This window comes from Cygnus olor, chromosome 16, assembly GCF_009769625.2.
Source record: "Cygnus olor isolate bCygOlo1 chromosome 16, bCygOlo1.pri.v2, whole genome shotgun sequence".
Lineage (NCBI taxonomy): Eukaryota > Metazoa > Chordata > Aves > Anseriformes > Anatidae > Cygnus > Cygnus olor.
Window position 1 is genome coordinate 6,052,352 of NC_049184.1, and position 112,309 is coordinate 6,164,660.

The 112,309-nt window shown below is 52.6% G+C and overlaps 7 protein-coding genes and 3 long non-coding RNA genes across 13 annotated transcripts in view; 6 read left to right on the forward strand and 4 right to left on the reverse strand.

Moving 5' to 3' along the window:
* The window catches only part of R3HDML (R3H domain containing like), a 3,275-nt gene extending 485 nt beyond the window's left edge, over window positions 1-2,790 (reverse strand). Inside the window, exons 1-5 of the mRNA XM_040576011.1 lie at window positions 2,530-2,790; window positions 1,496-1,614; window positions 1,213-1,345; window positions 185-300; window positions 1-104 (exon numbers count right to left, since the gene is read on the reverse strand). The exon at window positions 1-104 is cut by the window's left edge and continues 485 nt beyond it. Of these exons, the coding sequence (XP_040431945.1) occupies window positions 1-104; window positions 185-300; window positions 1,213-1,345; window positions 1,496-1,614; window positions 2,530-2,790 (733 nt within the window). The remainder of the gene's footprint in view (window positions 105-184; window positions 301-1,212; window positions 1,346-1,495; window positions 1,615-2,529) is intronic.
* LOC121079134 overlaps window positions 1-3,312 on the forward strand; it is a 5,353-nt gene extending 2,041 nt beyond the window's left edge. The window contains exon 2 of the long non-coding RNA XR_005824893.1: window positions 1-3,312. This exon is cut by the window's left edge and continues 62 nt beyond it. This is a non-coding gene — a long non-coding RNA (uncharacterized LOC121079134).
* A 5,797-nt stretch (window positions 3,313-9,109) lies between these two features.
* On the forward strand, window positions 9,110-16,342 carry LOC121079160. Of its 2 annotated transcripts, none has more exons than XR_005824911.1 (5): window positions 9,110-9,159; window positions 9,799-10,592; window positions 11,460-11,595; window positions 12,443-12,547; window positions 13,460-16,342. It is a non-coding gene; the product is annotated as an uncharacterized LOC121079160 (long non-coding RNA). The 2 variants fall into 2 exon arrangements; XR_005824910.1 differs by having other exon boundaries at window positions 9,119-9,245.
* Window positions 16,343-16,452: 110 nt separating this feature from the next.
* Window positions 16,453-21,372, forward strand: FITM2 (fat storage inducing transmembrane protein 2). The gene is made up of 2 exons (XM_040575565.1): window positions 16,453-16,718; window positions 18,659-21,372. Exons 1-2 carry the CDS (start codon window positions 16,546-16,548, stop codon window positions 19,299-19,301), a joined length of 816 nt encoding a protein of 271 aa, XP_040431499.1. The 5' UTR covers window positions 16,453-16,545; the 3' UTR covers window positions 19,302-21,372.
* A 130-nt stretch (window positions 21,373-21,502) lies between these two features.
* GDAP1L1 (ganglioside induced differentiation associated protein 1 like 1) lies at window positions 21,503-41,734 on the reverse strand. The gene is given in 6 exon segments (XM_040575566.1): window positions 21,503-30,376; window positions 30,379-30,486; window positions 33,012-33,126; window positions 33,213-33,310; window positions 38,977-39,169; window positions 41,555-41,734. Coding segments are annotated over 6 exon segments (927 nt in total). The 3' UTR covers window positions 21,503-30,143.
* Window positions 41,735-44,799: 3,065 nt separating this feature from the next.
* On the reverse strand, window positions 44,800-49,418 carry LOC121078899 (oxidative stress-responsive serine-rich protein 1-like). Of its 2 annotated transcripts, none has more exons than XM_040575561.1 (4): window positions 49,304-49,418; window positions 48,872-48,992; window positions 47,028-47,138; window positions 44,800-46,377 (listed from the first exon to the last, which is right to left on the reverse strand). In XM_040575561.1, the coding sequence occupies exons 1-4, from the start codon at window positions 49,398-49,400 to the stop codon at window positions 45,684-45,686; spliced, it is 1,023 nt and encodes a 340-aa protein (XP_040431495.1). In that variant the 5' UTR covers window positions 49,401-49,418; the 3' UTR covers window positions 44,800-45,683. The 2 variants fall into 2 exon arrangements, with proteins under 2 accessions (XP_040431495.1, XP_040431496.1); XM_040575562.1 differs by having other exon boundaries at window positions 49,198-49,306.
* A 25-nt stretch (window positions 49,419-49,443) lies between these two features.
* Window positions 49,444-56,088, forward strand: LOC121078900 (oxidative stress-responsive serine-rich protein 1-like). Of its 2 annotated transcripts, XM_040575563.1 has the most exons (4): window positions 49,444-49,555; window positions 52,536-52,652; window positions 54,444-54,557; window positions 55,279-56,088. In XM_040575563.1, the coding sequence occupies exons 2-4, from the start codon at window positions 52,576-52,578 to the stop codon at window positions 55,970-55,972; spliced, it is 885 nt and encodes a 294-aa protein (XP_040431497.1). In that variant the 5' UTR covers window positions 49,444-49,555; window positions 52,536-52,575; the 3' UTR covers window positions 55,973-56,088. The 2 variants fall into 2 exon arrangements, with proteins under 2 accessions (XP_040431497.1, XP_040431498.1); XM_040575564.1 differs by lacking the exon at window positions 54,444-54,557.
* A 3,334-nt stretch (window positions 56,089-59,422) lies between these two features.
* Window positions 59,423-89,293, forward strand: JPH2 (junctophilin 2). The gene is made up of 6 exons (XM_040575906.1): window positions 59,423-59,934; window positions 67,054-67,837; window positions 79,897-80,015; window positions 83,572-84,359; window positions 85,640-85,737; window positions 86,731-89,293. The coding sequence occupies exons 1-5, from the start codon at window positions 59,556-59,558 to the stop codon at window positions 85,718-85,720; spliced, it is 2,151 nt and encodes a 716-aa protein (XP_040431840.1). The 5' UTR covers window positions 59,423-59,555; the 3' UTR covers window positions 85,721-85,737; window positions 86,731-89,293.
* Window positions 89,294-92,671: 3,378 nt separating this feature from the next.
* On the forward strand, window positions 92,672-103,242 carry LOC121079148. Its single transcript, XR_005824900.1, has 4 exons — window positions 92,672-93,224; window positions 93,353-93,472; window positions 93,873-98,117; window positions 101,863-103,242. It is a non-coding gene; the product is annotated as an uncharacterized LOC121079148 (long non-coding RNA).
* Window positions 97,584-105,679, reverse strand: LOC121079147 (thyrotropin-releasing hormone receptor-like). Its single transcript, XM_040576029.1, has 2 exons — window positions 104,894-105,679; window positions 97,584-98,030 (listed from the first exon to the last, which is right to left on the reverse strand). The coding sequence occupies exons 1-2, from the start codon at window positions 105,677-105,679 to the stop codon at window positions 97,653-97,655; spliced, it is 1,164 nt and encodes a 387-aa protein (XP_040431963.1). The 3' UTR covers window positions 97,584-97,652.
* Window positions 105,680-112,309: the final 6,630 nt, after the last annotated feature.

Sequence of the window (112,309 nt, forward strand, 5' to 3'; positions counted from 1 at the left end):
GTCCCGTGAAGCACATGTTGTTGGAGCAGACCCCGCCGTAGGTGGGCGGGCAGGCTGAGCACGGCCTCCCCACCTTGTAGGGTGCCTCCCCGATCCAGTTGCCCCTGGGAAGAGAGGAGAGCAGCATCACCCCTGCGTGGCACCCAGCTCAGCTCGGCGCGGCCGGCTCGCCATGCGCACTTACTTGATGGCGTAGTTGCAGACGAGGAGGACGGCGCGGCGCCACGTGCTGCCCCAAACCCGCACGTTGCTGCAGGCGTGGATGGCGCAGCCCAGCCTGTTGGAGGACGCCCACACCATCTGTGCCAGGACAGAAAGCGGGTGGTCAGCCCCCATCAGCTCCAGCTGCCGGGCAGGGACCGAGCCCCGACGGCCCGAATTTCCTGGGGGAGATGCCGTGCCCACCCTGGCACCGCTCGGCCACCCGAGGGTGGCTTCTGAATGTCCCTTTTCTGTGCCCACCTGGTGCCAGGATGCGCTGCCTTGGTGAGCTGAGTTAAACAAGCAGCGGGGTCTGGGTCGTGTCTGATTTACCCAAATGAACCACCAAAGCTCACCCTGAAGCACTGCCGGCGGAGGCTGCAGGGAGGTGAAACTCCTCCCATGGGGACCAGAACCAGAAGGCTCCTCCTAAAGCCGCCGAGGGCTGAATTTCTCCCTTAAAAAATGTGTTTTGCCCATTTGCAGCCCAGACAGCCCCCGAGACACCCCTGGGGAACCACACCGGGACTGAGGCAGCGCCGCGCTCCCAGACAGCCGCGCAAACATCGGAGGGGCTCAGCCCCGAGGCGGGGAGGCAGAGGGAGGTTTGGAGGTTTTCCACCTCGTGCTGGCAAAGCCACAGCCGGAGGTGCCGCGGGATGAAGGGGCTGCATTCACGGGGCCGGGCAGCGCCAAGGAGCCGCTCTGCCACGGAGATGATTCATGATCGGCTGGTGCGGGAAGGGGCTGGTTGGTTCTTTTCTGCTCTTCACAGCCTTAGAGGTGTTAGGGGGGTAATCAGGAGAAAGTGAGGGCAAAGCAGGGAAAAAAGCTCCTGGAGCAAGCTTTGTGATTCGAACCGGACAGAAGCCGGGATCTGGTCCCAGAGGAGGAGGATGCAGAAACGCGCATGCAGGGACCGCTGTGAGCACCTGCAGGGGTTCCATCGCCCCCAGCAGAAATCCAGACCCCCCCATTCTGTGTGAGCTGGGGGCTCGGGGGGGGTCTCACCTGGGTGTAGTGGCTGCAGACGGAGCCGCTGCACTTGGAGGGGCAGCGGGGGTTGCACTCGCGGGGGTGCGGGAAGGAGTAGTGCTGCTGCTCGCGGTGCCACGACCGCACCATGTCCACCACGGAGCGGTACCTGCAAAGGGGAGCCTGCGGTGTGGACGGGACGCCCCGCTGCAGGAACCATTGCTCCCCAGGCCAGAAGCAGTGGCTCGGAAGATCCGGCCCGCACCAGAGCTCCGAGCGGTGGGAGCCAGCTCCCGGGGGCTCCCTGCGGGGCCCTTACCTGCCCGAGTGGATGGAGAGGTTCTGCCCCACGTACTTCATCAGCTGGGGGGGGCCATGGTCCCACACGCACTGCACGGCCCACGCCTCCGCCGCCCTGGCCAGCCGCTCGTCCCACACCTGGAGAGGGGGAAAAGAAAGGGCAGGTGGGGATTTGGGCTGCTGGGGGCAGGCAGGTGGGGAAACCTTGTGTTCGCAGAGGGGGATCTGAAACCCCCAGCAGCTCCTAAAACTTGGCCTGCACGTTGGTCTGGAAAAGAGCTGCGGGAAGGGGAGCACACCGCTCTGGGGACGAGCCTCAGCCATGCCCAGGAGAGGGATTTTGGAAGGCAGGGATTTAGGCCAAGCACGAAGCAGCACAGGATGCCCCGGGCACATCTGACCTGCTGTGTGCTGAGCCTGCTGCTCCCCCAGCAGCATCCAGGGACCTCCTGGCTGCTCCCACCTCCATCCCAGCTCTGCTCTCCCATCCTAGAGCCTTTAGGAACCAGCTCAGGAGCAGCGCACAGCACCACCTGCTCCCAGGTGGGATGGAGACACCCGAGGCGCATCCCCCTCTGCATGTGTAGGAGCTTTCTGCTCCAGAAGGTACCAGAAAGGCCCTCCCTGGTCAGTGCTAGAGGAAGGATGGGCACGTCAGGGTGCTCCATGCTGTGAGGAGCTGGTCCAGCCCTGACCAGGTGGCTGAGGGCACTGAAGTGGGGCCAGCAGCTTTATTCCCTCCCGCAGCATCCCTGTGGGGCACCTGCAGACACGAGCGGGGTTGGGCAGCCTCCCTGCATTGCTGGGGCTGCAGGAAAACCCAGCCTGCAGCAGGAGGAATGGCCCCAGGGGCAGGGAAATCAGGGACCCACATCTGCTCTGTCATGGGATGCGCTGGGTCGCATCCTGCACCCGCTCTGCCTCTCCTGGGGGAAAGCTCTGGGTGTGTGGGGGTCCGTCCTGCACCAGGGGTGCAAAACATCCCCGGGACGAGCACTGAGCCGCAAATCCCCAGCAGCCCCCTGCCCCGTGGCACGAGCGATGCGCACTCACCATGTACTCCATGTTGGCGGCCGGGGGGGACACCTGCGCCCGCACCTGGTTGTGGTAGTCCAGGATGGCGCTCATGTCGCGGGGCGCCAGGTACCGGCGGCGGCGGCCGCGGGGCACCCCGGTGCCAGGAGCCGGCCCCGGCCCCGCGCTGCTGGGAGGGGACAGGAGCTCGGTGGCGTTGGGCAGCGCGAAGGAGCCGGACTCGTGCGCCAGCCAGCAGAGCACGCCGGTGAAGCAGAGGTGCAAGCGCAGCCGCGGCATCGCAGCCCTGCCAGCTGGAACGCGGAGCAGAGCCCGAGTCAGGCTGCAAGAGAAAACACCGCCCGCACCGCTGCGCGCTGCCGTGCAAGCCCCCTGTCCCCAGATAAGGTGGAAATGGGTTTTCTTTTGTCCTTCCCGAAATCAGTTTTGGATTACCCCGCTGATCACCCGCTGTTCCCGCGCGCTCGTCCCAGTAACTTCACCAGGAGCAGCAGGGAGATGTCTTGCTTTTCTTGGTGTTTCTTTTAAGAAAAAAGCAGTACAGACTCTGCCCCAGTTTTTTCGGTTATCCCACCTACCTGCCAGACAGGGCTAATTAGGAGCATGCAGAGCTACTCGCCCCGTCACTTCACAGGCGCTTGGCACGTAGAGAAAGTCCCGCGAACAAACAGAAATCTCACACAGGTAAAGAAACACCCGGCAACTTTTAAAAGGATCGGAGAGGAATCCTAACGAGTCCTTATCTTGGGGAGGGAGGGGGAGAAAAATAAACCACCGCAAAACCAGAATTAAAAAAAAAAAGGACAAGGCTGGAACCTCCTCGTCCCTCAGCCGCTGCACCTCCTGCATCCCCCCACGTACCTTGAGGACGGAGCCACGAGCAGCCGAGCGCGGGGCTGACCGCTGCGAGCAACCTGCTCGGGGCACGTGTGCGAGGGATTTAACGCAGCCAAGGCGGGCAGCCCGCGGCAGCGTGACGCAAAAGCTGCATCTTAGCTCTTCCCCCCGGGGAACGTGCTGAGGTTTGGGAAGAGCTCTGCCCGGAGGTTTATAGCCGGCTGCCCGTGCACGCCTCTTGCACACGCAGCCGCTGCCAGCAGGCAGGGAAGCTGCTCTTCGGCTGCTGGGTGTTCGTTTGTTGTTTTTTTCGTGAGATACCCGCAGGGAGAGAGCCCCAGGGATGTGTGCCCCTGCTTGTGTCTGACTGGGGGGCTGTGACCAGGAAAGCAGGCTGGGTGCAGGGGGCTTTGTCCCAGCAAGGCAACGGGGGGGAAGCAGGGGGACCCCAGGGTGCTGTGAGCTGGTGGCAGAGATGTCCCTTCCTTGGGGGACACAGTCACTGGAGCGCACGTGTCCCCGGGCCAGCAGCGGTCCTGCACGGATCATCCAGCAGCAGCAGGTGTGTTTTCGTGCAGCATCCCGAGCGGTCAGGGTTCCCAGGGGGTGGCTGAGTGGTCGCAGGGCACCAAAACGCAAGTCGTGCAGGCTGGGGGGGCTGCTTCAATGCCTGTCCCCGCTCCTCGCCCTGCGTGGCAGCCGCCCTGCGCCTTGCTGCAGCCGCTGCCCCGGCACAGAGCTGGGACCAGAGCATAAAGGGGGAGCTGGTGCTCAGGCGGGGAGAAAAGGATGAGGGAAGGATGCTGCGGAGGCCACAGTCTGGTGGCTGCGGTGCTTGTCCACACAGCACCAAACCCCTGCCATGGGGGATGCTCCGAGCCTCTCTAAATGGATGCACACTGCCTGTCCTGCGCACAGAGCCCAAAGTTTTGTGGCAGAGACAACAAGCGGAGAAGCCTGGCGCTGGCTGAGCACCCCCAGCAAACCCACGCTGCAACACAAGGGAAACGGGAACGTGGGGAGCACCAGGCGTGTGCATGGAGTGGGAATAGCGTGCAGGTATGGAGGTAGCGTGCGGTACCAACGCAGCCTCCCCCTGCTCTGGGGCTCTGCTGAAACATGCCCCAGGTATATTTTTGCCAGTGCTTGAGTTTTCCTGGAATCTGCTCTCCTGTAAAGTAATTCGAGGTGCTGTGGGCCCCGGGGGCGGTGGGAGGTGTGTGCTGGAGGGATGTTCCCGTCTGCGCCCCGTGGAGCTGATCTCCACATCCATCCTTCTCAGGGCACCGGGGCTGGTTTGCGGGGGGGGGGGGGCGGGCAGGGGTGGTGTTCAGTGATTTATTGTTTCACAAAAGACAGAGCCCTGTGTAGCAAATGCTCACCCAGTGCCATGAACTGCAGAGCTGTGCATTTGAGGAAATAGCTTTTTCTTCCCCAATTTATCGTGCCTTGCTCTGTTGGAGAGGTGAACCTGCCGCGGTCCTGCTGCCACGCAGGAGCTGAGCCGCGAGCAGCCCCGCGCGGGGACGGGCAGGGGGCTTGCCTTGGGTGCGGAGGGAAAGCGCTGCTTGATCAGCACTCTGCGAGACAATCCGAATTCCAGGAACTGGAGGGGTTTGTGTCCCTGCCAGGGGTAATATCCTGCAGCCCAGACTGGCCTGGCTGCCAAAGCACACGGCATCTGCAGAGAGCAGCTCGCGGGGCGCCAAGAAGCACACACATTCGGCTGGAGGCAGCAGCGCCGGCGAGCTCATTTTAGATAGCATCGGGGAAAGAAAGGAGAGAAACCACCGGGTTCGCAGCCCTGTCTCAGCAGAGATGTGCACGGATGCTTTTCGGACTGAAACACATTGTGGGGTTTCTTTGGCACGTCCGCGGTTCCTGGTCTGGGGCTTTGGGCATCCTCCACCGCCCGGGCATGGAGGTGGCAGGGGTGACACATCCCCACGAGGGGTGGCACAGGGCGGTGCTGGGGGACGGGACCTGCAGAGCTCCCCGGACCCCGGCGCAGAGGAGGGTGGTGTGGTGGAGGCAGCCGGATCCTCAGCGGGTGCAACAGAGCCAGGCCACCCCGGTGCCACCCCGGCAGGGATGGAAAGGGATTTGGGGGGCTTCTGACATTGCCAGAGCCCTGCAGCAGTCAAACGCTGCTCAGCCGAGAGCTTGGTTGCTCCTCAAGGATCACAGGAGGAAGTTCTCCTGACTTCCAGGTCAGAAGAACTCGATCTCCGTATTTTACAACATTACAAAGCCCAGACTGACCTCCCATGTGTTTGTTTGTGAACTTTGGAGGTAAACACGCAGTGAAGGTGTCACCGAGGCCCTTTCTTCAGGACCCACATTTTTAAAATGACTCCTCCGAAGCGTCCGCACTGCTGGTTTCATGTGGCAGGGATGTCTGGCACCCTGCTACCACCCCGTCCATGTGCCTCAGCTCCTCCAGGCTGAGGTAAAGCCAGGATTTCACACCGAAAGCCCAGGGGGGGCGTCCCACTGCTCTGGGTGAGGATGAGGAGGGTGGCTGAGCCCTGCCATCGGGGAGCGAAGTGAAACCCACGCGTCTGGGGGCATTCAGGCAGCGGTGGCCAAATGCTGCCCACCAAAGGGCAAGGCTGCCGGGCTGCCAGGATCCCAAGTGATCTCTTTGGGAAATAGCAGGGTCACACAGACCGCCTCTCCCGGCGCGCCCGCAGCTCCCCACCACAGCTGTGACGAGGACGCGGGGAGCTCCTGCCAGCACTGGGGTACAATCGGGGCCTTTCAAAGGCGAGAAATTTTTCCACCGTCTCTAGAAATGAAGGTCTCTGAAGTTGAAGCTGCGGACAGTAGGTTCTTGCGAAGGTATTTTTTACAGTAACTGGGCTAAGTTTAGAAATCCACTTAACAAACAGCACGGAAGCTACTCGAAGCCCAACTCAAAGGTAATTTGCTGTTACTGTTTGCCAGCAGCCCTGCAAACGTGACGGGGAGGTGTATATCTGCAGTTCTTCACCACGCTTGGTGCTTGGTGTCTGCATGTTCAGCTGCCGGGCTCAGTGGCAGGAAACCCATCCATCCATCCATTTTTTTAGCCAGTGTTCAGCCTCTGTCCCGTACTGCTGGTGCAAAGGGGTCCCGGTGGGAGCTCCCCACCCCTACCACTAGCCGATGATGCTCCAGACCATGACCAATTTCCGCTGGTGGCCACCCCATGCTGCTGCTGTGCACATTCAGAGCCTGCAGCATCCCCTCTGTCCCTGTGGCTGCTGCACCCGTGCTGGGGATGTGAGCACGGGGTGAGCAGGAGCGGCAGCACCCACCAGGGCCGCACATCGCTGGGTGCCAAAGCACGGGGACAAAACCCACCCCACAGCCGACAGCATCCGAGGTCACTTCTTTCCTCGGTGTCTGGCACAGCCAGCGCTACCTGCACAGCAGTGCCGGGGATGTGCTGCAGCTCGGCTGGAGGCCTGGATCCCGGCTGGCCAGGGGCTGTGGGATCACAGCCCCAAAAGCCCAGACCCAGCAAAGTGAAGTCAGGACACCCTGGCAGCCTCCCCGTGTAATTTTCTTGCTTGGACGGGTGTATGCCGCAGCTTGACTGGAGCCCCTGTGTATTCAGCTTGCTCGCTTTTTTTTTTTTTTTTTTTTTTCCAAGACCAAAATTAAGATAGAAACTGAGCACCTGGCGCCAGTTCACAGGCGGGTTTCTCATGGCTGCACAGGGAGGTCTTGTTCCTGTCGCTACCCTTCCTGGTCACCTCCGTGCCCGGGTGGCCCTGGCGCCCTCTGTCCCTGCTCACACCCCCCGCAGCACCAGCAGCGCCCTCCAGCATCTGCAGCTTGTCCAGGAGAAGAAAAGGGCTCAAAAGACCTGCCAGGAGAGGCAGGCTTGGAGCAGAGCATGGAGGGACACAGCACAGCAGCTGCCGGGTGCCCAGGGGCACGGGGGCTGAGCTCATGGCTGCAGGATGGGGCCTTCGGGCAGGCAGGATTGCTGGGTTAAAACCCTCCATGAAGCTGGGAAACTGCAGGGTCCAGCACCTCCGGTGCTCCCCGCAGAGGTGCAGAGGCACAGCGGGGGGCTGCCCCCGATGCTTTCGGTCTCCTGAGTGGCACTGGGCACATCGCTCCCCACGCACATTTCTCCACCAGCAGCATCACGTCTTTGGGGTGTGCTGGTGCCCAGCACCATGCAGGAGCTGGTCCCACACTCCCAGGGCAGCACAGGGTGGGATTGCTGTGACATCTGCCTGCTTCTGGCATCAAAGCTGAAAAAGAAACTCGGCTATTTTTTGCTCAGCTTTAAAATCTCTTGCTGTACCTGCACACCTTAAGGACTCCTGGCTTGTGCCAGCAGAGCGGGCGCAGCCTGACGGACACCTTGTGTTTCCAGCCCTCTGCTCTCCCATAAAGATTGCCTGAGCCTTTGCCAAGAAATCTCCCTTTTCTCATGGGGCTCCCGAGCTTTCCCACGTCCAGATGGCTGGACCCAAGCCATCGGATTTCTGCCTGCCTGGGCGAGAGATTTCTCAGGTTCAGCTGCGGAGGCTCAGATGTTCGCAAGGACCATTTTGCTCAAAGCAGGACAATGGCTGGAAAAGCAGCAAATAAGGCCTCGGGGTGCTCCTTTCTGCCTTATTTCCTTAGTCCTCACCTGCCCCACTGACTGGCACTGATGCAAAGAAAGGAGCTGTAGGGATGTGAAATTTAACTGAGCGCATCCAAAATGGGAGCGATGCGCTCCGTGCCTCTCCCAGCACAGAGATGCTCTCCCTGGGCTCTTTTTTCCCTCAGCCAGGGGACACCCTGACACGTGAGGCTCTGAAAAGCCCAGAACTGGAGCAGCTCGGCTGAGGACAAATGCCTTATCTCCTGATGCCCTGGGCGCTGGCAGCTGCGCTCAGCCCGTGCTTCCCAGCCTCCGGCCTTTGAAGTACAAAGGGAGGCGAACGGGCGGATTCCTGCAGCTCATCGGCAGCTCCGGGTGTCGCTGGGGCTGCGGAACAAAGCTCTGCCTGTGCCTCGTGCCAACGCATCTGTGCTGGCGTGGCCCTGCCCCAGCGCCAAGAGCAGCGAGGAGGGGACGGCCGTGGGGCTGGGCGCCCGCGGGGCTGGAGCCAAGGGAAAAGGCACCCTCGGGGCCGGCACGCGGCTCCCAGCTTGACTCAGATACAGCCCTGGTGCTTCCTTTTCCGCTTGCCTACAGCCTCTGCTTGTCTACAGCTCGTCTACATCTGGCTAAAAGTCAGGGAGGGTGGCATTGCCCCCGGGCCATGGTGGAGCAGGGGGGATCAGACACCAGCAGCTGGGGTTTGGGACAGAGGGAAGGAGCCTTGCCGCCTCCTTCTGCGTCTGTCTCATCTGGTGCTTGGCTGGTTTTAGCTTTTCCCTTGCCTTTTTTCTTATTTAAGATGGCATTTTTGTGCTGTGCTAAGTGAGGGAAAGGTTGGGAGCACTGGTAGGGTTTGGTGTCTCAGCCGACGGCGGGGTGTCTGCAGCACAGCTCTGCTTCCACACCCTACACCTCTGGACCCCTGCGTGGGTCAGTGGACATCAGAAAATGGAACTTCATAAATTCCTGGAAGTGTTATCTGAAGTTACACCTTCTGGCACCAACAGCTCACAATGTCCTTTGCTAAAACCTGCAAGAGCAGGTAGGACACTGAGGAGGTGTGTGCTCAGCCCCCGCGAGCAGCTGACGCCAATCTGGAGTAACTGGGGTGCGAGGAGGGGTTATAAACCACACCAGCTCTGCTCCTCTCTCCTCTTTGATGAACGAGGACAGGACCTTCCTCTGCCTACCAGCCAACAACTGAAGGAGACGTCTGTGTGAGTTCATGGTTTGTGGTGAGGGGAAAACCTCCTGGCCTCTTCGCTGCAGTGCTGGGTGTCTGTCTGCCTCCTGGGGAGGTTCGGTAAGCCCCTGGGGCTCTATGCCTGCCAGCCCACGCAGATGACTGTTGAGGGGATGAGGAGGCTTAATTGACCCTGACAAATATTTACCTGTTTCCCCAAGTTTGCAGAAGCCTTGCTCTGGGTACGGCTTTGAAGTGGCGTTCAAAGCCCCAGCAATGCTGACGTCCCTGGGGGAGCGGGGATGCTGCTGCAGGATGGGCCCTGTGCTGCTCAGTGCTGGCATCCCCCATCCTCTGCCCACGTCCTGCTGCACACTGGGGGAAGAATGGTTTTCTGATTGTTCGGAGCCTATGTTAAAGAAACAGCCCTAAAAGGGGCTTTTCTCAGCCCAGTGGCAGGATGTGCTTCTCGTGTATTTTTTCCTAGCCTCTGAATCATGTCAACAGGGATTGGGTTGAGTCACACATCTGTGGCAGGCTCGTATTTAAGTAAAGTAGCTTGTTTGAACTGGACAAACAAACACTTCTGGAAAGAACCCGACTGCTTTAACTAAAGCTGCTAAATGCTCAGATTTAAAGCACTAGGATTTGGCTCTAATTTTATTTCTTACAGAAATTAGAAGAGAAATACACTGGAGAGGTCTTTATTGTAAGAACAGGCATCAGGAGCATACTCGTCATCCCTCTGCAGCTCTAGGCTGTCGGTAGGATCTCCACGTGGCTGCAGTTTGATGTCCATCCCCGGACCCAGAGCTGCCTCCCTGCTGCTCGTGGACACCGTCAGTGGGGTTTGAGTTGGGCTGACACCCATGCCTTCACCCCACCTTGGTGAGGAGCAGACAGGACCCCAGTATTTTGAGGATGCTCTGCTCCTGGTGGACTGGGATGCAATTCCTCAGTGAGAGCAGCTGGCTTGTTCCTCTTGATGTCAGGAAGCTGGGCCAGGCATTAGTGGGTCAGCGAGTGCCCTGCCACCAGCTGGTGCCTGGCAGTAAGAGCTCACTGGATGCCACGGGGAAGGTGCAAGGATCTCACTCACCTCCATGCAGCAAGGCAAGCTGAGTTGCATGTCACAGCCAAACAAGCGCTTCCAAACTCCTACAGATGCTGAAGGAAAGAGCCTGGCTTGGAAAAATTGTGATGAAGCAGAGCTCAGAGCCCAGGCACCTGTATAGTTTCTGGCTTCAGCATCATCCTGGTCCTGAGGATGGCTCAGTGCCTCACGCTGCTTGCTGTCACCCCGCTGTCCTTCTGATAGCACCTGTGGCTGGTTATCACGCTGGAACTCCCCAGCCTTGGGTATCCTCCTTTCCTCTTCTGATGCAGGCTGAGATGTGGGACAGGTTGTGGTGGAAGAGATGAGGGCAGCAGGAGGTGTTCAGCTCGCTGAGCCCAGGGAATAGATTGGTAAGAAACCAAACAAATCATTAGCAAAAATACATGTGTAAACTTCTTAACTACAGCTAAATTAAGACTAGGACAATCCTGAGTCCACTGGCCAGTCAACATATGCTTTGATGTTTTCTGTAATTATTATTTTTATCTACAGAGCACTTCAATAGGGATTATTTTCAGGGCAAATTGCATCACATTTCTAGCTGACACTTATATAATTAACTAAGCCAGTAAAGCATAGATTAAATATTATGTATGCATATTTATTTTTTTAGCTTTGCATTTAATATTTGTAATTATATATTTGACTAAAGCAGCTGCAGCTCATGTTATGTGGTTTGTTGTGCCAGTTATCCAGCCAGGAAGCTGGAACTGCTAACTGTGGTCCCTGCAGCTGATCAACAGAAAGGCAGCTCCAGGTTCTACACCTGAATGTAAACACATGAGCTAAAAATGCACTGGTAAAGTCTGAGAAGTTCATATTTCTGAATTTGAATTAATAAGTGTAGATCATTTTCTTCCCGTATTTGAGCAGTTATAACAAGCTGTGTTTTGTTAGGGGGGGGAAAAAAAAAGGCTGTATTTTTATACAGTAGCTCAAGGGCCACCCAGAGAAGACTTCATGGACGTTGTTGTTGTGAATTTTGCATGAAGTTTAACCTGTGACTGATAACCACTACAGAAAGCAAATAAATGAAAGAAATAAACAACACTTCTAGCACAGGACTACCAGAAAAAATAATCTAACTGGATGGGAGTTGCTTACCAGTAGCCGTGCTTCTTTGAGAATCCCATCCATTAAATATTCAGGGGAAAAAAAAATTACACATCAGCTACCAAGAAAAGACAACACAGAACCAACTTAATTCATGTATGCAGGTGTTTGGGAGTGACGATTTTCTTTGGCAAACACAAAAGGCACGTATCATCTGCTGCGCAAAAAGGCGAATGCAAACCGGGCCAGCTATTTCAGCGAGGAGTTGTACACACAGCCACCGCAGCTGCACTAGGTCAGGTAGTTACAGAAACATGACTAATTACGACCATTTTATGTACAAGTGCACGTATACTTACATGAATCACACATTTTTAGGTGTAATCTCATCCCCATCTCATCTGCTAATGAGCTGTTTTATTCTCTCTGTAGCAAGAATAATATTTCACAGCTTTGTGAGCTCTGGTTATTTTTAAGCTCTTCAGATCGTTATTGTACCTCTCTGCAACCTCGCATTATCTCTGAGGAAGCAGGAAAACAACTGCTCCCATTTCCCCCCCAGAATATGGGAATACTGAGGTTAAGGAACCTGCCTATGGCTGTAGAGGGAGTTTGTCAGAGTCACAAATTAAAACCAGACCCTCCGAATCCTTGCTCGGGGCCCTAATCACCAGACCATCCTCTTCCATAAATTCAGACCTGTCATTAGTCTGCTCTGCTGAAATCTGGCTGTGCAGAGCAAGGAACATAAATATTTTGTAGCAGTAGGTCTTAATTTGTAGCATTAGTAAAGTTTACTCCACAGAAACTGAATTGGTTCTTTATTAGGCTTTGCCCTGTATCCCAAAATATTTTGATCTTTGGATATAACCACCAGCTATGCTGAAAATTCCCTTCAGCTAAGATCATACCCTTTCTATTCATCTGAAAAGAGTTTGAGGGGAAACGTGTGACCTGCAGAGGTTTTAATGCTGGGTCCAGTCTATACAAATTACCTGGGGCTAATTTCCATAACTTTTTCCAACACTTTGTGGGTTCGAGGATGGGGAAAGGTCTTTCCCATTTGTTTGAGCAGCCGCACAGGTTGTGAATTACCATTTTCTCTATTCTGTCTCTTGATTTGGCTTTTCTGCTGCAAATAATACAGCACCCACTGACAGAGGTGAAAAGCCCTTGGTTCTGCAGAGCAGTGATGAGGCGGGCTGGTACGAAGAGCATCCCTCATCACCAGAGACAGGCAGTGAGGATCCAGGTCAGTGTGATGGGAAGGCTGCGGTAACCCTGCCCTGGCTGCATTTCAAAGGCATCACTGACACAGAAGGGAACAAAGCATACTTTTTTAAGCTGACAGTGAATAGAGAAGGCTGCAGAGCTGAGAGCACCGAGGTTGAAGGATGGTGTCTCAGCAAAGGGCCAAAACTATCTTCAACTTCAAGCTTAAGCTCCTATTAGGCAAAGAAAATACAGCACAGATAATGCTTATGTAGCACCTCTCGTGCAAACATCCCAGCACACCTAACAATCAAACTCAAACACAATCAGTCATGGAGATGTGAGCAGCATTCACCAAGAAAAACAGAGCAAGCAAGGCTTGGAAAGGAGGGGTGGCACAGCCACTGAGAGCCCACGGTTTCTAAATGGTTTCCATCTGGAAAGTGCATTGTGGATGGAGAGAGCTGGGGTAGATGATCCCTATGGTGAAAAGCAGGCAGATAATGGTGGACAAGCAGATGCCAACAGGTTGTAGGTATTGCTCTGAGACAGGAGGGCAAGCTGGGAAGACAGGGGTTCTCCCAGGTCCAGACAGGTGCCTTACTGAGGTAACTCAGACCCATGAAGTGTGCAACCACAGGCAGCGTGCTTTGAGGGGCACCTGTTGCCCTTGTCTCCTCCTAACTCCGAATGAGGATGAGGTGCAAGCTGTGCCTGTGTGCTACCGCATCCGTGGCAAAGAGACCAGGCTGAGGGGGCAGGCGAGTGGCTGTGCTGAGCTCCAGCATGACCCCTGGCCCAGATGCCTGGGGAGCACTCCCTGGAGCACATCTTCCCTAAGGGTAGATCAGCTGGTGAGAGCTCACCTTAGCTCAAACTCAGGTCAGAGAAGAATCAACCTTTCTTGTGTTTTGTTTAATATATATATATGCATTTTTTTATTATTCTCTAGGCATCTTTCTGTGGTTGCAACAGAGAAGTGGACCCAGAAACCATACTATCACTGAGCAAAATGTCACTCTTGTCTGGCAAGAGCTGCAAAGGGTCAGGGTCTCTCTCCACTAACTGCATGCTGAGGTTAGGTGACTTTCCAGGCAATGATTCTCAATTCTGCAGAAGGTATCCATGCCATAGCCTTGCATGAGAAAGGCAAGTTTCCTTGCAATCAAAGTGAAATGGATGATTAATACAATTGCTAGAACTAAATGAGTTAATTTTCTAAGTAATGTCATCATTTTAAATAATTAAGAACAACTCAGTGTCATTGTTCTTGCTCAAATGAATAATGGAACACCTGGTAAAACATGGAACTTTATGACCATGAAAGATTCCTTCAAATCTGCCACGGCTCCAGAGTAAGGACACTCTCAAGGCATGTTGGATCTCATTTCAGACCTCTGCTCAGGATGCTGTGATTTCCACGTTGCATGTCCAAATAAGTGCCCGAGGCTTTGGGCAACTGGGCATGCAGGGGCAATGCTCACCAATCACTCTTCAGCTCTGTATGCAGTTCTACATCTGCAAATGAATCAATTCTTGCTTATTTTAGAGGCTAAATTTAATTTGTCAGTGAAAGAATTTGTTTGGGGCCTTGGTTCAAATTAAACATTTTCTTCAAACAGAGGAAATAAAAAAAAAACACATTGTCTTCATCAAATAGTCTGGAAGTATTCAGCTTGAATCAGACAGTGACTTGGTGAGCTTAAGAAAAAAAGTAAGAAAAAAAGCGAAGGACAGACAGATCTGTTATACCTGACCAATTAATTCAGTTTGCTATTGTTTATAGCTGTCAAATACCAATTTGCTCTCTGTGAGAATATTTTGGGAACCTTCTACAATTGCCCTAGAATAAACCCCATTTCCTGGTTATGAGTAAAAGCATTTTCTGTAGTTTTAAAATATCTAAATCCTGCTTTTTTTTTTTTTAATATTTTTTATTTTTAATGAGGGAACTACAATTGGTTCCTCAAAAGGACTGTTGGCCTTGGCTGGTGCATGTGGCAGCATACACGTGGTATGAAAGTACAGATTCAGTCTAAATCTGCAGGACACCTGGAACCCAGTTGAGCTTTGCTCAGTGCACTTGCTAGAATTCATGATTTATAGAGATAATCCTCAGACATTTCAAGCTGGGCTGAAGACAGACAAATTTCCAGCCCATGCCATCAATTCCATTCATCTGGAACAGGTGCCAAGCTTACGAAATCCTCCTGCAATGTGGTAGACACCACAGTATGCTTCATTAACAACCAACCAAGCAACTTGCCATCTCCAGCTCACAGGCATTGAAAACAATCTGGAGATCAGAGACCCAAACCTGTGAAGCAAAGAAGGAAAAGTTTCAAAGGCAGCTGGACTCCCACAGGAGGGGATTTAGGCAGACAATGCTGGACTCTGTGAAACCTGCTCCCAGACCCTGTTATCCTCACTCATTTGAGTGAACACAGCTGTCTGTCTTTTCTAATTCAGGGGTACAATGCTGTGGCTAGAAGTGTTAGACGTGGCCATGTCAGTCTTGTTAAAAACAACATACAATAAATTGCCAAATGCCATTTACCCTGGATAACCTTCTTAGCTGAAACTGTCCATATCTACTGGAGTTGCTTGTGCGTCAGTCGACTTTGATGTATCCTTTTGCTCTTTCAGCCCAGATGTTGTCATAGATTTTCTGACGATGACTGCAAAAAGGCTTTGAAATGCACTCTGGCAAGAAACACTTTCCCATCCTGTCTCAGATAGGGTCTGCTTTCTTTTCACCTCACATTTTTTATTACTAAGGCCGTTCAGATGAATAAAGGCTCTTTGTTCATTTAGCAATTTCTCTGCTTGCTGATGGTGTTTTATTTTTCAAAGCATAAGTTGAAATGACAGCAGCAGCAGCTCAATAGATGAAGCAGGTCTCAAACATCATAGTGACAGACTACTAGTGTCTGGACACTGTTGCTGTCAGCAGTATGAACAGTGCAGGAGTCTTACAAGAAAGACTCTTCAGGCACAGAAAAAAAGTTCAAAAGTTATATGTTAGGACGTATGAGAAAGTTCCCAATTTCTCTCTTGCATACTATGGAAAGACACTCGCTAAGGAAAGCTGGGCACATTACTGTACAAGGAACAGATGTTCATTTATGGTGCATAGTATAACCCCTTGATGCCCTGTTCTGATGTTCTGGTCTGGAAGCAACCTACCCATTTGGTAATGGACGCAAAAAGTAGTTTTTGTTCTTTTTTAATGTTTTGATACATTAGGGTGGGATAACAATGCTTCTGAATATATATTGACATACATTGAGGAACTTGCTGTTTAAACAGCATTTCTCCCATTATACATGATAGATTTGGAGCTTGTACTCCACTTTACATTTCAAAGTGCCATTGAACTGAACCGGGCATGCTATGCCCTCAAGTCCCAGGTTTTCTGTGCTTGTTTGCAGTGAGAGGTGGGGCTGCTCATGTCACTCAGCTGCACGCCCAGCACGGGAGCTTCTTTAAAGCCAGATGTGACTTTTGGTTAGAAATCAGTGCTTTTTGTCCACCCAATTTATCATGTTGTGTTGGCAGCCCTGCAGAGAGCTTTCTCCCACTGCTAGGATCACTCAGCTCCTTCACCAGACACATCAGCTAGTGCTGCCAAACAGCCCTCACAGCTTTATGAGGGAACCTCGAGAGGATTAAGCCCGGTCCCACCACGGGCTGGCCGCAGCCCTGTCCACCCCTGAGCCGTCTGTCAGGGGCAGGGGCACCCCTAAAGCCCAGGAACCCTCCCACGGGACGAAGCAGGACGGCAGGACCCCGCTCCCCCAGCATAACGAGGCGCCCTGAGCGTACAGCCACAACATGGCGGCGGGGCGGGGGGCGCGCATGCCCACAGCGGCCGTGCTCCTTCCTCCCCTCACCGCCACCGCAGGGCCCGGGGCCCGGCGGGCGCCGCCCGGGGGCGCCCGAGAAGGTCGGCGGTGGCCGTGTGGTGGCGGCGGGCGGAGCCGGGCTCGACTCGTTCCGGAGGCCGTGAGGGAGGCGCCCGGGGGCGGTCGCGGAGCGATGGAGCGGCTGGAGCGGTGCTGCCGCTCGCTGCGCGCCGGGCTGGCGGCCGGGGCCGTCCGCCGCCGGCTGCCCTGGGTGCTGCTCGGCATCGTCCTCCTCGGGTCCGCCCTGAAGGACGGCGACCTGGTGCCGGAGACGCCCATGCAGAACAAGCGCAACCTGCTCAACGTGTGAGGAGGGCTGGGGGGGGCCCTCGGGGGGCGAGGAGGTGAGGGGGGCTGCGGGGTCCCCTGGGCTTGGGCTGGTGGGGCTGCCGAGGGGCTGCCCGGCTTCCTCGGCCGGCTGCTGCTCGTGGTGGGAGGAGGAGGAGGAGGAGGAGGAATCTTCCCCCTTCTTCAGCTCCCAGATAATTTTTCAGGTTTTCAGAACTGGCAGCGAATTGATCCAAAAGCAAGCTGAAGTCTTGCAAGCATAAGTCTTTTAGCATCTTTATAAAAGCAGCGTTATTGATCTTGTTTTCTGCTCCTGAGTGTAAGTCTTTAGCGTGTTTGTAAAAGCAGAGTTATTACTTCTGTTTTCTGCTCCTTAGGCGATGGCTCGGCAGGCTCAGCGTTTCTTTAAAGCTTTGCTCGAACGCTTTGAAGGGATTGAGCTGTGCGAGTGCCCCTGTGCCCTACCTGCTATGGACCAGAAGATAAAGCTAAATTTTCTATTTTCCCTGGTGACTTGGGGGTTTTTTACTTTATTGATTTGAATTGTTCACTTGGCGACACGTGGTAGAGGAAGTGCTTTCAGCGTGACTGAAGAGAGCAATTGGCAGAACGCTCAGAGAGGGGAATTGATCTTACAGTGAAACCGTACTGCGGTGTCGTGCCCTTCTGAAATAGGGGAGCTTTGTCAGTACTGAAGCGATTTTTTTTCCCCGCAGGTTACTTGTGTGCTGGTTTGCTGACAGTAGTCATGTTAGCAGCGTTTTTGCTTTTAAGTGTCTCAGCCAAATGAGAATTTTGTTTTCAGCTGTAGTTGCTGCACAGGTGCCCCTTCTGCTGTACAGTGGAGAGCAACGGAGGCACTCCTTAAAGTCCTGGGCAGTCCCTGACAGTTTTTGTTAGGACCTTAATGAAAATGCAGAACTTTGTTCCTGCTTGTTCTTGTCTTAGGTGCTGATTTAGGTGATGATTAAATTATGACTGTGTCTGGCTGTTGCTTGGTCACAGACCAGGATTCTGTCTATGCTTTTCAAAGTTGTGGGTAAAGAGAGCCGACAGGAAGCAAGCTGCATCGGAAGGTGCTGGTGGGACAAAGGTCAGAGGCCATGGTCTCCTTAATGTGGTAGTAAATTCACTTGAACCTGCCCCATCGTAAGATTTGAAAAGGGGACTAGTTATGCAATACTGTCAGGACTAGTTAGGCAATATCTTGTTAAACAGGATAGCAGCACATTGTCAGCTCGTTTTCAAGATTTACAGACATCACAGTAAAAGTTGGCAAGGTAGGGAGTGAGTTTTGAGACGGAAGGGTTTGTGTATGCTGTAGGACGGCCCTCATCAACTGGAGGGACAGCAAAGGACCAGATGCTACTGTGAGGTTTTGTTACTTCATTTATTTTACAAGATAAAATGGAGGAAGAGTGTTGTGGGCTGATGAGGGGGAAGAGTCAGTCCTTCTCCTGGGTATCTTAGTATGAAGAGGGTGAGGATGTGAAGGGATTTGAAAGCAAAGATAATCTGAGATGGAGGAAGAAAGAGAAAGTCAGAGAAAGGGTTACTGTGGTCAGGGTGGCAGGCTGAGAATATCTTTGCAGCTGTTCTTTGAGTAAGGCAAAGTTGAATGGGTTTGTAGGGTAAAGGCAATTGCAATAGCTGAACTGCAAGTCAGCTGGGAGTCTGAATGAGGATCTAGGTCCAAGGGAATGCTGCCTGGGAAACATTTGAAGTACCTGTTCGAGAAAGTACTCGGGTTTTGGACCCAAGAGAAATAATGGGGAGAGGGTTAAGATTTTATCTGTGCTTTACTTGGAGGGCAGGAATCATGTGTCTAAATTAGACAGCTCTGAACAGTGACCTCTAAAGCTGCTAGTTCAAGTACCACAACATACCCCCAGCTCCCTCATCCTGGCTCTTATGAAATTTCACACGTGCATGTTTCTCTTCTGTCTTCTCTCTGGCAGATACTTTGTCAAGGTGGCTTGGGCATGGACATTCTGGCTTCTGCTGCCCTTCATTGGAGTTACCACCTACCTTTTTGCCAAGAGCAAGTTCCTCTATGGCCACACGAAGAGCATTTTGACAGCTCTGCGGCGTCTTAGTGCACTGCTGGTGGGCACTGCCATCTGGTACGTCTGCACCGGACTCTTCGTGTATATCGAGAATCTCACCGGCATGTGCTCTACCTCGGGTAAACACAACGAGCCTCGCCAGCTGTACGCCACCAAGCAGGAGTGCCACCAGGACAATGGAATCTGGAATGGTTTTGATATCTCAGGGCACTGTTTTCTGCTCTCGTACTGTGCTCTGATGATTGTGGAAGAAATGGCAGTGCTGGAAGGCTTGTCCATAGACCAGAACTCAAAGCTGCGTGTTGTGGTCAACAGCCTTTTTGTTTCCTTGTGTTTTCTCACCATGATCTGGGTATTCATGTTTGTGTGCACTGCCGTATATTTCCATGATTTCAGTCAAAAGCTTCTTGGTGCGCTGATAGGTTTGTCAGCTTGGTATGTAACGTACAGAGTTTGGTACTTGAAACCATTTTCTCCTGGACTACCTCTCCCAAATATACCTTTGAGTTCAAAGAAATACAGCTATAGCAGATAAAAGAAGTTTTTAAACACTTTGAATTTTGCTTTCAGTACTGGGGTAGTTGAATATAGGAACGGTTACAGTATTTCCACTGTAAGGAACAAGATGATGGGCTGGGGCAGAGAACAATCTTTACTAGCTGATGGCTGGCAGGTGGTAATGAGATTTGTCCTCATGAGAAAAAAAAATGGTATTGGAAAAGGTCAGCTGTTGTTTAGGAGTTTCTGGTAGGCATTCTCAGCAAAGGAATAAGAAGTTGGATTTGTTTCTCTTATTGATAAATTGAGGAACAGATCCTCTAAGACTGACAGAGGCCTTTGCTCTTTAGGAGCTTAACTGATCTTAAGTCAATTCTTTTTCTTCCCTCTTGGTTTGTTTTTGTCAAAAATACCAGGGATGATCCAAACCTCATATTCTTTTTAATGCTCTACTTGTATTGCCTTAGGGGAAATCTCTCATAATGATAGTGCTGCTAACTGCTGCAATAGGCTTGGCCAAAAATATTCACTTGTTAAAGCAGCATATAGCTCTGTTTTGAAACTAGAACATCTCATGTTATCAAACGTTAAATACACCAACTTGCCACAAATCCTTGTTAGGTGTATGCACAATCTGCAACAAAGAGAGTGAACCTGACATGTAATGTCTTAAGCAGGTTGTGACTTCAAATTTATGCCTGCCTTTGGAAAGGAAACTCTTGAGTAACAAGTCTTAACTTTCTCCTTACATGAAGTATCTGTAGTCAAGTTTTGTCATTTTATTCTAGACACAAAAAGCAAGTCAAATACGAGACTTGGAGGGGTTATTTTTATTTTTTTAATTTTGCAAATTGAGCACCTTACAATAAAGGGTATTGTCTGCTACGTTTCTTCCAGAAGAACAATGAAATTCTGGTGTTACGAACATGTTGGCTTAAGCTGCCATTTTCTGAATATTATGCTTGGAAATGAATGAAACATATCATTTATCCTAAGCTGCAAAGCAGTGTGCTTGAAGCAATACTTATTCTTGCTTATCCGGGTGTATCAATAAGCTGCTTAATTTTGATTGCACCTGAAGTTGCGGCCACTTCTGTTGTGGTTGGAAAGCCACTACTGAATAAAACACTACTGTTATATAATGAATAGGTATGATATGGGATGGGTTTACTCATCATATCAATCAAACATTTAGCGTAGTTTTTATCTGGAAAAGCTTTTTATTATTTCATAAAGGCTTATTCAAGTCGCAGTTGCACAAAACTGGTTTGACAGTTGTAAAGATGAACGAGACAGTCCAGAAGGTCTGTAGGCAAGGCTGTAGATGTGTCTGTTGATCTGATAGTGGACGTGGTCTGTCTGCAGTGTTTGACTCCAAGTTGATTATTTTACTGAATATAGATGATGATGCACCATAGCCGCATCTCGGCACATTTTTTTTTGCCATCTCAACAGCTCCTTTCCAAGTGAGTGGAAGTATTTGCAGTAAATACAACGATGTTAATTCCGCTATTGTGGCCTGCCTCTGAGGAAAGCTGAATTCCCTTGAATTCAGTGGCAAGTGGGAGTTGTGCATCCTCAGTAAGTACAAATCACCTTTCAGAAAGAAGCTCTTTCAGGAGGTTATGTATTTTCTGTCATTTGCCCTTTTTTTGGCATTAAACTGCATTTAAGCTGACTCTTTGGGAAACTTGCACTGATTAACTCATATTGGGTTTAACTAACAATGTGTTTGAACAATGCAGATCCATTTGCTGACATTCTTTTGATGTAATATAAGCCTGCTCCCAATTGAGTTAAGCTAGTCTGCAAGCAACTTTCATCATGAAAAAAGATTATATACCCAGAAGGTCTTCTGATTAATTTCACTAGATTTAAGTTTCTATTTTAGGTTATCTTTATGTAACTTTGCTACATAGACAAGGCCTAATAACAGGAAATGCTATTTATTTAAACTAACAGGGCTTGCTGAAATTATCTTCAGTGCCACCAATGTTTTGTGCAATCACTATGCGGGTGTTTCTGTGCACTTCAGACCAGTGTCATGCAGACTGTTTGTTATGAAAATAATGTGGGATATGGCTGCTCTCAAAATTTTATTTAAACAATGAAAGAAAAACACTTAAACTTTATCAGTGTTTGTGTCTTTGAGGATGTTTCTGGAGTCTGTGAAGATACTGCTGCTGCTCTTCGTTTCCCTGAACAATCCAGCCTTCCAGGTTTTTTGTTGTTGTTTTGTTTGTTTGTTTGTTTGTTTTCTGGCTGTTGAGATGTAGATTTATCAGTCACAGTCTGAGCACACGGTATTTGAATGGGGTTAATATGGCACAAATTCTCAAATGTATGGGGTTTAAAAAAAAAAAAGCCTGACAAATGCAAGATTTCTAATGTGTGCATGTTATGCCATGCAGCTGATTATTTAGACACCAACAGTTGCTCGTCATAGCAAAGTGAAAGCCTAATCCACTGAAATATATGGAAAAGTTCCCATGCACTGTAATACTCCTTAGGAGTTTGAAAGCCTTGGCCTACGTGTCTTTCTTAGTGCCCAGAGACCACGTGCCAAGTGTTAGTTAAGGTTTCCTTGTGCGCCAGGCCTCCTTTTTGTGCCTTTTAACTTTCTTTCAGTTAACTGGAAATCAAAGGTGCAGATTTTCTGTTTGCATATTTGCTGTTACCTTTACCTGACTTCCTCCACCCCACCCTTTTATCATTAAAATAACAGTGTGGAATCTCTTACAAATTTTCAGCCAAAGAAGAAACAGTGCTGTGAATAACTGGATTTGATTGCTTCTACCAGACTGTCAGATCCTTTCTTTCAACTATCAACAGTTACTGTTAATTTGTTTTAAAATTTTGGAGGAAAGTAACATAGTCTAAAGGTAAATGTTCACATTTGATAGTCGATTCCAGAAGAAAAACTATAATGTTTAGAAAGAGTTGGGTTTTGCTTTGTTTGGTTTGGTTGTTTTTTATTTGGTTGGTTTTTTACTTGCATTGAAGTTAGTTCAGAACAGTATTTCTCTGCTTCCACAGAGTTATATTTCCATGTTTGTAGAGTTACATAGGGAATTTTTCTCTGCAACATCTTACTGGCTTCTTACTTGTTTTAATATAAGTTTGATGTTTTTTTCATTGCATGTGATTAAGTCTAGCTTGTTTTCCGGGCTCTGTATCGCTGCTTTCACAAAAGTAGCATTTAGCCTGACTGATGCAGATGATGCTCGTGGTCTTGGTGCCTTAGAGGTCCTCCTCTGATGGGGCCACTAAAGAAGGGAGTCTCAACTAGAACACAGTGGGAGGTTTAAGTGGATTAGGATTCATTTCACTCTTCACTTGCCTGGGACTCATTCAACTGTTTGCATCATGGGAGGCGAGATCAGGCGAACAGGTAGGCTTGGGTCTTTTGTAAAATCCATCTGAACAGTTCAGACCACAAACGTATTTGAAACTGGGGGTTTGACTCTTCCTCAGTGTCTTTGTTGAAAGCAGACTTGTTCTGTAAATCACAGAATGGCTGAGGTTAGAAGGGACCTCTGAAGATCATCTAGTCCAAAATGCTTCACTGGTGCTAAATGGTATTCCTGGTTTGCCTTTTATTTTTGTGTGCACGCTGAAACTTAGGTCATGGAGCAGCCACAAGAATCGAATCCGGTTTTCTGTTTTGATGCACGGCAATTTGTGACAACGTGAGCAAGGCCCAGTTATGTGCTGTGGTGCACTTTAACTGAAAAACTCTAGGGGCTGCTGTGATATATTAAATGCCTTGGAAAATCAGCCTTTAGTTCTGAACACAAATATGCAGCCACTTTTCTTAGTAAAATAATACCCATTTTTCCACTGTAGCTTAAAGCCCATCCCTGCAGCTTCTCTGCAATCAGCCTTTTCCAGCTCTTTGCCTTTGATCAGCCCATATTTATCTCTGCTCACTCAAACCTGTTTCCTAGGATTATGTCTTTTCATAGCTTCATCTCACCTCCTGGGGTGCAGATTAGTAAAAAGCACCCCTTACCTCTGCTAAATGCATGCTTTCTCCCTTTATGTTGTCTTCCCCTCTTGTAAGTATTTTGTCAAAGCTTAAGACAAAGGTAATTGGTACTAGCAATAAAGGCTGTTGTGGCTCTGAACTCATAATTAACCATTGTTAAAAGGAGTTGGTCAGTCACTGTAATAGTGTTCACCTGGAAAAAAGCACACGCCTAACTTACTGAAGCAGGTGTACGTCTGATGTGCCTGAACTCCTGGAAGGAAAGGTCACTTGAAAGCACCACTCGATGTGTTAGTAGTTAGCTTTTTCTTTTTTCTTGGGGAGCAAGTACTGTGTTTTCTGCAGGGTAGTTTTACCCGGGTATTTAGCAGAAAATTACTAATTCACTTGAATGTGAGATGGGGACCTCAGTGCCTTAAGTATACAATGAGAATATAGAGGTGGCTAGTGGGAAAATGAGAAACGCAAACGACCACCAGGATGGAGCGCAATCCCTGAAATTTCAGGCAACTATGTAGTAACATTTAATCTGAAAGATTTTTTTTAATCCGCCTTCTGGCTGTCACAAAACAGGCAATGCCATGTGCTTTGTAACAATCTGAGCAAAGTTTTCTGTAAAGCTTTGGAACTGTAACATGGCACAAAAAATAAGCAGTATGAAGAGCTTTACTAGCTTTTCGGGAGAGTTGAATATTGAGGGAAAGGAGTACTCATAAAAATGTCCTTTCTTGGTCAGGCATCTCCTGAAGGTGTACCCAGTGGTTGGAGACCTGCAGTTGGGCGGCATGCCTCCCTAGTGGTGTAAGGCTGAATAAAGAAAAGCTTGGAATAAAAGTAAATATAAATGATTATTTTTTTTCTGTCTCATCTCTGAAGCCTTTTTCCATGTCCAGTCTAGATTCGTTTTGCAGTTTCAGATCATGCGTTCCCTCCATCATGCAATTTAATACATTTAATCTGTGGAAAACGATGTCCAAGCAACAGATAGGCATATCCTTGATGTAAACGTCAGCTCTATTCTGAAACCTCTTCCTGACTCCTGTGATGTTCCGCAGAGCGATGGGACTGGGGAGAGCTGCAGCGCCGAGAGGTCGCACGCAACGTGACTGCATCAGTGACAGGCGTAACGGATCGTGACTCAGTGCTGGAGAAAATGCAGCTAAATAGGTTGTGGCTCAAAATAGTTGACTGTGACAGAGAAATCCGTGCAGAACTAATTGAGAATATGATGCTATGCCCACAAAGCCTGTTAGGCTTATATCCAAGTGTGTGAACTGTACCCAAAGCCAGCAGGATTGTGCTGGTTCTGAATGGCATTGAGTCTGCACTGAGGATTTTCAGATGATGGAAACAAGCAACGATTTGAAATCTACTTGGTAGACTCAGTGAGTGTCATTCTAGGTCACAGCTTGGCTCAGCACCGTGCACCATTGCTCCAGCTTTGCTGTAGCCTGGCATTACCATTTCAGTCTTTAGGAGAATGGAAGTAGTAAAGGATTGAACATAAGAATGTATTTATTTCCCATTCATTGTCATGATTTGAAAGTTGAGAGACAAGTGAAATGATGCCAGGTAATTTTTGTTTGTTCAGTGGGAGAGTTTCTTCTTAGTTCAATTTTGCTGTTGTGTTTGTTTGTGGCCAGGAATCCTTTCTGTTGCTCTTCTCTAATGCTTGGCTCAGAGAACATGGCATGGAAAGAAATTGCATTTGGTCAACAAAAATAGAAGTGTTCTCGGAGGCTTGCAGTGGAGTGACATTACCTTGTGATGTAAACAGTACGTGTGAAACAGCTCTCAACTGTATAAAGTGGTTCTGTGCCAAGAAGTGCCTGCAACATTCAAACACACCCTCAAACCCAGTTACACGCAGTTCTGATTGCAAAGTAGCTTTATTTGGATAACTCCACTGCAGCTAAAAAGGATTTAGGTCACAGGAGAGATGAGGTGCTGTTAGGAAAGGGCTGAGACAGCAGGTAGCGAAAGCAGGGGGATGGACAGCGTTATTTTTCAAGAAAAGCTTTCTAGGTTGTCAGTTGGTCTGTGCTGTTAGGTGAGAGCTCTTTAGCAAGACTTCATCATCTTTTTTTTTTTTCTGCTCTTTCTCAGAAGGTGGAAATGGGAGGTGCTTTGTCTGCTGGTGCAGTTCCACAGCCCATGGGCTCCTGACAACGGAGATGTCCCTGTGAAAATACTCGTGTATCCCTATGCTGCAGACAGAGGAGTGAAATCAGGAAAATGCAGAAGAGAGAAAAGGGGTAGGATGGTGGAGAGGGGCGAAGAAAAGCGGAGCTGAAAGCAGATCGTTGTACAGAGAAGGACAAGGCAGAAAAACGCATTGTGAGCTCCCAAGGAGTGGGTGGAGGTTGACGCTTTGCTTATCGATACGATTTGATGTTGAAGTCATGTGGAAATAGAAATAATCTGCTTTGGCAGTGGCAGCTGCCCTCTGCGCGTACGGCCGTGGCCTGCAGCACGCGGCTCTCTGCAGTCTGCAGCCTCCGCTCCTGCTGCCTGCCTGCACCGCAGTGATAGACATCTGTGTGCTGACACAGCGATTGTTCGCCTGCATTATTTAGGGCTTGCGTGGAACTCTTTGTTTCCCTGAGGCATTTAAAGCAAGCTGTTTTCTCTCCGTTTAATCTTGCAGAGGAAAGCGTGTAAAATGGAAAATAAAAGGTAATGATAGTAAGTGTCACCTGGGCACATTAGGAAGTCAGCGTGACAGGGAGAAAAGGAAACTTATTTGTCATGAATGTGCTTTATCTGAGAATAAAAGTTCCTGTGGGTTTTGCTCCTGCTTAAAACCTTAAATTCAGTATTAGGGGTCTCAGACAAAAGCTTTTCTGTGAACAGTGAGGCCATGCTTTAGGAAATCCTTCAGGGGTATGGATAGGAATATTGCAGAACCAGCTTGGGTGGATTTGGCTTTGATCTTGATGTGAATGTCTCAAAACCCAGTATTGTCACGAGCTCTAATGTTTTCTGTTTGTCATTCTCAGGTGGGAAAGTCCCTTATTTGTTTCACAGCAGAAATGAAGTTTTCCCCTTGCTTGAAAGAGCACCTCTTACACCATCCCCTTCTCCTCATTAGCGAGAACACTGAAACTGCGGTTGTGTGGTAAGGATATTTTTCCATCCAGAAACACAGCAAGACTCAGCAATTAATTTCTTAGAGGGCCACAAGACTGTCATTAGGTAGTCTTAGCCCTTGATCTTGATTTCTTTGGCAACCTGTGACAGACAGGCTTAGGTTGTGTGCTCTGTCCTATGTCCTCTGCCAAGCTTTGTTTCCAAGTCCTTTATTCTGCATGGAGAAATCTTCCCCATCCCTTGACAAGAAGAGAAGGCTGCAAACTGTGGTCACAAGACTGACACATACATTTTGGTTTTCATAGTTGAGCATTTTGAGCAAAACCCATAGGAGTATAAAGACTTCAGAAACTGTAGGGTTATAAATCTGATCCCTGGGAGCCTCTTGAACAGGAGGCTTGGGAGGGAGGAGGAGGTTGTGTGGTACCCACAGCTCACTCAGTGTCATGAGGCTCCATCTCAGAGGTGTTCAGAAGGGCTCAGACTTGCCAAGTAGATGCTGATCTCAATAACAAGTCCAGCATTTCAGCATGCGTAAAGGTTTTTAAGGTCCTTAGGTGCCTAAAGGCATGGCTGCTCCTAAAAAACAGAAATTTCAATGGCTAAAAATTTGCTTGGGTAAGTAAGTGCGTGTAAGGTGAAGCTGTCCCTCAGTGCTGGACTGGGACTTGGCAAGTGGGAGGGAAGAAGGACCCTAAACGGGATTGGGTTAGATACTCAGGAGTGTGTGGTGCAGGATGATACAGCACAAGCCATTCCCTCTGTTGTCTTGTGCGGCTGAGCCAGCGCTTCAGGGCTAGCAGTTTGCTACAGAATTGGTCAGTAGTAAACTGTGAGGTATCCCAGGGCAGGCGTTTGTTCCAAACAGCATCTCTGAGTGCCTCACCTTCCAGCCTTACCCCTTGGGAGCTGCTGTTACCCCACACCTTGCTGAGAGCAAAGCATGAAGTCCTGGAGCGAGAAAACAGATGGTTGCTCTCGTTTCCACATTTCTGTGTACAGAAAGTACCTTGGGCAGGGAACATCGGGCCAGAGCCTGGCTTACGGTGCTGTAGGATGCGGCTCTCTGTTTTTAAATGGAACTAGAGGAGAAAAATTGATGAGGCTTAGATCAACTGGAGCGAAAGCAACTTTTTATTATGATAGCCTGTAATCACAACAGGGCTGCTTCATAGTAAGTATCTAATCTGGATCGATTGGGGTGGTGACATTCATCTCGTGGTTCACTTCAACATCAATCCAGCCCCTGCCTGTCACAGTAATTGTCTCTTATCGCTCTTGGAGATTGCTGTTCCCTGGAGCAAACTCCTGTTATTTTTCATTACCAAGGTCGGGAAACAAGGCTCAGCAACAGGGAGTGGCACCGTCTTCACCGATTTTTATTTTTCTTTTATTTGGTTCAAAACAAAGGCTCGTCAGTAAGTAGTACTAGCCAGCCTGCTACCCTATACAACACTCGTCACTACAGCATCTGTGGCTTTCCATCAAAGCATGAGACAACATAACAGACAGCTGTCACAGTTTGGTTTGAGCTGACCTGTGCCTTGTTCTGGCTGTTGGCTCTGCCTGACATTTCTTATAATAGCTGCATTATAACAGCGTGCTCCAAAACAAAACAAGCACCTACTTTCGCCAGTGGTTAGAGTTCTGATTTGTGATTCTAAATTTATTCTTTATTTCCTTTAAAAGGGAGGGGAGGGGCAGCAAAATAACAAACAGCAGTCTTGCTAAGAAGCTTTCTTCTGCCTCATTCTCAGGCTGAAAGCCTGGGAACTGTGGTAGTATTTGCTCTTGTTCTCTCTGGATTTCATGGCCTTGTTCCTCCATTACTATTCCTTTCCATATCTGGTGAGTATATTTCATTGGCTCTTAGCACCAGGGAATGCCTTTGTAGAACAACCGACAAAGGTAGAAGGATGAAATCATGGTAAAGAAGTAACAACTTTGGGGGAATTTAGTGTCACGGACGTGATGAACTAGGGGTCATCGTGTATGTTCTTACACCTTTCAGATTCAACAGAAGGGGTGACCTCAGGGGACCCCCTTGCTTCCCTCTTCAAAGAGAAGCAGAACAGCTATTTCTCCAGAAGTCATTAATGCCATGAAGCAAATAGGTAACTGTATTTGGGAGGACATCTGAACAGCCTTAGCTGCAGGTGCCTGCTGTGCGTGCACAGGTGGTGGATTTGGGTTATCACACACCGAGAGTTTGTCCGTAATCACTGGGAGGTAACAGGGGTAACTGCTATTGCAGCTGCACAGGTTGTATTCCAGAGGTATGCCACCAGCCCATACTCATTGCAAACACCGCATACATTAGAGCATTTTACATTTGTGTAATCCCTATGTGCTCAACCCTTGTAACTCCTGCTCAGTATTCACACTTCCATGACTGCCAGGTTGTACTGAGAACCAAAGCTCCTGGGAAATCCTGCAGCTTTCCAAGCCATAAAGATCATTTTTGAGTTGGAGGCAATGAAACTCATATTGCTTCAGCCACAGTCGGCATGAGTTCCCAAGCCGAGAGAGGCAGCGTGGCTCGGCAGGGATCACCAGAGCGCACTGCAAACCAGCCAGCGGAGGTCCTAGCAGGCTGGGCGCCTACAGAAATGTGCGCTTTGGAAGAGGAATATGCATTGTTTCCATGCGAGTTTTATACCAGTACAGCTCAAAAGAAAAAGCACAAACCACCTGCAACGTGCCTCTGGACATGGGCACGCTTTGAAATTAGACTAGGAGTTTGTTGAACACATTTAGGAATGGGAAGCAGTTACTCCTCCCATACGGTTTATTGAGGATCTCAGTTTCAAAGCACGAGTAGCAGTGAGGCCCGTTATTCTTTCCAACATGCAAAAGGCACAAGAAAGTCATAAACGTGATTCTGTGCAAAGTGTCTCTAAGAAAACACACAGCGAGGAGATGAAAAGAGCCCCCAATGGAAGAGAAGGCCAAAGTTTCTTCAGAAAAGTCCTGACAGTTCGGGAAAACGGTAGTACTTTTTCAGAGTCCAGGTATGCTTGGGCGGTGAGAGATGCTTTGTAAATCCACAAAAGAAAACTCAAGACTGAGCCAAAAGGCTAAAACAATAATTCCCTCGTGTGTCAAAATTCAGGGTGGAAGTCAAAACGATTTATCTCAGGAGGAAAGTGTGGCAGTTGAAGACAGACATGAAATTCTTTTCTAAAAAAAAGCCCACCAAAACCAGACATAGAAAGTGGATAGATGCTAAGAGTAGCTCAATAAAAAATATTCTTTTTAAGGAAAACAATTTAAAAAATGGGAAATTGAAGAATGCAAATCCATCTTGACCGTGACCAGCTACTGCACCCTGCTCCTAGGAAAGCCTCCGAGCACGACAGAATGGCTTCTAGAAGAAAAAAGTCCCCACTAGTTACACGTGTGAAATGTGGCCGGTGAACACTTCGGAAACAGACATCGAGGACCGAGTATCCGAGTCCCATGGTTCAACCTGGGAAACTTCTCGGGGTTCCTGTCTCTCCCAGTGGAGCTGGCCTGCACTGGCGGCACTTCCCGGTGGGCACGGGGAGCCCGGTGACCCCCTGAGGCTCTCGCTGGCGTTGAATACTTAACCCTAAAAAAGGCATTTACAAGTTGATGCTTTTGTTGTTGTTGTTGTTGTCTTATTTCCTTGCAGTATACTTTTCTACTTCTAGACTATGGAATGTTACATTAAACAATATAATTAGTCATACCTTGCTTCAAATTTCATTACAGTTACTGAGGCTTCATCATAATTTCACACAGCACAGAGACACCAAACTAAACACCAAGCAGCCAGCATTAGATGTATTTTTTCTTTAAGTACCAATAAGCAAAATATCCCATTCCCCCCAGCGATCCCATCAGGAAGGAGGCTCCGAAGAAGGAGGGAGGTTTCCGCTTGACCAGCCGGAAGGCGTTGGGTACCACCGCTGAGAGGAGCGTGGTGTGTATGTCTCCCAAGACTTTCCTGAAGGCAAAGCGTTTCTGTATCCTGTCGAAGAAGGACTGTAGGTTAGGTCTGCTGCCGTCTTCCAGTATTTCTTAGAGAGTCCTAGAAACTTGAGGCGATGCAGGGTAGCTCCTAACAAGACGTCGGCCAAAGTGAAGACACAGCCACAGAGCCAAAGCTCACACTTCTGCCCTGGAGAAAGAAGTGACAGAGGTAGGATGAGAATAGATCCTTGGGTTGGGCACTTAGAGGCTTGGTCAAAGCTCCATGGAAGGAATAGGATTTGGATTAGACTCCCAATGCTTTTCTCAGCTCTCTGATGTCCCCAAAGACCAAACCCTATCTATTGGGCTGATCATTATATATATATTATATGTATATGATCATTTATATATATATTTTATCATTTATAACCCGTATGAAGATACAAATCACTCTCTGTGAAATGGCATTTTGTGGTGCAGCAAGCACTTCTGCTGTTAGTGCTCGGGGAGCGTTTGTCCTTGGCTGCCGCTGGGCTGTTTGAGGGGTGGCATGGTAACACGTCCTATTTTAGGGATGTGAGAAATCCTTGGGAATCAAAACCATTTTGCTGGCCCAGCCTGGCTGCTCTCTCTGCGTGCTGTCACAGAGGTCCTGCCTCTGTCCCCCCCTCCAGCTCTGGGCCCCTGCTCGGGGCCACCAAATTTGTGCCGAGAGCTGGGTTTTGTGGGGAGGGCAGAGTTGGGTGTGAGGGCTGGCCGGGAGGGAAGATACCACAGTGCTGATGGCCCCTGATAATGGTGACCCTGGAAATAACCTCACGTGGGATATGTCCAGGAATAAAACAGGCTGGAAGAAGCAGGCTGGGGTCAGGGTAGTGTTACACACACCCCTAGTGCCCTTTTGGGCACACCCCAAAACTCTGGGGTGTGCTGGGGAGGGGAGGCTGGGAGCTGCCTGTGCTGGCAATGGGGAGAGGCATCTCTGCTCTGCTCCCCCATTAAAACTCCTAGTTTGCATCAAATCCTTAATTTTGAGACTTTCCGCTGCTCTGTGTGAGGCTCTGCCCTACAGGTGGGGTGGAAAGCCGGCGTGATGCCCCTTTGAAATTGGGGGAAGGTGGGAGAGGCCCCCACTGCATCCTGCGTGGGCCCTGCTGAAGCTGGGCTGGCTGCGGGGCCAGGCAAGGGAATTACTGGTAATTAGCAGGCCTCGTTTGTACCCGCTTGGCAGCCTGCCTAATCCTGCCAGAGGCACAGCCCGAGTGGACAGATTGCCTGTGCCTAATTAGTCAGTAAATATTTTGGTGGCTAATAAAGTGTGGGGTGCTGCAGCTGGAGCCTGCTGGGTGCTGCTGGGCCCCAAGAGACGCTGCGAGGTGAGGGGTTGGTGCTGGGGCCTGCCTTGCTCCTCAGCACCCCTGAGGTGTGCTGGGGTTTGGGGGCAAAAGCAGCTCCTGGCACCTCTGAGGGCAGGTAATGAGGTGAATTCAGCTGGCCTCTCCTCTTGGATCTGCTAACGAGGGGCTTCGTTGGACGCAATTAGGCCAACATGCCTCGGAGCTTCCAGCACGTCCCCAGCCTCGGGCTTTGTAGGGCCTCGAGGTCCCCTCAGCCACCCCGTGTGACGCACGGCTCCCCAAGTGGGGGCAGCTGTGGGGTCACCCCTTCATTAGCACGTCTGGGCTGCATCCCTGGCACCTCCATGTGTCCTGGGGATGGGGTCAGGAGCCCTGCTCAAGTAGGACTGGGGGAACATGGAGTGGCAGCAGGACAAGTAACGCCCAGCTGTGCCAGGGCATCGGGGGGGGGGGGGGGGGGGGGGGCTCTCAGCGGCTCTCAGCAGTGCTGTTTGATGTTGGGGCTGGCTGGAGTGGCTCCATCCCACCTGCTGCTCTTACGTGGGCTCTGCGCAGCTCACACCTCTCCAGGACCCCTCAAGGGCCCCCAGGTTTCCCTGCCCTCGTGCAGCAGGTCAGAAGTGGCAGTGCTGGGAGCTGGGCACTCGGTGCCCTGTGTGTGCCATGGGTGCACACCAGCACCCAGGGGCTGAGGACTATGTCCCTGCTCCTGGGCTTTCAGCAACCCGTGCTCCTCATGGCACAACAGCCGGGACCGGCCTGGTCTTTCCAGAGTTGGGCAACCACCGCTGAGTCACGCAGGGCCCGCAGAGCCACGGCCTGCAGAGTCACAGCGCTGGCCCACTCTGACTTGTCACTGCTGGCAGTTCAGGTGGCTGAGCCCTGGTTGTTCAGCCAGCGCATCCTTTCACCACCTGCCGCTGAGCTTTGGGCTGGTTTCTCAGACTCACCGTGATGACAGCACCCCTGGGGATAGAGGGAGCCAGGAGGGCGAGAGGACTTGGTGGTGGCATACGTCTGTTGGTGACACACAGTGGCACAGGTACCAATTCCTCCTGTGCTGATGGAGGTGATGGGAGCAAAGCAAAGGAACGAGGGACCGGCAGGATTAGTGTCTGGTTGGTGGGTCACTGGTGGCCCTTTGCTGGGGATGTGCCACCACGCTGCAGTGACCTTGGAGCTCCTGCAAAGCGGTGTGAGGACAGAGGAGCTGCCTGTCCCCTGCAGCAAGCAAGGCGTGTGGACTCCCGGAGCAGCCCCTGCCCCATCCATACAACCTACATGGAGCTCAGGGTGGGCTTTCACTGGGTGCGAAGCCATCAGCCCTCCCAAAATCACGCCTGGGCTGAAAACCACCCCATGCAGGCAGCCCTACCTTGGTACTCCAGCTTCCTCTTCTCCAGCTCGGCCTCGATCTGGTCCAGCACCATTCCCAGCTCACCGAGGATTTTCTTCAAGTAGTTCACGTTGTCGTGCTCCAGGATCTTGGCCTGGGTGAAGAGCCGTGGTGAGGGTGGGAGACGGATGGCCGGCCAGCCATGCGTCCCTGCAGCCCCACCGCCTCTGAGCGGCTTACCATGAGCTTCTTCTGCTTGGAGAGGTACGGCTCCGTCAGCGGTGGCTCCTCCTCATGGTCCAGCTTCATCAGCTCCGTGCTGGCGTTAGCCAAGTGTCCTGGAGGGAGACACAAAGAGGGGCTGCGGGGGTGTTTCCTCCCCACCGAGAGGTGCTGGCTGTGTTTGGCAGGGGCAGGATGAGCTGGGGCAGACAGGAGCTGAGGCCTTGGAGCTTTCCCTGGTGAGCTGCAGCTCTCAGATTTTTACAGCAAGAAAGTGGCGTGTTGGTGAGCTCAGCAGGCTGAAGGTGCAGTTTTGGAGTTATCCTGTCCTGCAGGTGAGCCTGGAGGCAGCTGAGCTCCCTTTCAAAGAGCTTAATTAAGGGGGATTGCAAGCACATCCAGCTGTTTTGTTTGGAGAAAAAAAAAAAAAAAAAGAGACTTTTGATGCATTAAATGGCTTTGAAGTGCTGTTCCTCTTGCTAAAAATGAAAAAAGAAAAGGACCAGCACGAACGGCTCCCTCTGGGCCGCTTTCCCTGGCTCTGCTGGGAGCAGGGTGGCTCAGCCCTTGCTGGGAGTGTTGCATGGGGCAAAACCAGGCAGAAAACTGGTGCCTGCCCCAAAGGCGTGGCAGAGAGGCATCAAAAACAGGGGAGAGGAGTCAGATTTAAGCAGCGTAGCTGATGTTCGGTTCAGCCTGGCTCAGTTTGCCAGCCCTTTCCAACAGCGAAGCTCTGTGCCAGATGGAGCAAATTCAGACCTCAGTTCCCCCGCAGGTCCCAGGCTGCTGCTGGGGTCTGGGCTGGCAGCAGGGACCAGGTTCTGGTTTGTCGCAAGAGCTGGCAATTGCCTAACGCCAGCAGATGTGTTCACACCAGCCTGAAACCACGCAGACTGTGCCTGTTGCAAGAGCTCCTTGCACAGAGCAGCCTCTTCTCCTCTGTGCAATGCACAGGCAGAGGGATTTGGTAGGAAAAGACACGGAGAGGGGAGGAGGTGATAGAACTCCACTAATGGGGTTTCCCAGTTCGTCTGCTCTGCACCTTCTGCCATTGCCAGCCCAGGTTTGCCCCTGCCCAGAGCGGAGGCTCTGGGGAGCCAAGCTGGCTGTTTTATTTTTTTGTTAGCATGGGTCTGACCTCCAAGGCTGCCGTCACCACAGGTGTCCCTGCCCCAGCAGAGGGGTCCCTGGGCTCAGCTCTGTGCATCCCCCAGCCCAGGTACAGCGCTTGCCGTCCTGAGCTGTGCCTCACCCCACTGCCACAATGGAGCAGGAGAGGGACTGAAAGGAGGGCACGAGGCTGTGCCTGGGCTGGCAGCAGAGCAGCGGCTGTGCTGCCTGATTTACAGCCCCCATGGCTTGCATCAGGTGTGTTTGCTGCCTTTGCAAGTCATCCCGGAGCTGCTGGATGATTTCCCAAGGGAAAACTCGGCATTTCACTGCTGCAGTGAATTTGCATCCCGGCAGCATCACCTGCTCCTGCCCTGCGCCCCCCGCTGCCCACCCAGCGAGGCCGAGCACTGCTCTCCCCAGTGCACCTCTGGCGCTGCTGCCATCGGCAGGGGGTGGCAGCGCCGTCACCACCCTCCCCTCTTCCAGTTCCTGCCACGTCCTTCCCAGCAGATCGAGCCTCTGGGCTGGGATCTCCTGGGCAGCCACCCCGTGTCCGTGTGTGTGCAGAGCAGCAGGGAGAGGTACGGGGCTGAGCGTGTTTTAACTGCTAAAGCTGCCTTTGGAATTGCATAGCCCCATCTCCAGCCAGTGCTGCCAGGAGGGGTACTGCAGGGGATGCCAGCAGCAGGCTCTTTGCTGCCCCGGAATGGGGAAATTCCCCATTTTCCCCAGGAGACTGTAGCAGCCACAGGGAAAGATGCCTTTTGTTCCCCCGGGGTGCTCTCCAAGCCTCTCAGCCGTCTTTCCTTGGCTGGTAACTCGCAGAGAGCCCGAATATCACCCAGCTTTAGTTCCCCTGCCCCTCTTGGGAGAGCCAGGCACTTCCCCAGCCCCGTGGGGCTGCCAAGCCATCCCCTGGGGCCGTCAAGGGCAGCGCCACAGGGAGGAAGGGCACCCCCAGCACCAGGGCACCTGAACTGCCCAGCCATCGCACAGCCCCTCCTTTGTGACGGTTTGGGAAAAACGCCACCAGCCAGGAGCTCTGGAAGGCGAGATATTTTGAAACATCTTGGCAGGCCCTGGGCAGCGCGGTGAGTCAGGCGGGGAGCGTGAAGCAATGCAGCAGCACGCTCTGGGGAGGGGACCGGGCTCTGCACGACGCCTTTATCAGAGGCATGAGTTCAGCCTGGTGTTCAGGTCCCTCTTGTGGGAGGTAAAACGTGACTTCGTTATGGGAGCTGCCTGGGGCTGGAGTGTGCCGGAGGGCAGAGATGCGGGCAGGACGGTGTCATCCAGACAAAGTCACTTTTCTGGAGAGGGACTCTTCAGGAGCGAGCCCTGCTGCTGAGTTATATTAAGCATCGTCAATGTTTCATGAGTGCTTGGAGGCTGCGTGCTGTCTGGTGCCAATTCATCCACCCTCTGCAATTCAACCTCGCTGTGCTCCCCCACCTGTCCCCTTGGAGTTACCGGAGGGAAGAGGGGGAGCAGGAAGGGAGCACCCCAAAAAGAGCTGCACAATTGTGCGCTGAGTGTGGCGATGGCACCGCTGCGGAGGGAGGCAGCTGGGCAGCCGGTGCCCTGGGGGAACCCTCGGGAGAGGGCAGATGGGGGGCACCCCAGGGCCAGGAAGCCACCCCAGGGCACCCGCAGCTCCCCAGCAGCTTTGCTTTGCCATTTTCCCTGCCTTGCCTGAAGGAAGGGCCGCGGTGCCGTCCCGCCGGCTCCCTGCCCCAGAGGCGACTTACTGCGGATCTCAGCGGTCGCGTACTTTGGGATCATGGAGTCGGTGGTGAGCTCGGGGTGCAGGATGCAGCCGTGCGTGTAGGCGTCCATGGGCAGCGAGTCCAGCAGCTCCCGGTACTGCAGCACCCGCGAGTGCAGCGGGTCCCGGGCTCGGGGATCAGCTGGGGACGTTGTCTGAAAGGGGCAAACGGGAAAGGCGTTAGCAGGGCTGGGGCTCGGGCACTCAGCAGGGGCCCGTTAGCCCACACTGGAGCACTGTGTGCAGTCCTCTGGTTTCACAGCTCCAGCAGGGGAACGAAACATTCCCCTTCTGCAGAAAGGAGCTCAGACCTGCGGTCCGAGGCTGGGTCCCCTCGGTTATGCGCTCTACACCAGTGCAATGAGGTACCTCGGTTTTTTGAGTTTGCTTGAAAATCCCATTCAATATGGGTAATGAGGGTGACAGAGCAAGGAGCCAAGCACCTCTCCCCTCAACTCTCATCCAGTGCCGAAACCAAAGGAGCATCCCTCGTCCCGGCAGCTGTGCGCATCCTCGGCTTGTTGTGCTTTGTTCACTCTCACTGCATGGCAGTTTGTATCGTGCTCCTTTATTTCATTCACAGCTCAAAATGCGCAGCAGATGTCACCAGGAGGAGGGAACCATTCCTGTTGTCTCCTCCAAGAATATCAGGCCCGTTTCTTTACGGGATCGTAAAAGTTTATGGCTTTTGCAGATAGCTAACAGGGAGTGAGCAGATTTACTGCTGGGACTCAGCAGGCCGGGCTGTCCGTGTGCTGCCTGCCTGCCTCTGGGGCTGAGCGAAGGGTGCAGCAGCAGACGGACTTCTGCAGATGTGGCCGATGCTGCTCCCTAATTAAGGACCCGAAATAATAATTCTGGCACTGCCGGTGGTGGGAGCAAGGCAGTGGCACAGGTTGGCCCAGCAGGAACGGAGAGCAGAAGTTTTGGCAGCCCGGGTATTGCAAACCTTCCGACACCTCTGACAGGGGGAGCTGGGTGGAGGGTTGGATGCGGACCCCCCGGCGCACAGCAAGGGGAGGTAACGGCAAGAGCAGAGGCACCTGATGCCCCCCCAGCTCTCTTTGAAGCAAGCACACGTTGCTGCCTGCACTCCAGCTCTACAACTTGGGACTTTCCACCTGAGAAATGCACCCGGCTGAATGAAACGGTGACAACCAACCTACAGCCTGCGAGCTCCCTCCTCGTGGTGCATGGCCAGCGCCCGACGGGCTGGTGCCAGGGCTGGAAACCAGCGTGCCCAGCACCACGGCCCCGTCCAGCAGCTGGAGGGAGCGACCACGATGAAATACGAGCTGCTGGCTGCCAGCCCCCGTCCTTCACCATCCTTTCGGGGGGACGGCGTTTGTTCTGCCTCTGCACACTGCAGCCCATCTGGGCGGTGTGGGTGCTGCGGCCTGTGGCCAGCAGCCGACGGTCCATACAAAGGAGGCCCAAAAAAGGAAAAATGTTGCTTATCGCGCTGCCCTTTAATGGTAGCTCAGCATAACTAGCAGAAAACACTTCCAGTCCTGGAAACAAAGCTCTGCGACTGCTCCTTCTACTACGGGCATTCCCAAGCCCTGCGCATTGCTGCGAGGTGGGCGATGCCTCCACAGACCACCGCAGTGCCATCCTGGTGGTGCTTTTCGTGGTTAATGTTGGGTGGGCCATGGCTCCAGAGCAGGTGGTGCGGAAGGAGATGATGGCCCTGGGCCAACCTTCCTCTCCCCAGGTGCTCCCCACATCATGCTTCTCAGCGGAAAGGTAAGAAAATTCACCTGGCTGGAAGAGCTCAAGGGCAGGAGTTTCCCCGGAGCAGCGGGGAGGGAACACCGCGTTCCTCCGTGGCAGCAAAGCACAAGTGACAGTGGAAAGATTTTTGTTGCCATCTCCTGAAGAAAAATACTTGCCGTGTTTTGGAGGGTGAAGGAAGAGGCAGGAGCAGTCTCCCTAGTACCTGTGCTGGCTCTCAGCTGCTGCTGCGGGGGGATATTGCTGCTTGTCCCCCCCAAAAAGAGCACAACATCCCCTGGCAGAGCCACAAATCCCCACTGCGCTCAGAGCTGTTCCCTGCCGCCGGCGTTAGCCGCTGTCCCTCCCCTGCGGGGACAGCGTGCTGCCAGCATATGCCTCGTCACCTGCTCCTCGCAGCGCCCGGGTGACGGCACCGAGCAGTGTGGGGACTGTGGCCCCACGGGGCGATGAACCTCGGGGCCCCCAGGGTGTGGGGCTGCCCCGTCCTGGGAGCTGCTGCTGGCGAGGGCTCCCCCATGGGATTTGGGGTGTCCGTCCGTCTGTCCCCACGGCGGGGAAGCGCCCTGCCTGTGCTGAGCACCACGGCGGCGAGGCCGGGAGAGGACAGCAGCTGAGGCTGGCAAGGCGCGCTTCCTGGGGGAGCTATTTTGAGATGGTTTTGATGTCTCTGTCGCAAGGGTGATGGATGCTGGGGCGAGCGTCGTGATGCCGCAGCCAAAGCTCCCTGCTCGGCTTTGAAGTCCCCCCGGCCGAGCGTCCCAGCTGGGGAAATGAGGGTGAAGGGACTCGAGGCGCTGCTTGCCACGCAGCACCGCTCAGCACCCCGGGGTCAGCCGGGCACTGCCTGCAGCCCTGCCCCAGGGGGACACAAGGGCTCCCCCTTCCCAGTCCCCTCCTCTGGATCCGTGTCACATCACCTCATGGTCCCTAGCACTGCTCCCTTTGTTTGACCTCACTAGGGCCATTTTCCCCGCACCCTGTGAGACCTCAAGGATATTTTTCATAGGAAAACGTGAAAGCGTTGGGAGGGCTGGTTGGTCACTGCTCTTTTTGGGGACAGCTGAAACTTTGCAGGGAGAAACGGCTGCATCCAGCCAACAGCATCTCACTCAGCCCTAAATTTCCTCTGCGATGCAGCTTGGCCACGCGGCTCTGCCCCCCCCTTACCTCCCGTGAAGTTCTTCTCCATGTAGTCGATGATCTGGTTGTAGTCGCTGATGATGTTGTCCCTGTGGATGATGACGGGCACCTCCTCCCCCAGGTTGAGCCGCATGAACCAGGGCTCCTTGTGCTCCAGCAGGGGCATGCTGACGTCCCGCTCCTCGCAGGGCAGCCCCTTCTCCGCGATGACCAGCCGCACCTGCAGCGGGGGACGGGGGGGGAACGGGCCCGAGCTGGCCCCAAAAGTGCTCCGAGGCCACGGGGCACGCATCGCCCCGCGGGTCCCTCGCCCACCGGCACAGCACCGTGCTGTCACGCGTGCACCTCGCTCCCTCTGCAAGGAGCCAAGGTGGCAGGGTGAGGGTTTCCCTTGCTGGTAATGGATGGAAATATCATGAGGGAGACCCGCAGCCACCCAGGATTTTGCAGAATTTGTCACTTCTGTGTGGCTGGCGGCCTGCATGACACACAGATGAAGTTAGGGATGGGAGCCTGGGGGCTGGAAGCCCGGCCCTCGGCCTCAGGTGGAGTCGGGCAGAGGCGGCATTTCCCCAGCTGGGGGGGATCTGCGATGGGGCTGTGGATCCCAGCTGGGCAGAGCACCGGCACGCACCCAGAGAGGAAGAAGAGGAGGAGGAGGTGGCGGTGGCTGCAGCAGTGCTACACCTTGTGCCCAGGGCATGCTTCGGCCCGCCTGGAGGAAACCTGGATGGAAATTCAGGTATGCCCTGCTCTCGGGGTCAGGCTCTGGCTTTGCTGGGCGCGTTTTGGAAAAAGGCTCTGTTTTGTGGAGGGTTTCAGGCAGTTGTTGTACTCCAGGAAGCCCTGGGAGCAAGGAGAGCCCTGCTGTGTGTTTTCTCCTCCTCCCTGCTGGAGCCCTACCCTGCCTCTTAGTCTCTTGGGTGTTCCCCCTGCCGCAGCCCCACGGGGACATTGCCCACCCCCTGCACCCCTTTGTGCCTCCCGTGCCATGGCATTTGGTCTCCCTGCTCTCTGCTCCTCTCCTCCTTTCCTGTAAGGCCGCCTCTGAGGCGGCCCTGGCCCATTGTACAGACGGGAACGCTGAGCCCAGCTGGGGGAGGGAGCCGGGGGCAGGGCTGGGTGTAGGAATCGGGTCCCTGCTGGGCTCTGGGGGTGCTGTGCACAGCTCAGCATCCTCTTCTGAGAGCCTGGCTGCTCTTTTCTGTGCTCGGGGTGTTGTTGAATGTGCACTCAAGATCTCAATTTGAGCTGACCATTGTTGAACCAAGTATGTCAGACAGGCCAAAACACCCCGCAGGGATGTCAGAGAGCCATGTTTCACAGAACTGCTGAATGAAGGCAAATCACTTGTTTTCCTCCAACCAGCAGCGGCAGCTAAAAATACATCTTAACAAATAAAAGCATTTCTATGAGCACTTCAAAGTTCCTGGGGAATTAGCCATTAATTATTTATGGGGCTGACAAATTAATTTTTTTTTTCCTTTAAAGTCAGGCAAGGAAAAGCCTGCTTCCCTCAATAGGAAATTGCTCCCAGCGTTTTCCTCCCACCCGAGGGACAAACCCCGGCTGGGGCCACCCCAGGTGCCCCCTTGGGCTCCTGCTGTTGCCCCATTCCCTTTTGCCATCGGGGCCTGCGAGCAGGGCCGGCAGGGACCAGGCAGGGGCAGCGCAGGTGCCAGGGTTCCTGGGGGTGTCTGTGCCCCAAGGAGGGGTCCCAGCTGCTGGAGGCTGTGTCAGCAACAAGAAAAAAATAAATAAAAGACCCCCACTGCCTGCTGCAGCCCAGAGAGCATCCCCTTGCTGGTGCAGATCTGGATCAGCACGCTGGGGCTGAGCGTGTGTGGCTGCCCTGCTGCATCGGGCGCCTACGGGCCCGTGGTACGCACGAGCAGATGGGGATGTCCCCACTGTGGGGCTCGAGTGGGCCCCATGGGTGCCCCCCAGGCCCCATGGGTGCCCCCCAGGCCCCCCGAATAGCTCACTGCCCTTCTGGTGTCAATGGCACGGGAATGACAGAGGGGCCAGCAGGAGGTCAGGTTTGTTACGCCGCTGCTGCGCTGCAAAAAGAGCGTTTGCCACCACCCAGAAAATGGGATTTCTGGCTGTCTGCCCCCCCGATGCCTTGCATAGAGCCAGGGTGCTTCAGGACAGGGATTTCCAGGGTGCTGCCGCAGTGCCAGGGCAAAGCGTTCCCGGCACAGGGCCGTGTCCCGGGGTCGCTCCCTGCTCCGGGAGGCGCGGGGGTCCCGCAGCCCCTCAGCTGCAGGGTGGTCCTGGGCTCAGCCTTTGTCTGCACGCCTCGCCACATGAGAGAGGGGCCGGGAGCGAGTACAAAGCAGAGGCGTCTCCCGCTGCAAAGCCTGGTGTCAGAGCCAAAGCAGGATTTGGCTGACCCCCCCCCACCAACATCCCCTCCCCAGGGAGATGCTGTTGAAACACAGAAATGCGGGTACAAAAGAGCTGACCGGGCACACGCCGCTCCCCTTGCCAGCCTGGGGAATAGCTGCTGGCTCTCCCCCGAGGCGAGCCCTCCTCCCGAGGCAAGGGTAAGCCCTGGATGCTGGAGGTGATTCTTCCCCGAGAACCCGGCCGAGCGCTTTACCTTTTGGGAGCTGAAGGACTGGGTCCAGTGGTACAAAACCAGCCTGTCCTGGGCTTTGAGAGCGGGATCTGTCGGATCCTGATTTTCCTCCCCCTCCTTGCCTTTCCCCGCGTCGTTCTCCAGAGCCGAGATGGGCCACCAGCTGCAGTTGGTGGGAGTGACATTATTGGGAGTCGCCATGACAGCCTGCGAGCGGAGGGGGACGATGGAGGAGCCGCGCTAGCCCAGCATCACATGGGCTCCCGCGAGCAGCATCACTCCCGGGGCAGCTCCATCTCCCTGCGCCCCGGCGGGCACGGCGTGGGCACGGCGTTGGCGCGGGTGGACGCGCAGCCCCGTGGCTCCTGGCCACGCTCCCCGGGGAGCGGGCACGCTCGCAGCATCGCTGCGAGAGGCGAGGCGGCGCCGGGGGGGTCCCCGCTGCACGCCTGCTGGCTCAGCGATCCGGGGCGGCTCCGAGCCTCGATGTTTTCCAGCAGGGGTTAAAGGGTTTTCGCTGTCGTAGGTACGGCTGATGGGTGATAAATGGCTACAGCTGTGGATGCCGGCTTTAAAATGTCCAGCGGGCGTCTCGCCTGCCTTACAGCCTTGAATGAAAAGCAGCAGCAATGGCTCTTTATGGATTTTCAGTGATTTTTTGGAGAGCACAGGTCAATTCCTGCCTAACGGGTGTCGTTAGGGGCCATTTCACAATTAGCAAGGGGGGGCGAAACCGCACGGCAGCGGGGTTTGTGCACTCGGGAAGCCGCGGGGTCCCTGTGGCTGTTGCCCTCTGTGCGCTGCGAGTGTCCCAGCAGAGATTTGCACACCCTCGTGTGGCCAGCTGGCACGTTTCTCTACGCGCTGAGCTGGCATCCTGGTGGTTTGGTGGCACTTGGCCTCGTCTCCATCCGGCTGGAGGCAATTCCCCGGGGGTGGGACTGGCTGCCAGCGAGAGGAGCAGTTCCGGGGGGCACCAGCTCTCCCCGTGGCGTCAGAACGTCCTGCTCCCAGGTGATGGGTGCCAGGGCTGCAAAACCTTGTCGGTGGCCTTTGCCGCTGCCAACCGAGCAACTTGGTGGCTGGTGAAGGAGCCGGCCCCAGCGCCCAGCTACGCGGTGCCGTCTGTGCTCGGCTCTCCCTGCTGCTGGCACGCTGCAGAGCGGCCCTCGCTGGGCAGGCAGCATCCGCTGGGGCTCTTGTCACGGGGAAGGGGCATCTCTGGCTTTAGAAAGGGGAAGGAATAGCTTGGGAGAACCACAACTGTGTGTTTCCTCCTGTGGATCAGCGCCTGGAAAGCTCCATCTAGTGGCACGTTTGGTGATGAAACTGCCGCGCAGCTGGGAATTAAAAAATGACCGCACTCCGCATCCCTCGGGTCCTGCGGGGCCGCGGCCCCTCTGGGGGCGTTCATTTACTCAGCGCCTTGCTGGGCCGAGCAAAAGCCGAAATCCTTGCTTGCCAAACCGAGCAAAGGGCAGGATCGGTGCGGGCGCCTTTAGCGGGGCCTGACCTTGCCTGACCTTGCCATCGTCCCGTGCCCGCGCCGAGCAGCGGAACTCGGCCACGCTGATTTTTTCCGGGTGTCCTGATTCGGTGTCTGGCGATGCAGGGCTCAGCCAGGGCTCGGTTTGGCTTCTGTAAGGTGAGAAATAAATGTCATCGATCCCAGGTGCTCTTCTGCATCACGCTTTGGTTGAGCTAGCCCTGAAATCAGATAGGCAAGTCGCTTGTAAAATGCTGCGGGTGGCGGGGAGATGCTGAAAAACACGTCCTGGTGCTGCTGACATAGGAAGGACAGCGTTAGGGCGAGAAGGACAATATTTGTGGGCTTCAGCTGGCATCAGGTTCCTCCAGACAAGCTCTCCTGACCCTGGGGCAGCCCTCTGGGAGCAGGCAGACCGCAGTGAAGGATTGCCTCTGGTTTTATCGACGGTACGCTGCTGCGGGTAGTGGAATGGCAAGGGACGGGGTGTCAGAGGGGACTGAAAACCTGCAGGGAAAAAAAGAAGGGGAAGAGAGCCCGCAGGCAGCGTCCCCTGTCCAGTCCCCAGCAGCTGGTGGGTCTGACAGCTTCAGCACTGGTCAATCAGGGCAGCGGTGCTGTGCAGACGTTCCCAGACAAGGTGCTGGCTGCTAAAAAGCCTGAGGTTTCAGGCAGGCAGCAAGCGGGAGCTATTAGAGGAGCTAAGCAGATGAGCTGAACTGGGCCGGGTTTAAAGGAAACACTAACTTTGAGATGGGGGCCTCTCAGAACTCATTTCACCAAAAAGAGGTGGTTTGAGCGATGAAAATGCTAGCAGTTTTGGTACATTTGCTGCAAGCGTGATTGTAGGAATGGAGGACCCGGAGCAGCTGCCCTCCCCCTGCTGCAGGCCGCACTGGATGTGTTTAAACACTCACAAACAGCAATTCGGGCAGGCTATGCCACCACCGAGCTTTTGGCTCTTTCCCCCCCTCTAGCTACTAGTTATTCTGCCTTGCGAGGAACTCTGTGGAAACGTGCCTGGAGAACCTTTCCTCTCTTCCAGTCTTGTGGCAATCTGAATTCACCTCTTGCCTCCCCACACATCTGGATGTACCTCAGACTTGCTTAACTTCCTATTTCCGTACTTCCCCAGGCACACCAGGCCTTTGAAAGAGGGGACAGAAACAAAACATGGAAAAGAAAATTAGCACTTTCAGTCAAAGTAGAAATATCCTTTGAAAAACAGCAGCAACAAATTCAGTACCTGCACACCCTCCTTCCTAACTCGGAGGTAGGTAAGGGAGATATGCAAGACAAAACTTAGAGATCAGTTAACTTGAGAGTACCAGCCAGTATCGCCTGCTAGGTAACTGTATGAAGTGGCAACGCTTAAGAGCAAAGTAAATTTACTTGGATTTTTTAAAAACTTTTAATCTGAACTTAGCAGAAGCGTAGTGTAGAATTTAGGGATGACCAGAATAAAATCAGAAAGCAATCACCTGGAACATCTGTGACTTCTCTAGCACAGAATGCAAGGCCAACAATCTATTACCTATCCGTATACAACTGCAACTCCTTGGCTTGCTGGTAACTAATCTTGAAAAGTATAAGTGAAAATTGGGGTATTTTACTCAAATGCAGTCCTTTAGCCTGTGCTTGCATCTGACACTGAAAGCAGACTTGGTTATTTTTAAAAACAAAGCAAAACCAACCCATTATCCTGGGGGAAAATGAGTGTAAATCAAATTATTCAGGCTTTAATTTGTTGGGTTTTGACAAACATTTATTAACGCAAGTCTCAGCAACAATTTTCTTTTTATTTCAGTATTTCCAACCAGATGGAATGTTATAGCTCTACACCACAAAGCCTGTACGATACACAATCCTTGTTTACCCTAGCTCCAAACTGCTTTGTGTATCAAACATGCAGAAACAGTGTGTATAGATGGCTCCACAACCTCCACGTCTGAGACAGCACGGCCCAAAAAACTGTTAGCCTGCTTTGCTCTCCCTTAAATCATTCCATCTGTAAAGCACAAATAACAAAATATATTTTTGCTTCTAAGAGCTTCACTTATCTGCAGAAAAATAGAACTGCTTAAGAGTGAGCTAGTTAGGTTACAAAAGGGTCCAAGCACACACCCACACACTCCGGACCTCCCCCAGGTCTGAGAGGAGGAAGCATTCCCAATTGATCCAACTAAAAAGCAGCCAGGCAGCGTTCGAGGAAAGGAGATGCATCCTATCCAAAATACTGAATGCCTTCTCATTCTTCTTCCTAGAGCAGGATGAGGAGGACAGAGCTGTAGCCATGAAACATTTCTCTACATATTGGGACGTGTTAAGAATGAACTTTCCAAACACTGCAAAATTTCAGAACAAAACCTAAAAGGTTCTTTTCCAAAGACACAGTGAGAACAGAGTACAGAGTTTGAATATCCACAGCACAAACCAAAAAACAAATGGAGTTTGTTTGATCTACAGTGCTTCTGTTAAGGTATTTAGAGACTTTAGTGCATTCTTTTTAGAACTAAGCTCAGAAACTATATTCCATTTTTCATTTTATTAGAAAACTAAACTGTATGATGCAAAGAAACATTTGATCAAACACACAACAGCAAAAACATGGCACTGACAAGGCATTTAATCCAACCATTACTCCAAACTCTCTATTGCTTTCAGTCAAGTGTACATCATTTCTGCCATGTGGGACATTTTCTTAGGAATATATAAGTAGTATTCCATGTAGCCTGAAAGATCTTCGATAGTCACATCATCCACAAAGGCTCGAGCTTGCTCAGAACACGACCTGGGAGAACCCGACGAGGCCGTTCCACACGGGGACCTATTTTGACGCGAGTGGGCACGGACCCCCAGGACCGCCTTTTCGCATTCAGACAGGACGCTCCGTAAACCAGAGAAGGAGTACACTTCCATGGTGCGCCACTGTCTGCACTGGCATTTCTTGTCCGTACAAGGGCACTGCTTGCCATTGCTAAGCATGGATAAGGACTGGAAATCCGAGGTTTGGCTTGAATGCAAGCTAGTCTCGAAGGACGAGGTGAGACCAAGGCAATTCTCCCTCGACCTCCCCGAAGGCTCTTGAGTGGTGGGAGCTTCCAAAGGTTCAGTTCTGGCTCTTCTGTCATCGCTGGCCTCAAAGTGAGAATCGTGCCTGTCCTTTGTACCGTGTTCTGCCGGAACAAAAACGTCTGAAGTGACGTTACTCTTTGATGTGTCTGACTGGGTTTTGTGTTTCAGCTGGCCGTTGGCTTTCACGTTGCAGTACGTAAACTTGGGGGGATGCAGGACAGGAGACTTGGAACGTCTGCGACGCGGAACTCTCGCCGATCCTCTCGAAGGCTTTCTCACACACCTGTAGGGTTGTAACGGGTCAACAGGTAGGTAACGACAGAATCTAGGCCACAGCTCAAAAAGCTCTAAAATGTGGCTAACTGTATATATCTACATATATGTGTGTGTGTATATAATGGTGGTGGTTTTTTTGCTTCTTAGAAAAATCAGATGACTGGTGGCATACAATCTCCGACAGGAACAGGGGAGGAGTCTGAATGAACTGGAGCTCCCCCAAAGGAGAGATACATAGCAACACCCCTGTTTTAAAGGTACTTCCCCCAAAATCTTTTGTCGAAGGTGCTTGTCATCCCAAACTGAACTGTAACGCAGAACCTGGTATCAGTTAGAGCTGCTGGCAGAATGACACTGAATATCCAGGTACTTCAAAACAGAAATAAAAGAACCCCAAAAGGGGGTGAGAGGAGGGTGCAAAGGTTTAAGACTTGAAGAGAAGGACCTCTGAGGAGAAGAGATCAGTGGAAAAGAAAGTTTTAGGTACCTTCTCTCTGACAAGAGGCAGTATTTTTTTTTTTTTTTAAGTATTTGAGAAAAGCCTCTCAAAAACATCGTATCAAACAGTTATGGTAAATATTTGCAATAGAAAGGAAAACAGTACGCAAGGTTTAAATGTCTCAATACATGTATGGTGCAGCTAACGGGATGTTTTACCCATGCCATGCTTCCTTGGAGCAGACAGACTGTTGTTTGGCTCCATCCATAGCTGTTCTTATCGGTGTCCTGAGAATCGTCCCGTCGCCCACGGACAGAGCTGCAATACATCTAAGTGAAAAGGAAAATGCCACGTTACAATGGTGCCTCAACATATGGCTTCAAAGATCTGGATTCGGCCTCATAGCTTTAGATGCTTAGCGAAGCCAATTCAGTTTGCAGCCTTGGCTTCCTCTACAGTCAGTGGTTAGAAACAGGATCTTACGGAGATCTGTCCAACCACCCTTTTTCTGTTGACCACAGTTAAGTGCCTAAAAATAGGTGGGATGTAAGGAAACAAGGCCAAAATGCCCAGAGGCTGATGTCATGCCCTATTAGCAACAAAATGACACATTAAAGGAATGTAAACTCATGTTCCAATTATTTTTGTCTGACAATAGTAGTTAAAGATAGACTCCTACTCATCTAAAATGCAAAGTCAGGAACCCACAGCAGCAAGCTGAGGAATAGTCAGTAGAGAAGTGGATGAGGTACAGCAACAAACAAGGAGAGATTACTGATTTATTTCTCATTAGAACTTCCAGATAAACATACAATGAAAAAAAATACTTCTGGCCCTGGAAGTCCAGGCAACAAACATACCTTACCTCATGTGCCTTACCACAGTGCTCTGTGCCTAGTTCAGTACGGAAGTGCAAGCAATTACAGAGATGTTTAACAAAATACCAGCATATGGATTTGGATCTGATGGCCATATATGTGATTTAGAACATAGGACTAGAAATCCTAAGTAAGGTGTCTGAAATTCTGTCAGAAGAGACAAGTGCTCTGCCCAAACTTCATCTTAACAGACTAGTCAGTAGGTATTAGCTGTTCAAAACAAGATCTTCTTGTGCCTGAAGAGACATCATCAGGAATCAACCAGAATTCCACACAGCCTGCCACTGGCAACACAATAAAAGTGGAATGCTTACTAACCATTCCTCCTTGCTTCTCTCTGATCTAGAGAACAGATATTTTTTTCCACACTTAACAGAAGACATCCTCAAATATAGAAAACGAGCAGCAAACGAACATGTATTTTATTGAGCAGGGGAGGCCATGAGTTCTGAGTATTGATGGCTATGGAGACGAGCTCATAAGCCAGCATTAGTTATCAGTACAAAAGCTTTCCCTTATGCTGGCGAATTCCCAAAAGGCTTCAAGTGAACTATCTCACAATGTATTAGCCTACATAATTTTATCATCTTCTGCTGCTAAGGAACAAGCTTATACTACATATTATCTATGTATTTGGTGCGTTATCAAATGTTTTGGGTATAAAAATGCCCACAGACATTTTACTCTGTTATCTTCTGAAATAAGAAATTATCAGTGCCCACATTTAGCCTGATAATTTCCAGTGAGGCCAGGCTCTAGAGCAGCACAAAGTTTCGGTACTCTTTTTCAGATGCTCTCCAGGCAAATGTTTATGTGCTGCAGTAAATAGTGATGAGCCTGAAGGCATCAGCATTTCGATAAATGGATGAACAAGTTCCGTATCGCACAAGGTGACTAAAGCTACCACGTCAGTTAGAGTGGGTCCCCTGCTCTGGGCGAGTCATTTCACGGTTTCATGCTGTCACTGTGTAATTTCAGTCGGATATTGAGTCAAAATTAGTACCAAAGTGCTGCTTTGCCTAGTGGATAGTTATAACGATCGTGTTTCGTTTGAAGCGATGAAGTTTTTTACCCCTAGGAGAGCAAGGAGCCTTTTCCCACATCACATTTGAGATTCAAAGTAACAGCAGACACACTCATATCAACAACCTGCCTTGTCAGGGCCCTTCCCCGGGCTCACTCACCCTGCCGCGTCCACCCTCAGCTTTTTGAAGGCCAGCTGCAGGCTCTCCTCCTCCTCCTCCTTGGCTGCCGGCTCCATGGGGGGGCCGTCAGGGCGCGGGGAGCCGTGCCATGCGCCGGGAGCTGCAACACAGAACCGGGGAGGGGCTGGCTGAGGCGGCAGGCCCGGCTCCAAGGGGCTCCCCCCGGGAGCTGCGCCTCAGGAAACCCCCCGGGAGGGAGGGGGGGGTAAAACCTCCCTCAGGGGGGGATACAGCCTCCGTCAGGGGGTAAAGCTCCCCCGGGGCTGCCACCCCCGGCCCCCCGCCGGCCGCCACACGGGGCCTACCCCGTCCCGCGGGGCCCTGCCCCGCTCCGTGAGGCGGTCCCGGTCCCGTCGCTCCGCCCGGGCCCCGCTCCGTGAGGCGGCCCCGCGCCCAGCCCCCCCCGCTCACCGGCCGCCCCCCGCCCGCCTCGCTGCCGGGTCGGCGGCAGGCCCCGAGCACAACAGGAACTGGCGTCAGCGGCGCGGGGCGCACCGCGCATGCGCATTTCAGTGTTTTTTTTTTTTTTTTTTTTTTTTTTAAACTCCCTCCCCCCTCCCCTCCCTTTCCCTTTCGGCCCCGGGTTCGCGTCCCGCCGCCGCCGCCTCCCGGGCCGGGCCCCGCCGCAGCGCTGCAGGGCGGTGCTGGGGCACAGGCGGGCAGGTACGGGGCTGGGGGAGCCTGGGGGGCGGCTGGGGGGCGTAGGGGAACGGCAGGGATCCGGGTGGTGGCCGGGTGCACGCGGCCGTTGGGCACGGTGTTACCCGCAGGAGCTGGGGGGGCGCGGGGATGGAGGAGGGCGAGGGGGGCAGGAGGAGGGTTGGGGGGCAGGAGGAGGGTTGAGGGGCAGGAGGAGGGCGAGGGGAAGGCTGGCTGAAGCGTGGCGGCTGTACGGGGTGAGCGAGGGGTGCTGCTGGGGGAGCAAATCCTGCTCCCCCCGAGGGCTGGCTGTGCCGGGGACGGGGGCAGCCCGTAGGCCGAGCCTGGCGGTGTGTTCGGCGCCATCCCGTCACCTAGAAGCTGCTCGTGGTGGTGTTTTTATTGCTGAGCTAAGGTCTGTGTCCTTCAGGGATCTGGTATCTCTAGGGAGAAGGCTGAAGGTTGGATTCCTAATTTCAAAGAGGCTTCTTGGGGTACGGAAGTACCTTACTGGAGCAGGGACCGTGTGCGTTACCAGAGCTTAACGAACTTAACGAAGGGAGGTCTGAAACAATGCCTTGCTCAGACGAGCACCGCGCCGCCCGTCTGTGCTGGCCGCTTCCTCTCGTGTTTACTCACTGCGTGAGTCACGGGACAGCGTGTGCCTTAAACTTGTTATGACACATTATCCCGCGTGTGTCATAAGAGCTGTCTGCAGTAAAGCCTGCCCAAATGAATCGTAGCTGGACGAGCAGCTGGAACAACAGCGTGGAGAGCTGCCACCTCCAGCTGGAAGGAGATTGTCCGGGAGCAGAAGTCACCGCCCCACATCTCCACAAGTAACTGAGCTGCTGAGGTTCTGATGGCTCCTTTTTCTTTACCTAGACTTCTTCTTTTCCGTGCTGCAAAAAACCTAGAGTGTTTCCAGGTGTTCAGACAGAACTTCTTGTTTTTCAGTCTGTGCCCTTTGTGTCTGGTCCTGCCCCCAGGCACTACCAAAAAGAGCCTGGCTCTGACTTCTTTGTGCCCTTCCCTCAGGTATTTTTAGACATTAAGATCCCCCCAAGCCTTCTCCAGGCTGAACAGCCCCAGCTCCCCACCTTTTATCACAGGAGAGATACCCCCGTCCCTTACTTGTCTTGGTGGCCCTACTCTTCCCAGTAGCTCCATATCTCTCTGGTACTGGGGAGCCCAGAACTGGACCCAGCAGTCCAGGCGCAGCCTCGCTGGTGCTGAGCAGAGGGGAAGAATCAGCTCCCTTGACCTGCTGGCAATGTTTTGCCTAAAGGAGCCCAGCATACCATGAGCCTTTGCTGCAACAAGGGCATGTTCCTGGATATTTTTCCCCATAGTATCCATGAGGATGCCCAGGGCCTTTTCTGCTGGGCTGCTTTCCAGCTGGGTGGCCCACAGCATGTACTGGTGCCTGGGGTTGCTCCCCAGGGCCAGGCTTTGCAATTCCCCTTGCTCAGCCCTTTTCTCCAGGCTGTTGAAGTCCATCTGGGTGGTAGCACGATACCCTTGGTGTATCTACCACCCCTGCCCATATTGTATCATTGGCAAACTTGCTGGGGCTATCTTTTGCCCTGTCATCCAGATCTTTGATGAAGATGTTGAGCAGGAGTGGCCCCGCTATTGACTGCTGGGGTACACTGCTCGTTACTGGCTTACAACTTGACTTCGTGCCACTGTTCACCATCCTCTGTGCCCAGCCGTGCAGCTCATCCAGCCTGTGCTTCATCAGCTTCTCTCAGGATCTTACGGGAGATGGTGTTGGAAGCCTTACTGAAGTCAAAGTAGAAAATACTACCCTGTTAAAAAGCAGTTTTGCAGAGGCCTCAGTAGCAAAATACCTCTGTTTAAGGACTTTCATGTGCGGTAATGGAGACTACACAGATGAAAAGTATGTTCTTTTCAAAATCTATGAAGTGAAGCAGGTTAACCGGCCAGGCAAACTTCAACAGATGCTGAGCTTGTGGTGTAGAACTGAGACTTTTTTTTGAAATTGGGATATCCTTGATTGACAAGACAATCTTGACCAGCTTTTGTTGTGAGTTTACTGCTTCTGGTTTATTTAACACAAATTTGTATGTCTGCATATTGCCTTGCAAACTGAAAACAAAATAATGACAACCCTGAAAATGTTTTTATTGGTACTTAAATTTAAAAAAAAAAAAAAAAAAAAACTTGTAAAATTGAGTACAACACGCAAAATCATCACTTCTGAGTCCTGCTTTACTTTTTTCTTCCAACAGTTCAGTGTATGTGAGCAAAACCAGATGCGGTTTAACTCACTTTGACCATTTTGGTATAATATGAATGTAATTAAAATTAAATGTAGGTTGTCCAAATTTAAGCAGGTTGAATAAAAAAGTTAATGTGTTTTAAAAGCAGTGTATTTGTTGTCCTTTGGTCCTCCACGGTGGCAGTAGCTACAGTCAATCATAGAGCACATCAGAAGGCTGTGAGTCTGATGTGACTCACTGCACTGTTTCATCCAATTGTAATGTAAGAGGAGAATTTCAACCAAACACCTGGGATCTAGAAATAAGAAAAAATGTTTAGCTTAACGCTTTATCTTGGCTTAACAAAAGTCTGTTTTTTAAAAATATATATGTAACATCAACTCCCGTAGTTGCATAAAGTTGGCTGTTTCTAATGTCGTTTTTTCTTCTCACCTTTCACCTTTTCTGGAGTTATCCTGGTAGCAGCTCAAAGACAAATGGAAGAGTCTGTCTAAACTTTAGTATGCAAGATGCTATTGACATTATATTTTACTTTAAATTGCTAACTCACCAATGCAGTTGTATGAGAGACTGTTCCATTCTTGGGTATCATAAAGTTTGTTCTGAATCAACTTTCAGAAATGTTCCGTTAGAATGACCTCAGCTTTGTGCAGTTTGCTGTTTTGAGTTTACTTTCATGTATTATGATGCTGCTGGGCAACTAATGTTTTTAATGAGGCATTGGTTCTTATTTTGATATGTCTCTTTTCTGGTTTTAGCAATATATGGTGACTCTGTCAGCGTCTGACCATCCCAATAATGAAAACAGAAGCTAAGGATGGAGAAGAGGAAAGCCTGCAGACAGCATTCAAAAAGCTAAGAGTTGACGCAGCTGGGTAAGTACCAGCACAGGGAGGTACAGAGTTAACATATTACGAATGGACTGGAAGGGAACACCCTCACTGTTAAATCTGAAGGAACGAGGTGATTCCAAAAGGTTAGGCACTGAAAGCCTTCATTCTAGTTAAATGGAAATAAATTCACTAGCTGTAGACTGCGCTTCTAAAGGGATTGTGATTCGTTCAATCATTATTAGGTCCCAACAGGCTTGAAACAAACCTTATAATATGCAGCAACTGACAGCGTATTTGAAATGAATTTTGGCATGAATCTGGCTGCCAGAGGTCATATCCATAGCAGTGGAACTGTACTCGAAGTTAGCTTACTGCCATGGCTTTAAAGGCCTGTCGTGAGAATAAACTCCCATCTTTTCCCAGGAGAGAAATATTCTTTCCATATCAGTAAAGGAGGGCATTAGCTGCAATGCATGATTCCCACACAAACTATTTTCATTGATGTTACTTACAAATTTTCTGTTTATAACTAAAAACACTAAATGGGAAAGAATGCTTTTTGTGTTGTCTTGTTTCATGGGAGATCTGAGATGTGGCACTTAACCCTCACTGTCCCAGGAAGAAGAACACAAGCAGAATGTGTCTTCTGTTAGTGACAATCATTTTTTATCTAAAACAAACAGATGGCTTCTGTATCATGTTTTTTTTTTCTGCTGACAAATGTGTGTGATTACATATTAGGTGTATAGTACTGAATTTCAGTAAGCTACTGGCAGTGGTGCAGTTATGCTGGTGGCGGAAACAAAAGTGTAAGTAAGGCGGAATATAAGTATCAAGTTGGTAATTGGAATTACTTTAGAAGCTAAATGGCAAGTAGAAGGACTTCTAAAATTATCTTTCATTTAAGTAATTAAGCTCATTAGGAATCTATCACCACCGTGCCTCTCAATACTTTGGTATCTCTAGTCCCACCCCTAAGTCAGGCACACTTTAATTATGGTAGTTTTTACTGTTGACCTTCAATTTACTACTGTGTTGATGTTTTTTAAAATGGAAAATAGCAGGTGCTTGACTGATAGGTTAGTCTCTTAAATGCCAGCTAATGCCATCCTAGAACAGCGTGCAAAGACTTATTTTTACTTTTCAGGGGATCAGTCCTCCTTAAAAAACAATTTAAGAAAAGGATTTGGAAAAAAAATTTCCTTGTCAATTCCAGATTAATATGTAAAACCGCAACTTGGCAAAATTGTTCTGGTATTGTCACAGCTCATTGAAAATGGCAGTTTGGGAGGTTTTTATAGCACCAGGGAAATTAGTAATTTTTTATGATCTCTGGCTTGAATAGAAGTTGAAAATCTGTCACAATTCTGTTGCTGAAGAGATCAAACTTGCAGTAGTATGAAGAGTTTTAGTTTATGTCGTCCTAGACAAAGACACAAGTGTTCTTCAGATAAACAAAGTCTATTTATGTCCAAAGAACATGTATTTTTAGGAAAGAATAGCTTATTTGTCTGTGGAAAAAGAGGCACATTTCTTCAGTAATGTTTTTCCCCCTCTCCTCTGCTATTTAGCTATTTTGTGTGCTTCATCACTGAGGTGTGGAGTTCGGATTTGCGATCTGTTTGCAGTACGACGCCACCTTCAGTGAAAGCTTGTTATACAAGCTTTTGACACAGGAATGTGTCAGACTTGAGTTGTCTTTGTGGGCAGGTCTTTTAAGACGTGTCATAAATGATTTGGAGCAGTGTCGTCTGGAAAAGAAGTTTCATGAGCTTTTTCACATTCATAATGCGAACCAACCTAGGCTGTTACGTTTTCATTCTCTTTTCACAGATCTACTGCTTCTCTTCCTGTTGGTGAGGGGACAAGTCCAAGAGCACTAGTTAGAACAGCAGCAGATGAAAACAAGCCTAAGAACGTGTGTACTTCTAAGGAAACCTGGCATGGGTGAGAGAAGCTAGGGATTGTCAGACTACTTCAAATGTGATTGCATTGAAAGTGAATTTTAAATAGGGGCCCAGTTACTGGAAAATTTGGCTAAAGAAGGGACCCACATTTATTTCATTAAAAACACTATATAAAAACATTCCGCACTACCTTTTTCTTGTCATATGTGACTACTGTTCTCATTTACAGTTATATGAAGTGCAAGGAAATGCTGTTCAGCTTTAGGTACATAAACATTATAAATGTTTCGTAATATAAATGCGAAGTGCTGTTTTTCAGATAATCTCTTGGAATAACCATTCAACATTGCAGATGTCAGTATGCCTTGGGAAGTAGATTAAAGAATTTTTCTTGAATATCTATTCAGAACTTCACACGTCTACTGAAACAAAACTACCCTCTTGCCTCGAGTCATTGGTTTTGTGCTGTCGTCTTGTGTTTTGTCCTTCTCTTGGAGGTTATTTATCTTCTCTCCCATGCTTTACTCATTTTGTAATCCTAAAGACGTGCACTTCAGGTTTCATTTCCGAGGTGTCTCTTTTATATTTTATACAGGTGCTTGACTAGAACAATGTAAAATTCCAAGACAGTGGAATACCCTGAGCAAATACCTGATGTTAAAGCTCTTGCATGCAACACTAGATATCTTGCCTGATGTTATTTATAATCCAGTAAGTCTTTTAGTGAAACTTCACTCACTTTTCCTATCTTTCCATGGTAGGCCTGTGAAGAAGCCTTCAAGAGGAGTTGTGAGAACCCAGCGTCGCAGGCGTTCCAAATCTCCAATTCTTCATCCTCCAAAGTTTGTCCATTGCTGCACAAAATCACATTCCACGTGCAGCCAAATGGTGCACAAGAGCCAGATTGATGCCCCAGATGACAGCACAGGGTTTGGGATGCCAATCCCAAAGGAAGTTTGTGCACATGAACGATGCCGTATTGCTCCAGACATTGACCAGAAGGGAGATGATGTTGATTCTTCAGGAGCTTCTGTTGCGCAGTCTGCATCAGAGAACAAACAGGAAAACTCTCCTGCTGCCATTTCTCTAGAATCCAAAGCAGGCCCAAAGACTACGGAGCTCTCTGACTTTCAATCTGTGTCCAAGCTGAACAAGAATAAGCCGTGTGCCTGTGCAGATAAAGCCTGTCAGTGTAAACGATGGCAAGATATGGAGGTGTACAAATTCTCTGGCTTGCAGAACGCTTTCCCGTTGGCACCTGATAGAATAACAGTTGCTGAGGATCACTCTCAAGCTTTGCCATCAAGAACTCCATCAAGTTCTCCACGCTCTTGCTCTGAGCAAGCCAGGGCCTTTGTGGATGATGTGACTATTGAAGATCTTTCGGGATACATGGAATATTACTTGTATATTCCAAAGAAAATGTCTCACATGGCAGAAATGATGTACACCTGACAGCGAGGAGCACTAAAAACAGACGTGTGGGTCGTTTAAATGTGACCTCAGTCACATTCATGTGAGATGCAATCCAATCATTGCTCACTGTGCTTGCAATAAAAAACTTTCTTTGCCTCCTAGGTAATGTTCATTATTTCAGCTGTACAAACACTTTAGCTTAAGCATTATAGTTTAAACTTGGAATAGCTAATGAAGTAAACAGTGAGGGTCTTTAAAGTATCTGCCTATACTTGAGAGATCTAATGTGGGAAACTCTACCTCGTTTTCAAAATCCTCCTGTTTCAGTTTGTTGGAAGGGAAGAGTCTCTAGGTCTCCTGGTGGTTAGAGCTCTTATGTGAGAAACTTGGTGTACTTCAGCTTCTTTGAAGTCACTTTGGCCTCAGTTTGTAATGCTTAGGCTTGCATTTTTGGACAACTGTGCCTCTGATTTTATTTCATAAAGGATGATCGTCTCCCATCCTCAGCTTGGTACAAATTCTAGTCTAGGCAAATTCAGGAGTGAGAATTTGCTTTTTCTGGGTGTAGACATTGTTATTCCTTTGTGCCTAAAGAGAGGCTTTATTACAGTCACCTAAACAGACACCCTCCTTCACCTGTCTTTGTTCAGTTAGTCAGGTGAAGGTAGATTAACAAAGGAAAGAGTTGCTTGCTAGGCTGCCTGATCAGAAAGGAAATGCGGACTATCAAAGGAAGACCTGATTCAAGAGGTTATCGTGATCTCTGTAGTATTTTCTAGTGGGAAAACGTGAAGCAAGTGTAACTCTTCACTGAATGTCCAGAAGGCCTTAGAGGCTTGTTTGCAGGAGCAGAAATATCCTGCTTTCTTCAGGAGTGTTGCTTCTCAAGTTGACGGAAGTAAAAATAAGATGGACTCTGTTAGGTTTATTTTTAGGAAGGCCAAAACGGCATTTGCCAGCTTCAGAGGTCCTAACTTAGTGTTTCTTCAGCTTTGTTCAGCCTGCTCTAAAACACCAAATGCAGCTATTCCAGTGTTAGGTTGTCAGCTGCACAGTAGGGAAATCTTGAGCACTGTATTTTCTTCCCTCTCCAATCTTTTTACTGAACCATTGTCACTTCAGATGCCTTGTCCAAGTCCAGAGTATTGGTGGAGCCTTGCAGTCTTCCTGAAGTGTACTTCAGAAATAACCAGCTTGCCGTACTTGATATGTGTAAGCGCAATCACTTTATATTTTCATATGTGTATAGCAAAAGAGCATCGTATCATACAACATGATTTGGTGAGGGGAGATGAGCAGTGTAAAGTTTGTCTTTATTGTTTGCTGTACCTGAACTTTTCTTGCCTGTACGGTCTGGAGAGAAAACTGAGACAAACATTTCCCTGCTAAATACCTTGGCATTATTCTTTTTTTCTTTTAATACCATCTCTGTGGCAGTACCTAGTATTTTGTGGAAAGTTAGTTACCAAAGTCAAGTGGCTGTGTAAATTTAGCTATTATTGCCCAAAGTTTTGAAGTGTCAGCTACCCCTTGTGGATTGTGTTTGGGTCTTCCTTCAGTTTCCCTGCTCTTGGGTAGCTGTATTTCTGCTACTGGTACTTTGAATTCAAGGCATTTATTTTTTGACTATTGTCTGCAATAGACTGGGCTGCAAAATGACGTTACTTCTCAAATAATTATTCTTTGCTATTCCCAAACGTTTGCTAGTAGCAGCTGCATCACCATTGCATGTAACATGGTAGGTATCATGGTGATGTGAAGACCTTTTTTCAATATATGTTGTTTTTTAACATTTCTTTGATAATCACCACAGACCTGTACTTGCGGGGTTTAGGATTAAAATGCCAGGTGCTCGATACCACTTTCTATAAAGCGGATTGAAATCCAGGAGGTAGTGTGAAAAACAGAGAAAGGTGAACTGGTGCAGACTGGGACGGGAAACAGGTGAACTGGTGCAGACTGGGATGGGAAGTGAGTGCTGCAGGGCCACTAGAGGTCACCCCATTCCGAGTCGGGGCTGGCTGGGTGCGGCTGACTCCTTGCCTCACCAGCCTTCAAAGCAGAACGTCAATTTTTCTGCCAAAAAGAAGAAATCAGCGGAGCTCTGGGTGGTGCCTGATTACACACAAGATTTTAGTGTTTTCTAAAGTTTGATTGCATGGCTGATTCAGTACTCAGTACAGGCTCTCTAAATGCCACCATGTGCATAAATTACTAATATTTAAACAGCAGTCTATCAGTTCACAACTGTGCTACGTAATTAGGAAGAGTTTCTAAGTAAATAATTACATGGTCCCGGACTTGGCATCCTCCTAGGACAGTTACAACATACTTGGGCTGGTAAATCCTGGAACACTGCAAAACAGCAGGCCGTGGGCAGCTGCAAAGTGCTGCGTTAATGCTTTCAGCCCTGATACTACACGCTGCTTGGGTCTGCCCAGGAGCCACAAACCAAAAACCTCCAGCTTTGCTTGGAGAAAACATCAATTTCCAGCCCTGCGTGGTGCAGAGCAAACCTCGAAAGCATGACTAAGTAGTCTGAAAGTTTTTTGTTTGTTTTGTTTTTTTTCGAATTTCTGACATGAGTCAATTTTAAGATTTGACATTAAAGTAGAAAAGGGGTTGGGGGGTCTGGTTCTGCCAAGGGGCACTTGTGAGTTGTGTCAGTCCCATATCCAAGGAGCCCATTCCCTCGTTTATGTGGCTGAGTAATTTGTGAGGCTTTTTGCAATTCTCTTCACAGCGGTGGTCCTCACCTGTGCCTGCACAGGAAGATGTACGGCTGTTGTGTCGTTTATGTGACATTTAGACACGTTTAGCTCTTCCAGCAGTCACACGCGCTTTCTTCAGCGCCTCTTTGGCAGCTCAGGAGGTTCTCCAAGGTGCACCGCTGTGTTTGAGGCTGGAGCTTTGCCCCGAAAGGAGGCGCAGAGCTCCACATCTCGCCCCAACAGCCTCGTCCAGGGGCCACGGCAGGCCTGGGCCGGGGTAGACTCAGGAGGGAGCCAGCCTCGACGGGCACTCCCTGCCTCCGGGAGGCCGCTGGGGAGCAGGTCGCCCCTTCCCAGGCGCTATTTTCGGCTATTTTACTTTCCCAGCCTCTCCTCTGCTGGCTGCCCGCCCGGAGGTGGGGGGGGGGGGGGGGGGGGGGAGGCCTCTCCCTCCTCCTCCTCCTCCTCCTTCATAAAAGGGCCCCGAGGCGGGGGCCGGCCCGCGGGGTTATTTTTGGGAGCAGCTCCCGGCCTCCGATGGCCTTGTTAGGGCAGCGCTGACCTCCCTCCGGGCGGGGAAAGGGTTGGGGCGGGGGCTTGGGACCCCCCTCCTTTTTTCTTTTTTTTTTTTTTTTTTTTTTACCCCCCCACCTTTTTTTCCTCTTCCTCCCCTCCTCTTCCTCCGCCCGGCAGGGCCCCGCTGCCCGTGAGGCCGCCAGGTAGAGGCTCCCCCCGGAGCCCCGGGGGTCCGGCCCGCCCCCTGCCCTCCCCTCGCCGGCCTCCCTCGGCCAGGCGAGGCCCGGCAGCAGAGGCCGGAGCCTCCCAGCATGGGGCAGCCTCGCCCCCGGCTCCTGCCCCTGCCCGGCTGAGGGGGGCGGCGGGGGGCTCCCCCCCCCCCGGGAGCCGGTGCCATGAGCGGAGGCAGGTTCGATTTCGATGATGGAGGCGCCTACTGCGGAGGCTGGGAAGGGGGCAAAGCCCACGGGCACGGCATCTGCACCGGCCCCAAGGGTCAGGGCGAGTACTCGGGCTCCTGGAACTACGGCTTCGAGGTGGTGGGCATCTACACGTGGCCCAGCGGCAACACCTACGAAGGGTACTGGTCCCAAGGCAAGAGGCACGGCTTGGGAATCGAGACCAAAGGGCGGTGGGTTTACAGGGGCGAGTGGACCCACGGCTTTAAGGGACGGTACGGCACGAGGCAGAGCATGAGCAGCGGAGCCAAGTATGAAGGTACCTGGAATAATGGCCTGCAGGACGGCTACGGCACCGAGACGTACGCTGATGGAGGTAAGGGCGATGGTGGGTACCGGTGCGATGGCCGTGTGTCGGCGGCAGGGGTGACCTCCTCCTGCCCCACGAGCGAGGGCTGGGTGGGCACGGTGCCCTCCTGCCCGTCCCACGGGAGCTGGTTAATAGCATTGGATGGCGCAGGCTGCGGCTCCTGGCTCTCCGGTGGTCGATTCTTCCAGTTCATGGCTGGACCCGAGCTAAACGCTTCGCTGCTTCATGCCCACAGCCAGCCTTTCGCTTTCTGGTCAGGCAGCACCTTGTCAGTGTTTTCACGCTGGATATGAGCCACCCCCAGCATTGTAGCGTGCTTTGCCTAGGTATTAAATGCTGCTCACATGCCTCCGACTGGATGCATGAACATCTGCTTTGGTGAAATGTTTTTGCTCGAGTTATCAAAGCTGTTTAAAATACGTAGCCACGTGTCTTTCCCTAAAATAAACCCCTTTGGTTACTCTGAAGCTCGCAGTCCCCTCAGTAGTGCACAAATGGCACCGAGCAGCCAGATATTTGCTGTACTCTGTGACTGCTTATTCTAATTGTGTTTTTGCCTTAGTGGCAATTTTGGGGTTAGAACCATTACAAGAATCTCTGTGCAAGTAATTCTGTAGCTCCTCAGCGCTGTAATGTTCCAGGCTTCCATATTTAGGATAGCTAAATAGAGAGGGTGATTTGAAAGAAACACGCTTCAAAATATGTATCAGAATTACATCTATATTTATCCAGGACATGCAAAGGAGTCGGTTTGTAAGGAAAAATAACAGTAATGGTATAAATCTTAAGAATGGAGAACATCGGATTTATAAACATTAGAAAAACAGACTAATTCAAGGCAGCAGCCGTCAGGGTTGTGCTTTCATATATTTCTCAACAAGTCGCCTAGGCTGATGGCTAAGTTTTTGGGGAATGCAGTCTTGAAGTTGACTCACTTTGTTTGTGCCCTTTGAGGCTGTAGGTGTAGACACAGCCCAGAAGTGGCTCATCCCTCCTGCTCCTTAGGTCTTGGCCTCCAACTGCCATGGGCCTCGGGGCTGTTAATGAGCCAGGCCCCGCTGCCCGCACCGCGATGCCGAGGCCTAAAGCATGCTCGCTTCGTCCTTGCAATGTGCTTTTCCAAAAGCCTAACGAGTTGCTGTGAGGCATGTAGATTACAAGTAAGGTGTGTCTGGGTGATTTGTAATGCGCAGAGATCAAATAACTGTGAGCAGCACGTGAAAGACATTAGCTCGGCAGCTGTGTGACTTTAATTCCGGAGATCTCAAAGTACCACAGATTCAAAGCCTGTCCCTCACTGCTTACTAAAATGCAGCTTTTTCTGAGGGCGTAGGGCTGGTGCCTTTCGGGATCATGCCCTATGGAGGATGTTGCTGAGGGAGCACAGGGAGAGCTGTGGCCGAGGCGATGGTGCCAGCATTAAGCCTACGGCACGGGGACAGGCGAATCTTGCTGCTCCTGCATTATCTCCTCACCTGCACGCAGCCACCGCCTGCACCATCCCGTTGTGGCCATGCCACTAATTGGGCCTGTTAATATTTGAGTTTGGGGTTGTCCCGGTAAACCTCAGGGCACTGCGGGTGGCCCGAGAGCCGGGGTGAGATTGGTGACCCCTGGAAGGCAGCGGCACCAGGAACAGGGCCCTGGGCACAAGCGGCGCCGGCCAGCTCATTAGGAGCCGTGGGTCGTCACGGGGCTGTACGTGGATGTCAGGGAGATGGAGCCCCTTCTGGGCCTTTAAAATGCACTTACATTTGAAATATATATATAAAAATATACATATCAATGTTATACTTTAAAAGACACTTGCAGGGTTGTCTGTGCTTTGTATCTCATGGCTGGCTGAGGCTGGTGGCTAAATAAAGCCCAAACCTAGGGTGAAGCTTTTGAAATCCTGTATGAATTTCTGGTGCCTGTTAAGGGGTGAGCTCCTGATACAACCGAGCTCAGGCACTGCCCGGGTTGCTCCCTGTCCTCTCCTCTACCAAAGGCCCGTTGTGAAAGCTGTGGGAGGCTGAGAGGTTGAAGAGCTTCCTTCTGTAACGCTGACTGAAATCGGCCACGAGGCTCAGAGCTCCTGGTGTGGACGGGCAGAGTAATGCTCTGAAATGTTTCCATGGGTATCTGAGCTCAGTAGTGCGTGCGCCCGCTTCTGTCACCAGGAAGGAGCTTGGAGCCCTTTTACGGGGGCAGGATCTGACAGCTAAAGTGGATGGTGATTTGGGCTGTGCAAGGCATGGCGTGAAGAAACTCATCATTTTGCCACATAAATTCTCAGCAAAAACCTCATCGCTTGGCTTCTGCCCCTAAGTGTTGTCACCTCTGTAAGAAGTCCTTGTTTTTTGGATACGTGTTTTTGGCGGAGTGCTCGATCCTGTCAAATCTTGCTGTAGAGAAAAGTGTCACTGCTACTGCAGAATCTTATTGCTAGCATAGGGCCCGGGCTCAAAGCTGTGCTTTGCTCTACAAATCGCTGTTTATATATGCCTATGGGGGGGAAAACCCTCACTTGCAACCAAAGCAACCTAAGCCCAACTTATTTTTGATGCCGCAGTTTGCTCTCTAGGCAGCTAAGAGAAAACAGCGGTGCACATTAACCGAGCGGAAACAAATAGACCAGAGATCATAAGACCACAAGAAAGGGGAAGGAAGCACAGAAGAGGGCTCCAGCGGGACCTACGAAGCGGGGTGGCCTGGGGCTGGGCTCCCCAGGGGCGCCCCGACTGCCGGTGGGTGCTGGGGCACCTGGCCCCAGTGTGCCTGGGGTGGTGGCACCTCTCCTCCACGGGTCTGTGGGCGCCTGCAAAAAATGTCGAATTATCTCCACGTGACTGAGCCTGATAAAGTAGCTCGTCAAAGGGCACGTAACGTCAGAGATGGAGCAGGGACTCGAATCCCTGTTTTCAGGTCCAGCACCTAGACTCCCTCCAGCCCAGGCTGCTTCTCTAACAAAGCTACTGCGTGGCTGAACGTGACCTGTGAATTAATGCTGTGTGTTTTGTGTTTACTTTTCCTCTCCGTTTCTTTCTCCCTTTCTTTTCCAAGAGAAGCCATTAGGTAATACCGCAACAGCCTTCCCTTGGTGGTGTTGGCACCCAAAAGAAGCACTAGGTTTTCGCTGGCGTCTCGCACGTGGCGCTGTGCGTGGCTTTGATGTGCCTGGCCTTCTGCACCAAGCTCTCCTGACACGTCTGTCATAGCAGTGTCTGGCTAACAGCAGGTGCTCGGAAGGCAGTGAAGCTATTGGAGTTGTTTGCATTATTTACCTGTTTGTTTGTATAATTTACATTCATCGCTCATTATCCTAGCGCCTAGGTGCTGGGCAGGGGAGCTGTGATGCTGCTGGCAGCGGGCTCTTGCACCGAGGGCCACATCCTGCTGCTGAACACAGGAGTGTTCAGAGGTGAAGTCTGCAGGGACAACGTTTCCATCAGCACCACGGTTTGATCCTTCCCATCCTGTGAAGACAGACAGGGTACCCCCTGCTTGCTCAGGGACAGACAGAGGTGGGGAATCTTCGACCTGGGCATCACAGAGAAACTGGCACGTTTTGTCGTTCCAACATGAAAAAAAGCAGGCAATAAGGCATTATCGTGAGTCCTGTCCCTGTTCTGCTTTCTTTCAGATGTGTACGAGTATTGTACATCCCTACCCCACGGGCTTTCCCTGGCAGCCCGGTGCCTGCAGAGGTGACACACACCAATGAATCAGACAGGGCTGAGCAGGCAGGGAATTAGGGCTCTGTTCCATTTTGATCCTAAACAGTTATTTTTTTTTGCATTCGCTGCTTTTCTTTACAGAACCACACCCAGTGCGAGCAGTGAGGCTGGGGGCTGTGTGTCCCCCCGTCCCGTGTCATGCTGTGGCCAGACTGTTTCAATAGCCCCAGTGTAATTCTGGCTCAGACGTGTGCAGCTCTGCTCTGACACCAGCCCCGATGCGGTTCGTACAGCCCCGGTCCTCTGTTAGACTCACTGCGCTGGTGTGTGTATGTTAGCTGGATCTGGCGCTGCTCAGAGCTTGAGATTTTGAAGCAGTCTGCTTTCAGGGTGCTTTATGGTATAAGAAAAAAAAAAGGGGGGGGAATTATTTTTTTTTTTTGGTGCAGGAAGTGGAGAGCGGCACCGTGACAGCTCCTCCGGCAGCCTCGTGGCTGTGCTGTTGGATGCCCTGCAGAGGTGGGAAGATAGGCTCCCTCTTCCCACCGAGGGAAACTGAGTCAGGAAAATGTGAAATGAGCTGGGCAAGGCTGCTTGCGACTGACTCAGTGGTAGCTGTGATGGAGCGTGGTGGTGCCTCCTGCCTTCCCGGGCTCATCCTGGCCCTGGTACCCACGCAGGGTGGACAAGGAGGTGACAGCGTGTCCCGGAGCATTGAGCTGCTCCCAGCATCTCCTGGCTCTGCTCCAGGCTGGTGGCTGGGCACAAAGCATTGGGCTCCGTGCATCACAGCGTGACACGGCCGCACCAGTGAGCCCTCTGCTCGAGCTCCTCGAGCCCTGGCTCTAGCACCCGCTCACCCCACGTTTTGTTTTGCAGGTCCGGGCACCGCGGTGTGTCGGTGCTCTCGGTTCTGCCAGGTGGCGTTGGCAGGTTTGGTCACAGCACGAGCTGCCAGGACCTCGTTTCTTGTCCCACGTGGGACATGCTTAGCGTGGGCACGTGGCCAGGGGTTCACACAGGTGCCTGTGAGAAGCAGGCTCCCAGCTCTCTGCTACCCAGAGACCTGCCGTGCCCCGTGGCTTTTCCCATCGCACCTGGCCAGGAGCTGCCCGTGGCACTGCTGGGGGAAAGTCGGGGACTTGCTGGAGGACAGAGGCTGCCCTGACCTGAGCCTCCAGGAGAGGCTGAGCCCCGATGGGACTTTTCCAGAATTCCTTTTCCAGGTGGTTAATTCGACGGCGCTATCAGATGCAGCTTGCTATGTGCAAGGTTGGCCTGTCCTGCGGGGAGGGCTCCGGTGTCACCCCTATCGAGTGTCAGCCCTGCGCCGGCGGGGATGGGGCACCCTGTTCCTGGGCTCCTCGTGGGGAAGGGGTGGGGAGGGAAACGGGGCAGCACGTGGTGCTTTCGTGCTCGGAAGGCTTGTCACCACTGCACAGAGCAAGATTTGGGAGCACAGTGGGGTGAGGAGCGCACCCAGATGCCTGCACTGGGGGAGTGAAGCAGAACTCGGGTGATGACCCCAGCTCCCAGCTCATGCCTCCCTTATTTTTCCTAACAGAGCTTAAACTACCCCAAGAAACCAAGCAAAAGCACCTTGCTTTGGACGACGGCTCCCGTGGCTGGCTGGTGCAGATGCTCTGCGCTCCCCGGACCCTCCCTTCTGTTTCCAGGGTAGCTGCGGTGCTGCAGGGAGCCGAAATCCCGTGTGCCCGGGGCAGGGAGCGCTGGCGGGGGGTGGCTGCTCGGGGGCAGCAGCTGCTGCCCGCCCGGGCACTTCTTGCCTTTCCTGGCCCCGGCGCTGTAAGTTAACACCCCGCAGGCGGGTCTGGAGAGGATTTCAACGAAACCTGAAGCTTGGGAGTAGACATTATGCTGCAGAAGTGGCCTGGGAGAGCGTAAAATATGCACTCCCACCATCGCCAAACAAGGAGCTGCATTTGCTCTCCGGGGACTAGGGTCATCCCTGGTCTCAGTAACAGCGTCTGAATGTGGAAATGAATGTCTGGAAGCCGGGTCCCCCCCTCCTTCCTGGGCTAGCCTAGCCTGGGTCCCCGCTCAGCCAGCCCTGCTGCACCCCATAGGGTCGCCCCCCCGGGGCAGCACGGGCTGGCTCCCCAGACCTCGGTGCCTTCTGTCGCTGCTTAACAAAAACCAGGTGTTTTCAGACTTAGGTCCACGAAAATGCCCCCTGCGCGGCTGGCTGCTCGCCTGGAGCCGTGCCCAGCAGCGCAAAGAGCGGGGCGCCTTTCCAGGGAGCTTTGTGCCCCCCCAGCACCGCTTTGGAGCGAGACGGCCCCTTCCAGATGCCGGAGCACGGGCTGATAGATGGGAGCGGAGCTGAATGCTGCTTTTGTTTGGGGTGGTTTTGCCGGTTTCTGAGGCAACTGTAGCTCCGGAGCGAGGAGAGCGAGACGGGGAGGGCAGCGGGCCGGGAGGCGTCCCACGCTGTCCCGTCCCGTCCCCTGCCACCCCGTGGGGCTCGCTGGGGACACGCTGGCTCTCGCAGCCCGCCTGGCAGGGTGGCGGCGCTGGCATCTCGGTGCCGGAGGCGAAGACTGCCCCCGGCAGCCCTGCTCCTGCTGGGAGCCCTTCTTGGAGAGGGGGCTTTGATGCTGCTAATTTCAGTCTCTTGGCGTCCTGGTGGGAAAAATCAGAGCTGTTGTCTCCGAGTTGCTGTTCTAGCACCTGCGGAGGTGCAGACATGGCAAGGGCCGGGCTAGCGGAGGAACAATGTGCTCTTCCCAGCCCTTCAAGGTCCTGCTGGCTCTCAGGGTCCCATACCGGGGTGTAGCCCTGGCCATGGTGAGCACTGTTCTCCCCGCGTCGCCCCGTTGTATGGCACACCGTGTGCACAGTCCTGAGCTGGGTCTGGAGAAGGGGACAGAGCTGGAGGAGCCTCAGGGAGCTGCTCCTCTCCTCCCTGTTTTACCCACATCTTGCTTTGTGGCGTGAGCCTTGGTCCTGGGACCACGGGCAAGCTGCGTCAGGGCCAAGCAGATGCTGCTGCAGGTACCCCGCAGCCCGCGCTATGGGCACGCGCCCGTCTCGGGGGTCTGGAGCTGGGCCTGGCAGGCTGCGAGTGACAAACAGCAGAAGGGGCTGGAAGGGACTGTCACCGAGCCAAGAGCCGTGCCGCCACCTCTCACGTGTACACGCGGGGCTGCTGCCACCCCTCGGCACAGCCCAAACTCCAGCCCCGTGGGGCTGCCTCCTGCCCCCCGGTCCTGATGGCAACCCAGGCCCCGCATCCACCAGGCGGCTTTGGGTTTGCACCAGCACCTTTCTGGCTTGTGCCCTCCGTCCTTGCTCCTTTGGGGCAGCGGCTTTCACAGCGGATTTCGGGTGGATTTTGGGGTCCTCTCTCCGAGGGAGGGTGCGCATGCCCTGCAGCCCTTCGCTGGCCCGCGCAGGCGGGACGGAGAGCGCCGCCGCTTCACCGCCTCCCTCTTCTCTCCCGCAGGAACCTACCAGGGCCAGTTCACCAACGGCATGCGGCACGGCTACGGCGTGCGGCAGAGCGTGCCCTACGGCATGGCGTCGGTGGTGCGCTCCCCGCTGCGCACCTCCCTGTCCTCCCTGCGCAGCGAGCACAGCAACGGCACCCTGCCGCAGCAGGACTCCCCCGCCGCCCACCCCGAGAGCCTGCCCGTCTCGCCCACCATCACCCGCGGGGGCTTCGCCCTCAGCCTCTACGCGGACGCCGAGGCCGGCAAGCCGAAGAAGGGGGGGCTCTTCCGCAGGGGCTCCCTGCTGGGGAAGCTGAAGAAGTCCGAGTCCAAGTCGTCGCTGGCCAGCCAGAAGAGCCGCGTCAGCTTCCTCAAGAGCGAGAGCGGGATCAGCTCGGCCGCCAGCGACGCCACCTCCACCGTCAGCCTGGGCGAGGGCGCCGAAGGCGAGGAGTACCCCCCCTTTGAGTCCGACATCGACGCCACCACCACGGAGACCTACATGGGCGAGTGGAAGAACGACAAGCGCTCGGGCTTCGGCGTCAGCGAGCGCTCCAGCGGGCTCAAGTACGAGGGCGAGTGGCTGGACAACCTGCGGCACGGCTACGGCTGCACCACGCTGCCCGACGGCAAGAAGGAGGAGGGCAAGTACCGCCACAACGTCCTCGTCAAGGGCATGAAGAAGCGCGTCATCCCCCTCAAGAGCGCCAAGATCCGGCAGAAGGTGGACAGGAGCGTGGAGGGGGCTCAGAGGGCGGCGGCCATCGCCCGGCAGAAGTCGGAGATCGCGGCGTCCAGGTGGGTGCGTGGGGCTCCGGCGCGGAGGTCCTCGGGGTGGTGGTGGTCCCCGTCCCACGGGTCCCTCTGGACCCGACTGGGTGCCCCCTGCCCGTGTCCCAGCAGTGGGGTTGAACGCGGCTCCCTGCAATTTCTGTTTCATTCTTTTTGCTGATGGAGCAAGGCCAAGGGCCCTTGTGGCAGCCAGGGGACATTTGGGACCTGCCACGGAGTGGGGAAAAGCTTCCAGCTTTCTGCTGTCTCCATCTCCTTTTTTAGCCAGCCTCGGGCTTTCGGCCCCTGGAGAGTCCTCGTGGCGAACGCACGCACGGTGTCACTGAGCTGCAGCCGCTCTCTTTGCCTCGCTCTCGCCCCGTGGCCTGCCGCAGCCCCCGGCCCCCCTCCCGCAGCCCCGTCCCGTCCCCCCCCACGTCCCTTGTGCGGGGCAGCTGCTGTGGAGCAGGAGCTGGTGAGCCGGGCAGCACCCGGTGCTTGCCAAGCTGCCGGAGCGGCTGCGGTGGCGTGAAGGGGGCAGGATGGAGAGCAGCGGGATGTTGGCGCTGGTAGCTCCAGCAGGCACACGAGCAGGATGCGTCCCAAACAAACACTGCCTGCAGCGGCGCGTGGCTCTGCCCCGGAGCCCCCGGTACGACGGGGGGGGGAGTTCCCAGGCTGCCGCTGTGCTGTCGCTGCCTCTTATCGGGTCGGGCTCTGTGAAGGCAGCGCTGTGCCGGGGCTCCATGAACCGGGGGCAGATCCCATGGGCGGGAGGAGCGTGCGCAGGGCGTGCGGCAGCACGTGGCCGCCTCCTGTTCCCCCGTAGCCCTTGCGTCGGTGGAGATGTGGGCACGGCCGGGCATCGCTGTGTCCCCAGCACCGCCTGGGGGGCTCTGCTCTGAATTAGTTGTGTTAGGAACTGGCTGGCGAGGAAAGTGCTGATGGCTCCAGCATCCCTCCCGGGAGGAGATGAGAGGGCAGCTCTGGGGCTGGCAGGAGAAAATCCCCTCCTGCTTGCATCCCCCCCATCTCTGCGTGCATCCGAGGGGTGGCACCGCGTCGCCCTGCGGCTGGGGCTGTCGCTGCCCGTGTGATGGGGACCCCGTGGGACTCGGCTGGTTGGGCTTAGCAGGACAAAGACGGTGCCCCCCTGCTGCCATGATTTTGGGGCCACATTGTGGCATCAGCGCTGTCCTCGGGCTGCTGGGAGGTGGCTGTGGCTCCGGAACTGTTTTTGTTCTTAATTTTTTTTATTCTTAAATGTTTCTTAAATTTTGTTTTTAAACAAGACACAAACTGTCTTGTTTAGGGTTTAATCACCCAAGTTGCTTCATTGTCATGCAGATATGGGGGATAGCTGCCCTGGGGAAGGCACTTTATTTCCAAACCTCTGCCCTCCCGCACAACCCAGACATGCCCAGCCTCTGCTTTCTCGCCTCCAAACTTTTGCAGGGAGCACGACTGGTTTTTAGCAAAGCTTCACTGCCTCAGCAACCAGCAGGGAGAAGCCAGCCCGATGTCAGGAGGAGTCACGCAGGGACACAAACCCCAGCCCGGGCTGCTCCTGGCTGGGAGGCTCGGCTCAGCCGACGCCGGCCCCGGTGTGCCCCGGAGCAGCGCGCGGCCGCAGCGCTCGCACCCATAAATAAGGAGGCTGGAGCTGCAAAAGCCGCTCCCCGAGAAGTCGGTCAGTTTACGTAAGCCTCTTTTTATTATACACTATTTACACGTTGGATCAAAAGCGGCTCGGCCGTGTTTTCCATCAGGGGCTGGAACGCGCCGCTGCCCTTGCTGGGGACCGCATCCCCCCCGGCGCGGCTGGGAGATAATTTCCTATTAAGGGAACCTCGGAGCTGGAGGAAATCGGAGGTTGCAGCGCGCTCCGGGACGCCCTCCCCTCGCAGAGCTCGTGTCGGCGCGGCTGCTGCGCGGGGCAGAGGGCGCAGCGCTCCCCTGGCAGCCCCGGGGTCCCCATGGCACGTCCCACGAGGAGCACGTCCCACGAGGAGCACGTCCCCCGACCCACTGCGGAGCAGGGACTTGGCTCCTCCCTGCTGTAAGCTGCACCTCACCCTTTCCATCTGCCTCGATGCCCGGGTTGTGCTGCTCTGTGCAGAGCTCCTCCTTCCTTCCCTGTTCAGCCCAGCTTTGGGATCAAGAGCAAACAGACCTCATTTTGCCCAGAAAGGGTCCGGAGGTGAAATCCCAGCTCCAGCACCAGCTTTCCCTTTGGCCTTGAACCTTGCCTCAGTTTCTACAGCCACAGCCCAATTGCCTACAGATTGTGAAAATGAATGATTGCAGTTTATACAAGGGCGGTACTATCACTAGCATCTCCCTAGCTCGCAGCTACGAGGTGAAGTTTTCTGGACTTTGTATTGCTCCCTGCCGGGTGCTCTTTATCTCACACCTTTGAGACCGTACAAATCCCCTTTTGGGGAGGCCATGACACGTGTCCGTGTGAGACGATCACTACGGAATAATTCCCAGGGCCAAGCAGCCGGGCTGTGCCGTGCCCGGCTGCCTCCGGGCGCCTCTGCTGTTGCGCACCGATGTTTGATTTCTGTTTGCTGCTGGCACATGGGGGGGCCCCTTGCAGGGCTCAGCTAAGGTGCTCTCCGGCCTTCGGCTGCTGGGGAGCGCAATGCCAGTAGAAGAGCAGAATTCCCTCTTTTGCACCATAAAAGGCTCTTCAAGACAGAAATCTGGAGGAAAACAAGCCCGAGCTCTGGGGCCGCCTCCACCGGTGGCGCCGTAGGAATCTCAGGCACGCGGCCGCGCTGGGGATGCGCGGGCAGGATCCTGAGCGGAGCCGGGCACCGAGCTGTGCTGGGAACACCTGAGAGCAGCAGGGACGGGGCTGGTTGGCACCTGTGGCCCCGCTGCGTGCTCGGTTCGGGTTCTCTGCCTGGTTATCCCCAGCCTGCTGCTGTCCTGCCCCGTCCGGGCCCCTCCCGAGCCACCCGCTTGGAAATCTTGCTTGTTCCGAAAAATAACGGAGCAGGCGGGGCAAAGCCTCCGGAAACAGGGAGTGGGAGATTGGGAGTGGGGTAGAATAGCGGGGCTGGCTGTGCTTTGGAGTTTGGTTTCTGAAGCTGTACTCTGAGGAGCTGCCTAGCTCACGGGAGCGGCTTTACTTCTTGCTGGGGCTTTTGGGGGACAAAATCAGTGTAAATCCCGCTTCTGTCCCCGTGTAGCAGTGCCTGCCGAGATCCCCCTGTGCATGGAGCTGTGCTTCCCACTGCCTTGGACCAAACCCAGTGCAGGCACTTGCTTTGCTTCCTGTAAGGCACGGATCTGGCCAGGCTCTAGCAAGTTTGACGGGCGTACGTCCTGCTAACAGCGCCTAAAATATATCTGCTGCGTGTCATAGGACCAATGGGAAGGGAAGGTGTGAGGGACAAAGACTGCTGCTGTGCTTCGCCTGTTTATATGCTGGCCCTAAAGCCGAACGTGTTATGACTGGAGAATACAACTGGAAAGGAATACATCGTGGGTATTTTTTTAAATGCACAGAGGTCCTGCGACCCTGCCGCTTGGACGTGGAAGCCTCGACGGCCGGGTTTCAGGGCACGGCTCCCGAACCGCTCCCCGAAGCCGCCCTGTGCTCCCAGCGCTTCCAGCCCGGCCGGGCGGCTCCCGGGGGGACGCGGCGGGAGGGTGCAAATGACGCGCGGGAATCGCTGCAGTCAGCGCAGCGCCCTGACTAAATAAGGGAACGCATAGCAGGGGCTTATCGGCGCTGCCCTGCGCGACAGCTGGGAGCCGCGGCCGCCGGCAGCCCCCGCCGCTGCAGCTCGGCCGCACGCTCGCACCCATCAGGTGCTTTACCGGGCACGACGTCGCCCTGCCTCGCCCTGCCTCCTGTGCTGCCTCGAGGCCTGTGCCTCCGGGGAGGCCGCCAGCCTTCACGTCCTCTGTGCCGGCGGTGCAGCCCCGCGGGGTGCGCGGCGTGCGCCCAGGGCAGGGCTTTGGCCGTGCCACCGCGGCTGCCCAGCTCGGCACCCCCGAGGCCGGCGGGCTCGGACCCAGGCGTTGGGCACACCGGGAGTCCGGGGCCTTCCCAGGCCTCTAGGGTTGAGGCCGGCGAGCAGGAGAGCAGCTGAGCCTTCCCTGCTGAGCGTTGGTGCTCAGCCTGGCATCTCGGCAGGCGTTAAAGGAAAGGTGCTGGGAGCCGGGGCGGCAGCGAGGGGACGCTGCTGGCGCTCCTCCTCGCGCTCGCTGTGTTTATGTAGAGGGTGGCTTGTTTAGTTCATTTTCAGTTAACGCAAGCAGTTGTAGTAATTAACTCCTCTGTCCTCTGTGCCCGCTGGAGGCGATGCTGTCGGAGATGCTCCCGGTCCCCAAGCAAGTGGTTTGACCATGCCGAGCACTGCCCTGGGCTGTCCCCACACCCCAAACCAGGACTTTGGGGACTCTCTGTCCTTTCCGTGGTGGAGCTGGGGGACCCCCAGCTCCTGTGACGGGGAGGCAGCAGGGTATCTGGGGCTCGCTTTTGCCGCTTTTCATTTTTGCTGCTTTTCGTGTTGGCTGCCGCGAGCGGTGGCACCAACGCACTGTCCCCATGGCAGAAGAGCTGCGTGCGGGGCGTCGGGTGCCGGGGAGCGAGCAGCCGTGTGATGCCTTCACCTTCGCTTCATCCCTTCCCCACAGAGGCCTCCTCTCCAGCCCCAGCTGGCTGCAGCTGGAGCACTGACACATTTTTGGCCAGGCCTCCTTATTGTGCTGAGATGCATCGGCTTCAGAGCGGGGTGCGCGCGGCTTTATCTGCTTTCCACTCGCCTCGCATGAATTTCCCGAGGCTCGGTCATGCCCTAGTAGGGTAAGAGGGAGCGCGCGCTTCCAGTAGGTCCGAGGAGAAAGCATCTGCTGGTGGCAGAGTGCTTTCTGCAGGGTTTCCAGGGGGATTTGGGGTGGGGGCCAGCACCGCCGGGGCTTGCTGGGACCCCGAGCGAGAGCAGAGCTGGGGATGGGTACGGACCGGGGAGCCGGCCAGGCAGGGAAATGGGCTTAATTGGGATTAATGGGCTGCTCAGCCTGCCCTGGTGGGAAATCCTTATCTCAGCGGCTTACAAGCACAGAAAGGGAGAAATGAAGCGAGGCTTTAATCTGCAAAATGACTGGAAAGCGGCAGCTTCATGCCCACTTGATGCGCTGCTGCGCGGAGCGGGATGGACTCGAGTCCCCTCCAAACGCTTGAAATCAGCCAGCAGGGTGCCAGGCTTTAAATCATCGCTTTCAATCAGGCTTTGCTCAAGGGTTATCGTCATTTCTGTGGAATGTGAAACGGGCTTATCTCGAAAAATAAAAATATTGAAGTAAACTGTCCAATTTAAATATAAATCCAGAGATACAGAAACCCTCCCTCCTCCTGCTGCATTTTTTCAGCTTATGCTGGTGCTGAGCCAGAGCCCTTTGGTCTTCTGAGTACAAGTTTTTGTAGTTTTGCTCGTGCAGAACCTGCTGCCACCCGGCGTCCCGTCCCCTCGTGGCCTCAGCAGACGTGCAGGATCCATCCCAGCTCGCGGCTTGGTCCCGTGTTTCTTCTGGGCTCCAACCTGCGGACATCAGCTTGAGAGACCCATGTGCTCGTAGAAAAATGCTTCTGCCCTAGATTAGATTTGACAAATAATTGGGCTTCTAACCAAAGACAATATTTTAAGAAATGTGCCTGCTTTCATTTCCTTACAAAAAAAAAATAATCCTGCTTTCCTTTTTTTGACCGGGGAAGAAGAACGGCAGAACACAGCCTGTATTTCCTCGCTTTCTTGGTTTGGGTTGCTGAAGTGTGGAAAAACATTCAAACTACAAGTTGTTAAAACTTCTCACTGAAAAAAACAGCAGCCTCGTCGAGAGAATACCCACTTTCTGACCCGATCCAGGGCTGGCAGCCAGGTAAAACCCGCTCAGACTGCGAATGCCACCTGTTTGGCAGAGCTCTGGGCTCCCTCGAAGCAAGTGAGCCCTGCTGTTCCCTTGGGTCAGCCCACTCCTCTGGCTCAGCCGGATCCACACCCGGCTCTGCCTGGGCAGGATGGAGAAGGACAGACCTAAAAACACCCCAGGTGTCCAGCCGGCAGCTGCAAATCTCCCGTTTTTCCCCAAAAATGCCCCTGCGGATGCTCTCGGCCGGGCTCTGTAGGCTGTCGTCGTCTTGCGGACAGCTGCAGGTCTGTCTGCTGTGAGATTAATGTCACTTTAGCTGTTCTGAGGGGAAGCATCCCTTGGTGAAAGATGCAAGTGGCTTTGAGCTATTTAGGGCCGAGGATAACGTTTCGGTATTTTAAAAATCCACCAAGTAATCAGAAAGGCTCACGCTCGCTGAGCTCGTTGGGTCGCAGCGAGCTCTGCCAGGCACCCCTGAAGCATAGAGCAGAAAAGGATGCTCTTCTGCCCCAGGGGGCTGCCGGTGCTCTTTGTGCCCTAAGGAAGGAGGAGAGGTGCCGTTTATCCACCTAGGTACCCAGTGCCACCACCGCTGTGTGGCAAGTGACAGTCCCGGGCCATCTCAGGAGCTGGCTGCCAGGAAGGAGAAGGGCGGCAGGGTTGTTCTGCGAGGCCAGGATGGTTTCTCTTCTGGGATTTCCTTGGAAGTGGTGTGGGGGTGTTTCTTGTAGGAGGCAGCTTGTGTTGCTTTATGCACAAAGTAGATCGCACCCCGCAGGCGTAGGGTCCATAAAATAAACGGGCACAGACTCAGCCCTGGGGATGTCGGAGTCTAAACCGAGTGGGTTTGTGCGCACGAATGATGGAGCCGGAAGAGCAATAGGGCAGGGGAATATACACCTGGCTCTCGGGGCAGGACATGCAATCAGGTAACTGCCAGCAGGGAAGGGGGCACAAGAGATGAACCAAAAAGGGGTTTTCAGTCCCGTGGGGTGGTTACAGGCAGATGAGGGTAGCAGAGGTTTGCTGGTGTCTGCGTGGAGGTGGAGAGAGGCACAAAGGGGACAGGCTGGGGCTACGTGTGAAGAAAAGAATGATGCAAATATAGAGGTGGCACACATGCAAAGGTGGTGTGGAAAGCAGAGAAAGCATCTGTCGTGCTTGGGTCTGCGTGTCCTGACCCCCTCACCTCGTGAGCACAGAAGGGACCGCATTGCCATCAGCAAAAGCACTTCTGTGGCTTTCCCCGTATCCCTCCTGAGTGCTGCGAGCATCCCTGCCAAGACAAACCGGTATCTGAAGTTCCTCCAGAAGGACAAAATGCCACCAGTGTGACCGTGGAAGCGTGCTGAATTTGCCCGTGTTCCCTGTGCTCCCCACAGCAGCGCTGAGAGCCTGGCATTTACCATCACAAATGGGACCCAGGCTGGGCACCCCGACCCGCCGCCCACCCCTCGCATGCCCCCGCGGTGCTGCCTGCCCCCCCTGCCTGGGCAGTGGTGCTCAGGGATTTCTCTGAGTGATCCCCACTGGACGCCGAAGCAGGGTTTGGCTGGGGAGAGAAACGCCAGCGTCCAGGAGAGTGGGCTTTAGCAAAAACCTCCCTTCCTAAAACTGGTGAATTATGTTTGGTAATGTTTTTGGGTTGGGTTTGTTTGTTTTTTTGGCAGCTTATGATGTTGAGAATGACAAGTAGAAGGTGTTCAGTTGGTCCTTCCTCTAAGGGTTTGCTGGATCAATGGGAAGAGGGAGACCCCAGATAGGGAAGGATGGTGCCGGATGGGTTTGTCTCTCTGTCGACACACGGATGTGCAGTAGCTGGGGCAGAGGGCTCAGCTCTTCCCCTGTTGCTAGCCGCAAGGTCACCGCCGCACCTGTAGGTGCCCCAGCCCCGTCTGGTATTTGCAGCGTTCTCCGCTGATTGCAATCTCGTTTGCAGGCTAATCCATTGTGGATGTGCAAAACCCCATAAACTGCCCGAAGCGATGGGCTTGCCGGCTGGGCTTCGGGTCTCACCTGTTAGCGCTGCGCCCAGCTGTGGCTCGTGTATCCGCGGGGGATTTCGGTAGCAGGCAGAGGAATGAGTTGGGCAGCGCGCCTGGGACGGGGCCAGGAAGGACGGCAGCGGTGCTCTGTCCACGCGCTAACACAGAAACGATTAGAGCGTTAGAGCCGCGCCAGGGGAGCAAGCGAAGCGGCAGCCACGTTTAACCCTCCTGCTCCCAGCCGCTCGGCCGCGGCGTGCAGCGGCCTTGTGCAGGCAGGCAGAGACCCCGCAGCAGTCGCAGCGAGCCCTGAGATGGCTCCGGGTGGCACCGGGGAGCGCTCGTCCCCGCTCCGTGCTGCCTCGCCTCGGATGGGGAGCACCGGCTTTGGTTTCTGAAGGTCCCTCCTTGTGGTCCTTGCCCCCAGTTGGGTACGTTTAGTGTTCGCGGTTCATTTTCCAGCATTGCTTTGGGAAGGGGCCTCTGAATCCTGCTGCTGGAGGCTATAAAATTCTCTGGTGCGGTTTCACACCGATGCCCTCCATCACCAGGCTTTCTCCCCTGCTGGTGTTTGCATGGGCTGTTTTCTGCAGAAGGGCTTTAGGGCTACGAGCTGGCAGCACAGCAGGGCAGTAAAAAAGTGCTACCTGGGAAGTGTCAGCTTCATATGCATATAATAAAAATCCCGCAATTTGCTTTTTGCAGAAGCTGACTCTTTTTTGGGGGTTTTGGTTTGTTGTTTTTTTTTTGTGTGTTTTTTTTTTTTTTGAGCAGATCTTAACCTTGGAAGAAATTTTTCCTTGTATTTGTATCATGTGCAATGTTCAAAGATCACCCTTAGACCTGTCTCAGTTTTCTTTTACTGCTGCAGACCCTGGGCCGTGGGCCGGGAGAGGTTTTTGTGCCGCTGGTTGTGTGCCCTGGGCTCTTCCTGGGCGCCTGTTGTTTGTCTGCTGCTTTGCCGCTGGGACCAAGCTTTGCTCTGCGTCGAGCTCCCCTGCACTGCCAGCCACGTGGATGAATAATAAATTCAGAAGTACTCTGTGAGAGCTAGATGTTATTGTTATGGCTGGGCCCTTTCCTTCAGGCTGTGCTTTGTCACGACATTGCTAAACCCTCAGCGGGGTTTTTTGGATGGCTCTGAGTGCTCTGCCTTCGTGCCCCGGGGATGTGTGCCTGGGTAGACAAACTCAAATCTCTGAGCGATGTCTCCGTGTCCCAGGCGTTCACCACCCAGCTGCTGCTGTACTAAATGATCTCGGTGGCAGCAGGACCGAGCACAGGGTGTCAGCATCCCTGTCGGGGCAGGCTCTGGGCCCCGTGGCAGCAGCCCTCTTGCACCACTGCCTCTCCTGGGACGCCGATGTGCGGTGTGCTGGCGGTGCCAGACCTGAAGCTGCAGCTGTGTTGACCCCAGTCCCCCAAATCAAGCGCTCCTGGCCGACTTTGCAAGCAGGGGATGAGAGCAGAGGTCAGGTACGTCTCGGAGAGCGCAGCACGAGGCGAAGCTGCCGTGAAGCTTGCGTCCCCAGGGATGCCAAAGTCGGGTACCTGCTCCTGCACCTCAGGGCTGGCAGCGGCTCCTGGCTCTGCTGCAGGGTGTGCAGGAGGGCTCATTGCAGAGCCTGCCAGGCTTGGCACCGTGCTGACTCGCAGAGTGGCTCAGCCCCCGAGCACCCGCAGCATCATCACAGCAGCTCCTGCAACCTGGAGTCTTCCCTGGCCTCGTCGCCCCTTTGCCTGCGGGAGCTGCAGTGCTCAAGGCCCGGGCAGCAGCCCGACAGCATCCCGCAGCTTCTCTGACGGAACGGAAAAAGCTCCAGCAGGAGGTGAGCACAGTCAGGAGCTGCACTGTCACCTCCAGCACCCGCAGGCTGGTCCTGTGCATTGCCCCAAGTCTCTGGGCATGCCAGGAGCCGTCTGCAGCCCTCTGGTACCACATCAGCACGGGTCCAGCTCCGTCCCTACTAGCGGAGGGAGCAGACCTCACATCCAGCCTGCTTCCAGCCTACTTTTGGAGAAGCCACCTCTAGGAAGGATTCCTTCTGCTTGCCAGGCACTGCTCCATTCCCTGCGGGGGCTGACAAGTGGCCAGGAAAGCCCCTGCCCGCTCAGCAGGCGGCTGAAAAGGAGGATTTTATCCCTGTATGGTGAATCCCATCCTCCCAGAGCAGCGGGACAAAGGCAAGGGCCGGGGCAGGTCCTGCCGGGGTGACGAGCTGGGCTCCCTACTTGGCGAGCCTGTTCCCGGGGCTGGCGTCGTGCAGGCTTGTGCTCGGCGTGGGGCGTGCCGAGCCCCCTCTGATCCCCGGGCACGGAAAGCACAGAACCATCCCCACAGCCCCTGCCAGACCACGGTGGAATTAATCATGCTGATTATATGCTACCAAAAAAGGAGGTGCTGTCTCTGTTCAGAGCTGCTTCAGACCTCCTGCTTGCGAGCCGCAGCTTAAAATTGCTGTTTTCTGCCTCATCACGTAGCCTCTGGATGTTTCAGGAGCTGTAATAATTCTGGATTAAAAGACCAAGAATGACAGCAATCCCAGGCAGCTCAGCCCGCAGAGAAAGCGGGAGATAACGCCTGAGTGCAGCCCGGGGGTGAGCCACGTCTGTGGCACAGGGATGGCATCCCGGAGAGACGCGGTCCCAGGCACAGCAGCTCTGTGCCCTCTGCTCTATCTCAGGCCCCTGAGCGGTGTTTTCAGCTCCCCGTCAAGTCACACTGGTGCCTCTATCAGTTGGGATTCATGCCCTGTGTTTAATTCTTTCCCCACAGCCACCCGAAATGGCGTGTGCCTGTATGCACGTATGTGAGTGTGTACCTTCTGCCTTTCTGAGCTTCTCAGAAGGGCATTCCCAGCGCCTTTTCATTGCACCTGTCGAGTGTTCAGAGTAACGCTAGTCTCGTCTGCGTGCTGCATCTCCGTTAGCGGGAAAGGGCTAATCCAGGCACCGTGACTCATCCCAGCAGTCCAAAAATCCCTCTCCAGCGTTTTCACTGCGGGGATGAGAACTTCCAATCCGAGTCTGAAAATGGTCGCTGGGTGTCATTGAATAGCTCGACAGACGTCCTATGACCTTATTAAAATCAGAGCGCGTTGGTGAGTTGGTGTTTGAGGGCTGCTAACTGTGTGTCTACACCAAAATACACAGGTTTGCCCTGATGCAGCCGGCGTGTGCTCTGTTACATGCAGCAAGGGAGACCCAGGGAGCCTTGGGAAGCGTTACTGAGAGCACGGGGAAAGCAAAGTCTCCTTAAGCCACGGGTGGAGCAGAGCAGCTGAGCACACGGTGCTTTGCCCTCCCTTATTTTTAAGGTGCTGTCTTGCTGTTTGAAGTCAGCTCCCTCCCAGACTGCGAGCAGCTGGGCTGCAAAGCTAGCCCTGCTTTTAGTGTGAAGATCACAGGGCCCTGAGTACGAGGCATGTGAGGAATACGACAGCCGGCCAGCGAAATAGCTCGGATAGCTTTAGGGAGCAAGGAGGAGACGTGCCGGCAAGGAGCAGAGAGGACTCGGGGAGCCAGGCTGCAAGGAACGCAGTGACTCTGCCTTTCCTGGTGCTTGTGCCCCAGTGAGAGCAGCTCCTGGGCGGCTGCGAGCAAAGGAGCCCCTTGGACAAGCTGGATTTGGTTGCTGGAGAGCTAAGAAAGAGAGATTTGGTGTAAAACGTGTCCAGCATGGTGCTGCTGGTGAGGTGCAGTAGCTCGCTCAGGGCTGGTGGCAGTGCAGCGGTGCTCAGCCATTGCTTTGTTGCTCCTGCGCGCCCCAAAGACCCCTGCAAAGGTGCTTTAGGCATTCCTCTGAGCCGGGATTTCTGTGCAGTGCAGCACGGTGGCAGTCCTGTTGGCAACACCTGCTGCCTCGCTGCAACATGTAAACATGCTCCCGTTTGCAAGTATACCTGCCCCGTTTGTTTGCACGGCTAAGTGCAACTGTCACACCTTAGCCTTAAACATTTGTGCCCCTTTCTTGTTGAAAGTCATAGAATCATAGAACGGTTTGGGTTGGGAGGGACCTTGAAGATCACCTAATTCCACCCCAGACACCTCTAGACCAGGTTGCCCAAAGCCCCATCCAGCCTGGCCTTCTCTGGTCTTTTCTCCTTGAGTGCAGGGGCGGATTTGATTCTGCTGCTGGCCGGAGTCTGCTGCTCGAGGCAGGCCGACATCGGCTCAGACAATGCTCGCTGTCATCTCCTCTTCCCTCCGCAGGACAGCTCACGCCAAGGCCAAGGCTGAAGGGTCTGAGCAGGCAGCTCAGGCAGCTAACAACGAGTCGGGTATAGCCAGGATGATGGCCAGGGAGCTCTCCCCAGACTTCTACCAGCCAGGTAAGACCAGAGGCGTCTTCCAAGAGGGATTTTGCAGTTTCTTTGGGGAATCTGTTCAAACGTTTCAGTCGCTTTATAACTCAGCATGCTGCCCTCCTGTCTATCCTAAATCCTCTTTCGCACAAGTTCAGCCAGTCCCTTCATGTGGGTGATTTGCTCTTTGCACTGCTGTTTTACCTGCTGTGAGATGTTACCATAACCTGGAGGAAAAACCCGCAGCCCCTCAGCTTCCCGGCGTGTTTCTCCCCATGCTGAAGCCCTCCCAGCACCTGGCAGGGCAGGCAGCGAGCTCGGGTCTGCCTGCAGAGCTCCTGCAGATGCGTCCCTCGGGCCACTGTGGCTTTTTCTTGGAACAGCTTTGCACATTGACTCATAGCCAGTATCCTGTGGGACCCCACACTGCACCAGGCTACGATCAGCCTCGGCTAATTAGTGGCTGTAATATCCCGTAAGAAAGTTGATAATGCAAAGTACTACTTCCCTTATTTCCTATTTATTTGATAGCATCACTGCTAATTATTTGGCTGAGAAAACACTCAGGAGGTTCCTTCTTTGCGACCAAGCACTGGGGACTTGTGGATAGAAGTGTAATGAAGCAGCACTATGAATGCCATTACCTTTCCCTAGACCAAGCTAGACAGAGCTGTGTTCTTCCTGGAAAGCTTTCCTTTCTGGAGAGGGAAGGTAATAACAGAGCAGAAAACAGGGATCCAAACGCCTATGTTTTTATTTTATCTTTCTTATTATCTGGTTTTGTTACCTGGAACAAGCGTCCCATGGCCATCACAGTGGCAAAACTGGGGACAGGAGCCAAATGCTGTGACTCCCCCTCAGCAAACCGTGCTGCCCACTGCTGCTTTGCCTGCAGTGCCTCCAGGTTGCAGTACTACACCCCAGCCCAGGAACAGGGAACAGCGCACACCCGGCGTTTGGCTGGGGAAGCAATCACATTGATAGATTTGCCAAAATTCTCTGTATGCCCACCTCGCCCTGCAAATACTAGCTGGGGATACACAGCTCTGCAGGGCTGCCCCCTTCCTCCCCGCCGCAACGCGGGGCTCTCAGAGCCGGCTTGGAGCTGGGAACCACCGCAGCGCCTGGGCACAGGCACGAGCCAGCGTGTGACACTTCACTTAACAATAGCTAAACGTCACTTGATCCTGGCATGAGCCCCTCAGCTGCCAGTCACAGATCCGCATTCACCCTTTGCACATTGGGGTATTTATAGCCCGGAGGCAAAGGAAACTGGAATTCCTGTTGGGAGGTTTTTGACATCTGGCTAGATTACTTTTTCCACCCGTGGCAATTGAATGAGACAAATGAAACTGGCTCTGCAAAATGCCTGAAGCAGCCTGTCCTCTGCTCCAGGCTCCTCGCGTGCCTGAATCCTCTCACTGCCCTTGTGTGTGGCTTTACTTGGTCCTGGCCTCTTTCAGTGGCCATGTATGAGGCTGGTGCACATTTTTCTTCTATGATTCTTTTTAATCTTTAACTTCACTTAGCAATCAGAGCACAACAAGGGAATATGTCTCTTCTTGCAAGGCAGCACCATCCAGGAACAAAAAGGCAGAAATCCACCCTTGGATTTTGCTAGGACTTGTGACCTCTGACCTCACAGCCAGGAGAGTCTAACGGTGTTTGGCAGCTGCATTTCTCCCTGCTATTCCTGTGTTTGGGACAGGACAGTCCTGCTCAGCAAGCCTCACGTCTTTACTAAGTATTTAGCCCTGGGTTTCATTTCGGATGTCAGCCTAACAGCTTAGAGGGGAGGGGTGAAAGCCAACGTCCTTGCTGAAATGTGCTGGGAGGTGAAGGAAGTGAGGCAGAAGCAGAGGCTGGGGAGGGGAGGAGGACTGGGCTGTGCAGTGCCCTCCAGGCAGCCGGGGCTTTTGGTGTGAATTATTCAGGAGGAGGAGAAAGCACCAGGAGATAGCAAGGAGCCCAGGGCTGCAGGCAGCCTATTTTGAGGAGTCTGAACAACTGTTGAAAAGGCTTCCAAATAATCCGTTTGCGGCCAGAAATAAACGGCCCTGAATGGGTCGCCTGCTGATTGACAGGAGCGTGCAGGCAGGGCAGCTAAAATCAGTGCCCTCTCTCCCCACCGCCCCCTCGGAGCGGAGTCGTTGCCCTGAGTGGGCAGGAGTTAGCAGCATGCAAATCACACCACTGATTTATTAGAGGGAATGAAGCACCAATCTCCAATTTCCAGACCAGGCTCAAGTCTGCGTTAGTCCTTGGGGTGGCGGAGACACAAGGAGGAACTGTGAGGCAGCTGGGGACAGTGCAGCTCCAGGGTCTGTGCTCTTCAGGAGCATGCACGAAGCCCTGTGCATCTGCACTCCTCAGCATTACTTGGATTCAGCAGAATGGGGCCAACACCATTTTCAAAAGCAGGTACTTTGCTTTTGGACATGCTGCTTTGTGACCCCACGTTGCCCATAAGGAGCATGCTCATGTTATTCTCATTTGCTCTGGGCATTGTGGGGATGCACAGCGACCCCCATCCCTGCACAGGTCCCACTGTGCAGGGCACCGTGCACGGTTGTTGTTCAGAAAAGACTTTCCCGGTCAGCCCCTGGTGGATTTTGCTCTGCCAGCAGCCCAGTGTGATGGGCTGGCCTCGGTGTCAGGCTCTGGCTGATTTCCTCAGACCCTAGCTGAGCAGCGATTTGTTTTGCAGACATGGCCCGGGGTTAACAAGAAGTAAAGATTTAATGATACGCGAATAATTGAAGTGACGGCAACGTTGCTAAGAGCTGACAAGTCAGCATGGGAGATGAGGCCAGAATGAAACCCGAAGCCCTGAGTCACCTTGTGTGATGGTACCGGGTGATTTTGCTGGTGCCTGGGTCAGTGCCTAGAGGAGGACTGGCTCTCACTGCCAGCCCTGCTCCATGCATGAAAAACATGTTTTTCCCAAAGAGAGGGATAAAAGATAGATCGTCTGGGGGTAGCTGCCTTTCCTGAGGAAGCAGAGCACCTCCATGTATAACTTTTTAAGTGTCCACACTATTAGCCATACTGAAATTTCCCAGATGGGAAAAAAAAAAACACAAACAAACCAAAGCTTGGATGGGAGCTTGATCCCCTTAAGGCCCAGGATAATCCTTCTGCGTGGCTCCAAACCACAAAAAGCTGGGCTGCAGACTTTCACTGTTTCTTGACTCAGCTGGAGCTGCAGGCCCGTTCCTCCCTGCAGGACAGTGCAGGGCAGGCATCCACCACCATAGGAAATCCCTTCTGGAAACAGGCTCAGGCAGGCAGTGGAAAATGCAGCCTCACTCCCCTCACTTGGAAGCTTGTCCTGGCCCCGAAGGAGAAAAGCACAGGATGAGTTTGCAGCTATAAAAACACAGCTTGAGGCAGACAGAGTTGTTTCTGGGGAGGAAGGTGACAACGGGGTGCTGAGATCTCTGGGTTTGGGCTGGGGTATTTTGCTCTCCATCTGGGTGCCGACAGCCCCTGGCAGAGGTGCACGGTGCCAGGGCCTCGCTGAGCCCTGTCCCAGCCTCCGCAGCCCCCCCGGACCTTCTCCCACCAACCCCTCTCTCTGCAGGCCCTGAGTACCAGAAGCGGAGGCTGCTGCAGGAGATCATAGAGAACACAGAGCACACCATCAACATGGAGGAGGCGGCACCACCGCGGCCCGAGGGTGCCCCACCGCCCCCCACACCCCCCGAGAGCCCCCAGCTGCACGAGGAGGACGCGGCCCCCCGCCGCCGCCACAGCCCGGCCCCCAGCCCCGCCGCCACCCCGCCGGAGGCCAAGCGGGCCAAGGCGGCCGCCCGGCAGGACGGAGGCCTGCGGCCGGGCAGCTGGGGCGAGGCGGGCGGCGGGGCCGCCGATGGTGAGGCCAGGCCGGCCTCGCGGGGCGCGGGGAGGCCGGCGGAGCAGATGGAGATCGGGCCGCTGCAGCGCATGGCACGCGAGCCCGACGTCGAGCTCTTCAAGGGCTACCACAGCTACGCCGTCAGGACCTCCTCGGTCTCCCCCACCACAGACTATGAGGAAGAGCCGTTCCCCGAGCATGGGCCACCCTCCCCGGAGACCCGGGGGGAGCCCCAGCGGCACGGGGGCACCCCGGTCCCTCCACGGGAGCCGGAGGAGAAGCCGGCGCCGCGAGTGGAGGCCAAGGCAGAGCAGCCGCGGCCGAAGGAGGCCCAGCCGCGGCCCAAAGAGGCAAAGCAGCGCCCCAGCCCCGAGCGCAGGGTGGCGGGCAGGAACGAGCCCGCCGCTGACAGAAAGACTGAGGCCCGGGCACCGGGGAGGACGGAGCACAAGGCAGGGGCCAAGCGGAGCCTGGCCCCGGTGGCAGCGGCACAGGATGCAGAGGAGTGCGACGAGGTGATGTGTGGCACGTTTCGGGGCAAGGCAGGACACTCCGGGGACAGCAGCAGCTCTGTTGCCTTTTCTATCACAGGAATTGAATTTTTTCCCCCTGCTGATCCTCTCCCCAGGAAGCCCAAAGGGCTCAGAGACTGTGGTCTCAGGGCTGCAGTGCTCCTCCCCAGGGCTCTTTTTGGGCCTCCAGAGCCTTCTGGAGGAAATTCTCCATTTTTACCTCTCCCACCACCTTTCCACCATCCGGGGTTTTGCTCAGTATGGGCTTTAAATGTGTTTTGGGACCAGCATTTTGTTTGGGAAGGTGCAGGAAGAGGCTGGTCTCCAGCCCCTGGCCTCATGCAGCCCAGAGAGTTCGGGGTCAGCCCTGGGGCCGCCCAGCCTCCAGCCCAGCTGCCCCGGGCCTCAGGGACCTTACAAATACCTCAGGAAACTTTTCCCACACTGCTCAGTCTGGAGAGTCCCTTGGGATCTGGGAGGCTGCAGAAGGACATTTCCTCCTGTCCTTCCTGTGTCCCCAACCATGAGGGTGCAGTGAGGTAAATCTGGAATTCCAAAATTTGAGGAAAACAGACATTTTATGATATTTTTAATTACATTTTTTTCCTTTTCTCTCCCCATTGCATGGATCTGGAAAGTGTGGGGGAACATGTAGGACAGGAAGAAAAAGCTGAGTATTTTTTTTCCCATTACTTTTACTCTTGCAGTAGGGGCACCTTATGAGCTGATCCATGGTATTGAATCACCGTTTGATTTCCCAGGTGTAAAAAATAGTCCCTCAAATTCATTTTGCTGTGAGTGAATACAGCTGTAAAACTACGTTTTATTAGCCTTGTTCCCACAGTCCTTTTGATGTGAACAATCCCGATGTGACTTTAGAGGAGCACTGCTTGGAAATATTTTGGTCTGAGATTAGAAGAATCTCATACAGATGGAATTGTTCATCTTAAAAGTGGCAACTTTACAAACACAGATGATGTTTGGGGTGATGTATGGGTGAAGAAAGGAGTTGGGAGGAACAGGTTGAAATGGCAGTGTACGTGCATGTGGCCAGAGTCTCTAATTTGATTTAGCCTCAGCACAAGCTAGCAGTGAAGGAGTTTGCAGGGGAGAAATAGGAATAGGGATTGATAGATTCAACTCGTTTGAAATTCAGGCTAAATACGTGTGCACTGGGAGTTGGTGTTACTGGTATTTTTGAATAGGAGAATCCAGGCAGCTCTGTCTGTCTCCTCACCATGAAACTGTGGTATATAATACTCTGTTTTGGGTTTTTCTTTCAGGGACCTAACACAATCGTGATCTGCATGGTCATCTTACTGAACATTGGTCTGGCCATCCTATTTGTCCATTTTTTGACATGAGGTGCCCTTTGGACAAGGTAAGAAGAGCAATGAGATTTTATCCTCAATTTGTGACCTCACTGTGGACATTTTACAGTTGACTAGCTTTACTACCAACACAAGTCATTCATTGATGGGTGCGCTGCTGGTAAAAAAAAAAAAAAAAAGGGGGATTTATTTAATAGATAACTTGCATTGAGATTCTCAGTTATCACTTGTTTGAGTGGCTTGTGGAGTAATTTCAGTGGATGGTTCCTGATTTCTCAAAGGTAAAAAATTGAACTGTTTTGCTTGGATACAATCCCACAGTTTTACCTTCCCAGTTGGAAGGACATGAACTCCAGCGCAAGAATGTGTGATGTTAAATTTGAAATCTGTTTTCTGCAAATATGCTGCAAGAAACACTTTCAATTTACTCTTCCATGGCCAGGTAACTTGTGTCTTGCAATATTTCTTGGCACTCAGTACAACAAAAGGCAGGAACGCACAAAGAGAATGTGACACTGTGAAATTTGCAGCTCTATTTGCACCAGTGCTGGTTCCGCCACTGTTACGTAGTTGAGTTTCTAAAGATCAGTGTGAGCTGAGGTGTGTGTCTGACTAATGTTAAACTGGAGCTCAGGTCTTCCACCTGAATTAGGATGAGGGCTTGCATTCGGATTTGGTTGCAACAAAATCTTGTGAGGTTTCTTGTGCCTGAACAGTTCCTAGACACAAGAATGTGTCACCTTGGGCTCAAGATTTCTGTCACCTTGCGTTCAAATATTGGGAAAAAAAAAAAAAACACATCAGGGCTGAACATGACCCTTGGGCCTCACATGAACATAATGTGAGATGCTTCTCCCAAGCTCCAGTGAGGGTATCGGGCTGCCTTCCTCGGGGATGAAATTGCTCTGCTGGGCACTGCTTTCTTTGCTGTGTTATTCCTCTCTCAACCTGCAGAGATGAAAGCTGTGCAGACAGCAGTGGTTGTGTGTCAGTTGTGTGTTTTGCTGCTCCTTGACTCTGCCATTCATTTGTGTCTGGGACAGGCGTTGCTGCTCTTGGAGACCAGAGACCTTGGTGGGGATTAAATCTCAGTCACCCAGAAACACCTAAGAGGAGGACTTGAGATCCCAAGGTTGCACTGCAAACATGAACCTTAAACAAAAGTGCCTGAAGATCAGTTCAGTCTCCCTGCTCCCAGGCTGTGGCTGGCCTCTGCAATCTACCAAGAAAAAAACAGGATTTCTGCAATTCAGCCTCCTTCTCTTCTTTGTGTAAAATAGCAATTGCCTTAAATTGTTCTCACCAAAGCCATCAACTGTCCTGTCAGGCCAGGGGTGAGGGATTTATCTTTAGCTGTAGGAAAATGAGTGAGAAGGTCTTATCCATGCACATATGTTGTGTAACATATGTAACATATGTTGTGTAACTCCCTTGGTTTGACTCAGTGTCAGAGATTTCCCAAAGAATGTCATCCATGGCCTGAAAATGAAGCAATACACAACCAAAATGACTCATGAGAGCCGCGCCACGGCTAGGGCTGGACAACGTTGCCCTCCACGCTCAGATGTCATCCAAAGAGACGAGCAAAAAGTCTTTCCTTTCCCCGTCGTCTGGAGCTGTATTCCGCCTATGGAGGACTGAGAGAGAGGGGAGCAAGTTGACGTTGGGCTTGTTGAAGTGTAACCAGAGTCCTGCCCGTGCCCGCCGACGCGCCGCGCTCAGGGGCTGCGGGGTGGGGTGCGAGGGGCTGGCTGATCCGAGGCTGTTGGTGTGCCCAGGGGTGCTGCGGGTGGAGACAGTGCCCATTTAGGGACCGGGCACCATCCGAGCGCTCTCCTGCCACCAGCAATGCTCCGTGCGGAAGCGTCTTGCAGTGGGTGACTTCCCACTGTAACGGGAAAGGAAACAGATGTGCTGAATTTGCCCCTTTACCCCTTTTTTTTTTTCTTCCTATGAAAATGGTGCAAGTTACAGTTAAAAGGAGGTACTTACTGACAAATACCCCCGTACACCCGCAGGTCCCTCCCCCTCGAAGCGCTGGACTGCGAGGGGGCTCAAGTGCTGCTCTTTCACTGAAACAGAGTGAACAGACTTTCCAGCCAGAGGATGCAGGGTGGCTGTCGTGGGAGAGGTGAGGTTACTCCTGAAAGAAAAAAGGTGCAGAGACCTGAGTGACTCCAGTGCGTTTGGGTGTTAGGCTCAGAAATACACAGCAGCCAGACTTTCAGCAGTGGTAGAGCACAGAGGGGCAATTCTTGCTGTTGTTCTTGTGTGTGAGGCTTAGAAGCCGAGGCAGTTTGCACCGATTGTCCCCAAAGCTGCGACAGAGAGTGACCTTTTGAAGGAGATGTTGCCACCGTCATCTGCTTTGATCCTTAGCAGTGTGAGCTTAGAAAGTCGGCACAGATGAAGTTACAGTTTAGTGTGAGGCTGAGTGCTTGGACATGTTTCTTCCTTCTTTTAAGAGCAATATGTATTTTCTATCTCTTTTTAAGTTAATCGGAAATGTTATTTATAGCTGGTTGTGCACCTCTGTGTATCCTGAAGTCCCACAGCACAGGACTGGGTGGGAAAACCTGAGGGACTGGAAAGAACGGGAAATGTTGGTTAAGGAAAAAAAACAGATGGCCAGTCTGCTCCAAAGGTCAGTCTGAAAGGATTTCAGAGCCAGGGCGGCAGACAGGCAGGAGTTTACAGACTGGAGACACAGGGCAGAACCTGCCTAATTTATCTACTCTGATTATGATATAAGGGAGTGAGAATAATTCAGTAGTTTTCTTTGTGAACCAAGTTTATTTTTTAACCTTATTCAGCTCAGGAACATTGCCACAGTAGCAAGTACATGGTGTTCACTGTGGGAGAAGTGAATGTGATCCCTTCCTAAAAGCCATGTGGCTGTACCAGTCCTGAGAAAGCTGTGCAGCATCATCTACACTTCCACAGAGCATAGTTTAGTTGCAATTTGCTTCTTTCCTTTTTCTTAAATATAAATGTATTGCAAACCCCAGGCTCTGCTGCCTTTGGCATTTTATCCCCATTTTCTGGCCCTCACCTGCCAGCTCTGCAGTTTCAACATGCCTACTGCTTTTATTAGCTACCAAGACAATTTCCGTTGAGAGACCTGAGGGGCTTTTATTTATCACTAAGCACAAAGAAGGATCTTTTTTCGACAATGCTAAGGTAATTCTTCCCCCTCCTGCCCCATTTTTTTTTATGCATGTGATGTGCACTCAGTAATGTGCTTTCCTCCTATTAACATTCTGAGAAATGTAGGTAGATTTGCTTTTATGTGACATATAAATATATCCATATCGCACTGAGACATGGATATATAGACATATATATATAGCCCCTTAGGGATTTCGTTTTCTTAGATGCAAAATAACAGATTTACCTCAAACTGCATGCTTTCAAAACTGAATAGGACATTGTGTTATACTTTTCAGGTCTTACAAAGATGCAGATACATTTCACTCTTCACACAAAATTACCCTCATCACAGATTTTGCAAGCTGTGTACTACAATCTGTGTACTGCTGTCCGGAGTTTTCTGTCGGTTGTTCTGCTGGATTACGTGCAATAATAAACAGTTATCTGCTCACTGTATCAGGGTTTATCTTTGTGGGGGTTTATTTTCGGGATGACACACTCGTTCCAGTCTTCAAGGAGAGGTCATGATGATGTGGTCCAGAATTTCAGAGGTGACAGCTGGATGGTTTTTAGCTTTTTGCTAACATCTATTTCAAAATCTGCATTTTTTGTTGATAGGGGGGTTATGTGCAAAGAGAACTGTTTTCGTTTATTGCTTTTTGAAAGTTTGGTGCCAGGTGTTTGAGGACATCTCCAGCTCTCCGAGTGACCGGTGTGTGCATGAAGCCAGCACGGGGCCCATTAGCCGCGGGGAGGAAACCCTTGCAATGAATAACAAGCACGCGCTGATGCAGACCTTGGCTCATAAATAACTCGTTGGCTGCGTTTTCTCTAGAGGATGGCTCAGCTCAGAGGGGAACGCTGGGCTTGGAGGTGGCCGCGGCTGAGCTGTCAGAGCCCCAGACACAGGATGAGGTGAGCAAGACTCAAGCCTAGGGTGCCTTGGGCTGTCCGTGGCCACAGGAGCCAGGCTGTTGGGGAATGTGGGGCTGCCCTGGCCTCTGCAGTGAGGGTACAGCACCAGCATTGCTGAGGTCCTCCAAGACCGCCAGCAAGGGGAGAAAACTGAAAATCACCAGCCAGAGCCTGGCCAGGGTTTGGTATGTTTGCGGAGTCTGTGTGCCAGCCATTGGGTCTCCCTGTATGAGATTTTCCGGGCCCTCCTGCTTCCTTTCCTGGCTTCAAAAAATACTGAAGCAGGACGTTGCAGCCCTTAGGGTACTTTCTTTGCAGTTTTTCCCACAAATATCACAATTAGTTTCTAGTACTCATCATAGCCCAAGGGGGGACAGCCCCATCTGCCTTTTCCTCCCCCCAGCTCTCCCCAGCCATTCAGCTCGCCTTTCCCCTCTTGAACCCTGCAGGAAACCAGTTGCAGACCACGCCGCTCTGCTGCCATTAAAGCCTCGGCCCAAATGCAGCGATGTTCTGGGACCTGTGTGTCAGCAGTGAGCGGAGCCCCATTGAGCTGGCCTCGACGGGAGGAGGAACGGGGCTGGAGGAAATGCGACTCGTTGGCCCGAAGCCTGCCGGGGCGATGTGGGCAGCCGGTGACAGGTCCCTTCGCTGCTTGCCTCTCCCCAGGGCCGCTGCCAAGTTCCTTCCCAGCCACGTATTGCTGCCTGCTCCTCCGGCGCCACAGTTCTGTGTTTGGAGAGGAGTAATTCTCGCTTTCCTTCTAGCCTGCTAGCTTCAGTTCTCTTGCATTGATTTAAAGACCCATGGATGTGGTCGGGATGCCCTGTTGGTGCAAAATCTCACATGCTCTTAGGCAGCGTTGAAGTCACGGCAGACCCATGAGCTCACGGCCACCTCCGGCCCCTGATTTTTTTTAGTGAACAGCCAAAGTGATGGGAAAGCCAGGCAAGAAGGATGGGGAAATGGTAGTGGGGAGAAGAGTGGTTTAGGGGAAGGATGGGAGAACAGAGCCCGGCACCAGGCAGGGGCACGGGGTCCCAAGGAATGCAGAGTAGCCGAAACCTTCAATCCCTTTTCTATTTCTGGAGCATCTCAAATGAGCGAAGCCAGGCTGTGCAGAGGGGCTGGCAAGACACAGGCTCAGCCTCCACGGGCAGAAGGGGCTCTCTGCAGCCTCTGCAAGGTGCAAGAGGCCTTGTGGTGGAAGATTCTGTGCCCTGGTAAGGAACTAAGGAGAAACTTTGGTGAAACGATGGCTTTGCTCTCCTCTGGGCTTGTTTTGCCGCTGGTGCTAGAGGAGCCAGCAGCATCTCATTCATCCAGTCACGGGGAGGAGGCGAGGGGCAGCAGGGTAACCGGAGCCCTTCACACCTCATAAATCTCCGGCTGGTGAATGGAGCAGATCCTTGGCCCATGTGGAGGCAGCAGGCAGGGAGGCGGGTCTCCTGCTGAAGCCATGACATAGTGCTTCAAAAATATGAAAAGTGGCAAAAGGAGGAGCACGTCCCTTCCCCAGGGTGGGGGTAAGAGCGCTGAGACTCTGCATTGGGAGCTGCTGCTTCTGGGGTGATGTCCCCAGCACTGCTCCCAGCTGAGTGTCCCTGGGTGCAGGGAGAGAAGTCCGACATGTGAGAGCTGGGAGAGAGGCCCTGGCCTGATCTGGTGACCGAAGGGCACACGTTAGTTAGCTTGCACCGGTGGGAGGTGGGAGGGAAGGTGCAATCCGAGCCCCTGTGTCCTTTGAGAGCAACGTGCCCAGCCTAGGGACGGGATGGCCGCACTGCCTTCCGCCGTCCCTGCAGAAAGCAGGAGTATCCCTCGCTCCTGGCCCTCGTCTCGGGGCTAAGGTGGCCCTGGCTGCGAGCAGGTCCTGGGGAGAATAGAGGGGTGACCCTGCTCCTCTGCACAGGGCAGGGGAACTGGTAGCTTTCCCAAAAGCAGCCTGGGAGACGTTGCTTTCATTGCTTATTTCCTCTGAGCATCCACCCAGGTCGTGCCGGCTGGGGCAGCCAGGCTCGCTTTCACCTGCACCCTGCAGCTGTGCTGCCCATGAGCCGCGCTGCCAACCAGCCAGGAGGACACCAGCCCTTTACTGACCCTCTGAAAATCCCACCAGCACTGGGACCACCTTAGGACCTTCTCCCCAAGAGGGAAAAGCTGCTGCCGCCAATCCCAACTGCTGGCATCAGGTGTTCCCATTCAGAGGAGCAGGGAGCAGCCCCCGGCGCACTCACAGCATCCTCTGTCTCTATAGAAACAGCACGCAGAGCACAAGTCACCGGGCTGAAATTAAAGAAAATCTAGCAACTAGAAAACACTGAAACATCCTCAGTACTTCTGCCCCATCACCATACTTTGCAGTTCTGTTTCCTCCCCCACGTAGCAGCTGAGAAAGTGCCCCTGATCTGGGGTCTGCAGCTAAGCCAGGGCAGGGCTGCCCGTGGGGGTAAGAGCCCCCGCTGCAGGGGCTGCTTGCACCAGGTAGTGCTCGTCCTACAGGGCTGGTGCTTGCAAAAACTGGTAAGCTGGGGATATTTGAGTAAATAGAATCAACTAGAATCACTCCTGTGGGACTGGCAGGCTTTGATCAGCTGTGAATCACAGCACGCTCCCCAAAATGGATGCTTTGCTTTAAGGAGCGCTGAACAGCATCCTGTGAGCGAGCAGAGAGGAGACAGCTCCAAGAGCCAAAGAGCCCTCCAGAGGCCTTGTGAAATACACATTGCAAAACAAACAAACAACTTCGGAGTGATTACACCAATATTGCTGTAGGACTATCCCCCCAAGCCTTATTAGCAGCTCCTTAATTGGAGCTTGCTTGAACTAATTAGTTCAAAGAAGCAGCCAGGGGCCAGAGCAGATTGAAAAGGGGCCGTCTTTAATTCATTCCTTGATGTGTGGTCCACCCTCGCTTGTGCCTCTAAAAAATGTAAGCAGTTGCTCAGCATGTTCTGTGGTGAGCTGTCACTAGTTTAAAGGTACTGCTATTTTGGTTTTACTAACAGGCTCTTTACTCCTTGCAGGGCTGTACCAAAGAGCAGAGCCAGGCTCTTGTAGCCAGCTCTGGTTGCAGCATGGTGCTGTGTCTCCTTCTGCTCCTTTTTTCCTCCCTTTTTGGAGGGAGCCACGGGTTCTTTGTGGGTTGCTCCCCAGCACGGCCTGGGGCTGGCTCCCGAGGTGCTGGCAGGAACCAGGAGGCAGAGGCTGTCCCAAAGAGCCCCCAGCACGGCCACGCTCTCTTCTGATACCATCTGCCGTGGATGCCCGATTACCCTTCTGAAAGCACCCCTCCCACCAGGCAAACCTAGAGATGATGTAAGAAGGCAACCTGGCAGGTGCTTATTTCAGTAACTTATTTAAATTCTGGTGTTTTGCAGTAGTAAACAGTCCTTGCTGAGGGCCCTGCTGCTAACCCCGTGGAGGTGACCGCTCTGGCCACAAGCACTGCGCTGGGGTCAGCCAGAGCCAGGTAAGCATGCTGGATGTGGTGTCTCCATCCCTGGAAGCCTCTGATGAAGCTTCAGCCACCGTGGGGTTTTCCAGGCCTTAAACCTCCCACCTCCCCTGAGCCACTTCTCTCCTCCATCCCCCCCTCAGCACACACACACGTGCTCCCACCCGGTGGCTCCGCAGCACCCATGAGCGTGGCAGAGCCGAGCACCCCTCTCCTGCCACCAGACCATCTCCAATCAAAGCAAGCCACTGGCATTTTACCAGGTCAGTAAGCACTGCAAGGGCAGGATTTAGAAACAGCAAGCTTTAATTAGGAAGCTAACAGGTTAGATCAAATTAAGGAGCAGCTTCAATGCGGTAAATTATTTAGGAGTGATTTTTAGGATCTGTTTGGGGACGTTCATAAATTTGCAGCCTGCTCTCGTGCTGGTGGCAGTGACTAAGCACTGAGGGCAGCATGCTGCTTCAGGCTTTGTGAGCGGGCTGGGGGGGCTCAGGGTGCAAGGTATGCTCAAGTTTGAAGGGGGCTGTCAGATTTCTTATAAGGAATTGAGGCTTTGCTCAGACCCTGGATACCCAGAGGAGGGAAGTCCCAGTGACTAGGGGTCTGTGGAGAATGTTGGACCCCTGAAGTGTCAGTGCTTCCTTCTCTCTGCCACTCCAGGGCTTGCCACGCTGTGCTGCTGCTCCTGGCTGAGCCAGCAGAAACGCCTCCCATGCTCCCAGCTGCTCCTCCCGCAGTTCCAGCCAAGCACTGTGTGGCCGCACAGACCCAGCACCACCAAACGTGGCACCACGGCCACAGTTCCTGGAGACAACTGGCATGCCTGCTGAGACCTTGCCCTGAGAAATGACACGCACTGAGGAACGGAGAGCGCTTCAGGGAACCGCGAGCCGCTGCTGGAATGCGAGCTCCCAAAGGTCCCTGCAGGGCCAGCGCTGATGAAGAAATAACATCAATTTCTCTCTTCTCACCACCGTGCCCAGGAGGAGCTCCCTGCCCTGTTGCACACCAGGGGTTGTTTTCCATGGGCAATCCTGGCATCTTTGACCCCTGTCTGGCCCTGGGGGTCGTTGTGGTCTCCATGGTGTGGGTCTGCTCAGCCCCACCCAGCCAGAGGGGACGGAGCCCCATGGGGATGCCCAGGCTGGGGGGCTCTAGCAGCGATCCTGGAAAGGCTGAGCTTCAGAATGTTTGTGATCTTTTCATTTCACCTAAACTAGGATTTTTTAGAGAGGGAAAGCATTGAAGTCTGTCCTCCTCTAACCAGATAAAGGCCAGGACAGATTTTCAGCCTCCTGTTTTCACTTTCCTTATTAGATACTACTTGCACAAAGGAAAAAATGCTTGTGAGCCCTCACCCTGCAGTGACTGGGATTTGGCTCCTGTCTCGCTTCGGTGCTGGCTGCAGGGGTGTCCTGCCCTCCTGGGTGTGCAGCAGGCAGGTGGCAGAGGGATCAGGGAGCAGAAGGAGCAAGCAGGCAGAGGCGTAAAGGTGACTGAGTGCCTTTCGGAGAAAGGAAAAGGGAGGGGAGGTTGGTTCTTTCCAAATCAGAGCCACCTATCTCTAGGGTTTCCAAGTCCAGAGTACTTTGCATTGATACACAAAGGAGCAGGCTGTCCTGGTGACTTTGGCTGCCTGTGGGGACAGCCCAGTTCAACCATCAACAGAACCTCGGTCCCAGCAGGAGCTGCCCCAGCTCCCCCAGGGCTGATCCACCTCTGCAGGTTTGTGGCTTTGCTGCTGCTGGTACAAAACTGCTTCAGCTGCCTGCTCCAGACTCCCTCCAGCCTAATCCCTCTGGGAGCCATCAGCTGAAGCCTCCAGCAGCAGTTATTCCTTGTAATTCCTTTCTGCTGGCAACTTCTTTCCTAACAGCATGCGTCTGTCTGTCTTCTCAACCAGCATCTCCTTAGCAAGCTGAGTGCTGACCTTCTTCCTCCACCTAAAACCCTCCCAAACCCTCCCAATGTTTCAGCATAAGTTCAGGGAGAAGGGGCAGGAGCTCATTCCTCATCTACTGAGTTTAACGCTCCAGTGCCTTTACTGGAGATCTCGTGGTGCTGGGAGAATTTATCTGCCAATTACTTCTCAAGAAATAACAAAGGATCATGCAGTACTTGGCAGATAAGGGCAGAGAGGGGGAAAGAGAACAGGTCTTTTTTTAATTGAATCTCAAGTATGTTGAACAAAAACTTCAGAACTATCAATTAGCTGTTGGCCTGGGGCTAAAATTTAATTAGGAGAATAGCGCTTTCAAACTGTCACTGTCTGGGAAGAAAAAAAAAAAAGCATTAAAGGGAGCAGTAAAAAATGGAAATGTGATGGGGAAGACAGAAAAGAGTTTGCTGGGATGCTTGTGTTGAGCTGTTCCTTGTGCTAGCAGAGATACAGGCTGCCCAAGTGCCCATCCCTTGCCTCAGAAGTGCCCTAATCCTAAACCCTAATTTTAATCCTAAATTCCCATCCCGTGTGGCTGCATTACCTGGGTGTTACATTGAGGTGCTTTTGTGCTTACTGGTCTGTTTTTTTGTCTGCAGATGCTTTTGCATTTTTTTTTTCTTTCTGAGCTGCTATAGAAGAACTTGTTCTAATGGGAAAAAAATCTCTCTACTAGAGAAAAGGTTATTACCAGCAAATTTTTTCACTTCCTAGTTTCTTTTGCTAAGTAGAATGCTTCTCTTGCGCTGTAGAAAATGTATTTCCCTTCTTTTCAAGAAGCAACTCCCAGATTTCTTTGCAAAGCTTTCTTACTCAAGAGTAACAAAGAGGAACTTTGCTCCTGAAGTCCCAATATATGCAAAAGAGCACAAAATTACATGAATCCATAAATTCCAAACAAACACTATTTCATAAATATCTGCAAAACCAGTGTTCTCTCTTCTTATCCTACAGTTATTCTGGAGCAAAGCGGGCAGTTTAATAATCCACAATATAACAATCATACATGCAAAGCCACCCTATACCAAAATGAAATAGATCCTGAACGCTTCCGTGCACATTGGTGGGAAGTGAGGTCTTGTTCTGGCTCGCCCAGGGAAGTTATTTTCCATAGACACAGAACAGTTACTTAAAGTCTTGTGCTCTTAAAAATATCTCACGGATCTTTTCCCAAGTAAGATGTAAGCCTGTGATTTAACACTCTGGGTTGCTGTAAAGCAGTGTCGGGTGCTGAGGCTGAATTGGCTGCTCAAAGAAGAATTGTTTACAGTCACTTCAGGGTTATTGGTGGCTGACTTCTATTTTATTTGGCAAGAGCCTTGGCATTTGGCTCATCTGTAATCTCTTATGTTTTACTCCCAGTCCAGATAGTCTCTTGTGAGTCTGGGGCAAATGTTCTTGGGCTGGTTTCTTGAATGTGTCAGGTTATGAATATCCTCTTCGCTTACAAATGACAGCAGCAGCGAGTACTATTAATGCCTTATAGGCAATGCCACCTATCACAAAACACTTTACAGACTTTTATGAATTATTCTCAGGAAATAAGAGAATTGTTTCACCTGCCATTGAAACGCAGCTGTAGCTGGGACAACGTGCTGCTTGATGGTATGTAGCTACACTACACCAGGGCTTACAGGATGAGGTTACCAAAGGCTATCCAGCCAAAGCAACTGCAGGAATTTAGACAGGAAAGGTAAGATTATTCAAAAGAAATTCAGGCCACAGAGTTGGAAGTATTACTATTACCTTAAGGAACACAGATTTTTAATTTGATCATTTTTTCTGTAACAAATCCAACTGGCCTGGACCTTGGGTTTACATGCTACCAGCACGGCCATATCTCCGGGAGCACGGGGTGAGGTCCCTGACGCCCAGCTTCAGCCATGCATAATTCACAAATCTCCATCTGAGAGAGTCAGACTGGTCTCTTTAGAGTCATGGTGAGGAAGGGTCACATCTAGGGAGATATTCATCTCCTCTCCTTCCTCAGACCACTACCCTGAGAAGAGAGGAGCTGCTTCTTGGAAGTGCCCAGATGTCCCCATTATCTCTGACAATGCTCCAGAGGAGCAGCTCACGTGGGTGTCTATCTTATAGGCACCTGCCTTTGGGAAGGGGATCCTCACCCCCTAAGAAACCTGCTCCAGTGGTTTTTTTCTCCATTGAGTGCCCTTCTCTTCCTGGATTTCCTTCCAGTGCTCTGGCCCAACTCAACAAACAGCTGCACTTGCACGTAACACAGAATGGCGTTGTGCTGCTATATTTAACTACAGATTCTTTAAAAATGCTAAGCATTGACCTGCGCCTAACACTTCAACAAACAAGAATAAATTAGCATTAAGGAAAAGCAAATTAATTCACCTCTAAGAATCTGTTTTGTTAAATGCCCTGGAGAGGTATTAACTCAAGCTTGCCGCAATGCCAAAGCGATTTCTGTTGGCGCTTTCCCAGCACGGTGCGTGCAGCCACATAGCTCCTGCGTTGTTTCAGGGTCCTGGTATTTATTTGGCAGGCCTGCTTTTCCTTGCAGGTGCCGGGAGGCTGTTCAGCTCTTCTTGTTCGGTGAGGAGATCCGAGCTGCCGTGAGAGCAGTCCTTCGTGATGCTGTAGTACACCGGGGCGCTGTGCGGCACGGGGTTCTTGGTGCTCTTCTGCTCGCACTCCCAGAGCTTCCTGAAGGCAGCCCTGAATTTCTGGGACATGAGGTTGTAGATGATGGGGTTGATGGCGCTGTTCAGGTAGATGCACGTCCGGCAGAAGAGCAGGAACCAGATGTTCAGATATGGCGGGTCCATGAAGGAGTTCACCACCACCAGTGTGCGGTAAGGCATCCACAGGAGGGCGAAGAGCACCACCACCACTGCCAGCATTTTGGTCACCTTGTTAGAGGGAATAGGCAAAAAGAGAAATAGGCAAATGGTGCTGAAGCGCCAGCAGAACCTTCCCACCTCTAACTGCACAGACAGGTAATTTATAATATCACATGTATCTCTCTTTAAGGATTTAAAATAGGCTCACAAACCATGGGACTGTCTATTCCTCACTGAATCTGTTTTGTTCATGAAATAATACTGCGTAAATACAACCTTTAAATGACAGGTTTTCACCTACCACTCAAGAGACTTGGAAATTTCAGCACAAGCATCCATCAGCCTGGAAATGAGTGGGAAATAACCATGGGAATTTCTGTACCAGAAAACAGGTATGAAAATTGCTCATAATGTTAAATCAGCGAGGAAATTAACTTGTGCCAAAGTGGGATCCTAAGTTTTTTTAGGTGCCAGGGGTGAGTTTCAACTCCCTGTCTGGGATCTCCTGGTTTGCTACTCCTGCTGTGCTCCCAGGGACAGGCTCCTGGTACAGAGCAGCACTGGGAGCAGTGCCTGGAGTCCTACACAAATTCCTGACTTGTGCTGATAGGGGAGCTGCTCAGCTAATCAGTATGGGTTATTTTAATTTGCAGCACACTAGGGAAGAACTACATTAATGTATTAGGAACAAGAAGATATTGAGAACGCAGGAGCGAGCAGTAATTGCCCTCAGCTCAACTCAGGCTTGCTTAAGAAAATGTGTTTTTGTACTGAAACTGCAACGATCCTAATAATTTTGACAGCTATTTCGGGTACGTGACAATCATCCTCCCACAAGTGCTTACAGAATACATGTGTCCCCAAGGAGGAAAGTATGAGTAAACACTGATGCCGCCCGCATATTAAGGCGGCGGTGTTTCAAATGTCAAAAAGGGGGTTGTGCAATGACTCCTCTATAAGGAAATAAGCACTTGGATCACACTCGGTCTTTCAGCTTTTCTTGGAGGTTTTTTTTTCTTTTTTAACTTAGTTACAAGCAGTGATGCCTTCCTGTAATGTTTTGTGTAGAAATCAGGGGCGGTTGGCAGTGGCAACAAAACTTTTCCTACAAGAAAGGATCCATTGTCAAGCTGAGGCCAGAATAGAAGTGTTTTGCTGTGTGTGGTTTAACGGGAATGTGAGGACACTTTCCCAGAATCAGATCTCGCCGTAATGCCGTGAGTGCCTGGGCTGTTGCTAAGACTGCAGCGTGCTCACTGCTGCCTTGGGGGAAGACAGAAGGGATTTTAAAGAGAAAAGCTTCAGAGCTTTCCAGTGCCTTTCACAAGTGTGGCTGGATCCATCCCACAAGCTTGTGGTTTCAAGCTGCTAGGATGAGGCTACTGGGTGACAATGTGCTTTGTAGCAATTGTCCCGAACACAGAGCCACTGTCTGCCCCGAGCCTGGCACGGCAATATGGGCTCGACCCCTCCTCACCAGGGGAAGGAGGAGCATCCTCCCGCTGGCTGTGAGACCGCATTGCTCTGGGACAGAGAGCTCCAGGTACCACGGGAGCCCAGGAAGGAAGGCTTTCTGCCTGAGGAGCAGCGCACGTGGATGGGACCCATGCTCTCTACTTCTCTTTCCAAATATCTTTACAACAAATAGACACAACCACGATAGAGTGATCAGCTGCTCTGCTGCCTCCCTTGTACCACTTCTCAGGTTTGCAGAGAGAAAGGCTTTGCTATATTTTTGATGCAGCTGAGGTTAATATCCTGAGAACATGAATGAAGTTGATTTTAACAAAAATGTGATAAAAGCTGAACCCTACAGCAAAATGCAAACAACTCAACTCAAGTGATCCTAAGTACAATTTCATTCAGAATTTAATCCCCCTCACTGAGCAGTTTATTCAGACCACTCGTCCTGGGAGACGAGGGCAGGCTGTGCTTCACCATCCCATGCAGAGACCAAACATGTCCATGTCCTGCCTGGAAGGGTCCTTGCTAAAGGGATGTCCCTGGGAGAAGGCTGGAGGGAGCCTTTCCGTCAGCTTCAGTAGTCCTACTGCAGCAGTATCACTGCAAAATGCATCCTGGAAAACTTAAATACCACACCTCTGCAGGTGGGCACTGAAGCACAGACACCCCTCGCTCAGCACAGGGGTTGTCTCCATTTCCGAGGTGCCAAGGTGTCTGCTGTAGAGAACAAATCTCCAAACTTGTGTCCACTTAGCTCTGTTCTCTGTCAGGTGCCACTTCTGGCCGAGACCTTTCTGCACGGTGAAACGTCTCCTTCAAAACTAACGAATTAGTCCTGCTCACATGCTGGCTTGTGAGGCCAAAACATCTCTGACCTCTTGACTGATATAATTCTGTTTGCTCAGGAAGCCACGATGTTTGTAAAGAGTGAGCTGGACTCTGCCTCACCGTGACAAAGCCAGAGGGAGTGCATCCTAGGCTGACAAGTAAGTCGGCTGCAGTCCTTGCCAAGACCAAACAAAGTTTGGCATGGGAAAGAATTTGTGATTCATCTGCTTTTAGCCAGAGCTGCCCCGGCTTTTCGGCTGGTTGTTACAGAAATGTCACAGTGCCCGACAACCTCCCAACACCTCCATCCAGACCGCATGAGACCACACAAGTGCTGTCACGAAAAGACCTGTGCTTCCTGCTCCACGTCCTACAGTGGTTTTCCCTGTGGAAAAGTTGTCATTGTCCTGGGAGAGGAAACCTGCTGAGGAACCAGCACCACAAGGATTTATTGCCTACTCTCGCTAAACGCCCTCGGTGCTCATCAAGGATGCTGCACCCAGGCTGCAAGGTGAGATGGCAGCCCTGCCCCGAGCTTGCTGCAAGATGAAATTGGCCTCGTAAAGCCAACTGTTCGTACAGCCCATGTTCTCCTGGGTGCAGTGTTACTAAGGTTGTATATGGTGCAGGATGGCTCTTCTGCTTAAATCCCAGTGGTCTATCCCAAAGTCGCTCTCACATCGCTATCACAGGGAAAGCAACCTCCAACATCATCTCCATGCACAGCTGAAACCCCTCTCTGTGCCTTTCCTCACTTTGGCTTTCCTGGGAGAGTAACTGCAGCATCCTTTAGGTGCTCTGAACTTTCTTCTGGTGCCCAAGTGAGAAATGAAATTAATCAGCCCTGGGGAGAGCTTGGGAGAATGTGAGTTCATTTATCCCTATCTGGAGCAGTCTTGAGTCACGGCCCAATAAAGCAGCTGCACCCCCCAAAAAAGACAGATCCTTTTTGTCGCCTCAAAGCATCCTTCAGGAAATCACCAGCCAGGGAGAAAACTTCTCCATGAAGTCTCACAGCCACTGTGCTGTGCGTTGTGTGTGCACGCAGCAGCCGCAAAGGGGCTGTGGCTAGAAGGAGGACGAGGCTTTCAGCCCATGTCCCCCAGGCCACTGCTGCTTCTCCCAGCCAGTGCCAGGTTTCCCTGTCCAAGCGCCACCGTCTTGAGCTGCAGCATCGTTTTTTTAGGAATCCCGCTCCCTCTAGTGGTCCCTAGCGGGTGAAATCCGTGCTCGGAGGTGCACCCTCACTTTAATCTTCCCTGCTGGTAGCTCACGTACTGTTTTCACAGCCTCCTCATCGCCCTTCCAGCTTGGAGACCCGCCAGCATCTCTTGCTGGAGCACTTTCTGGTGCTGTGTCCTCACGGCCGATGCTCGGGACAGGACCCATCACCAAGGGCCCCCCTGGAAATTCCTGGTGACATTTTCAAGGGCTGTCAGCACTTCTCTGGAGAGTGTGAGAGGTCGGTGTCGTAACCCAGCAGGCCTTTCCACCCTGGCCATGGGTAATTAATGAGCAAAGAAAACCACTTGCGAGCTGCTCACCAGCTATTGCAAAGCAGTGTCCAGTGGGATGATTTGAGATACCGCTGCATTTCTTCTTTCCACAGTTCCCTCTGGTTTTGAGGCAGTGTTGCCATCGCTATCAGAAAATCAGAGAGGACATCTTTCTTCTGGTGAAGAAGACCCAGGACACCGGTGTCTAGACTTCTGGACCATTGCACGGGGGCTTTTTGCCACTGACTTCCTCAGGAGCAGGTCACAGAGGTGAACCTGGCCCAGAGAAGGCCATTCTGGTCCCTTCTGTGCCTCACGTCCCATCTTCAGGCTCTTCCCTACAGCCACAAGGGCTGGCACCCACCTGCTAAAGCTGACCTGGGGGGACTCTCCTGGTTCCAGGCTGAGGGTGCTGTGGGGCCGTAGCACCCCCAGGAATGCTCTCCTCTCTGCTCGCTGCTTCTCCCATCCTGTATCTCTATCTGCCAGCTCTGCTGGACCAAATTCATCCAGCTGCCTTCAGCCTCAGACTAGACCCGGCTCGGTGATGTGCCCTGCTCTCCTCCCACACGCTGCAGTGGCTCATGCAAGCGGCACTCGTGTGGTCCCTGCTGTCCCCATGCAGGAAGACAGCTTCGAGGCAGAGTTCTGTGCTGACCCCACGGGGCTCCCAGGAGACCTCCTTCCTCCCTGCCTGGTTGATCGGTTGTTTTTTCCCTTGTAACTTAGATGCAGAGCCGTGACTCACTGCAGCCATAGCATCAGGATACATTGCTCCGGCTGGGTTTCCAGCAGCACTGGGGGAGATGCTCTGGCAGGACGCAGGTTCGTTATGCTCAGAGCACTCCTCTTCATGCTGCCCAAAGCTCTCATCAAAATATCGGTGTGGTTTCACTTGGCTTTGGTGCACAGTCTTACTGGACAGTCGTATAAATTTCTTATGATTATATATATAAAATGAAGTGACCATGTCCTGTGTCATAACCATCTACGGAAAGATGTTTATGGAGATCACTGGACCAGGGTTTGTATCACAACCACCTCTGAGGTGCAGCAAGACATCCATCTGACAGATGACCAAACCATGTGGCCCAGCTGGGGTTTCTTTCTCCTTTGCTGTCTCATCACAGGCTGCCTCAAAGTGCTGCTGCTGTGGTCAGAAGGAAGCAGTAACCAGGACGTGGCTGGAAGCCCCATGAAACAAAACTGCTCAGAAACAGAAGTTTGGAGTCACCTTGCCTGCCAGTATTTTAGCTGCTATTTGTGCTTCACGAATAGCTTATGAGCAGCTTGGATCCAGGATTCTCCTTTATTTCATGCTGCCATGAATATTAGAAGTATGCTCTGAACTGGGAGCATGGTCGATACCTCCCTGAAGCCTCCAAAGTCCAGTGAGGTGGAAGCAAATTCTCCCAAATATGATAGTTACAGTCAAAAGCACTGATACCCTTGTATCTCTGCAAGGTAGGAGGTGAGGATCGAACAGATTTACAACGTGGCTTTTGCTGTTTTCCACTACAAATAGCAGAGCTACTGCTTTCTCTCCTGGGTTCAGGAGACTGACTGCAGCTTCTGTTAGAGAAAAGCTGGGTGATTTGTTGCTAATTCCACAAATCATCACAGAGCTCCCTATAGAGGGAGAATATTGACGATGATGATCATAGCACTAAACACACACACCTGTATAGGGAGGTAGGTGTTGGTTGTGAATAGAGATAGAGAGACTCCCACTTTCAAAACAAGTTCAACACTTCTGACAATTTAAAACCTCGGTGACATCTTTATTCCTGATGAGCCCAGCTCTGAGATGGAAGGCCAGCCAGGGGCAGTTTTTGCTAAGATATTTCAGGAGCTAATGAAGACCTCAAGAAAACTGCCGGTGTAACGGAGGAAAGAGCAAAGGATGTTTCCAGGGGTTGGAGTGCCTTCATCCAGCCCCTTGGGACTGACAGCCTCGGGCACTCGTCCTAATGAGGCTGGAGCATGCTGTGTGCGGTGCTCACCCCATGGCACAGCCTGTGCAGATGTGGTAGGAGAGGTTTTTGCTCCTTGGCTGTGCACCCATAGGTGCTGCCCTGTAGTCACTGGGGAACTTGCTGTGGAAAAACCCTGCACCAGCAACTGGGAGAGCAGCCTGGTGCTTTTACAGATGTTGGTGCTTGCTTTAAACTTTTCTGGGATGGAGCAAAAGGGAGAAAAAGCTGAACTAAAAAAAACTTAAAAGCTCATAAAGAAATAATACTTATTATCTGAGATGCTTGCTTCCCTCTGTGACGTTGAATCGTCTCTCCCAGGCAGTGGAAGTTCCTGTGCCAGTCAGGGATCGAGTTGGATAAATGATATTTTTAAGACTGGCTGAAACTAATTTCAGGCTGGCTGGAAATCAGGTCCTGCTTGCTCAAAAACAGCAGGAGAGGCTTAAGCCAGACCCCAAGCTTCAGCCCTTATCTTTAAAGCAGACCATGTGTCAAAGTTTGAGGCTTGAGCAGGACGCTGTCCTGCGCAGAGCCAGCCAGCAGGATTCCCATGCCCAGATACTGCCCTGTCCCAGGAGGTGGGTGAGAGATAGTAACTGCGCTTGTGGACAGAGAGAGGAGGAACAAGGCGAGGAGATGGAGAGCAAGCAAGCAGCTGGATGACAGAGGAGTCACTGAGAGGAACAATGTACCTCTGGGACACTGAGGTGCCTCCCCCAGCCGCAGGGAGCTGGGGGCTGCAGCCAGGGCTGGCTCAGAGGGTAGGGGTCCTGTGTCCTGCTGGCTTTCCCTTCCCTTTGCTTTCCAAATCTGAGGTCACCTGCCCGGAACTCTGCCTGGGAGCTGAGTCCATAATGTGTCCTGGTACCCCCCCTCCCTGGGGAGGCAATCAGGAATTAATTATCCAGCCAAAACCCTGCGCTCTTGCCTCTCCCAAGTGATGCTGGAGCTCCGTGGAGGCCAGCCCAAGCAGGGGGGGAGCCGATCTGCTGCCAGACCCCAACTGGCCTTTGGGGTGCCTCCTGTGCAGCAAGCACACCCTCTCAGCTCCACCTCACAAAGGGAAGCAAAATATTGGGTCACCCCTCTCCCTGCCAGAATCCACCCCCCCAAAACCCTTCAAAGCACTGAGCCCCAGCAGCCCAGCTGAGGGGGGGGGGGGCCCTACCTGCTTGCGGGAGCTCAGGGCCCCCCTGCTGCCCCGGCAGGAGAGCTTGAGGGAGCCGCCCTGGTGCGTGGAGCCCAGGCAGGGGTGCTGCGGGGTGGCGGGCAGGGGGCTCATGAAGAGGATGCGGGCGATGAGGCCATAGAGGACAGTTGCCAGTCCCAACGGGATGACGTAGAAGACAGCGAAATCCAAGAAGTAAATGGGCATGTAAAGGCTTCTGGAGACCCGGTACCCACAGGTGACTTGCGCCCCATCCGAGAAGGTGACCTGGGTGGTGTCCACCAGGAAGAACCACATGAGGCAATAGAGGGAGGTGAAGAGCCAGAGCGAGGAGACGATGCGCTTGGCGCGGCTCACGGTGCAGAGGAGCTGCGCTTTGATGGCGTGGCAGATGGCGATGTAGCGCTCCACCGTGAAGGCGGTGATGGACCAGGCGGAGATGTTGATGCCCAGGTACTGCAGGTAGGTGATGCAGAGGCAGCCGGCGTAGCCGTACACCCAGGAAGCCACCACGTCCGAGATGTTGGGCAGCCCGGCCGCCAGCAGCACGATGAGGTCGGCCACCGCCAGGCTGACCAGGTAGCAGTTGGTGGGGGTCACCATGTGCTTGGTGCGCAGCACCACCAGCACCACCATCACGTTGCCGGCGATGCCCACGCCGCAGATGAGCAGCACCAGCAGGATGGTGACCACCTGCAGCTCCAGGGGCTGCCGGGGCATCCTGCCCAGGGTTTGGTTGCCGCTGCCGTCCGGGACGGCTCCCTGGCTGGCCGAGCCGTTCTCCATGGGCGCTGCGCGGCTCCTGCGCGGCTCCTGCGCGCCTCGAGCGCCTTCCCCGGCGCAGCCCTGCCGCGAGGGGGGTGGTGAGCACCCCCCCGACCCCCCCTGCCCGCCCCTTTCTTCTTCCCTCCCCTTTTTCTCCAGAATTCACCCCAAATCTTGCTGCAACCCGCTTCCCGTCCCCCACCCCCAGCCAGGAAGCCCCCAGCCCCCGGAGCCCCCTCAGCCCCCCGGACCACCCCAGTCCCCGGGACCCCCCCAGCCCCCGGGATCCCCCCAGCTCCCGGGGTGCCCCAGGACCCCCCGGAGCCCCCCTGTGCACCTGATCCTGCCGGGTCCTAGCGCACCGCTGAGCCGAGGAGGAGGAGGAGGAGGAGGAAGCAGCCCAGGTAGGGGGGCGGTGGCAGGCTGGAGACCCCTGGGGCAGTGGCCCGGCACCTCCTGGCAGGAGGCTGCAGGACACAGGAGTGTGGGTGACTGGACTCGGAGCCCAGCCGCAGGCACTGACACTTCTGAGGAAGGAGAGAGGAGGATGAGGAGTCCTTCCTTCCTCCCTCATCCTCAGGAGGATGGGACCAAGGCGATGCCTTGCCTGTTTCCCTTGGGCTGGGGCAGAGGATGCTTTCCCCTTCCCTGGGGGTCATTCAACCCAGGTAGCAACCTCCTCGAATTATTTCTCCTGCCGCCACCCCATCCCAAAGACGCATGTCGATGTCACTTGGGGAAAGGCTTACCCACCCCTGGGCTGGGGGATCCGGGCTCTTCTGGCGGTCGGGCTGGGATATCTGGTTTCTAGCTGGTCAGCCTGGGGGATGCAGCATTTCCCCGACAGTCAGCTAACACAGCAGCAGCCACAACTTGCTGTCAGCTCCCTGCTTGCTCCTGACGTCTCCACAGTCTCTCAGAAATACATTTTCACATTGAAAGAGCAACTGTGATTAGAAAGATAAAGTGCTAAAGGTACCCTAACCTGTGGAGCAGAGGGAAGGGCAAGGGGAAAAGCTCGCTTTTCAATTAGATTGCATTGCAGGTAGCAGCACAGCCACCCCGCTAATCCCAGACACTGAAGCGCATCGCCAAAATGTGAGGGATCTTTCTGATGCTGGGTGATTCAGGTCTGGGACTTCATGGGCACATTTCCAAGTCTGGGTGGTACTGTCCTGATGTAGATGAAATGCCACGTAATGGCTCGGCCCCATGTTCCTCTCCCTGCCAGCAGCAGTCTGTCCCCAAGCTCTGCCTTACTGGGAGAAGCAGTATTTTCCCCTTTCCTCTAGGATTTATTATGCCTCCAGTTGGCTCCACAGAGTGCTATCCCTGTAGTTTTTTTTTTTCCCTCTCTTTCTTACACACATACACCAACATTTCATTCACCTTTGGCTCAGTTAGGAAGGACAAATTCTCTCTCCTTCCTTTTCCATTTCTTCCCTTAGGGCTCTTGCCCTAGGACCTCACCTCTGCGCATCAGCCCCAGGCTGGGGAGGCAGCAGCAGGTCCCTGCCCTCAGAGATCTTCTCATGGTGCATTCAGTTCTACTTTTTTCCCCTTCTTTGTTAACAGACGCACTACAATTACAGCTGTTCCGTGATACTTTCTGCAGCCAGCACTCGGTAATGCTGCGACACCTTGCTCAGAGGGAGCTCCAGCACCCCTGGGTGCCACTGACCCACTGGCACCCAGCACCCACCATTTGGTGAGGTGTGGGAATGTCAGCCATGAGGCACCACCACAATTATCAATCCTAATCAAAATTATCAGCAGCATCACTTTCCTCTGGCAGCAGTGCAGCTTGGTTATTCTGTTTGCAGCGTCCCGGTTGCTTTATCCTGGGTTATTTGCAGAGCCATAATACATTATATCCCTCACTGAAGTTGCCCCCTTGGTCCCGCTGTTGCTCCCATCTGCTTTGACCCTTCTCCAGTGTGAATAAATCCTCCTAGCTGTGGAGCAGCATGTGTCAGGAGGTAAATGAGGAACGGTGAGATTAATCCTACCACACATGTCTGTAGGAAGGAGGAGTGAGGGCATATGTGTGTGTGTGCTCACACAATCCCGGGGTTTGCACGCCTCAGTACTCAGGAGAGGCTTTAGCACAGATGCAACAGCCTCATACAAAATCCCTGGTGCCCTCTTTTCCTGAAGCTGCTGTTGGACTCCAAGCTGTTATTGTGATTTTCCTGTTACTGAAAACGATAGCTATTGCAGAGGGGAGGGGAAGGGTGCTGAACAGGGTGCTCCTCTTCCAGGTGTAATTTCACCACAATGAAAGCTCCCGTGGTGTTTTGGAAAGAGACACTGAAAGAGGCACAGAAAAATCCTCCCAGGCATCTGTAGTCTACTCTCTGCATTTCCCTGCAAAACTTAAATTCACCTCTGAGGGGATGGGGACTTGCAGGGTAGCCATGTCTTTGACTCCCTCTGCTTTTCTTTGGGATTTGAGACCTTTCAAACCCATCAGACCTCTCAGCTGACCAGCAGCAGCACTGAAAATGAAACCCAGCCTGCAACCCAGCCCTTTATTTAAGCCCCTGGACCCTGCTATCCCTTCCCTCCCCTTTTTCTGCGGTGTTGGGCACAGGACGCGGCATTCAGCGGCAGCACATGGCCTGCACCCAGCCCAGCCCAGCCTGGCCCTTCCTCTAACCCACACAACCTTTTTTTCCCCAGTGATTTATTGCGCAAACACTGATGACAGATTTCTGACTGATGCAAGAAGAAGCATTCAGCCTTTGAACTTGGCCATTTCGGTTTCTCAGCCTGCTTCAAAGGACAAATTGCCATCAAAGCCCTGGGTCTCCTCCTGTCCAAGACAATTTCTGGCTGGGCCGTGGTGGGCACACAAGGAAAGGAGCTGGCAGCGCAGCCCCTTCCTGCCCAGTCCTGCCCCCTGCTTACCGCCCTTCTCTGCCCCCCAGGATCTCTCACCATGTTTCAGGTGTGACTTTTGTCTGGCTTAGATGACTTTTTTTTCATAATCTCTGCGGAAAATGAATTTACAGAATTGGTTTCTCACCCTTCTCAGACATAAAGGCGTATCTCACCAGCTATTTCAAGTGGGGTGAGGAATTGCAGACTGGGACAGCGTATAAATAAGAAATGTGTGGAAATGTGGTACTTTTTTCCACCTTTGGTTGAAAACATTCCTGCCAGTGATTTCATTTCCTCTGTTGCTCATCTGCAAAGAAACCCAGAACACTTCCCTGGAAGCACTGTGAGGTGCTGGGGTGCCCAAGCACAGAGGATTGCCCCTGATTCGATTTCACCCCAATTTAGTCCATGAGCCACAACACCTCATGTTCCCTTTGAACCGCAGGGCTGTGGCACTGCAGAAGCTGCTGGAATCACGCTTCTCTGAGAGCCTGAAAAGGGACCTGGTTGTCAAACCTCCCAGCATCTTTGGAAATCGGTGATGTGTAGAGTTTGGGAAATCCAGGGGCTTTGGAAGGTGCCTGGAATATGGGCTTCTGTCCGGACGTGGTGGCAGTCAGCAGCCTTCTGGGAAAACCAGCACTGCTTCTTCCTCTTCTCCTTCAGTTCTTGTGGGCTGAGGGCTTGTTACAAACCACTGATATGGAAATTTGCAGTTGAAAAACATGAAGCATCGAGTTCAGAGTGAAACTGTGAACCGATCTGCATGCAAGAGAACCAGGATGAGGAAAACTCTTCCTGTGCATTGCAAATCACTCCTCGTCTCTCCGCAGCTGTCTCACATCTCCAACTCGCTTCAACACATTTTGGTTCCTCCTTGGAGAAAATAATTAGCCTCTAAAAGAATTTGCTCAAAAGAACGAGGTTCCAAAAGCCCCCAATTCGCTTCACATCTGGCAGTCCCAGATAATTACCTGGTATCTATTTAGGGGTGATGGGATGCTCTGCCTGGTGTTCAGCTATGGGTGCTGATGGTCAAGGACCACATCTGCCACCCTGCACAGATGCCAGGCACCCCACGGCATCCAGATGGCACCGGGTGTCTCTGCTGAGGCAGGTTAGTGCATGTCCATGCCGCCCTCCAGGCTAGCACATGCAGCAGAGAAGCAGCAGGGAGCACCTGCAGTTCTTCGGGGGGGGTTTATGAGTTTAAACTTTCAGCCCCAAGGCAGGAAGCAGCCACTTTTTAATGGGCATTGGTTCAGGACAGCACAGTGCTGACATCTCTTCTGCTTCAAATCAGCCTCTGGCAACCTTTGCGCTTAGTGGTTTGTTTATCACCTCTTACCTCTACAGATAACACCTCGTCTCTTTTCCATCCCTCTGGTTTTGGCAGCAGCACCTTGCAGCCCAGCCAAGGCCCCAGGGCAGGCTGTCCTTGCAGGAACGGCACAAAAACCCTGTCTGAAAGGGGCTCTCCCCATCGCCAGCTGTCCGTAGGGTTTGGAGGAGTGTCCTCAACACCGGCAGCATTACTGGGATGAGTGGTACTGGTGGCACTGGGGGCAGTTCTGCCCCTACACCTGCTCGGGCATGAAGTGGCATGGTGAGCTGGGCAGAGCATGCACCATGCTGTGAAATAGCTTTTATTTGCTTTTGTGTTTATTTATATTGCCTTTTCTAAAGGCTGATGTACGTAACCATTACTTCTTCATTGCAGTTACGGTGCAAATTCTATAAATAGGATAAACACATTACAAATGGACTTTGATCAAAACTCGGGACATATTTCTGGAGAGAGGTGGTTGGTTGGTTGGTTTTCTGCTCCGGTGGATGTAGGTTTGTGGCTTTGAATGAAATATTTCCCAGAGCACTGCCTTGGGTGGACAGTTCACATTTGCTGCTCTATATTAAGGCCATTCATTTCCCCAGCCAGCCAGAAGCAGGGACTTAGCATATATGTTATCTGCACTTGCACTTGTTTAAGGTGAAAATCCACAAAAATATACCACAAAACCCCAAGGATAACAGGATCTTCAGGGCAGATCCTGTCCCATACCTGAGGATCTTTCCATCCCCTGGGCTGACCACACTGGTGGAGGAAAGAGCAATCCGTGGGCCTTTCTCTCGTGTAATTAACACCTTTATTTAGGTTGGTAAGAAATTGCAAACCTCTACAAGTGCAAGGGAGAAAACAGGTGAACATGCCCACGTCTGGCATCAGCAAAGATTTGGGCTGGCATTGGCATTAATGAGCAACAGGGGTGTTAAAAAGGGGATTTGGCCTCATTGCCAGCTGCCCACCGGCCCCTGCAGAGCCCCACAGCCCTGCCTCTGCCCTCAGCGCCTGCCAGTGCCCAGCCCTCAACTTTCATCTTCTCAGCTCCCCAGCTTCCAGAAGTGATGAAATCCTGCCCTGCAGAGCCCGCGGGGGCAGCAAGGAAGCTGCAGCATGGGTGCAGCCTGTATCTTTTCTGTATTCCCTTTCCCAAAGAAATGGCAAATCCATTTTCAACAAGGAGTAAATCAAGCCTCAGAAATACGGCTGATCCTCTCCAAAGAAAGCCTGAACAAGCTTCCTAAATGTTTCCTTAAACATTTGCTTCCTAAACTCAAACCTGAAGGTTCCTTCGAGGACACAGCCAGCACAGGATGCAGCCCCCACCAGCCCCTGGGATGTCCCCATGGTGCCTGCACCGCTCTGGGGTGATGCTGGGCAATGGGTAAGGTGCGGGGAAATCACATTCGCCCCAGCTTCTGGTTTAGTTTCTCATCAGCAAGCAGGGTTAGTGGCACAGTGACACAGAGCCAGCTTTCAACATCCCTTTCCTCCTCAGAACAGCTCCATCAGTTGGCTCCGTGTGATGTGCATTGGGGTGGTGCCACTGACCCCAACAATGACAGCCTCAGGTGTGTTTGTTTCGCAATATTTAATTCTACCAGCCTTCAGCATACACATATTTAACACCAATATGATTTCATCTCTAAAATAACCAGAAGTTATTAAAGTGACTTTTCTTCCTACATCAGAAAAAAAACCAAACCACACTTCTGACACCAACGTGAGGACAATTCACGGCACTGCATGGTGTAACACATCGCATTTATTGCCCTCCTTTCCAGTGAACAAACCCCAGCATTGCCATGAGAAAAGGCCATTGATTGCCTCTGATGCTCCTTCCAAGCCCAAATTCTCCCCTTGCTGGTTTCTACGTGTCTGCTGAAGCTGAAACCCGTGTGTGAGGCCACAACTGCCTCCTGTGGCAGAGGCACAAAACAGGGCAGGAGAACTGGCCCCTGGGTGCCACCGGGCAAGGTGGGCTCTACTGCACACAGCTCCCATCACTGCAACCACAGAAAATGGTGTGATGTGCACCAAAAAACCCTATAAAATCTCCTCAGTCCCTCCAAACCCATCTGCAGAATAGAGAACACAGCATGTCTCTGCCTCAGGAAGGTGTATGACGGCTGTGACTCTGGGAGCACGGGCAGAGCAGCAGTGCCTCGCTGATTATTATCTTTTCAAGCTGATGTAATTACCCTAATCAAGGTTTCTCTGACACTGAACTTTACTGTCTGGAAGCGCAAAGTTTCCAGAATTAGTCTTTAGTGGTTAAAATTTAGGGGGAGCTGAAGGAAGCTCTGCAGAAGAGAAGGGAGAACTGAGCCAAACTGGGGTCAGTTTTTCCTAGCGAAGAGGAAATTTCAGGCTGAAAATGGATGTTTCAGGAGTCCTCCACACCAGTGAAGGGCAGCACCAGTGTAAAG

What these genes read in the sequence shown, in the direction of transcription:
- FITM2 (XM_040575565.1), top strand. Translation starts at nt 16,546, where the DNA reads ATGGAGCGGCTGGAGCGGTGCTGCCGCTCGCTGCGCGCCGGGCTGGCG. An exon ending in AAGCGCAACCTGCTCAACGT is followed by an intron (nt 16,719 to 18,658) that starts GTGAGGAGGGCT and finishes TCTCTCTGGCAG; the next exon opens with ATACTTTGTCAAGGTGGCTT.
- LOC121078899 (XM_040575561.1), bottom strand. Translation starts at nt 49,400, where the DNA reads ATGCGCATGCGCGGTGCGCCCCGCGCCGCTGACGCCAGTTCCTGTTGT. An exon ending in AGGCGGGCGGGGGGCGGCCG is followed by an intron (nt 48,993 to 49,303) that starts GTGAGCGGGGGG and finishes TCTGTGTTGCAG; the next exon opens with CTCCCGGCGCATGGCACGGC. An exon ending in CTGAGGGTGGACGCGGCAGG is followed by an intron (nt 47,139 to 48,871) that starts GTGAGTGAGCCC and finishes CTTTTCACTTAG; the next exon opens with ATGTATTGCAGCTCTGTCCG.
- LOC121078900 (XM_040575563.1), top strand. Translation starts at nt 52,576, where the DNA reads ATGAAAACAGAAGCTAAGGATGGAGAAGAGGAAAGCCTGCAGACAGCA. An exon ending in CTAAGAGTTGACGCAGCTGG is followed by an intron (nt 52,653 to 54,443) that starts GTAAGTACCAGC and finishes CTCTTTTCACAG; the next exon opens with ATCTACTGCTTCTCTTCCTG. An exon ending in TCTAAGGAAACCTGGCATGG is followed by an intron (nt 54,558 to 55,278) that starts GTGAGAGAAGCT and finishes TTTCCATGGTAG; the next exon opens with GCCTGTGAAGAAGCCTTCAA.
- JPH2 (XM_040575906.1), top strand. Translation starts at nt 59,556, where the DNA reads ATGAGCGGAGGCAGGTTCGATTTCGATGATGGAGGCGCCTACTGCGGA. An exon ending in CCCAGACTTCTACCAGCCAG is followed by an intron (nt 80,016 to 83,571) that starts GTAAGACCAGAG and finishes CTCTCTCTGCAG; the next exon opens with GCCCTGAGTACCAGAAGCGG. An exon ending in ATGCAGAGGAGTGCGACGAG is followed by an intron (nt 84,360 to 85,639) that starts GTGATGTGTGGC and finishes TTTTTCTTTCAG; the next exon opens with GGACCTAACACAATCGTGAT.
- LOC121079147 (XM_040576029.1), bottom strand. Translation starts at nt 105,679, where the DNA reads ATGGAGAACGGCTCGGCCAGCCAGGGAGCCGTCCCGGACGGCAGCGGC. An exon ending in CCCTGAGCTCCCGCAAGCAG is followed by an intron (nt 98,031 to 104,893) that starts GTAGGGCCCCCC and finishes CCCTCTAACAAG; the next exon opens with GTGACCAAAATGCTGGCAGT.